Source organism: Papilio machaon, chromosome 3 (genome assembly GCF_912999745.1).
Source record: "Papilio machaon chromosome 3, ilPapMach1.1, whole genome shotgun sequence".
Classification (NCBI taxonomy): Eukaryota; Metazoa; Arthropoda; class Insecta; order Lepidoptera; family Papilionidae; genus Papilio; species Papilio machaon.
In genome coordinates, this window is record NC_059988.1 from 1,766,751 (window position 1) to 1,871,990 (window position 105,240).

Sequence of the window (105,240 nt, forward strand, 5' to 3'; positions counted from 1 at the left end):
TATCAATTCCAGTGTTCATACAATGTCGCTTAAACTTAAGTAGTATTTTTCTACACGAATATTAGATACTTTCGTTCTCTTCGAATCGTAAAGTCCTTGGTTATATATATATACATATATATATCTAAAGTTTTCTTATGTTTTGTGACACTTTAGTAATTTTTACATTTCGTAAAATCCATAAAATAAATTGTGTAATAAACGTAATTTTGTTGGGTCACTCGGACTTCCCTAAACCTGTGTTGGGAGATGTTGTTTGCTAATATCGTACTTGTAGTCAGTACAACGCTGCCTCTCGACATTGACGGACGTGTTCAGCGTTAGCATGTCGCGTTAAATATTTAAAGTTTTGGAACTCGTGAAATAAAGTGCTTAGTTAATTGTGTTTGTTTTTGAACGTGTGTTTAAGTTTTTAATTAATATTAAATGTAAGCGGTTTATCAATTTTTTCCTAATTAGTGACATGGTGATTTGGAAAAGTTTACCTTGTGAGTGCTCTACATGTTTTTCAATAATAGCTAATAATAAGTAGAGTTCTTTAAAAAAATCTGATTGGGATTAAGGACACTGGCCCTTCTAGTGTTGTGAATAATAAAAAAGCTCATAGCAATGCCGTCATACATTCAAACTTCATCAAAGAATAAATATTTTTAAAAAATTACAATAATTTTCTATGGTGATATTTTCACCAACCAGTGTAACCAATTGCGAAGAGTCTACTTTAGAAAAATTGGTTCTATACCAAACTTATCTGTTCCTGTACTGTAAGAAGGATTTATTTTGTAATTAATGATTTAATCGTTTTTTTTTGATAGATTACTTTTCCGAATCAAATTTTTCGGCTTCTAGTACTTACTTCTCTCATCTCCCTTGTTCAGTTAGCCACTAATTTGATAGATGTAATTTATTTTGTGACGTCTTTAATATTTGAAATTATAAACAACAACAACATAACTCACGCCCATAACCCAGAGGGGTAAGAATAGACCACGGACCTCCATAACAACTTAAGCTCTCTCGAAATTATAAATGTTATAAATTAAAAAAAAAAGTTTACTATTGTAATTTGAAGAGGAAGTCTAAAAACAAAACTATTGAAACGATAAGCTATTTAAAAAATCATATTTGCTTGAAATTTCTATACGTATTTTATAAAAAGGAAATATTTGATTGTTTGTTTGTATTGAATAGACTTCGAAACTACTGAACCGATTTAATAAATGCTTTCGCTGTTGGTAGGTACACTATTACTAGATTTATTTTTATTCCGCGCGGACGAAATCACGGGAAATTGCTAGTTTCTATTAAAGTCTTTTTATAGCGTCGTGTGTTTGTAGTGTCCAGTAAATATGTCACATTAAGATTGATGTTAACCTGAGCGGTATCGATTGGAGCGCCACCTGGCTCTTGTTAAGATAAATACACTTTTAGAAATATTGTACTACTCTATAGTCCTTATTATACTTTTTATATACCTATTACTAGTCCCATGAATTTATATAAAAAGATTACTTTATTTATAAAGAAAATAAATTATAGCAAATACTTAGTTTTGTTTTTTAATTAATTACAAATTTAAAAGCATTACCAATTAGTATGCTATAATTTAAAGGTCCAAAATAATTGTATTCATAAATCTTCAAGAATTAGGCGTGAATTATCGGAACTCTACGAATATTTTAAAATAGAAAACGAAAACGAACACTGTTATTTTAATTGACATCGTTGACTTGAACTCTTCAATTACATCACTGCAGTAATACTTTAAATCAACGAGACCACTTAAACGAGCTCGAATCTATATCACTTTCAATTAACGTGCAATACCACGACCACACAGAAGACAGGCGTGAAGTGGAAGCATTTTTGCTGCTCGCTCTTTGCCACCCTATGATATAAAAAAAAAACGTAGCAAAATCGTACATACCATGCTACGCCGTAGAACTGACTCGTAGACTATTGTTTAAGAACTACTGATTAATTTGAACTAGTAATTGACGCTGAAAGTCTACAGAAATCGTGTCATACTCGAGGTTACCTGGTCAAAGTTAGTAGAAAAGTAATCAATTGTATTATAACAGTTAACTACGTAGAAAAATATTAAATTTATTTAAAAAAAAACTTAATAAGTAGACTATGTGTTCTTCCAGACTATGCTCTACCTCTATGTCAAATTTAATCGACGTCCATGCAGCCGTTCTGGACATACTTAGTAATAAAAATCCATCCATCGATACATCTGTTTCGCATTTATACTATTAGAAAGATTAACTAAATGGTGAAGACATAATACGATATAAAATAATAATTAATTCACGGTCGTGGGAATTTATAATTGTTATGAAATAATTGTTATCATACTCTCTTGTTACAGGTGTGCGGGAAGGACATGCGTCGGCTAATATTTTGACAGGTGTTTTATTGAGGGTAAGTTATCACGTGATATTCATACACATATATCTTTTCTTTATTTACCGTTGGTTTCTGAGACCAAAATCTCTGTATAAAATATAACGTCATCCTTGTGTAGTATTTGATAAAACAGAGATAAAGATATGCTGTAAACTGAGATTTTAGTCTCAGAAACTGAAGATTAATTTTACACACACAATAACTTAGCAATATAACATTATATTTATATAAATATCTAAATAAATATGTAATAATTGACGTGGTAATAATTTTACTTTGCTATATGTTTTAAAATTTATTTAGACATTTACATTTAGTATATTTGTGGATATTCTTAGGTACAATATTCCTTTAGGTATATAAATATCCTTCTTAATAATTATATACTTCTTATATAAATGTAGAATATTATAGTGAAATAAACAAAAACACATCGTACATATTTTAATTCTTTATGGCCCTTATCACTGTGACCAAAAACAGCAAAGTCACCTAGTAACTATAATCATGTCAACATTACAGTCATAAACTTACAATCAACGTTTACCACGCGACCGGACAAGTTAAGCCTCACTAAATATTAATATAATATTATTTAATAACAACATTAAGGATACTTCCTCAAGGCAAGCCCGACTACGTCAATTGACGAAGTAAATAAGGTAACATGTACTTACTGGACATCATTCATACATTAATTACATAATAGATTTTTCCAACACGTCATCATAGTGAGTATTAAAAACATGTTTGTAATTGTTAATTTAAGAAGTTGTATTTTTACTGATCGGCGAAGGTAAAAACAATTATAAAAATATGATTATGGTGCATTTTTGAATTGAAGGGTTTTGGCAAAAACAACACGGATTGAGTTATACAAATACGACTTATTGAGGAACACATTAGACTTACATGGCAGAAAAAGCAAAGAGAAAAAATGGTAACAATAGGCACTTAGATTATGTAACCGGATAAACATTGATCGATTAATCGATACAGATCACAGAGTATACTTAATTACAAATTGTTTAGTTTATAGATAACTAGCTTTTACCCGCGACTCCGTCCGCGCAGAATAAAAAATAGAAAACGGGGTAAAAATTATCCTATGTCCTCTTCCTGGTTCTAAGCTACCTGCCCACCAATTTTCAGTCAAATCGATTCAGCCGTTCTTGAGTTATAAATAGTGTAACTAACACGACTTTCTTTTATATATATAGATTTCTAACATGAATTAATGTAGAAAACAATCGAAATACAGTCATAAAAAAATTCTGTTTGGCATACTAAGTCTGTATCTTCGCTTTGAAGGAACGAACAAAATTTATGCTAGTAACCAAACTTCGCTTCGGTTAAAGTTCGTATTGTAGGCATGTACGGGCATAAGTTTACTTTCCTTGATATTAATTTAGTTTCAAGACCTGTTATTTATAATATCAATACATTTGTGGAACCAAGAATTTTTTATAGGAAACTGGATGCGGACGGCAAAGGATCTGGCATAGTGGCAATCGATGGAGGAAGATTACTTTCAGCATTGGACGATGATCATCATAAATTTGTATTTGTATCTATTAAATAAGCAAGTTAAGTAACTTATCTATTAAGTTATCCGAAGTAGGGTTGGCGACAGGCAGGCAGCCGGCCGTAAAAAATTAAGCCAAAACTTTAAGGTTTATAAAACCTTGTGTGCCGACCCCACGTGAGTGGGAAAAGGCCTGGGAGATGATGATATATTAAATAAGCATAAACCAGGGTACCTAAAGACACACGCTATTACACAGTAAATAAACTAAATATATCTGTCGTTTACTAGTGATACCAAATAGTGGAGACACGATACTCGTTGTTATCGGGCCCCGCGTGCAGAAAACATTGTAAACGATGTTTTATCGCCCGCTATCTACAAAAAAGCATTAACGACGAGCTTGATCGATGTCCACAGCTTTTAAAACATACATACACACATATTTAAAATGTATTTGATAATAATCTGATCCGATGGCAACAATATTTACAAATATTGAAGTCAACGATAAATAAAACAAATATCTATCTTTTTGTCAGATCTTGGGCATTTCTAGGGGGGACAATAGGGACAGCTGCCCTTCCCCAAAATCGAAAAAAAATAGATATATAAACTATTTCGAAATACAAGGATACTTAAAATTCCTATAGATCCATATAAATAACTCAAAAACTATTTGTCTGTTTTTTTCATTCCCTGGCTAATAATAATTATCTTTGGAATAAAAAAAAAAGATTTTATTCTACCTGCCCCCCCCCCAGACCCGGTGTAGTTTGTGTCGGATCAAAATACTCTACGTTTTTTCAAATTCGGTTTAGTAATTTTGGAGTTAAACTGGTCGTACATTGTGACATTATATTTTTATAAGCATAAGTTTAATGTTTTTAAAATTTTTCGGCAATTATGAAAAACTGAAAATGACAATATAATTTTTGTATTAACTTAGAAAATTAAATTTAGCCGGACGACCGCTTCACGACCAAAAGTAAAGTGAGTTACGTGTCATTTCCTCGCGAGTAATTTTAGCTATTAATGAGTTATAATTTTACGTCAGGCATTTTGCTTCACGTGTTAAAGTAATATAATGTACATTTTATACATTTATACATCGTGCTAAAGATTTAAAATAATCTTTCTATATCATATTGAAAATACCTTAATAATTTTAAATCTCATATCTGATGCGAAATTAACCAACTAATAACTATTTCTTGTTTATTTTAAACGACATCCACAGACTCTAGTTTGGTATTCTTTATTGCACACATCCTTTTTTCTAATTTTTTTAATTTATAAAAATCTGCGGCCATGGAAGTCTATTTGAGATTTTGAGAGTCTTTGAAAGCGAGCGAGATTTTGAGAGAGATTGATGAGAGTCTATTTAATACTAGCTTTCGACCGCGACTCCGTAAATGCAGAATTAAGAAAAAAAAACTTACTAAGTAGCTTATGTGTTCATTCAGACTATTCTACATCTGTGCTAAATTTCATCAAAATCCGTTGAGTCGTTCCGGAGATACTTTCAAACATCCATCCATCTAAACTTTCGCATTTATAATATTAAGATGATTTAAGTTAGATTAAAATGATTGGCAATTTGATAATTGTGTTATTATAACTGTTTAATAGTTACTTTCTTTAGTAGAAAATACGTAATAATTTGTTCGTTAATTTATTGATACAAATGTTGATTGATGTACACTACTACGCATAATACTATCCACATCGCTGAGAAAGGCACAGAGTGGAAAAACACCTTAAGAGATATGTTAATGAAGAGATTTCGCTATCCTCAGGAATTTGGGAACGATGCACAGAGAAAGAGAGCGAGAGATAAATTTTAATGCTCATTTTTTTTTAAAATTTAAAGAAAGTTTATTAGTTTACTAATAATAACTTGAAATAATTTCAAATAAATTGGCAAATGGTACTTTGCTAAAAACTCTTTTAACTGATAACTCAGTACGGAGAAGTACAGAAGGTAAAAGAGAGAAAGAAGACGTTAAATCAGTAACTGGAAGATCTATTTTCAATTTTTTTTTATTAACATTGCGAAGGCTTATTCAATTAATGTTTTGAATACTTTCAGGATGAGCGCCTCTTATAATTACAATTTCCGCTCGACTGTTTGTTTTTAGATTCAAATTGCTTTCATGTAATTAAATAATATTTTTTTCATTGTAACGGTGATGTTTGTTTTCTAAATGTCAACAAAATTTTACTTTTGTGTGTTGTTAGAAAATATTGTAAGGTGCTAGATACAAGGCTAGTTTTATAGTTGTAGTTTTTTAGTATTGTATTTATCCCATTAAATAACCTTTATTTAAGTTATTTTAACGATTGCGTTCTCGTTACATAGAGATGAATACATTACATATAAAGCCACACATCTGCAGCTTTAACTGCAAATTCTTATCTGAACAGCTGGACCGCCGGACAGCCGGTTTTACCTGCTCACATGATTTAAGGCCTTTCGTACACAAAACAACATAAATCTTCGAAAATCGGCGATTTTGGTTGCTAATATCACAATACAATTTCATAGAGATTCTTGTACAGGCATGCGTCGCCGATATTTTATTCTTAGTTGCCAAAACCAGTCGCTTGTAACGTGTTTGTCAAGATCGTCGTGAGAAAAATTGCTACGATTTTCAATATAACGAAGTAAATCTGTACAGTTGAAATGTAGTCGCTATGTCTGAACTAACCGAATAGACGAATAGCGTTAAAGATCGCTAAACTTAAATCTCATCATAACTCGAACATTTTAAGAAGTTTGGAATAAGTTTTGTATTTAGTTAGAAAGTTTTTGAAGTAAAATCTAACACGTCCCAAATTAATTTGCAAACATTAAGAAATTTGCTCACGTTATCATATTGTAATTTTACGACAAAGTCTAAACTTATTTTAGAAAGCAAACATTTAGCTCGATCATGAAATTCTCTTTCTATATTTCCATACTTAATGAATATAATGTTAGAAGTGAGTCTCGCATTTCCAAAAATATATTTTAGTATAAAAACAAATTACTTGTAATTGAGATGATTGTGGTGTACACTTAAGTTAGAGAATTCAATTGGCCCTAATTCCGCGAGTCGTGCTGAGTCGTTAATCACTCGCCGGACAGAAACGACCCCCGCTGGCTACTTGCTGGCTAATTGCCACCGCCACGACATCTTCATATGCTCACATATTAATAGATATGGTGAATTTCTGACTCTATAATACATATTGTTGTCTAAAATTATTTACCGACGCGACGTATTATTGTTTTTAAATAAATAGAAAATTATGTAATTTGATTGTCGTTGATGAATAAAATCTTACGAAAACATAAGATAATGGACTAGGTGTAATATATTTTCTTATAGATTTGACTTAATATCTGAATACAGAATACCATAGCACTTATGCCCGTTACCCAGGCAGGGTAGGCAGAGATTACGTATTTTCATTTAGTGTTTAACACATCTCTCTCGTTTCTTCTACGTTCATACGTTTTCGAACATAATACGCTACGAGTACTACTTAGTGCACACTGTCATAATACGTATAAAAGTACTTTTTTTGTGATAAATGAATTCCCTTTTTTTGTGTGTTATTCATAGGCAACTAACAAATTGTCACCTTCGCTACAATGGACCTTAACAAATGGTGCGCAAGGTGACGTTTGTTCAACACTCTTGTCGCGTGTCGACGGCAGGTCTTAATGGACCACCGTTATAACCTTTCTGTATAAATATTGCTGAGGATTATAATAATATTTTCATTTTATTATAGACTAGTTGTCGCTCATGACTCCGTCCCAGCGGAATTAAAAAAATCTTAAATAGTAGCCTATATGTTCTTTCAGACTATGTACTACATCTATGCCAAATGTCATCGAGATCCGTTGTGCCATTTTGCAGATACCTTCTAAAAAACTTCCATCCATTTATACATCCAAACATTCGCATTTATTAGTAAGAAGTAAGACTTTTGCCATTGTTAACTACTTTATTTTTTATTATTATTTACTATGGATAAAGGCCGGCAACGCATCTGCGATTCCTCTGGCGTTGCGGATGTCCATGGGCATCGGATCAAATAACTTTCGGTCCGTTGCTCGTTTGCCCCCTTCTCCTATAAAAAAATGTCAACAATGTAGCCCTCAATAAACAATATTGGGTATAGTTTACGAATAATTTGCGCCATAATTATCATATGTAAAAATATTATTTGTTCAATACAATTTGGCAAACTGCGTAGTTTATTTTAGAGCTTAATTAACTCTAACATTTAAAATCGGATGTCATGTTTCATTCTTAGTTTATATTTAGTCGTCAAGACGTCATTCTTATTTATTTTTAATTAAACCGTGTTAGAGCGTGTGATCAGGTAATCCTCAGTTTAGGCCTGTCTTTCCTGGAGGTCGTAACCTTTGACCACGGCTTTTATAATGTTTGTATTAGCAATTTGCGGAACGCTACGTCGCACTAAAACACAAAAATATTATTTATAGCTCCGACGTCTTATTCACGGCACTAAAAGAAAATTTACTGCGTATTTATTATCGCTGGTACCAGAAGTTACATTTTTTGTTAACGCCTGGGAATTTATTTTGTATAATCTAAACGGATATTTTTATACATACATTATACTTCGAACAAATCTAAAAGAAATGTGTAAGAGAAAAACTAACAACTTTAAATTTTTTCTGAAACTTAAATAATTTAAGAAAAAATTTAAAGTTGATTTAATTAATTTTTTATTTTTGGTGATCAGGGGTGGCTAGAAAAAGTAACATTCGATAAGCGAAGTAGCTAATCAGAAAAACTTGAGAGGTGTGTTGGGACACCCGGATGGAACGAAGTTCCTTTCGATTAATTAGTGAAGGAACCAATGTTTATTCTATGAATAAAAAACTTAAGTCTTCACAAGAAGTACATTTTATTTCTATGAATTTTCGTTTTATATTGTCACGTCGTTGCCATGTTGAAGAAGCGCTCATTCGTCGTTAACATACTATAGCAAAAAGTGTCGTGACAACTTTTCGTAAGAATTTTTTCCGTCTAGCCCCCTTTCACAACGCGCGATAAGGAACTTCGTTCCAAAAGTCAAAAATTTACGAAAGTGACAATAACTTTCGATACGTTCACGTATTTTTCCAATACATTTTGACACATTTTGTCAATTCTATTAGCGATATCGATAATCGAATGTTACATTGTCTAGACACACTGTATTGATTTAAATTAATTTTTCATATGGTTAGTAGTAGAACTGTCTAAATCTATTCATCAACTGCCCACTGCTGGATTGTTTTTAATTTTTTTACTATTGCTTTCATCCTCTTTGTCTCTCGGATGTGGAAACACGTTTAGTCTAATATATAAAAATACTAGCTTTTAACCGCGACTCCGTCCGCGCGGAGTAAAAAAAAAAGAAAGCTGGGTAAAAATTATCCTATGTCCGTTTCCTGGTTCTAAGCTACCTGTCCACCAATTTTCAGTCAAATCGATTCAGCCGTTCTTGAGTTATAAATGGTGTAACTAACACGACTTTCTTTTATATATATACTAGCTTTTACCCGCGACTCCGTCCGCGCGGAATAAAAAAATAGAAAACGGGGTAAAAATTATCCTATGTCCTATTCCTGGTTCTAAGCTACCTGCCTACCAATTTTCAGTCAAATCGATTCAGCCGTTCTTGAGTTATAAATGGTGTAACTAACACGACTTTCTTTTATATATATAGATATATATATACTAGCTTTTACCCGCGACTCCGTCCGCGTGGAATAAAAAATAGAAAACGGGGTAAAAATTATCCTATGTCCGTTTCCTGGTTCTAAGCTATCTGCCCACCAATTTTCAGTCAAATCGATTCAGCCGTTCTTGAGTTATAAATGGTGACTAACACAACTTTCTTTTATATATATAGATATATATATATAGATATATATATATATATATATATATATATATATATATATATATATATATAGGTATAGAGATATATTTTAGTAGAAAACAGGCAGTTTAAATAAAGCTCTACAGTTTGCTATCTAATTCCTCAAAGGACAACTTTTAACAATGTCGGTAACATTTGTTACAAAGCCAATAAAAGATATATTTGTTTTCAATATTTTGTCTGACATATTTTCTACTATATTTTTTATTGGAACTGTTACGTAGCTGTTATTGTCCTAAGTACCATATATCATTTATCTCTATACGGTAACTAAATCTTTCACCATATGTTTTTTTTAAATATAAATGATAGTTTTCTTGTTTGAGGATGACATGATATGATTTCAGGATTGTCAATTTAAAAAAAATCCAATTATTTTATTTGAACATACAGACAGAACTTTGCATAAAAAATTACGCGACTTTTTTTTCTGTTATTTGTAACCACAATGTCTTACTCACTAAATATAAATAATAAAATAGTCTAAAGGCATTTGTTATTGTAACATCATCATGTCAATTTCACCTTGAACAACTTCGACGATAACCACAGTTATCGTGTGTACGTAATAAAAGCTCAGAATAGTATCACAGTGAAGTGGGAATGGAAAGGCATCGCTCAACCATATCTGCATAGATAGTGCGCCTGATAGCGTGGGACGCCCCCTATCGGAACGAATGATCAGAATTCCAACCATACCTATAATGTCAATAAAAGTACACCACGCGTGAAATATCAATTAAACAACTATGCTATTGACAAAAGGTCATTACACAGAAAAAACTGCACAAGCTAAATAAAACCGTTTAACATTATAAATGAACGCTATATTTTTAGCTCTCATGACATTTAAAGACAGAAGAAAACAAAAGTGATAATTTAATTTATTGTATTTTCAGATAATAATGTGAATTGGAGAGAAAACAATGCCGTCTTCTGACAATCGACCGCAGGGTAAGTTGTGGTAAATGGTAATAAAAAAAAGTCTAATTCTTATAGTTGTTACACAAAAGGTAATAGCAAAAAAAAACATCTTTTATATAATATAGAATAATACGAAACATTATTAGCAGTGTTTTTTAAATCAAAACATTTTTAGCAAAAACACCTCTGTAACAAACAATATCAATCAATACATAGTATAAAACAAAGTCGCTTTCGCTGTATGTCCGTATGTATGCTTAGATCTTTAAAACTACGCAACGGATTTTGACGCGGTTTTTTTTAATAGATAGAGTGATTCTTAAGGAAGGTTTGTATGTATAATAAATGCATAATATAGTAGAGAAACACTGATAAATTTAAAGTTTTCTAATGTGATGTCGTAAATAAGCACGTTTTTTTGCGCTTATATTGCAAACGCTGGCTGAACCCTACGAGATAGACCAAAATAATGTACTACAGTATTGTTCACCTTAAAAAGTTCAACAAAAAAGTCCGCGATGGTATATGTCTATCTCTTAGGGATAACCCAGCATAACCATTTTTATTCTTTTACGAAGTGATTTTAAACAATACAGCATTAATCCTTATCCATTTAAGTACCTTAAATAAATTGTGCATTTATTCTGTAGTAGGTATATTTTGCATTGCACCCGTGCAAAGCCGGGGCGGGTCGCTAGTCATAAATAACATACGAAAACGTAATAAGAAAAGTTGTAATCTTTATGTCTGTATTCTATAGTAACTTAAATAAATTTAAGTGTGCGACTTGTAATAATAAGATCCCATACTAAAACCTCCATTATCTTACTGTGGCTTCACAAACAAAACATTCGTCATCTCTATCATTCTTACCGGAAAAAGAGGGACAACAATAGGTTACGCCAACGAAGATGCCTGAACAGAATCTATTGTCGTGGAATAGATTTTTTTTAAAATAACTCCGGAACGAAATAGACATTTTTTTTAAATTCCATTCGAAAGAAGTCGCGGGCAATAGCTAGTCTCATATTAAGATGTGTTCATACGTGAAAAAGCAATCAGAAGTAAGTGGAAGTCGCAGATACAGACAGTCGTTATCCTCATCTTTAGAATATTTAGGAAATACTAGCTGTCGCCCGCGTCTTCGTCCGCGCGGAATAAAAAAAATGCACACAAGATAAAAAAGTTCCTATGTCCGTCTCCTAGTTCTAAGCTACCTCCCCATCAATTTTCAGCTAAATCAGTTCCACCGATCTTGAGTTATAAATAGTGTAACTAACACGACTTTCTTTTATATACATAAGATTTTTCCAATACGTACAAACATGATTAATTCAACATGCCTGATATATTCTATGTTACATCAGTTGGTGTTTTGGGTTGCTTACAGAAAATGAAATGAACTAAGTTTGACGTTTTTGATATTGCTTTCATTTCGTTGTTGAAAAAGAATATTGTTTGCGTTTTCTAGTCTATGTTAGCTAGAGATGCTAAAGTTTAAGCCTGTTAACTAGGTAGTTATCAGTACAATTATATTTAAATACAAAGGACACCGTTTTAGATATTTTCTAAGAAAAATAAAATCTTACTAATATTATATATGCGAATATTTAGATAGATGGATGTTTGTTGGAAGGTATCTCCGGAACGGCTCAACGGATCTTGATGTAAATTGGCACAGATGTAGAAAATATTCTGGAACAATGCATAGGCTACTTATTAAGTTTTCTTTTTACCCCGCGCGGACGGAGTCGCGGGTGACAGCTAGTAGTATATACACCAGAAAGCCTTTTCACCAATTTCTATTAGTACCTATTGGTTTCTACGTATGTATTACTTTAGTTTCTGTACAAACTTTGTTAGGCAAGTAATCTATAGAACCTGTCGAAATTGAATTGTAGGTTTAATTTAGAGAGATTGTCGACAAGGGATTAGTGTATTGTTAGTTGCTTACTAAATTAAGAACTAAATAATTGTACAAAAGTTTAATAAAACTAAGTTTATTTACTCTGTCTCTTTTGATATTTATAAAGGCAATAGCGTGCCATATATTAAATTTTTTAAATGTTTAAGTAATCGAAATTGCATTTTCTTAAATTCTTTTCCAATTTTTCTATTGTTTGTTGTATCTTTTTTTTAATATCAAACCAAAAGATTATATAAACATATGTTGGTATGTGTATAAAAGTGATTGAAGTGTTTGCGTTTATCGGTCGCGCCTTTTGTAATTGACAGTTCGTCGATGTTGCTATACATGAGAATTGCTCCATTGAAATCATATTTATGTCAACTAGAAACACTTTTTAAAAGAAAAAATGAAAAGAGCTTATTACATTTCTTAAAAGTGGTTATTGTTTTTTATTTGTTTTACTTCGAACAAGTATTCCATATTTCTGTTAAGACCTTCCTTACCGCAGATTTCTCATACAAAAATTACACTAATGATCACCCTCAGTGTCCGATAAACGTACACAAATACTATGGAGCAGTTATCGTTGATTTCTGAGACCGAAATCTCTATTGAATAAACATTATATCCTGTCATTATATTTAACAGAAACAGAAATAGCAATATGTTTTAATCGGATTTTGATCTTAAAATTTTAGTACTTAAATAAAACAAACAGATTCGATGTTTTATAATAAAAACCTTATTCTTCGATCACTTGTAGATCGATTGACTACAAGGACAATATCTTAATAACGAAGCGTAACACGCAAACAAGCGTAAAGCGTATTTGAGGAAGGCCGCACCATTATTATTTCGGTGAGCAACGAAATCACCGGATTTATAAAGGTTCATTCTCAGTGGTTGCCGTCTGAATGAACGGAGAAATGAACGTATTCCATAATAGTGAACGAATGAATGAATGTTCAAATTATATTTGAGCGAGCCGTGCCTTTGACATGTGGTAAATTGGAATTCTCTCAATATTAAATTTGCAAACATTATCGTAACTTTGTTACTCATTTATTTTACTCACTAAATTGATTTACATGTAAGTCTATTTGTAAAATATTTCAGCGTGTCTAGACAATGTAATCGACAAAATGTGTCAAACTGTATAGGGAAAAATACGTGACATATTGAAAGTTATTTTCACTTACATACATTTTTAATTTTTCGATTAGCGACTTCGCTTATTTAATGTTACTTTGTCTAGCCCCCGGCATGAGTGATTAAAGCTACAAAATAATACGGGTAATAATATTGCTTAACTTACAAAATAATAAAAAAAAAAATTTCGATGTTATCTTCCGAACAATGTTAATAATTTTAAGGTGATCCACTGAATTTCTCAACAATCCAAGTATATGTGTAGTGAAGACAAACACATTGAAACATTAAAATAATAGAACAAAAAATAAACAAGCTTTCAGAGAGCGTTTGGTTGTCCTTTTGTTTTTATATCGGAGAATGGTCGTAGACTAGGGATGTTCTTACATCGTAAAAATAATTTTAATTTGAATAAATAAAGACATGTTTAGTTTTTTAGATTTACCGGAGTTCATTCTAGTAATAGCATGTTAAAAAGATAATAAAGTTAATTTAAAATACTAAAAAAATATAATTTTTATGAATATTATAAATTATTATTATTATTATTCCAAATGAAGACTCACTATTATATATATTGTAAATTATATAATGTAAAACTAGCGATAAGAGTAAACGGCTAGATATCGAGGCTTCATAAAAAACTAGGGACTAAGAATTAAAAAAAAAACTACAAACATGCTTTATAAAAAAACTAATAACACGATAAATACATATAACGATTTAAATAATACTTGAAAATATATATTTTAAAAATATCGATATAATTATACAAGTGATCACACATAGGCACATCACTACAAGTGATCAAAGCACTATACTTCACGCTACGATGTGGACATCAGCACTTCGTCCGGGAAGCAGGACTCTACATCTACGCTTGTACATGTACAAGTTAACTTATAACTTTTCTATATGAGTACCTAAAGTGAACATCTTAATGACGGGCTGTTAAATATTAATTAGTATGTAACAGTCAATTTTGTTATTTTTTTACATATCGCGATTCATTTTTTAATTGCGATAATTTATCAACAACATCGTGACATCTTATTGTTTATTTTAAATTCGAGTTGTATTCAACCATTTTCATAACCTTATATAACTTATAGTTGGTTGCTAAGGCCAAAATTCCTGTATGAAACATATCGTTATCCCTCTCACAAACTTTGTCAAAACACAGATAACAATATGTTTAATACAATGATGAGAAGAGTATATTTTGTTCCTATACATATTTTTAAAAGATTTATCTTGTTTTCAGTTTTTTCTAATAAAGTTATTTTACAGCCACGAACTTTGATAATTACATTTGGTAGCCTGTTATTACAAGGATCCAAATTATTAATAATTGACGAACTGGTACGTCTGTTGATAATTATTACTATAATTATGATGTTGAAATATTCCTATTTATTTTCTAACTAGCTTTTACCCGCGACTCCGTCCGCGCGGAATAAAAAATAGAAAACGGGGTAAAAATTATCCTATGTCCGTTTCCTAGTTCTAAGCTACCTGTCCACCAATTTTCAGTCAAATCGATTCAGCCGTTCTTGAGTTATAAATAGTGTAACTAACACTACTTTCTTTTATATATATATAGATAGATGATATCATACTTATTTAATTTATATTTTTCTATAAAACAAATAAACTCGAAAAGTATTGAACCGATTTGAAAAATTATTTTACCACTAAAGTACTGCATTGTCAACGGTTAAAATAGATTATCTTACTAGTATTATAAATGCGAATGTTTAAATGGATGGATGGATGGATAGAGGTTTGTTTGAAAGTATATCCGAAGCGGCCCAAGATATCTTGATGAAATTTGGCATAGATATAGAACATAGTCTAGAAGAACACATAGGCTATTATATATTATATTATTTTGTTTTTTTTATTTCCGCGTGGACAGAGTCACAGGCGACAGCTAGTGTTTAATATTGTTATGTTATAAAATGTTTAGAAAATATGTGAATACAATATGTGATAACAATATGTTTCCCGTTTCAAATTTTGATCTCAGAAACCCAGGATTAAACATACTTGTTAAAGTCATTAAAATTTTTTCATAACTATGTGTCGCTTGAGACTCCGTCCGCGCGGAATTAAAAAAAAACTTAATATGTACGAGTATGTTGCCTATGAGTTCTTCCAGACTATGTTCTACGTCTGTGTCAATTTTCACCAAGATCCGTTCAGCTGTTCCGGAGATACTTTCAAACAAACATTCATCCATCCATCCATTCATCCATCCATCTAAACATTCGCTTTTATAATATAAGAGATATGCAAGTAATAAATGACTTAAAAGTTGAAGCGCTTTAAAGATATTAGCTAAATTAGTGGTACAGATTTGGATTTGAGTTGGTCTTTTGCCAAACTTTCTTGGTATTCTATAGCTCATATAAACTAAAATTTATTAATTCTATCTTATACCACATGTAAATGTTTTCAATAATGTAATACTGCTTAGTAATTCTACCAAAGAATTATGGTATCCCGACCTAATCTAATTATTTTAACGCCAGCAACAATAACACCAGTTGCACGAATTGGCCGGCACGCCCGGTCAAATACCACGACCACACAGAAGACTGGTGTGAAGTGGAAGTAATTCCGCGTTTCGTCTGATGAGTGTGGTACCGGAGGCCTAATTTTATAATTTTAGTTAAGTAAAGGATAGGAAAGGGAGGTGGGTTTGATGGAGGAGGAGATGCATTGAACCGTTAAATATTCTCTTTTTGTGCGTTTCCTCCTTCGTCGATTGAGGGTAGGCAACGCATCCGCAATTGCGAATGTCTATGGGCAGCGGTCGCTTCGCCATCTCGGCGAATTCATGTGGCCGCTTGCTCTTTTGCCACCTTGTAATATAAAAAAAAAGGGATGTTAATAAATAATGGTGGAATATTTTGAAATAGGGATTCAATCTAAAATGGATAAGAGAGAAAAATAACGCGGTCATTTAGACTCTCGCTTATCCAGGTTCGACTGTATTAATAATGCTGGTGTATTTATTAAGAATAAGATAATAAAATAATTAAGTTTACTCTTAACAATACAGAGGTCTTACTATTCTTGCAGGTCGTGGCTGGCTGGAAACAATGGTGGAGTTGCCGTCGGGCGTCGGGGACGAGCCACCAGATGTAGTTCCACAAATCGTAAGTTATTCAAAAGTATTATTCATTGGACTTTTGATACATTTTAAAACAATCGCGTGTGCGTTTCTACTAGCGAGGATGTACTTAGTGTAAATAAATATTACTTTTAACTTTTAGTCCTAGAATGATAATATTCACCCGTATTTAGGTTTCCGATGTTAAAGTGTGATATTGTAGAAAAGATTTTCTTTTTTACAAATTTTCTATACGATTATACATTTACGGAAAAATTATAAAACTTCCTCATGCTATTAAAATTACTGATACTTGCCTGTCCTGGTTTGTTTAATTATAATCTGTCAACAGCTGTAACAGGTTGTTCAACTGAATGCAAAGCAGACGTCACAGTGGTTTCTCTATTTTTCTTCCCGGTAATTGTGTTTAAATTGCGTTGAACTATACCGCCATTGAAATTTAAACCTTAACAATTACTATTATGGTTTAGAATCACCTGTCTTAGAGTTGCGTGCCTGGGTACAGTGACAATGGACTGTTCAACGTCACGTTCTGTTCGTTAAGGCAGGGTATCAACACAGCAATGGCCCCTCATATTTACATTTTGCTAAATTAAAAACTCTATTAATAGGGTCTTAGTACTGTAGTTAATATTGATAGAAACGTTAACCTAGGCTGTAAACTGTAGCATGTCAGAGCGTCAATTTACAACACAGTGTTAATTACTAGAACCTTCATAGGGCCAACCTTGTCAGATTTTTTATCAGTCTTTTCAGTCCTGGACTGTAAAGCTTTGTGGACACTGGGCCTTCACTTCTACCTGTCATGGTGGCTACTTATAAGGTAATACTCTCACCGTTAAATAAACCAGCGAAAATTCTAGAAACAACTTTTATTTATTTTTAAATTGTTTTCAATCACAAAAACCGATAAATCTTCTCGACTTATGTCTGTATGTTGCGCATTATTCTATATATTTAATATGTAGTCAAAGTGAGCTATGTAAATGTCTGCCGACCTCAATTTGCATAAGCCGCGGTTCACATCTGATCCGGATAAACTGCTTTCCTTAGATATCTGTTTTGAATTGTAACAGTTTCATATATTTATATAGCACTATCGCATTGCATTCCTCGATCTAAATTTGTTATCACTTTATGAAGTACAGTTTTGGGATTTTGCCAATGCTGATTGATTTGTTTATTAATGTAGCTACATTTGTATTGAAACTGATGATTTGTGACGTCATAAGACCCTAAGTTCAGCAGCGACTCCCATAAAGATAGCGGTCTGACGGTCTCACGGTCTCACGGCTGGAATTTCTCGAGGAACTTGCAATGTAGGTGTCTCCCGCTGTCTATATGTTCTGCCAGGCTATGTATGTAGATGTAGACATCTATGCCAAATTTCAGAGAGATCCATGCAGCCGTTTTGGAGATACCTTCTAACAAACATCCATGCACACATTCAAGATAAGATGACGAAGCTATATCTTAGGCAATACTAGTATATTATTATATTGTCTGTGTTTATAACATACCTTCAAATTAATTCAGAGAGTCCATGATATCATGATTTGTAAGCAGATGTTTATAATAATTTCAAATAAGTTTACAGTCACAAAATCCTTTGTTAACATAATGGGGTATATTCTCTAGAGCTTAGTTTCCGGTCATTGCACACATTTGTCGGGTTAAATGGGACATGGAGTCTGTTGTCACAAACAGCTTGAACACTGATCGAACTAAAGTAGCTCTTATTTTTATGTAGAATTAAAATCTTTTTTAATTTAAATGGGTAACGATCAAAGTAAAGTGTTTTTATTTTAGTTTATTAAGTGTTTATTTATTTATTTTGTTGTAAATATTTTTTTAGAGTGGCAACAAAATAACAGTATCGAAAAAGATTTTTACAAAAATTTATTGTTGAATTAAATAGCGGACGTCGTTTGATATTTTGGTTTGAAAGTAATTTGTTAGGAGTGATTTTTTTTTCCTTGTTTTATTATGTACATTTTTGGACTCTTATTAGTTTTTGATACACGTCACGAATAACTTTATATTCTAATGAAAACGAAGATTACAATCATAGAGTAGTATAAAACTGTAACTATATACTGTAATTACAAAAATACCAGAATAACTCGAATGTTCTTATGTAAGTATTTGTTCAATTAAAGCACTTGAATTAACAAACGGCTTACGTCAATTGTTTTATTACGTCTTGAGATTTACCAAAAGCTAGTCTTTTTTCACTGTTTAATGGATCGGAAGAATTAACATCGTCAATAATGTAAATTCAAACTAAATACTTCTTCAAAGATACCTGACAAAGATCACTTCGATCGATCGACTTATCAGAATTGATTTTAGAAGACTTCAATTGGTTTAATTTACTTATATATGTTGTGTTTTAACTCATTCGCATCAATTTATTCTTTAAATGCAGTCCAACAGTCTCTTAGAGTATATATCTAATATATACTAATTCTGCACTAAGGTGATGATGTAATCCCGGCTGATATCAGCCACGGCGACTGTCTTCAACTTCGGTTTCGACGTGGATGTGCTCTAACTAAACTAAGTTATGCCATTAATGGCCGTGAAACGAATTAGGCAGTTAGATGTTCCTAAAGTTGCAGCATCAAACTGCTTGGAAATCTTGGAGGTACAAACAATAGACAAGTGTTAAAATAATTCGATTACATCTAATTTAACACAGAAATATAAGGTTCAGTGCATGACCGCTAAGTGTCGCTGCATGTGAACCCGACTGTACTAAGTGGTCCAGTATATCAACAGCTTTCCCGCCCTTTCACTGTAACCTATGTCTCTTTGAAGAGCGATGGGGCACGAATTAAATTTTATTTGTTACACAATAATAGACTTTAAAACTATGACAATAAGGAGCTTTATTTATTGGCAGCTAGTGAACTTATACGTATCCTATGGCTATTGAATTAATTCAATTAATTAGATAATTTGAACGTACGATTTATTTCAGTATGTCAAATTACACGTGTAGCTTTTACACGGCTCATAAAAATTTAATCTTTATATAGAGAGGGGAAAATTATGATTATTAAATATTATAAAATGCTTTATAACAAAAGAAATTACTGTAGCCTTATTTGTCGATTTTAATATATAAAATACAGACTACTCACGTTTGAATGACAAAAACATTTTTTCTAATAAAGTAATTGACTGATAATTTTATTACGTTTTTTTGAAAAGTAAGCTCGAGAGTCATTAACAATTCAAAATTCGTATTTTTTAATAATGCGTGGCCTTATTATTATTAAAATGGTTTATACTTATATTATATGAAGAGTAGACAAAGCGGATGTCATACACACTACCCACATTTTCGGTGCTACAAGCATCGTTTTCAATTAGCTTAAAATAAAGCGTTTTCATTTGGTGAATTGTTGGAGGGATTAAATATCTGCCAGATTAAATCACAGTTCGCTTTCTTATTACTTTATTTAATTAATTGTTTTACAAATTGTTTGTAGCAATAGTTCAATTTAGTATAAGTACTTATAATGGATTTCACATTCGAATTAAGTACTTTTTGTAGTTACTTTTAGTATAGGTAGAAGGTATTCGTTTTTGATTTAGTAATTTTACCTTTCGTTTCTTTTCCATTAGAAAACAGTACCTTAGTATAGATGAATCACATAAATATAAGCTAAGGAAGATCCTTAGCGACCATTTAGCGACTGCAAATGCCGGTTACTTATATCTAAATTATATAGTTATATGTTATAAATATATGAAAAATATTAACCAGGATGACGTTATTTAAAATAGAACCCGTGATATAAAAAAGGTGTATAAAAAACAAGTCTAATGATTAAAAAAAACAGGTCGGTTGTATACGCTAGGAAGGTGGGAACAGTGATCCTCAAATGTGAGAGTATAGCACGCCTCGCTAACTGTTTATATTTATATGCTACATTTTATTTTATACCAAGTAATTAAACAAGCATATAACTCGTAATTTTAAAAACATAAAGGCCCGATTAAATACGATTAGATCGATACGTCACACTTCAGTATTACTCGTCGATTAGGCTACAAACATTTAAATAAAATTGGCATGTCCGCTAAAATTTAGTTTTGAAGCCAAAAAATTGATTGAAATTAAAATTTGATTTTATTTTATAATTGTAAGGCGTGTGGTTAAAATCAATGTATTTTATAAGTTTTGTGTACCGTATACAGACGGTATTAAATGTCTTATATAAATCATAACTAGTGATGCAACGGATGTCTGTTTCCGTTTCCGCAAGTGCGGAAGTTCCGCGTGCTTTTCAACATCCGTTTCTGCTTCTGTTTCCGCAACTTTTATAACGGAGATAAAACGGAACTTTACGACGACTGAGAGATCCAAAGGCGCGGCGCGAGACGCGCAGTCCGTGCGCGGCCTTTCGGCACTTGTCGCATTTGTTTGTTTACGTACTTTTTTTGTGAATTTAAGCGCGTAATATTTTCTGCTGCTGTTTGAAACAATCAGTTTCTCTTGCTGGTGTTAACTGTCTAGTTGTTGTCCATATAAAATTTGACAACTGGCAAAATGTGACTATTTCATACTTACGAGTTATTAAATGTACTTTTGAATAAGTGATAACCATGTAATATATCATCATCATCATCATTATCATCCGCTCACTATACATCCCCACTGAGGGGCTCGGAGCCTACCCCAAATTAGGGGTGACTAGGCCATAGTCAACCACACAGGCCCAGAGCGGGTTGACTTCACACATATCATTGAATTTTTTCTCAGATATGTGCAGGCAGCATCACTATGGTTTCCTTCACCGTAAGAACGTCGGATAAATGTAGATATGTAAATCGAAAAACACATTGGTACATGGCGGGATACGAACTCAGCCCCTGCAGATTGCAAGTCAAGTGCCACGAGCCACCGACGCCTAATAATTATATCTTTTTCTAATGTAGATTTGGTGTATTTGATACTTAACACATTCACTGTTTACAAAATAAAAAAGGTAACAGCTGGGAGCCAAAACTTTTTACGGTGAATTTTTATTATTTAGTAATATTTTTATTTTTAAGTTTTAATATTTAAAAGCCTCCGTTTGTCAACACGTATTTTAACTTATTGCAGCACAGTAAAAATACATACATTGAAGGCTAAAGGACACCGATATCCAATTGCTTAATAAATTAAAAACGAATACAAACTGTTTTTACCAAAAAAATATGTTTTTTTTTCATATTATTTACACTTCTGTTTCCGCATCCGCTTCCGTTTCCGTTTCTGCTAAAATTTATTTTTGACATCTGTTTCCGTTTCTGGTTCCGCTAAGACACTTCCGTTGCATCACTAATCATAACCGCAAAAGAAACAGTAGCAAGATACGATCTCACCACATTAAATATCACGCATATCACCTTGACATGAACTTAAATAACAATGTTTACTTTTATGTAGAAAGATATTTTGAGTGAAAAGAAACGTGATTTTTTATATTAGGTCCTTACATATGAAATTGGCGTTTTTCGTACTGGCCACTTTAATCACGAATTTCTCCTCTTTGGTAAGGAATTCCAAATTCAAATTTGTACAGCTATAGACTCATGTATTTGTGGTTCGATGACCGTCATTCATTTGTTTTTTTTCTTCTGTTTTTCTGTGTTTGCGTCACTCATTTTACAAAATGGAAAACTTAAAATATCGCATTATTTACGAGTACGAGTTCCGCCGTGGCACTAGTGCTGCGGAAACGACTCGAAGGGTGAATGATGTGTATGGCGGTCGTGTTGCAAAAGAAAACACAGTTCGTTTTTGGTTCCAACGTTTTCGTTCTGGAAATTTCGATCTGCAGAACAAGCCCCGTGGACGGCCTGAGACTCAAGTTGATAATGAAGAGTTGAAGGCTATTGTGGAAGCGGATCCATCGCAAACCACGTCCGAGTGAGCTGCAGGCTGCGATGTTAGTGATAAAACTGTTTTAATTCACTTGAAGCAAATTGGGAAGATTAAAAAGCTTGAAAGGTGGGTACCTCACGAATTGACTGAAGCGAACCGACAAACGCGCGTCGACTGTTGCGTTACATTACTAAACCGGCACAATAATGAAGGTATTTTAAACCAAATCATTATCTGTGATGAAAAATGGGTTCTTTACGATAATCGGAAGCGCTCAGCGCAATGGTTGGATCCTGGCCAGCCAGCCAAATCCTGCCCCGAGCGAAAATTAACCCCAAAAAAGTTACTTGTAAGCGTTTGGTGGACTAGTGCCGGTATTGTTCATTACAGTTTTCTCAAATCTGGCCAGACTATTACGGCTGATGTCTATTGTCAGCAATTGCAAACCATGATGGAAAAGCTAGCGGCTAAACAACCTAGGCTGGTCAATCGATCCACGCCACTGCTGCTTCACGACAACGCTAGACCACACATTGCGCAACAGACGGCTACTAAATTAGAAGAGCTTCAATTGGAAAGTCTAAGACATCCTCCGTACTCCCCGGACCTTGCTCCAACAGATTATCATTCTTTTCGAAATTTGGATAACTTCTTGCAAGGGAAAAAATTCAACTACGATGGGGCAGTCCAAATCGCCTTCAAAGATTTTATTGATTCCCGTCCGACTGGTTTTTTTAGTAAAGGGATCAATGAACTACCTATGACATGGCAAAAGTGCATAGAAAATAATGGTTCATACTTTGATTAATTAAATATATTATATTAAAAAATATTCGACTTTTTGTTCCTCCCATAGAAAACGCCAATTTCATATGTAAGGACCTAATATAATAGAGAACGTAAATGAAGTTGAGTCTCGTAGCGACTGTAGCAGGTGCTACAATTTCGTAGCGTTAATGCTCCAAGCAAGCTTTTAATTAATTAAATATTGCACTGCACTTATGTTCCAAAGTTCTAAATCCTATGATACTGGATTATCGAACCTCTATTCATAGTATATAACAAAGTTCGACAAATAGGCGGCGGTAGGCGATTTATTTTCCATCTCACTCTTGTCAGCTGCGAATCCGTGACATCTTTGAAAAAACGTTTTATCTTTTGGTGTGTCCGAAATATGATTGATGGGTAGTTTTTATCCCGACGAGCTTTGATCATGTCTATAAAATCGTCTTCTCGTGTTATTGCTATTCCGTACAACGACTGATTTGATAAAAACACGAACTTTTTCTAGAAAAAGATGAAGATTATTTATGTAATCTAATTAGTTTATTTTAATAAGATGTGTAGTTATATAAACCTTTAATGGATAATTAAACTGAAGGTTAATGCGTCAGTTCAAATACACTTTGAAAATATTTATACGCATTTGTAACTTATCGTTACGTTGATGAATACTGGTATTAGATTGAATATTTATTTCTTTAAAGTTTTATTACTAATATTATTGTAAAGTAGAGCACAAACGTTTTAACCTTGACTGACTAAATATTCCAATGTCAAACAAATTTAAAGTTTACTTCATTTGGTAGAAAATGCTTTAATTTCATGGAAAACACCTGAAAGTATTTGGCAACTTTCCAGTGCACGATGTAATATCTAGTTTGAACAAGACCGGTTCTATTTGAATATAAATCCAAAAATGATAATTTTACGTGTTTATCACGGGAAATTTTACGTGTTTATCACGGAAAATTATTCGTAAAATAAACATGACATAGTAAAGTTAATTTTTTATTTAGTCATGGCCATGAAATGAGTTCGTGCATTGATATTACCGAAGGTGGAGGGGATAACTATTAGTCAGCATTATGATATCATTAAATGAACACATTAGCAGTGTGTAGTGCTGTTATCTGAAATATAATCTTTCTATTCACAGAAATTTATAGAACTTTGTTCACTATCACTTGAACCTGAACTTATTCGTTAACTAATAAATAACTCTACATTATAGTCTATAAGTTAGAATTCAAATATTAAAGACGTCTCGCTATACTACTACTATTTTGCATATAATAAAGTACAATACGTAAAAAGTTGATACGTGCTATTGATTTCAAATGCAATATTCTGTGACATTTTCTTATCTTAGCCAATACAGCGTTTCAATTTGTACAAACAACACCATTTAGAAGAATTTCTCTAGAAAACATTCAATAAACGACGTCTATATTGGTTTAAACAAAAAAACAATATTCAAGTCTTACTATTGCTGTATTGCATAGTACAATGACTCGCAACTACTCTACTTCGATAATGCACTTTTAAACCTTATTATATAATTACTTTTATATCAAATCATTTAAAATTGTCTTCCTGTACTTCTATTACTTTTATGTATCAACAACGATTTGTAGTTGAACCTGGATAAGCGAGAAACTTGGTTTAATAAAGATTTTTTTAAGCGAAAAAAAATTTCACGATCTCTTGGACTTTCGCTTATCTATATACAACGGTATAGACATTCCTCTCAATATTTTAGAGGTGTTACATCAATAGAAACTTACTTTAAGAAAAAGTAAGATATAAAATGTCTTCGTCGTCATAAAATTACAGAAGAAATATCCAGCAAAGAATGCAAAACAAAGAACAGTGTTCATTCATTTAAAATAATACTAGCTTTTACCCGCGACTCCGCCCGCGCGGAATAAAAAATAGAAAACGGGGTAAAAATTATCCTATGTCCGTTTCCTGGTTCTAAGCTACCTGCCCACCAATTTTCAGTCAAATCGATTCAGCCGTTCTTGAGTTATAAATAGTGTAACTAACACGACTTTCTTTTATATATATAGATTAATATGTTCAAAAGTAAACATTTCTCGGTCGAAATGAAGCTGAAAGTCTCATAACTCGAAACGAGTTCAAAGGTGGCCAATAAAAGTGGTAAGCAGCGGTACTTTACCTCACCGCTCACCTCATTCCGTTCCACTAAGTCTGAACGTTAAATGAAATGGTTTTATTCGCTGCACTTTACAAGTATCCAGAGACCGTTGTCAAAGGGAACTTTTACTCTTTGGAGTTTATACAATTTGTAGCGAACTCTCCCCTCTTTTTTGTTATTACCTTTATACATTAGGAGTAAAGGTTAATACTTGCTGAGGTTATGTAGGTTTTTAGAGGTATTTTTATGTTAAAGATGTCATACTTTGATACATAAATAAACTATATTCTTAAAAAATTAAATGAAACTTTTTAAATATTCCTGCAACAGAAGCTTAGATGAAAAATATTCGATTATCAAGAATGCCTACCCAAAGCATACTCTTTTTACAAACTAATTCTTTATATCAACATACCTGGGCTATAATATATTGTTTAGAGTCCTGACACATATATTATTAATGGTCTAATATTTTAATTTACATATAAATTTATTTTTAGTTAAACTCAGATGTGTCCGAACAAGTCGGAGGTGCAAAACCCATAAATCTCTGACGTGTTCGCGTAACGATTCACATTTGGATTTAATTGTTCACTTTATTGACGTAATTTTCGTGTTTAATATCGCTTGTTAAAGTTTATGATGTATGAAGTTCGTGAGACTTTCTTGCCCTATTTTATACGGTACTCGTTGGATGCTGAGACCAAAACATATTGTCGTCACTGTCATTATCTTTGACAAACCAGAGATAACAATATGTTTTACACGGAGATTTTGTAGTTAGAAAATCAAGGTTATTATGTTAAGAATTTATGTTCAGAAGTTAAGATTTATTTTATTTCTAAAGACGTAAATATCCGAAGTTAATGAACTGCCAATGAACAGTATTTGGTCTTGCTAGACCTTATGTGTAATTTTGAAGGCATAATGTTCTTTTTAGAATGTAAGGGTTCAATATGAAACACAAATCCCACCTCTTACTTGATACATTATAAGAACGAGTTTAATTACTTCAATAATATTTTGTACGTTATTAACTTTGACAGGGTCTGTGCTGTGAGGTGGTTCGGGAGGGAGATTGTGAGGCAGCGCCCGATAGTGAGCGGCTTCCAGGCGACGGCGCCAGCTGCTCCGCTCCTGATGACCAGGTTCTATCAGCTTTCTAATGTTCCACAATGACGTCATACTTCTTAGGGGATGAGCAACTTGTCACACTTAAGGACCAGACAAATAACTTTCAGGGAGTCAATGTCAATTCCTCCTTGAGTGGAATTAATAACAATAAAATGCTAGACGGTACTTTAAGCCTTTTTTCTAGCTATTATAATAGTTAACTATTACAGCTATTTACTCAACTTCACTTTAAAAGCTATATCTGTACTTGTTCTGTGATTGTAACTCTGTTGAACTTTCTCGTTGAATATCGTATTTAAACAATACAGTGTGTTGTAAAACAATATTTGCTGACGTCAATCATAAAACCGCCAAATTGAATCGGAGCGAGGACGGAGTACAGTTGAACGAATTGCGGTCAAAACAATGTACAGGTGGTTTCAGAGAGTCCTACTACAATGTTGGTGGATCTGATATTTATACTAATCTGTTGGAGTGTTGTTTTGTTTACTTACAACTTGAGAAACACTTTTTTACTCACATTGTTTCATATTTTTAATAATTACTCGCATAAATAATATCTTTATTACTACATTTTACTTATTACCTTAACGCATGTTGTCTAAAAGAACTTTGATCAAATTAAACATCATCGAACTAAAAAAATTGGAATCTTTTGAAAATTATGATTTTCTACCGACCCAAATTCATCTAGTGATTCATTTATGTACTTACGCAAATTGATTTACGCAAAACTTGCTGCTAATTTGTTTTCCCCGATCCCTGGACATTACGTTTAACAAAGGTCCATAACTTTTGACAGCTAAGTACTTTCGTTTCATAAATTAGTTATGTAAATATTACGTTGTTTATGGGCCCATTACATTTCTCTGGGGCTTGTTACAGAAGTAACATTTAGATTAGAAGATTGAGTAATATTGAAAATTTTACATATAATATTGGGAATTTCAAAGATAATTGTAAAGCTCAACGATTTACCTTTAATATTAATAATAATATTACAACTAACTCTTGTCTACCGTATGTCTGTCTTCCGACTGTCTCCAGAAACAAAGTTTTAACTAGTTCAGGAGACAGAGCCCCACCAATTTTATCTAAAATGTTTTTTTTTGTTCAATAAAGAGTTTTTAATTTCTTTTTTAATTAAATTTAATAGGATATGCTACTTCCTATCTTCCAGGGCTAAGGTATGGCGAGAGTTTCAGCTGATGATCACAAATTACTCTCAATACATCGTTACTTTCTTTATGTTGGCATACGTACACATTTCTCTGATTGACTCGGCTTGTTGGACTCCTGTGGGAACATTTGTATTATATTAAACCATACTGAACTTAAACGATATTGAAAACCAAATAAAGATTAAAAGCAAGAAAGCTTTTTATTTATACCTAATTGAATAACGTAGGAGAAAGTAAACTTTGAGGAAGTTCGTGTTCCGCATAAATGTATATTTAGGGGGAGTAGAATTCGTTGCGTTTAATTGCCTACAATTTGAAGCACGCTCTGCCTCTGTTCTCACACTTTGCGAACTCTAATTTGATTTTCTGGGACGAATCCATTTACAAATCTTCAAAGTGCTTTGATGGATTCAAATATATATACGCAAGGTATCAAATTATACAACTTGTAAAATCTCTCGTAATGACCGGATTCTATTAAACGTCAAAACTCTACTATTATTCGTAGGATGTTTTAAAAAACGATCGTGAAAGGTGTCTTGTGAGATTTGATCAGCTCAATTTACACTTGGTGAAATTAAAAATACTTTTTTTAATGTAATGTACCATAAATATTAGTTCAAAGTAATTTAAGTATTAACTACAATTTATTATTTTTTACAGCACCGCATTAGTGATGAAGACGGTTCTTCCAATAGTCCACGCAACAGCATCGACCCATTTCGTACCGAGAGTGATCCAGGTAATATTATAAATGTTTAAGTATTAAGAGAATTTAAAAAAAATTGTAAAAAGATTATTTCTTAAAAAGAAATAACCCTTTTATTTTTGTTTGGCCAGTGTCATCTGAATCCATCCTGAGGACGGGACGTTACTACAAGGGAATATATTGGCCCTCAATAACGAATAGCTTTAAGGTATGCAAATTTTTTAAAAGTGTTTCCTTTACCTGTTATTGTCTGGAGTGAAATTGATGACAGTATGTGGAAATCCACTCTTATTTGTTATTATTTCAGGATGAGACGGTGGAGCTGTCATACCAGCGGTACTCGAGACGTCAGCGTCAGAAGTCTCTGATAATGGTGAACGTTGTGGACCTCGCACTAAAGGTGGGTACGTAGATTGTTGTCATAGATAACCTTATAGACTTATCTTAGACCAGTTGACTCTCAAGATATTATTATCTATGTTAAAAGTATTACTTCCTTAAAAATATCACTACCAATAGCCCTTTTCTATGTTTTATGGTTAATTATTTATTCATTAATTCTCAAATAATATGAAGTTCAATAAAGGTTAAATGGAATGAAGTATATATAACTATTCGTTAGATATAGGATATAGAATGCATTTTTATATTAATTTATTTTTGTTTCAGATATGCTTGTCGCTTATTTATACGCTCACCAATAGGCATGACAGTAAGTAAATTTAATTTCATTTCTATAGTCGATTTGAACCCTCAAAGATTTATTCTGACACAATTATTTTCAACTGTCATTTATTCTGATGCGGTAATTTTCTAATTCAATGTTCGTACAACAGTCGAGTCAGTGGCGGACGGATATCAGATTGCATGGACCGTAGCTTTCGCGTGCCTCAACGTTGCAGTGTGCCTGCTCGGCTGCTGGCGCTGCTTCGCTAACAATTATCTACACTGGGCTGCCGCCGCCACATGGATACTCCTTATCGCACAAGGTAACGATTGAAAATGTCAGCAGGCAAAAAACTTATTTATATGCGCAGAAGGGTAGTAGGTAGGAATAGATTTATGAATTCTGTTTTGCCCGGTCATAGAACAACTCTGTTGTTTCTAAATTTGTACTAAAATGCCGACTTGTTATCATCATTGATTTGGTCAGTAGAGGTCCTGAAACATATTTAAAATTGATTTTCTTCTTTTGTTATTAGTTCTTATTCCCGTGCCTGAACACCGAAGCATACTTTTTCTTTAATCTCAGGCTTAAGCGGCCAAGGCATCGGTTTCCAAGCGCCGGAGAACCAGGTGTGGTACATGTTGTTCATTATCTTCGCGCCGTACGCCATGCTACCGCTCTCGCTGGGATGGTGCATTGTCATCGGTCTACTGTCCTCAGTGTCACACGTCCTCGCCACCGCAGTCGTTATTAAAGACATTATGAACAACAGCGCTGAAGTCGTAAGTACTTAATAACGATAAATAATTGGTTAAACAATAATAATCTATATCTATAATGTTGTAATTTAGTGTATTAAAGCTAAAATGGTGGCCGCTGAACACGCGCAACGCGGCTCTCTAGGACAGGCCAAATACCAGCTTCGTATGGCTTAGGCCATGCAGTACACACTGACCCAATAGTTCATTTGTTTATTTTGTACTTTGTGACTTAATACAAACATTTATTTATTGGTATCATATCATACAAAATTCTGGAAGGTGTACAAAATCGAATAATAACTAATGTTCAAGGCTCAATCTTGCGCAATACGGCTGCTAGTTGCGAACGCATTGCTGTACAACGCGGTGAACTTTGCGGGTATGTACGCCAAGTATTTGACGGACTGGGGACAGCGCAAGGCGTTCCTTGAAACACACCGCTCCATGGTCACCCGACAGAGGACGAAACGAGAGAGTGATCGACAATGGAAACTTTTTCAAAGCGGTTAGTATTATAATTAGGTGTATTTACTTCAAAAAAATAATGAAGTCGTGTAAACTGATAGTATACCACTAATTTTAAAACATTATTTTCACAGTAATACCTGACTTCTTAGCGAAGGAGATCTACAGTCACGTGTCCAGGGTTAAGGGGGAATTCCAAGAACAGCAGTTTAACAATCTCTATATTCAGAGGCATGAAAATGTTTCAATATTGTTCGCTGATATAAAAGGCTTTACAGGCAAGATAATCTTAATCATTATATTTATGTCCATTCTTAAACAAAGAATAACTTATTTATTTACTTGATTTTAATAAATCTTTCAGAACTTTCAAGTAAATGTAATGCACAAGAGTTAGTGAAGATATTGAACGAGCTATTCGCGCGTTTTGATAGATTGGCCTCGGTGAGTTACAAAACAGAATAAATTTAACAGACAACAAAGTATCACATCAACATTTTTTCTATAACAGCTTGCAACTTAGCTTGAAATTTCTGTTTATTTTCCTTAACACGTTCTATGCCGAGAAAATAAAGTTATTTCCTGTCCAGGACGTGTCGGTCAGTGATGGTTGACATATAGACTTTCAGTTCAAGCCACGTCAGTCAGTGATGACCGCGTTTTACGAGGGTTTTCAATTCGTTGTTACAGGCCGTTGAGCAGCGCTGTCAAACTAAATCTCATATTAATTGACCCGCGTGGCCCTATAGCTTCTTCATATCAAGTTGGTTTTGAAAAAAAAATTGAACTTACAAAAAAAATCAACAATCACCGTACATAAAAATTTATTAAAAAAATAACACAAATGATCATTTTCTAAAAATGTAACTTTATAAACACTGAAACTTTCTTTAAGATTTTGGTACATAACAATATTAAAGCACATAACAAATAGCCATTAAGCTACCCGACACCGCGACCCGCGCGGCCCCACGTAACGGAAAACCGATTTTTGCAACCTATAGGCCGCGTCGGTCAATGCTGCCTGACGTAAATTATTACCATAAATAATGGCTCAAATTGATTTTAGTTACAACCAAATAACATTTGAGGAAAAGATAAATAGATATAAACAAAAAAAAAATTTTTTTTTGAACAGATTTATGATTTTTAATCAGCCTAAGGGGAAACTACACTGACGGTCAGCACTGACCGCGTTAGCAGAGAACGTGTTAAATAATATTTTTATATCGCCTTCAATTCACAAAGGATCTGAATTAGTGGCATTGTTTCAGGAGAACCACTGCCTCCGCATCAAGTTGCTGGGCGACTGCTACTTCTGCGTGAGTGGGCTGCCGGAGCGGCGCTCCAACCATGCCTACTGCTGCGTCAACATGGGCCTGCACATGATACGTGTTATACGCGACGTGCGGTACAACGCTCAGGTACCTCCCTTACAATTAACTATATTGGACAAAACATAATATAAGGATCCATTCCAATTGCCAGTAGAAGATTTCTAGTGAATCCTCTGGTGACCCTAATACATGTCTATTCTATCTCACTATTTGTCTGAATGGCCTTTCTATCAATATTGCGGTATCTTGTCTCAGCTACTATGAAAGTTCATTTAATAATTGTAGGTCGACCTGGACATGCGTATCGGAGTACACAGCGGCGCGGTGCTGTGCGGCGTGCTAGGCCTGCTCAAGTGGCAGTTTGACCTGTGGTCGCTCGACGTCACCATCGCCAACCATATGGAAAGCGGCGGCTTGCCCGGGTATAAATAAATAGCATACAAGATTTATAATAATTCCTTTTTCTTTTCTCTATTGTATTGTTCCTCAACAGGCGAGTGCACATATCGTCAGCGACATTAGAGTGTCTCAACGGCACGTTTGAGGTGGAGGCCGGAGAAGGCGAAACCCGCGACCCGTGCCTACGCGAGCTCGGCCTCACCACTTACCTCATCAAGTCCTCCGAGCAGCCGCGCAGGACCCGACATCGCTCGAGACCCAACTGGTCGGTATTGTATTTAAGACAGTTATATTTCATAAGACGGACAGGGATTTTTGTGTGAATAATTCAACATCAAATTCTACTGTAGCATACAAGCGGTGCCGCAAGCGCCGTGCGATACGCCACGTCGCACCAGCAGCAGCATCGACGACGAGAACACGACCGACTGGACGCCCGAGATGCCATTCCAGAGCGTAAGAAGTCCTTCGAAACCTTAACTTGTTAACGCTTAAATTGTTTCTTTAAGATATAATTTTTTAAAGACCTTTTTAAAATTATTTTTGACAAAGCATTAATTCTTGTTAACATATTTTTATCATATTCTCAGGGTAACATTTGTTTTGTAGCCTGAATTTTTATAAAGTTTCTGCTTCACAGTACTTCTCGAGTTCTTCAGCCATAGTGACGCGTTTACCGTGTCTTATCAAACGCGAGGACGCCGAGCAGGGGCAGGATGTAGAAATAACTTCAATGTCAGATGTAAGATACAAATAATTTTTGCAATGTTTTATTTTTTTATAAGTCTGTAAAGATGCACGTCCTCGCTTACTGCGAAGAATTTAGGGAGAGTTGTGCGGTGTTTCAGGAGGATGACATAATCAACCACTCAATCGAGGTGAGCAGCAACCGGCGCATGCGGCTGGACAACATGCGTTCGTGGTCGCTGCGCTTTAGGCGCGCGTCGCTCGAGCAGCGCTTCGCCAGCCAGGATGAGCGCACCTTCAAGTCTAACGTCATGTGCTGCCTCGTGCTCTGGCTCTTCATTCTCGCCGTACAATACGTCATACATTTCAAGTTAGTATACACGGCATTACGTTACATTTATTTGTGATTTGTGATCTCAACGGTATAACAATCATCTTACTTCATTCCATACACCAACTTGCCTGTACCGTCTTAATACACCATTCTACTTAAATGTTGTGAAAATTAATGAATTACTTTGATATATTATGAAGCTGCTGGAAGCTGGTGGCGATACTAGGCGTAATGACGGTGCCGCTAGCGCTGTCTTTCTGCCTGGTGATGGCGGAGGAGTTTCCCGGCGTGGCACCGCGCGTGGCTCGCGTCTCCGCCGCGCTCGGCCGCTCGCGCCTGCGCCGCAACCTGCACATCTGTGGTTTCGTCACCATTATGTCTATTTCTAGGTACTAATATATTACGTTATATGGTGGAAATCTAAACAATTTGCCGTTGTTATAGATAACAGCTACACTTACCTACATGGTAATTGTAGATATATGAAGTACATGTACTCGTTACTTTGTTCCGCACACAATGTGGTCAGCTCTTTGTCAAGTTTATTATATGTAATTTCAGAATCAAGTTCAGTTCATTCTGATTCCAGCACAACAAAGCTATACATCTGTCCGTCGTCGTTTCGGAATGCGACAAGTTCATTGGAGAGGCCTAACGGTACAGACACGGAGCACGAGCGTGCTGGCGAATGCTACCGGCCCGAGTATATCGTGTTCACGTGGATCTTATGTCTGGTCGCGCTCACCTCTATCCTTAAGCTGTACTATCTCATCAAGACGCTTCTGGCCGTGCTCAACGTCGCCATGTTCTCGGTGCTACTACTATTATATTACAACGAGTACGATTTCAACTCCTTAAACAAGAGCACGTAAGTAATTTTCTATTACTATATACATTGTCAATATTTCCTACCTATAATAACTAATAATCACAAAAAAGTAGTACATCAATAAAAATCTGGATAATAAGTTTAACGTGATTGTATGTTTGCAGACAGCTGCCGTTCTACGTGCAGATGTTGATCTTAATGGTGATGTTCCTGGTGATGGTGGTGTACCACGCACGGTTGGTGGAAGTGACGTCGCGGCTGGACCTGCTGTGGCGGCTGCAGGCGCAGACCGACCTGGCGGAGATGCGCGACACGCAGCGCACCAATCGGCACCTGCTCAAGCACATTCTGCCCGATCACGTCGTCGCTCACTTCCTTGCCAAGGACCGATGCCCGGATGTCAGTTGATTTATATCAATTTGAAAAAACACTGTGTCCGTAGCGTGGCTTAGATAGATTTTATTAATAAACGTACATTTGTAATGGTATTATAACAATGGCTATTATTATCGTTGCAGGAGCTCTACTCGCAGTGGCGTGACGAGGTTGGCGTGATGTTCGCGGGCATCCCCAACTTCCACGAGTTTTATTCCGAGCAGAAAGCCATCGACTGCATGCGCCTGCTCAACGAAATCATTTGTAATGTACCAACTGTTGGCTGCTCTTAATTCACTTTATCACAATGATCTAAACACTTAACTGCGCAATGATTGTTGCAACATCTTTGGCATTTAATTTTTGTTTTCAGTTGACTTTGACAAACTGCTGATGCAACCAAGATTCAAGAGCATAGAGAAAATCAAAACTATCGGTGCGACATACATGGCGGCTTCCGGTCTTAATCCTAATCACAAAGTAAGCTCGTGTTTCGTTTGTTGAAAACGTAATATGTTTTGTTGGCAACATGTCATGCGAAAGTAGACGATATTAGATTAGAATGCATTGTCTTTTGTCAGTGAAATGTAACTTAGACTAAATGATGTTATTCCCAGAGCGGGCAGGACGAGTGCGAACACCTGTGCGCGCTAGTGGACTACGCGTTTGCGCTGCGCGAGGCGCTCGACGACATCAACAAGCACAGCTTTAACAAGTTTCGTCTGCGTGTCGGTGAGCACTGCAAACATTACACGGCAGCCTGGGGCTGTCGGCTCTTTTCCAGCCATTTGCAGCTTTTATATTGCAGTTTTCCTTCATAGAAACTATTCTGCGCAGGTATAAGCTGCGGGCCGCTGGTGGGTGGCGTGATCGGCGCGCGCAAGCCGGTCTACGACATTTGGGGCAACACCGTCAACGAGGCCTCGCGCATGGAGAGCACAGGCGCCATGGACTGCATACAGGTCACCAAGTACACCAAGCAGGTACTATTCGTTTTATTCTTGCTATTCTATTGTTCGAAGAGAAGGATAACAAATTGGACTTTGTTAATAAGGTGTTGGAGCGTCGCGGGTACGGGCTGGAGGCACGCGGGCTGGTGGAGGTGAAGGGCAAGGGGCGCATGGAGACGTGGTGGGTGCGGCGACGTCGCGCGCGCGGCGCCGGCCCTCTGCCCGCGCCCGCGCCGCCGCGCTCCCTCGCCGCCCTCGTCTACACCATGCTGCAGGCGCGCAAACGCATCTACACGCATCCGCTCGACACGCCCGCTATATGTAACTATACACACATTTTCAAAATATTATTCTGCGACATCAATTTCAATAATATTCGTTAAACAAATTAAATGATATTTTTATTGTGTGGTTGATAAATCTGTATTCCATTTGCAGCAAGTTCGCGCGCCGGCAGCGTCCGCGCCGAGCGTCGCGCGCCCAAGCGACATACGCACACGTATGTATTTATAAACTTCTATTCCTCTTCAAATTTATATCTATTTCTCTGAAATTATAATATAATGTTATGTTCTAGCAACGGTCAGAAAATGGAAATGGGAATTCGTCCGCACGCGAGCAGCATGGTGGTGCGCCGGCCCGACATGGCGCCTCCGATAATGGGCAGCGCCTCGGCGCCGCACACTCCTACCGCACCTCACGCGCCGCAAGCGCCGCAACCTGCGGCCCCGGCGCCTCATATGAGCGAGCCACGACTGGGCATCGGGGCGCGGCTGAAGGCGGCTAGCTTCTCGTACCGCACGCGACCTGCCCGCGAGCGCGACCGGTCGCCGCGTCTGCGCGACCAGACCGAGGGCTCGACGGGCTCCGTGGCCAACGGCACGCCCGGCTCATTCCGCTTCCGCTCCGTCACCACGGCCTCCTTCTTCCGCAGCCGCAACAGAGACAAGAGGAACAAGGAGCAAGTCGACGAGGACGCCAAAGAGAACGGCGATACACACGTCACTACGAGAATGTAACTCTAATGTGGGAATTGTTTACAGTACTGACAGAGAACAAAGTTTTTACCATTTTTCTATATTACTCTATCCATAAATATTATTTTTAATTGTAAGCACAAATTGTAGGACGTTCCTATTTATTACTAATTTTATAAGATAATTTATTACTTATGTTTTTGTTGATTTTGTAAATTTAGAGTATCAAATCGATCGTTAAGATATGGACAACATTTTTGACTTACATAGTTAACATCTGTGTCGTAGCTGCACTTTAATAGTTTTCAAGTAGATGTAATTTTAACATTTCGATGTAATAGGATTATCATAGATATATTATAACCTGTAGATAGAATGTTTTTTCATTTTGTATTGTAAATGACAACAATAAGGAAATTAATTCTTACAAAGGATCTCCAGAAGCCTTTTTTCGCTTCTAATTTATGATCTAGATATCTATAGATTATAAATCTATGAGGAATATACCCACTCTAGTCCAAAAGGTAATCTGAATGATGAAGATCTTAATTTAATTAAGTTGCATTAAATAAAATCTAGCATTAACTAGACTCCCATGTGAGGACCCAAGCCATTTAAAACTATTATGACAAACTGAATAAAGATAGCAGATAGATAAGATTATTATTATTGTACATAGTATTCTTGTTTTTATTTATTATTTATAACTAAACCTTTGCACAAAGATCTTAAAATTTTGTATATAAAAAAATTTATGTTACCCTAAAATTATATAGAAAACTCATATTTATTGTAATTATAATTTTAGTAGCTCTCTTTATTAAAAATAATAGAAATAAAAAAAAGTATCTTAGGAAAATATTACTAATATTAACTATACGTAATTACATAAACATATTAAACTTTATTCTATACGTTTCCAAAATTACATACGACTTAGTTAAAAAAAACTTGACAATTTTTGCCTAGTTCATATTTTATGACAAAAAGATCAATTAGATAAAAAATTATACGTATTATGTATTCGATACACAGAGTGTTTTCGTAATTTATCGTCGTTAAATTGTAATAATTTAAAACTAAATGTTATTAAAAAAAATGATTTTTTTCCCGCTTATGAAGCATATAAAATAAATCTCCGTATCATATATTTTAATAATGTATAAAGTGGATTATATAATAATTATTAAAAAGCCAAATTTAATTGATCTCGAAAAGCATTTTATTTTTAATCAAATAAAAATTATTGTTAGTCAAAGTATTATAAAATTATTATTAAATTAAATGAGTCTTGTAAATATTTAATATTTATAGATATTTATAACTTGTTTTATTTTTAGTAATAGTAATAATTTTTCATATCAGTGTTCATATACTATAATATGGCTCCTATGTAAAAGGGCCAAAGAAACATATTGATGATTTTTACTTTTTTTATGTTAAAAGTTCGTCTTAGTGCATTAAACACAAATACACATTTACAGATGTAATCGTGTTTTTTGCCATAGTAAAAGAGCCTATGCGATATCTTATATCTTTTCCTATATGGCTGAAACTTTGCGAGCGTTTCCTGTAAAGTTGTCAATTTGCACATTGGTCCTTAGTCGTAGGAGCCATCGAAATGTCTAGCCAAAAATATAGTGAAAATATAAATTGGTATATTAAATAAATTATACTTGTCTATCATCTCAAACTAATGTTTTTTTAGCAATTAGTGATTGTTCGTAATAATTGTTCCCAAACATTTTGCATAATTTTAAAGGTTAAGAATAAAAAAAACAGAATTACTTTTTTTAACGTTATTTAATTTTAACAAAATATTGTAATGTGCGATGTAATTCATTACAAAAAAACCAACTCAAATATTTCCTTTATACGTAAAAATGAATGTTGAATGTTATAATAAATAATAATGAAAGATAAATCTTACAGACATTAAATTCTTTAAAATTTTCGTGAGACATAATAATTAATTCCTTAAGAAACGGCTTAACTCACGTGTGATAGTCCGGTGACGGCACCGACTAGTTTCGGACCCATCGGGGGTCCACCTTTTAGAAACTAGTCGGTGCCGTCACCGGACGATCACACGTGAGTTTAGCCGTTCCTTAATGAATTAACTTACAGACATTATTATGGTCCAAGTTAAACACAGCCTAATACATACTTAAAAATACGATATAATTTTACTAATGTTAAAAAATACCAATATCATTAAATAAAGTATAAATTAATATTGTACTATATATTTTAGGTTTATCAAATCTAGTCGTTTCGTCTATTGCATAATAATAAATATTTAGGCAAGATTGTTATGTATTAGAGGTTGAAAATCTGTTTACAAAATTATTACACTTTTTAATCAAATAATATCCATTACAAATAAAAAAAAAACAAATTAACTTGAAATTACACGTCAACGATAATAAGATTATCAAACGACATTACAAGTAAAATGTTATATTCTTCAAAATAAGAAAATAATTCGAGATTAATATTAAATAAAAAAAATTAAATAAATAAAAGACATGATGATATTCAACTTTATGGTCCCATTTTCAAAAATACATTTTATTTAATTGTTAAATTTTATTTATTTAATTACTATTTGTCTAATTAATTACTGTTTTGTATTCCGAGGCGGTATTGATTTTATAAATAATTTGTACAGGCGGGCCTCGAAGCTATTAAAAATAAAACTTAATCTAACTTAACCTTATTATTTATTTTAGAAAATTAAATTAAATAAATTAAATTTGTTACAATCATATGAGAGTTTATTAAGGCCTAGAGTAACAGATTAGTTCTGTTTTATATTAAGCCAATAAAGTTTTTTTAATGAAAACTTCGATGGGTTGCAAAAATACACATGAAAAAAAAAGACCGCATACAAATTTCAATATTACAGTCAATGCTTATATTGCAAACACCATCCACATAATTAAAAAAAAGATACCAAAATGTTAATTAATACAGATTTATCACCTATTTTCTATCATAGTAACAGTTACTATAAGTTACTATAATTACTAAGATTGGATAGTTGAAAGCACTTGTATAAAAAAATTATCTCTTAAATTCTCTATGAATAAACAGAGACAATAAATGTAACGACAGTGAAATTCCACGGTTATACAGTATGAAATAAAATTGCACAACAGTACCTTATTAGATATTTCATATATATGATATGCATTAAATGCATACTCGTCTCCGAAATTAAACTTTGGTGAGTTCACATTACATCATCTTCTTATTAAATTATACAAACTTTCGTAAGACATTATCATTAACTATAATAGGAAACGGCACTAACGTACATATGTCCGGTGTCGGCACCGACTAATTTCGAGCCCATCAGAATTGAACTGACTTGAATTGTCCAGTGAGCGACGTGCCGCGTCCGAGAAATAATACCAGTCCCACTCACCCTGATGAATGGCCCCCGATGGGCTCGAAATAAGTCGGTGCCGACACCCGACATATGTACGTTAGTGTTTTACCCGTTCCTATATTAGTTCATCATCTTCTCGTCTACTCTGTGACATGTTCAATGTAACATTGGTGTCTGCAGTACTTCTATCCACCTGAAAATAATAAAAAAAAACATTGTATCAATAATATTTTTCGTTTTTTTTTTCTACAAAATAAAAAAGGAGTTTGTAAGTAAAAATGACAAAAAAAATTCGCTAACATGATGTATTTGTTTTTTTGAAAATCCTTTTTATTTTTGCAAGTCTGCGTTTATTCCGAACTGGCTGGATCGATTTTGACTAGATTTTTAACCGCTTTTTAATTTTTAACCGGAATAGTCTTAAATGATTTTCAACCAACTTATATTATTAGATTTTTTTTTTATATTTATTTGTTACAACTAACGACAACATAATAGGTATATATCTACAATATAATATAAATATAACAGATACTATGTAATTATGTACCCAACATCATCGTTCACAACTACAGTTACTAAAAAGAAAAGAAAGGAAAGAAATAAAAGAAAAAGCTCCTCAGACTTAAATACGAGATTTTTAGAAATCTGAATTGTTCTAGCGATTTAATATACATTACAATTACATTGAATTCGATATATTACTATATTTTGACATTTTTTTTTATTTATTCTTCCAAAGAAGAATTAGCAGACAGGAAAAATTAAGCCAAAACATTAAGGTTTATAAAAACCGATCTCACGTGAATTGGATAAGACCAGGGAGATATGTTGGATTTACCTGGTATATGTGAAGTGACTGTCTGCGCGGAAGAAGTAGACATGGTTCTTGAACTGCAGCTTGAACACAAACTCCTTGTCGATACCGTCTTCAGGCGCAGGCGCACAAACCGTGTACCTAAAAAAAAAAATGTTAGTAGACTTTATTAGACGAATTTGTTCATATTTGAAACGTTTGCTGAATAATTTGATCAAACAAATTCATCAAACATGTTTATCGGACGAATTTTTGGACATAATTTTAATTTTGGTGTTATTTTTACTAATGCTGAGTGTTCGTATCAACGACCATGGCTAGAGCAGAGCCTGCCCATAGTAACGGAAGATTCCACAGCAACGATAAAAATATGTAGAGCATACGTGATATGTAGCAGGAAGTCTAAAAGATTGGGGCGCACGTAACACACACACGCACACCTATGAAGATCGTGTAAATGCTCATGCTTGGTCAGGCATCTAAGAACATATATAAGGCGAAATACACATCAAATAAACCTCTTCCGTTACCAGCATTAGGTGGTTTTATTTCCCCGTGCTCTGCATTGGGGGTGCACCGTTGATTATTGCCGGTGCACCTCCCGTGCGAGTTGTTCTGTATATCCGCAGTCAGTCCCCTATCCGGGGCGGATTTAGGATGTACACTGAGATATAGGTGAGTTTTTTTTATATTAACTTACCCTAATAATGGCAATGAGGCGAGTGGGGTCTCATCCTGCCAACTCTTGTAGAAGAACAGCGTGAAGGCGGCAAACACAACCCACAACTTCTGCCATCCGTGAGAGTTCTTGAACTTGCGTAGAAGATAGCCCGACAGCTGAGTCTGTACAACAAAACTTGCCATTAAATTACACTATGCTAATAGTTGTATGTGTATATGTATTATTCTTTTCAAATATCTTGGAGGCTCAAGAACATCGGCGCGATGCCGTCAAGATATATGAAATCATACGTACACGCATGGCGAGGTTGAGATGCTGTCGTGTGAGTGAGGCGGTGCGGTGCCAGCACACGAACGTGAGCGCCCCACCAGCACCACCACCAGCACCACCACCAGCACCACCACCAGCACCACCACCAGCTCCGCTAGATGACTCTGCACACAACATAAACAACATGTCAAATCATCATTGTCAGCATACGGTAGTCTTCACTGCTGGACGTAGACCAGGCCTGATTCTGTACTTTCCGCAATCTTGACCACATTATCAGACCGTCTTCTGAGAATAATACAGAAATAGGCAAACAAAATGACTGACAAAAAGACGTTCGTTTGCGTCATGCATGTGTCTCCTCTGTCGATGTAAGATAGAACGCATTTACGATCTATGGACAACGATCGTTTCGCTATTTCGGCGAATTCAAATGACCATTGCTGGTTTGCCACCTTTTGATATATAAAAGTCATACCGTCAGTGTGAACAGGCGTGAGCTGAGTGTCAAGATGTGTGGGACGTTCTCGTGCTCTCTCAATGGCGGCGGCGAGCGCGTCACACCAGCCCGCCTGCTCCGCCGCACTACCAGCACTCAACACCACACACGTATCCTCTCCTGCAACACACATATACACTAGAACCAAGATATTTTATTATTTAAGATAGTATTCTATATTATCTATTTTTTCTGGTAATTAAAAAATAAGCCTATAATTCGAGATACAGTCCAATCTGTATAAGCGAGAGTACAAGAAACCACGGAATTTTTAACACTTATAAATGTCATTCGTAGAGACAGGACAATTACTCGCTTATAGATGTTTCTCGCTTATCCAGGTTTGACTGTACTTCATTGTTCATATAAAAACATATTTATTCAAACGCTTTATTTACACATATATACAGAAAATGCACTTTACGATCTAGCTGTCTATTTTTACATGATCCACATCTTATCCGCCTATTATCTGACATGCGCAGTGGAGAAATACCACACATAATACTCATATATACATATATATACAAGTATTCAGTTATAGGAACAAAATGGGACCCATCTGCAAGCACTTCCTTTCGATTAAAATAATTTTTATCAAAATCGGACCACCAAGGACGGAGATTCGCGGTAACACACGTAAAAAAAATACCGTCGAATTGATAACCTCCTTCTTTTTTGAAGTCGGCTTAAAAAGGTACTGTCTGAGCTAGCATACACGAGGAATATATTTGTCTTAGTAATTCTCCTATACCTGACAGTGTGAAGGAGTGCGGCAGGTCAGAGGGCAGCAGCTGCAGCGAGTGCAGCGGCAGTGCGAGGTGAGCTCGGAACTGAGACACCGAGCACTTGGACGTTATCAGCAACAGATCACTGAACTGTAATACAAACAGAATTATTGATATTTAAATTTAAAAAAATACAACTAAACATTATTCTTATTTAATTAACTGAAGCAACATATTATTACCAGAAATAGCATCCGCTGCTGTAAGCCCTTCGTGGAATGTTTATAGAGACAGCCCAGTCTGATGAATTCGCGCTCAGCCACCAGTAACTTGTCGTAACCTAAAACAAAATGAATGATATAAAATCAGACTACAACCCAGGTTTGCGAATTTAAAACATAACTCAGTTGTGCGTAACTCGAAGCTTAATTTAGTATATGTAAGTTTTACAGACCGGTGATGTCTCGCTGCACCTGGCAGAGGGCGCTGTGGTTCTCGACGTGGGGCAGCTGCTGCAGCGCCAGCGCCGCCATACGCGTTGACACCTCCAACGCGGCGCGTGCCCGACCTCCACATCCGCCCACCGACAGTTCTAAACAAAGGGATAGATAGTAATCGGTTGCAAAAACGACAATTATAATCCAAATAGCCGGACAGACTGTATCCTTAACACTCAGAATCGATTAACACGTTTACACTACAGTAAGTCACAAAGGAAAGGATAAAGCACTACCCTTACCCTCCTGTCAGTGGGACAAAGCAGAACCAAATTCATGTACTGTTTTCAAATATTTTAGCGCCCCAAGATCATCGACGCGCTACGGAGTGCCCTTCTCCCGCATCCTATTGAAAGCCTTCAAGATATATGAAAACATTTATAGACTAGATATTGTTCAGCATACCATGTGCCAGTCTTCGTAGATGGAGTGCGCGGTGCAGCGGACGCAGCAGCAGCGCAGCGAGCGGCAGCGGCGAGGTGGCATCGAACTCTGCAGCTGCTCGCGCGCCCGCACCTCCCCGCCGTCGAGCGCTCTCCACCAGCGCCACCAGCGCGCCCGCACCCAGCGCGTACTGCTCGTACGCCTGCACACAACACGCAAACATTCACTACACGCACGAACACGTGCGTACGTAGGACACGTATAAACACGAACACGTGTATACGTAGTACACGTATACGCACGAACAGGTGCGTGATAAGTACACGTATTCGCACGAACACGTGCATACGTAATACATGTATACGCACCGTGCGTATAAATGCGTGATACACGTATTCAAAGTAAACAATATATTATGCATAATCATGAAATATGGTAATATTCACAGACGTAAGATTATTTTTAAATTAAATAAAATAAAATTATATTATGACGTCATATAATGAAAAATTACTTACATCGTATATGTTCGTCAGATAATCGTGTAGCATATCTGCTATCTTCTTATATTCCGGCTCCTCGTTATCTAGGAAAATAACAAAACTATGTTAACTACAATTACATACTTAACTTCAAGATTAAAATAAACTGACGAGCATATTAACACCTGTAATAACTACAAGAATAAAGTCTAAATTAGGCTAAAGTAATATATGTTTCATACGAAAAAATATACCCAAAAACTACATTATCCAGTCAATATCTAGATAGTAAATCTACAAAATTATTAAAGTCTAGCTTACTTTTTACAAAATACAGAATAAAAATTTAGATACTCCGATTGTATTTTAACCTAGGACATTAAATATTAGAAATTACATATAACAAAAATTCATTAATTTATAGTAAATAACAATAACTACGTAAATAACATAAAATAGCTACTACAGCGCTAATGTAAGACGTATAAAGGTGTACCATCATAGTAAGGCGGCATAAAGGTGGTCAGCAGACACTCGAAACTTGTTTGAAACTCTTTAAAACATAATTAAACACATCGATATATTGAAGCCGAAAATTTTCACTTATTTTATAAAAATTGGCACAGAATTTATCCTACTACAGAATAACCTATGATAGGTTGTTTTTACCGTTTCTGTTGTGAGGTGCGGTGGCGAGGGCGCGGTCAAGTCGGGCCAGCAGCGCGCCAGCGGGCAGCGCCAGCGGCTCCAGCGCGAGGCAGCCTCGGGCCAGCGCGCTCGCCTCCGCACCCTCAGCGCCCGCGCACGCCACGCGGCCCACGTGTCGGGACCACGTCTGTACACACACAATGTAAACACTTTAGTGCTACAAGTATTAAAGTCAACAAAAACATCTCTTTAAATGTAATCTTACTAATATTATAAATGCGAAAATTTTAATGGATGAATGTTTGTTAGAAGGTATCCCCCGAACGATTGAACGGATAATTGGCACAGATGTAGAACATAGTATGGAAGAACACTTGGGCTACTTATTCGGTTCTCAAGGGCTACGTTTGATTCACATATTTACTCGATACCTCTGCAACGGGTCAACACATCTTAATGAAATTTGGCATAGTGTTGAGTAACACTAGAGGCACTTTTCATACTTTTTTATCCTACGCAGACAAAATCTCGAGCAAAAGCTATATTAAAAATAAAAATTTGATTATAAATTTCAAATTTTACACACGTCCACTGACCAATCGTTTAAAACCATTAACATTGATAACTCACTACGGTGACGAGTTCTAAGTCACGTTTGTAAGTGCGCTCTGTCATGAGAAGTTCCTTGGCCACGAAGTAGGTGACGTCACCGCGCCGCCGCTGCGTCTCGCCGCAGTACGCGGTGCGAGATGATATACTGCACAGAGACACCTTGCTCAATACACAATTCAAATTTATTCAGCTCATAAGACAGAACATACTTAAAAAACACAATTTTTTTACTAAAACGTTTCAGGTTTCGTTTAAAATTTGAATCGTACCTATTATTATTCCGTCTGGAGAGCGTATCGCCAGCGTCGCTCTCGCCCCCACTTAGCACATCCATGCTGTTTGTCGACTCCGATACTATATGCACTGGAAAATCAAAGACAACATATTTTATTTTTATTAGAAAACATAGACAATCTTTATATGGGTCATTACTTACCGTTGACATTTCCATTGATAGTGTCACAGCTGTCAACATGTCTTCGGTCGCGGTTGTCGAGGACGTCGTATCCGTTGGTGAGGCGCGGGGCGAAGGGCGTTGAGGAGCAGAGCGGCGCCGCCCCGCGCTCGGACTCCGCCCCCGGCGACATGCATAGGCTCGCAGATGATACCGTACGCTCATCATCCTCCGGCGACAGCTCCTCTGTAAGCGAACACTTATGTCAAAATATTGACACTAACATAACAGCCCGCGTCAACTTGACAATTGTTTTATCATCAGACTCGATTGTCTTATTGGGTTTCCGATTAAATGTTAAAATTTACAAATTGACGAGGGCATTGTAAATTTACAAAATCATAAATAGAAAAAATAACCCAATAACATAAAGCATCATGCAACAATAAGAAATATTTCAATAAAAACAAAGAAAATAAATTTGTAAAGACATAAAATGAATGTGTATTACATCTAGGAATGTGTAAACTAGAACAAACTGAAAAAATAAATAAATTAACAAATTAAAAAAGTAACAAGGAGTTTAATAGTGTTTAAACTTACATGTTACTTCCTGGCAGCTTATAAACTTTAGGTACAACAAACGTTAAACGAATAAAATGCAGTATTATTTATATTTATTTATTTATTTAACTAGCCCCCGCATTAAGGGGGTAGTGTATTGCAGGATTACCGTACACTTATATATAAATTCAATAAGGAAGTAACATTCGAAACATTTGTGAAACAATATTTAAACGCGACGTAATAAATCAATAACGACATTACAGTCTATTCAGGTTGTACAATTTCAATCGAAAAGTCGAAGTACTTAAAATCTAAGAATTTTATTACATATAAATAATTATTTATAAACGATTATTGCACTAACTAATGAGGAGTCGACCTCTTACATCTAATAGTCTAAAATTGCTTCCGCACGCTAACTCCGTACTTTATTACTTCCAGTTTCAATTGAACACCGCGGCCAGGAGGTGGGGAGGTAATGAAAGCTTGTTCACTGCTAATGCTTAACATTTCATTATATAAATGAAGTTGATTGGCAACGTAACTCCCGTACATACTGCGCTTGCTCGACCTTTACCGGTAACGTCATGTTAAAAGATATTTCCACAAACACATCGACAATCCTAAATCATCCAACAAGTAGCATAATATTTAAGTAATACAAAAAACAAGTAATAAAAAATACAACTATAATCAATATATTAAAAGTACTAAATAATATGAATTGAAAAAAACCACACCTGTCAAATATTTTCTCCAGAGTTGATTTTAGTGAGATGTGTTCACCAATCAAGCATCTATGGATCATAAAATCCATCCAGCTACATTGACACACTAACAACAGACATGACACAAATAACATTTACAACTTTATATGTCATAACAAACATATTTTTCTCATACATCTTAAATTAATATTTGGTAATAGGAAAACGTATTTAAAATTAAAATTTACATACCTAAGAAAACATATAGAAAACATTTCTGTCATGGTATAAACAAATATTTTTGTTGTGTAGGATTACAAAACCTTCGGCTCTTTATTTAAGCTATGTATCTTAGGGGCGATGGAATAAATTCACGAGGAAATGTGCGTATGAAAACCTTATAATGTATTGAGCAAGAAATTTTCAACGTTCTTCAACGAGCAAGAAAGTTCCATACAAAGTTGTATCGTGTTCAATTGACTTTGAGAGTAATCGTTGATAATATCCAAATAATTATAGAAATATTAATAAAATTTATAAAGATGTTAACAACGTAATATTTAATCTAGATGAATTTAAAGACGATAAAATTTTGAATTATTAATAAAAAGTGAGAACATAATATTATTATCTGCAGTCTTATAATATTTGACACTATTAAAAAATTACAATATTCGGCACATATAACAATGGGTTGGATCATAAATGGGTTAGATCATATATATAGAATGTTTCGGAAGCTTATCTACGATTGGGTATAAAATAATATAGTAGTAAATAACAGTAGTAAGACAATTAAATAATTTTAGTTTTAAATTATAAACTGCACAATGGTGCAAATAATTACTACAAGTATACGATCTTTAGAAACTAACAACTTCATAGAAACGAAATTAGAAAAATTCAATGAATACATCAAAAAAGAATGTTAATAATAATATTAAAAAAGGTACATTAAAGTGCAGAAAACAATTATTTATCGCACGGAAAATGTGCTGAATAACTAAAAAACGACTTTAATTCTATTTAAGAGCATGTAAAAATTAATGAATTCATGATATGAATTTTAAAGCTTACTCCATTCTAAATGTTCGATGCTCAACTATTTTATAAAAGACTTAAATCTTGTTTGCGGCCAACGTTTAATGTAAGACATAAAATTTCATAAGAAAATCTATTTAAATTATCGTGAGGATTAAAATTGAGCAGATTTGGCACAAATGGATTTCAATATTAAAGAAAAAAAAACACATATAAAACGAATAATGTTGGTAATACGATTTTCTAATATGACTAAAGTTTAACACAGATCTTGGATCCTAAAAAACAAAGTAAATCACAGCCTTTACATAACACTATTTTCATGTAAACATAATTAAGGTTAACACCCACAAGTTAACACCCATCCCATTGAGGAATTATTAAACGACGTACCTAGGACATGGGCTTTTGTGCATTATGTGAGCATTAATTAAACATGAAATATGTTATTACTCTACGTTAATTTAAAGGGCTTTTGGCACAAGATAATACTCATATATCTGTATAGCATTGCCTCATTACTTCATCTCTACGGTCATTCAGAATAATAACATAATAAGAGCGTAACCATTTGCATTAATTATAAACTACGATTTAATAAATGATAGAGATCAGTACATATTTAATTACATCTAGTTAAATACTTGATAACCTACGAGTTAAGTCCGTGCGTACATGGAAGTTTTAAAGGGTCACGGCTAATTAGGATTGGCACTATATATTTTTTTCTAAAAATTCAAAGTGGCGCAATAATATTTAATATTAATATTCTAATATCGAATTTCAATACACCGATTAATTGCTTTATTTAGAATATAAGATTATGAAACGCAGAAAAAATACGTTTTAAAAAAATCACATATTCGCAGCAACGGATTTAAAGGGTAAAATCAATTTTATTCATTGTCATCATCGGAACAGAGCGGCGGCGGTAGCGTGGACACGTCAAACTTCTGTTCGGGACTGTCGCTGGAGGCCTGCGAGTCCACGTAATGACTAGAATAGAACCTTTCTACATTATTGAGACTAAAGCGCTGGTTCAAATCCCTCGTGAATCGCTCCTCGCTGCCCTCTCTACGTTCGAGCACGTCGTGTTCGTACTGCGGGTAACATTCCTGCGTTTGGAACATATCCATCTCTTCGTAACGCTCCGGATACGGACTACCCCTGTATTCTTCGTATTCGTCTTTATCTTGGGGAAGCTCTGTATCCGAATAGGCAACTGAATTGCGTTCAAACATGAAACTACCCGATTTTGTTGTTTTCGGAGCCCTTTTAATAGTATCAACAGGATAAGCATAATCGTCAGAGTCGTCTCTGTCACTTTGTTCCTGGTAAAATTTCGATCGAGACTGATGTGGGCTCGAAGATTCGCCGAGCGATTTGTCTTCAGATTTCCGAAACATTGGCGAAGACTTTGCTTTTTTGAGAGACGATTGACGACTACTCTTGTTGGAGTAGGAAGTTCTAGGAGGACTATCGTCGGGAACATACGATGGTTCTTGTGAATCGAGATATGGATGACGTAGGCGACCTAAGCGATCGAAACGTGGAAATCCCATTTCGTCCTCATCGGCAGACGATCCGAACCCTTGAAACTTTACAGGTGTTATACCTATGGGAAACTTTTGTGGCTCGTATGGGACACTTTTATATTTAGCGGCAAAGTCCGCTTGTTCGTCGTCTTCAGAGTAACTAACTGACTCCTGAATATCATAATTTTTAGAATTGCCTTTTGACATTTCAGATGAACCCGATTCTACTTCGGGTAAATAACTATCAGAACATTCGGAGCTTTCAATGCGTCGTAAATTTTCTTCAACAGTCAAAAACATTGCTCCCTGAAGCTTGTCACTTTCTGAAGAACATTGGCTTTTGGTAGAATCCTCCTCCAAAACATCTTGAATTTTTTCATGTCTTCTGCGTGCACTCGCGACTGGTTTCTTTCTCCTAAATGTTTTCATTCTCTCCCTTGGGTCCCTAATCACATCTAAAGAACTATCTGTGTCATTACCACTAGGAGGGCTTTTAAGGGAGATATTTCTAACCAAAAGAGATTTCTTGACAGGAGCTTTTAAAGGTTGTATAGGTGGGGACTCAGAACTAAGACTGCTAGAATAGTACGGGGAACATCTTGAAAGTGGAGTTTTACCAGATCTTTCAGAGGATCTTTTATCTTGCAATTCTTTATGTACTAACGGTATTTCTGGTACTGTAATTATAGGTAATTCCGACGATGAAGCCAAATAATGTTCATGGAAAGACCAGCTTTTAGGTTTAGTACGATATTGTTGTGATATTTTATATTCTTTTATTTGATTTTTTGACAGTGTCTTGTCATCGTAACTAGCATGTTTTGCCAAAGGCTTAAAGTCGGACCGATTGAACTGATTGCTAATATCTTCCCGTATTATATTAGAAAACTCTTGGCTTTGGTAGCGTTCGCTATGCTTTTCTTCTTGGCTATATAACTGTGAAGGCATATCGATATCAATTTCTGGCTGCGATTCAATAGAATAAGGTTTGAAATCACTGTCTTCACTTTGACAACGCATTGTTGGTTTTGCATACCTGTGTGTCTGCTCCTCGTAACTTAAGCTTTTTGGTGGAGCTTTAGAATAGCGTTCATGCGTTTTCTCCTGTGGATGTTGAAATCCTTTTAATCTTTGATCAAACCTAAAAATACCATTGGCATGTTTTTGTAAGCTGCTTAACGAGCTAGAACTGGATTTATCCGATTTGTCACTGTAGCTTATCGAAGAAGATTTCTCATGTTTTCCAGTATAAGAGGCAGTTAATCTAAGAACAGGTTCCTTGACTTCATCTGGTTTAACCGTATCACACTTAGGAATCGATGGTTCCTCATCAACTTCAATGTCAGAAGGCGAGTCTTTGGCGCAGGTTTTATCAGATTTTGTTTCGTCTACCTCTTGCTGATCTTCGCGAGCGGTAGCCACAAGTGTATGACTAGTACTCGCTGACCACTCGGATATAGACTGTGCTAAAGTTAAAGTACTATCACTTTTGGTCCCCGAACTACTATCTATACCTTTTCTGGAAACCGTAGTGTCTGAGCTACATAATTTATCGTATTTAATATTATCCGAACTTTTATCAATACTACTGCTTTTTGAACTAGCTTCTGCTTGAGAGCTCATCTTTGATTTCTGTTCTGATTTTTTACAGACTTGAGAAGATGAAAACAACTTAGAAGTCGTATTTTCGGTTCTGTCACTTTTCGGAATAGATATTGCAGATATACTCTCAGAAGCAGAAAGATTAGCATATTGCCGAACAGTATTAGTGCCCGTTGACCATTCTGAAATACTCAAACAAATAGATGTATCTTCAGAATGAGAACTATGAGTACATTTCTTTGGGGGCAAGCCAATTTTGACAGTCCCATCTAATTCAGTGCCAAAAGAACTGGTTTCCTCTTCGGAATGGCTGCTGTGACTGCATCTTTTACAAGTACCCGCACTGCCAGCACTAAGCTTTGTTACTACGCGAACTGTCTCGTCGGCATTAGTTTGAGAAAGAAGATCATCGATGGAAGTATCTGAATTGTTAGACCCGCATGAAAATTTTTGAGCGCCTATTTGTGAGAATCCTTTGTCAAAATCAGGGGATAAAGATTTACTGTCTCCACCAAAAACATCGTCAGTGTATAAGTTATCTTCTTCAAAACTTGGACTGTGGTTTGTTGGAGATTTTAATGGCTGACTCACAATAACCATTTCTTCTATATTACTTTTCACATTAAATGATTTATTCTCTGCTCGGGAACAACAAGAACCCACATCTCCCATGAAACAAGTTGCTTTACCTAATGTACCGGTTAAACATGATTTTTCGTAATTTTGTATAACGTCTTTGTTAAGACAGGTAAATTCATCGTGTTTCTCCAGTGGTTCGACCATATACGATGACTGTTCATAAGGAATAGTTTTAACATTTTTTTGTAAAGAGTCACTGTTAGTTTTATCTGGAGATTTCTCGGATTTAGACTCTTGTATATCTTTTTCCAAATCTTCGTCATTATTTAAAGTATCGCTATCATCGTCTGATTCTAAGTTATCTTTTGAGCTTTCAGATTGAATAGTAACCTTCATAGCCTGCTCCGGTTCATTGCTCATATAATAAATATGAACCTTTTCTACTCTTGGTGTCTCTAGTAAACTAGAAGGAAGGGAGGGCCAATCTTCAAAATCACTCGATTTTCTTCTGCTTAGATCAGAAGACTCACATTTCGAAACTGCTTGGGGTGGTAATTCTGGGAGAGGCCAATCTTCAGATTCCTGACTTTCGCTAGCAGAAGACTGTTTCGATGCAGTTTTCGTTTTAACTTTCTTTAGCGGACTGTCATCGGAAGGCTTTTTAGTTTCATGAGATCCTTCAACCTTCTTACTTGCTTTATCAGCTTCTTTCTTGGATTCAGAATACATTTCACTTATTTTAGTTTGATCAATAGGTATATCAGGCATTTCGGCTGACGTTCTACGGTCGGTATCTGAAGCATACGCGACGTTAGCATTGCTTGGTGGATCTGAACTGAGACTAGCTTGATGGTCACTAGAATTTAATGACTCTTCGTTTATACTTTCAGATCGAGAGCAGGCTTTTGTCGAATCTTCATCTGCGCTTGTTTTTTCAGATGCAGTGCTTCGTTCCGAAATACGAGACAATGTACGGCCAAAATTTTGACCATACCCTATGACTACATCTGTAGATGATGAAGATGTTGCTGGATATAAGAAATTAACGGGAAAATCATTTAGGTCGTCCGTAAAGTCAGCTTCTGTGGAATCTTTGGATGTGTTTGCGGATAATGGTGGATTTTTAGAAAATGTTTGAAAGTCATCAAGAAGTCTCTGATTATTGTACTCAAATACGTCCTTATTCACCGTAAGGCTCTCATAGCCTTCATGATCTTGAGGGATCCAAGCTTCCTCAATACTAGTACTGTTTTCACTACCAGATGCGCCAAAAAAGGGTCTCCAAGTCGGTTTAAGCTCTTCTCCACGACGATAAGCTTCTCCTAAGGATCCAGAAGTAGACTCTGTAGTTTCAAATGAGCCTCTAGACTCAACACTCAGTGACCCTCTCGAATCCATGCTAGATTTAGACGAACTCTTTTGTTCGTCAAGACGTATTTTTCTTCTCGATGACGAATCATCTACACTAAGGGATCCTTTTGACGGTGTAGTAGTTGTTGTGGTATCGATACTTGATTTAGAAGAGCTCTTTTGGTCAGTATCTTTCAAAGCTCGTTTCTTCATCAAATCTCTTTCAAATGAAGACGTTATTACATTACCATCATCGTCGAAATCGATTGTAGTATTTTGATCTTCTTGCGATATAGTAATGGCTATTTTTGTTTTCTTGACCGTTTTTTCGAGATCTTTTCGTATATCTGAAGCTTTAGAAGCTGCTGAATGACTAGACTCTGATTCTTCAATAACACATTTTCCTATTTTTTCTAAGCCACTCTTTCGTATATTTGGTTTAGACAACTGTTCTACTGTGCGATCAATACTTTCAGAGCTTGATTCAGAATCTGTAGGACCTTTAAGCGAGTCTACTGGACCTTGTTTTTCCAGAGTAGGTGTAGGCGATTTTCTCGTGCCTAATTTAGATGGACTGCGTGGGCTCTCTATGCGCCCTAACTCCGGAATTGGGGAAGGAGATTTTGAATTAGACTTGGAATGTTCACTAGATAATGTGTGATGAGAAACTAGATGCTCTTCTCCGTATTCCATGGCTTGCTTTAGTTCTTCGAGGCACTCTCGATCCTTCTTGTTTAACTTTTCGATATCTTGTGAAATACCTAAAGGTCTAGCAATCGAACAACTGACACTTGATTCATCGTCAATCGAGCTTCCTTTAATATTAGCACTTGATGGGCTCACATCTTTTTCAATACTTGTCCAAGAAGTAGATTCAGAACTTCTCGATCTCTCAGCGCTTAACTTAAGTAGTTCACTACGTCGAGACCTAGCGGATAATAGTGTTTTTTGATCGTTTTTATGTTCAGTTGGTGAAATGTCATTTGCACTGCCCGAGCTACCAGTTTGTTCGCCTGATTCTGACTTTTGAATAGATCTAGAAGTGCTAGCGTCAATAAACGGTAAATTTTCTATAGTAGGACTGTTCTCTTGAGGTGGAGTTACAATTATTTTGTTTTTATTTTTAAACTTTAGATTTAAATCCATAGATTTCGACGACTCCTTCTTTATCTTAAAGTCCCGGTCGTTTTCAGATTCTGAAAATATTTGCGACATAGACTCGTGTTTCAAAAATTCTACTAGACTAGCAGATGACTCTTCAAATGTACTTTGTGCATCTAAAGTTTTCTTACTTTTACTAGTTCTATTACTTGTATCAGAGAGCGGGAGATCTGTATCTGCAGTATACTCCTCATAATCAACCGTGATCCATGATCCAGTGTCATCACTTCTACCACGATGCAATTTTGTCTTACTTTCCTTTTTCGAAACTTGATCTTGGTCTGACGAACTGTCGGCATCAATGTATGGTAAAGAAAGACCTAACATATTACTTTCATCTGATGCTTTTAATTCACTCACTTCTGTCAGCGATTCCTCTTCACTGGTCAAACGCTTTACTTCGTGTTTTTTCTCATCTAGCAAACTATGAACATCTTGGTTGCTTTTACTCTCTTGAATTTCAGATTGTCTTTGTTTATTATAAATATCTATTTTTCTCCGCTCCATTATTATAGTCTGAGTGTCATTTTCTATAATGGTATGTTGCGAATTCGTCATCCATTCCATTGATGAGTCGTCTTCGGTTTTTTCTTTATAACTGTGAGAAGGAGAAATTTCTTTAATTTCTTGCTCCTTAGTACTTGTTTCTGATTCATCCTTGATATTAGAATGAACATCAACAGTTACTATTTCTTGTTTAAATTTTTTATCTGAACCATCTTCCAATATTGCTGATGGTGGGGTCACGTAATTTCTGTCTAAGCTTTTCGATTTAATCTTAGCTTCTAGATGGGCTTCTTCTTTACGATCTAAGCTTTTTGATTTCACACTAGAGTGAGATTTTTGATATACCACTTTGCCCTCAATCAGTTGTTTTATTTCTTGCTTCTTCGATAAAGTCTTAGGTGATTTTTGAAGAGCTGCGAGGTCATCAAATTTGTCTTCTAAAGATTGACTCGACTTATCATCCATGCTTTTGTTTAATTTATTGTTGCTGCCTTTCGTTGTTTTCTGATCTTCAAAACTCCTACTTATTTTGCCTCCTAATTTATTATCAAGCTTTTTGGGCGACTTGGCGATAAAAACATGATCTTCAGCTTTGCTGCTAATTTTTGTCTCAATAATAATTTTATCTCCTTCAGTTTTGACCAATATTTTATCTTCTGGTGGCGGGAATGGTGGCATTGTATCTTTAACAGGACTTATAAGAGTTTTCGTTTGCTTCAAAGCAGCTTCGAATAACATCTGTTGTTTTTCTTTACGTTTGGCAATTTCAGAGTCGCTCTCTTCTTGTGATTTGGTTCGTTCTTTTTCTTTACTGCTACTACGTTTGACTTCCATTCTCTCAAGCGATTTCGATTTCTCTTTAGACACTTTTTTCGTAATTTGATCGAGTTCTTGACTTTTAGCTCGTGTAATATCTAAGGGAGGTACAGTCAAGAAATCTGGTCTTTCTTTAAGCGATGATGGCAAAGACTTTTGTGTTTGCAGAGCTTTCACTTTAGTTGCATTTGTATCAAGTGATCCACATTTATTAAGTTTACTGCTTAATTTCTGTTTATCTTCTGGTCTCGTCTTTAAAGTTAGTTTCTTCTTATCTTTTCGTTTAATTCTTTCAATATCTGGCACAATTTGGTCTTCACTTAAATCTGACAGCTTTCTAATACTTCCTCTTGGAGAATTAAGAGACGAAGTTGGTGACCTAGATGGTGACTTGGAGATTGGCGAGCGAGATAATGGAGACCTGTTAATAGGCGATCGAGAGGGAGATTTAGCCTGAGATTTTATCTTTGTCAGGTCATATCGTCGTTTAAAAGATCTTGGACGTCTTTGCTCAACAAGATCTTCTAAAAGTTTTAATTCCTCATTATCAATTAAGACAGATTTGACTTCAGGGGGTGTTTCAGCTGATTGTTCCTCTTCTACTTCTTCAATTTTTTCGATTGTATCCTTTTTAACACTACTTTTTATCTTATCATCTGTAAGTGGTTTTTCTTCCATTACGATCCCTTCCTCATTTTCATCTTCTACCGTATCATCTTTAGACGAAAACGCATTCATTGGTGGAAGCCTGTGCAATTGTATAACAGGTGTGTCTAAACTTTTAGCCCGCCTACTAGCAGTTGGCGAGTCTTGCGTTGCCTTTTGACGTTGCAGTGAAAAGACAGAACCTTCTGATAAATTTAACCTTGCATGGGCAAAAAGAATCGGGGTGCCTCCAGTTTTGCGTAACATAGGTGATATTAGTTCATCACGTAAACTTTTCTTTACGTCCAATTTGGTAAAATCTTTCTTATCAGGTTGACTAATATCGCACTTTTCCTCGGACTGTGTTCGAATACCAGTTACTTTTTGTATTTCCATATCCGCTAAATGTTCATCATCTGATTTTAGAAATTCAGTGCTCTCCAATATCGGTGAAGGGATGTTTTCATTATACTCCCAAGTAGAACTTTCCTTACTTAATTGTTTGACTTCTGGTGCTTTTATCCCAACATCGTCCTCGGAACTAGGTATAGAAATAGAACGTTCAGAAATGCGTCTCAATTCTGTAGCGTTACCACTAGTACTGTCCAAAATTTGTGGATGATATTTTGCTTCAAGTTCTGCAAGTTTACGGCATTGAGGTGGAGAGCCTTCGATTTCAGTTGAGCTCATAGTTTGACCTCTATGCCATGCACCTGATGTTATTTTGTCGTATTCGAGTTGCAAAATAGGCTCTAATTCTTTACGCGATTGTGGTGGTGAGAACTCTAACTTTGGAGCAGCCTCGGTTGTTCCAAAAACATCATCTGAATCGACACTTTCATCATCAGAAGAGAATGATGTGATCCTTATTTTGTTGTTATTTTTCGGTTTAATTTTACCTCCAACTCCCTTTTTTCCAGTACCACGCCCTTTTGTTACTCTTTTTGGTGGTATTTTCTCAGATTTTGACTTAATATCTGCTCGTAATTTTTCTGCTGCTGTCAATGGCTTCGGATCTTTACATATTGGGGGCTGTTGTACATTTCGTCCGTTTATCGCAAACTTAATGTCATGTGAAAATTGTGCTTCCTGTCTTATACTATCTGTTTTGGAACTTGTCGCAGAGTCACTTTCGATTTGGCTTAGTTTTGAATTTAATGTTTCGAGTAAAACAGGGTCTAATTTTTTACTTATATCGCGTTTCGGACTTGGCACATGTTTTAACTGACCGCTCTTATCAACTTCTAAAGTAATAGGATCTATTTTGGATAAATCAATATTTTGCGTAAATAAGAAATCCCTATTTTCAACTTCCAAGAACTTCGAACTATGTTCAGCTTGGATGCTAGTTCTTGGTGATTTCGGAGATTTTGGAGATTTTGGGGACTTGGGTGATTTCGGTGATTTGGGTGATTTAGGTGATTTTGGTGACTTGGGCGATTTAGGTGATCTAGGTGATTTAGGATGATCATGATATTTACATCTGGGATGTGCAGTGACGACATGCCGTCCGTTTTGTGGAGGCAAGGTTATTATATCCGGGGGCTGTCTCTTCTCTATTAATGGAGAAGGAGCTGTTCCGTTCATTACATGTCGTTTATGTAAAACATATGGAATATCATAACCATCGTCAAGTTTTTTATTATCATTAAAGCCCGCTTTGAAAGCATCGAACTCTTTAAAATAATTCTTAGGTAAGTCAAAGGGAGAACGCACATGATCGGGATGTACCGATGGTAACTCAAAGTGCGATCGTTTTGTTGCAATCGGTGGCGCACTAGGTATTTGACGGAATATGTAATCTTCATCACTAGACTCAGCAGGAGTCAGGTCAATAGATTTTTGATGCATCAAAACATGTCGACGCGAGTTAACACTGCTAAACCGTGGTCTATTGGCTAAACTGTTCGGATCACTTTTGGTTCTTTCAACTGTCGGATGAATGTATGGTGCTGCAGTGTCAGCTAAACGACTGCTAGAGCTAGTCTCCAAAATTAATTTAGGATTATATTCATCAAAGTGTGTTTTAGCCATTAGTTCTTCTTTTAAATTTTCTTTCCTAATAAGATGTGTATGCACTTTGCCCCGCATATTCTTATCGAACTCTGACTGTAGTATCGTCGACGTGCCAGATTGCATTGCCGATGCTTTGGCTTTATTTTTTGCATACTCAATGCTATCCATAGCTGGCAATACGCGAACGTTTACATCTGACTCATTAGAAGATTCCTTCACGAGATGAGACGTATTATTTTCTTTACTAATAGAACGCGTCAAAGATTCAATCTTTTCTTTATCAAAGCTAAACACAGTGTCCGAAGACCTGCGTCGCTGATAACTATGTATTTTAGCAGCTCTGTTATCGATCTCAGTTTCTAGGCCTGCTATTTTTTCTGGCCAAATATGCGTAACATGTGCATGCATTTCTTCCTCCTCTGTAGATAATTCGTCAGATTTCTTTGGTGGACTAACATCCGAATACTGAGCGTATTGGTCTAATTCTACATTTTGCAAACTAGCTGAATGCATAGGACTTGGTTCTTTGTGTTTATTATTACTCGGAAATGTGGAATATGGAGTAGGAATGTGATAAAAGTTAGGTGAATTTGCAAGATTAGCGATTAAATCTTCATGGGACTTGTCAAAAATGGTTTTTTCTCTATATTCTGGTTTTTCCATACCAATGAAAGTCGGTTGTGCATCATAGAAATCTTTTCCCGAATCGGGACTAGAAGATGGCGAAATCGGTTCAAATGGATCAATGTAAGCGTTCTGGATGCTGGTTATGCTCCTGCGTCGGAGATTGAGGTCCTCGGACTCGTAGATATTCTTTTTGCAATCGTAATAATCAGACTTAGAATCCTGACTAGAAGTTCTAGAACCGGACCTGTCGGAGCTTTTGCTCTTCAGTGTTTCTCGCGATTTCTTACTATCGGTATGATAAACGCTGTCACGAGATTTTTTGCTGGACTCAGCACTACTTTTTGAAATTTTTTCGTAAATATCACTTTTCGACTCCTGGCTTGAAGTTCGAGAACCGAGCGCACGTTTGATTTCCTTATAAAAACTGCCATCCGACCTAACGGACAACTTTTCACGTGGAAGTATACGCGGATCGTCGATAAGAAACGGATCTAAAGGTATGTCATTGTCGCTTTTATATTTCAGACTGGCAATATTAACCTGTTCCTGAGCGTCGCACTCAGAAAGATGGGAAAGAGACTGGTCGTCATCGGAAGGCAAGTCGTTACCGGAGTCGAGCGAGCACGAGCGCGTATGTACCGCGGAGGAACGCGTACGCACGCGGGCGTACTTCGGATGCTCAGAGTATTCGTCATCGGAACGTTCGATGAGCTCGTAACTGTCGTGAGAGATATCGTCCTGCGAGCCGCTGCGTATGAACGTAGGCAGGTCGAGACGCGGCTCGCTGATGGCGCCGGGGAAACTGGACGAGTAGGTGCGACCGATGAGCTCTCTCTGGGACTCGATGGAGCCGCGCTCGGCGAGGATGAAGGCGAGCGTGCGCGCGTCGTCGTAACGCGTGATGGGGGAGTCGATGCGACGCGTGGAGCCGGTGTGCAGGCCGGCGAGCAGACTGCGCGTGTCGGCGCGCCGCTTCGCCCGCCCGGCCTCGTCGAAGCTGAAGTCGCGCAGGTTGCGGCAACTGGCGCTGCGCCGCCATATTCGGCGCGGAGGCTCGACATCCTCGTCGGCCAGCAGAAGAGACCCGGAGCGGCTGGAGTGCGGGGACGCGGAGTACATGTGGGCCTGCGAGAGCTCGTAGTCGAAGCGGTCGCGGCTAGGGGTTGGCGCGGTGTCGGCAGGGCGCGTGGCAGTGTGCGTGTGCGTGTGTGTGTGCGTGTATGTGCGGGTGGGTGTGTGCGTGCGTGGCGAAGACGCGCGGCTCTGACCTGGTGGCGGGCGCTGCCCACGAGGCGGCGGAGTGGGAGCGCGCGCGCGGACACTTTCGCGACCCGTCTGACTCCATGAACTCTCCGGCGAAATCTGTTGAAAACACTTTACTCAGACACAATAGTAATTGTTCCCCCAACAAACATTTTATATTCACAATCACAAATCGCAAGAAATATACAAATATAGTTAAACGCTACATACCAACGGTGTCGTCGTCCGATGAGGCAGAGGTGAATCCTCCGTAGGATGATGATTGACCTCTGCACGGGTCACCAGCTCGGGGGCAGCCTGGGGGCGGGGAAACAGGGTACAGTGACAGAGTGAGAAGCAGAGAGGTCAAGTTAACACAGAGTTAGACAACAGCGAAGGCGCGCGGTCGTGCGGCGGACGTGCGGCATGGCGCGTGGTGCAGGTATGACGATGAGATAATAGTACCGCACTGTTTACTGCACTGTATATTTATATAAATATACTACTATCTCGTAGAATGTTATAGTTACAAGAAATCGAAAGTTGTTCAAAGCCAGGTTAGAAATGTTCATAAGCGCGCATGTAAATGTTCATATTTCGACACATCAATGCAAAATGAATAAATTATGCCTTCATTACAGCGAGTAAGGTTACAGACTGACCATATTATGACATAATATGTTTAAATATAATTCGCTGTTGAATAATGGTCTATTATTTTTTAATGAATAGTTTTATTTTCCTATATTATTATGTATGTTCTTCAAAAAAACAAATGTAAACTTGTAACCTCACTCAGCTAGTAATAACTGCAAAACAAAATGACAAAGCTAAAGCCATCATGATATCGGGTATATAAAAGAGTTTTGATGTTAGGCCAATTTAATAAGGCTCTTACTATTTGGTTGCAGTACAGTTTTGTCAGCTGAAAGAGAAACAAAACGATATTTTCTATTTGTGACGTAACAAAAAGTTCACTACAAGCTTCTAAATATCTTATAATAATAAATTTATACTTTTCATCAACCTTATAAAGATATAACTTTTTTTTTACTACCAAACACATTTTATTAAGAAAATACTAAGAGTCAATACAATTCTAGAAAAAGCAGTGACTAAAACAATATACGCATAATAACGCACATACTTGAAAAATCTGTGATTTTTTAAACTACGATTAAGTTATGAAAATAAACAACCCCTAACCCCATAATATAGAGTGAACTCGTGCCCCTCTGTAGGGAATTATATGATCTAACGATCAAGAATTATTTATTATAAATCAACACTAACAGTGCTTCTGTGTGATTTCAAACAATCTAAGTGCAGTAAGTAGAGATAGAGAAGGGGGTAGAGTTGTGCTGACCTTGTCCCTCGTGGTGGCAAAGGCGGTAGCTGCGAGCGGCGGGGGAGAGCGGCGGCGGGGCGGCGTGCGCGGCGGGGAGCGCGTGGGGGAGCGCGCGCGCTGCGCCGCCGCACGCGCCTCCTCCGCGCTGTAGCCCTTCATCATCAGCGAGGCCTCCAGGTAGTGAGGTTGCTTGTCCCACTCCAGGGAAATCGCTGCACAACATCACATTCGCTAACTATCCAAGTCGGAATCTTCCAATGGTTACATAAACGGTCGCGTAGTTTAGATTCTTCATAATAAATCAACACTGTTTTAAGGACTTTGACCTTTAGGTGTAATTCTTTGAAGCCGCAAAGTAGATTTGCAATTTTACAAAAATTAAATAGCAGTATTTTATGTTTGCAATCAATCAATGTGACAAATAAATTATATCATTTTATTTGCTGTTATAAAGTGATCTAATTTGTAGAAATAATCAGATGGATAACACAAAAGCAATAAGCATAGAACAGCAACATTGGAGGCTTTGAGATGCAATTTTACATACAATAAATAATTGTGTAATTGTATATTGAAATCTGCAGTATATGTATTTTATAAAGCAAGCTCTGCAGCGAACATATCAACAGGTGAAACCGAATTTGTTGTACTATGAGTATATGAATCCTTTTTTTTTTTTTAATTTTTGCTTTGGTTATTTAAAAGCAACTAAAACTAGATTAGAAAATATTATGAAGGATACAATGTTCATGTAATTATTTCAAAAGATTGTGGTTGATTTGGTAATAATAGGATGAAAAAGGTGTAAAAACAAGAATGAAAGATGTATCATAGACTAAATATGTACAACAACTCTTTAACATAAAGGTTATGAACATATCAACTGATTGTCATGCTTTCATAAAGAGAGTTACAGATACTTTGAACAGACAATTACGTATTTGTGCAGACATTTGAAATTTGAAAGTGTGGTTAAAAATGATCAGACATTGATAAGTGACAGAAGTGGATGGCAAAAATAGATTTTACGTTGTTGAATAAAACATGTGAAACTTGTATTAGCTTTGGATATCCCAAAGAGATGTATGTAGAGGATAAGGAGATAAGGAGATAAGGAGACAAGATGGCGGGTATTGGTGGTGTTGTGGGCGTGTCGCGTCCGCGTGTACGTACCGTCGGAGCCGGGCGGCAGCGGCAGCAGCGGGTGCGCGGAGACGCTCGCGTTGAGCGGGGCGCGCGGCGGGCCCGGCCGCCACGCGCGGAACGACCCCGACCTGCGGCATCGGGCAGAGGATGGTGACTCGCACCAGCTTTTGGTTTCACGTATCACGAATGTGACACTTTTGTGGCTTCGCAACGGGGCACCGTTCTCATGAACGCATCGTTTTAGACTTCACGAGCATACGGTTTTATTATAGTAAAGCTAACTTAAACTTTATTTCTCTTAATAAAAAGTAACAAAAGTTTTTAAAAAATGTTACTCAACAAAGGATACCAGCTTTATAATCATATCGTGTCTAATAGAAATAAAAAAAAAAACGATTTAAAAGCGTCACAATGAACGAAAAACGAGCGTGGCGCTGTATACAGAGACGTTTATTCAGAATTTAAAATAGAGCGAATTCGGATCTCAATGCGAGTACGCAAAATATTAACTTCGAGTGCAAATTAAGAAAAAAATTTAAAGAACGAGCGCACCATCCTCCGTCCGATTGTCACGGCGCCGTTGTCGCAACAGCGGGCGATACTTTGTAACCGTATCTCTCTTTAGAAGAAGCGAAAGTCTCAACGAATACAGCGCATGCTCGAGAACGCTAGTCACCAACGTTACAGCCGGAGAGTCGCGATGACACTTGCATGACGGTCGATGCAGTGATGCAGTGACGTCACATGTCACCGGAACAGTACTATTGAAAGCCTCCCGCTTACCGGATGCTAGCACATGTTTCGAGGGTAACTTATAACATGCAATGTCGCGTCTTCCCAACCGTTCGTACCACACAAAGTCAACAATATAAAACCAAAAGCTAGTGCCCCAGCCCATGCTAACTCACCTTAATATTAAGCTCATTTATAATTATTCATTTATATTATCAATTATTTTTAAAATCCCAACTACTAACTTAGTTTACATTTGAAATATTTTTCGTCTACATTAACTAGCGTTCTATCTACGCGTAAAACACAATACAGTAAGCTATATTTGCTTTGCCCTGTTCACTTTTGCGTGAGATAATATGTAAACAATTAAAAAATAACAACATAATAAAAAAACAATATACAGAAATGTATTGAAACATACAATTTTAGTTTACATATAATCTCAAGCTATAGTCAACAGTATACAGTATGTAGCAGCTAAAGCTGTCGAGCTGTCTGAGGCATGCAATGTAACGTCCCCTCCCCTTCCCAACTATCCAGTGTCCCCTCCCCTGTCGTCACTCACCTCTGGAACGTCTGCCGCTTCACGTAGTTGTCGCGCACGAACTCGACTATCTGCTTCTGTGTTTTACCGCTGTATCTGTAACCAAACGAAGACTGATTGGTATTAAATAAGTTAATAAACGAACGATAAATAAAAAAATAGTCGGCCTCATAGAGTCTTGCGATGAAAGTTGGTGTCATATTGTTGTGGCATGGTTACTTGTACACATAATTGCCGCTATAATAACTGGATTGTAAGCATTCGTACGGGCACTTTTAAAACGCGCGGTAAAAAAGCGTTCAAATATCAAGTATCTGGTCTTGCGGCAACAATATTTTATCGCGTTGTGTTGCATTTTGAAGCGTTGTCGAAGGGAACAAAAGTTTTAAAGCGTTCATCACTCGAAAGCCATCAATGCTGAGTATAAACGCGGCGTTTTAAAAACGCTAGTTCGAATGAGGGGTACCTGTCATCTAAGACTTCAATATATCACCGGGTGTCATGGGTCATGACATCGTAGAATGATGGTACAAATGATGGTGTCACCTGAAGGAGGATCCTCGTGACATGACTCGCGGCTTGTGTCTGGGCGGACGCGGCACGCTGGTGCAGCGGAAGAAGCCGTGGTTCTCCACACATTTCTTCCATAGGTTCTTGCACTCGTTGCGACCCTCGAAGAAGAACTCCACCACGTCGCGGTAGTGACCCTGATTAGTAGTAACAGTACTGAATAGAATAGTATAGAATATAGATAGAATAGTAGAATAGTACTGAACTGAATAGTAGTAACAGTGGTAGACGTCAGCAACAACAACATCAGTTGCACAAATTGGCCTCGTCTGGTGAAATACCACGACCACACAGAAGACAGTCATAAAGTGCAAGTAAATCCGCGTTTCGCCCGATGAGTGTGGTATCGGAGGCCTAATTTTAGCCCACTGCCTTTTCCCACCCTTTTAAGGAAATGATGGAAAGGGGAGGTGGATTTAATGGAGGAAGAGATGCATTGAAAGGTTAAATATTCTCTTTTTGTGCGTCTCCTCCTTCGTCGATTGTGGGTAGGCAACGAATCTGCAATTGCGAATGTCTATGGGCAGCGGTCGCTTCGCCATTTCGGCGAATTCATGTGGCCGCTTTTTAGTTTGCCACCTTGTAATATAAAAAAACATAACATTGATAATTAAATGATAGTAGACATTATTAGTATTTTCTCGGTAGAAACTAAACCGTAGAAACGACTTAAAAAATACTTTTTTCAGTTTTTTTTTTATCTTTTTACCTATCGTTTTCTTAAGAACTGGACAATATGTTATTATACAGATGTTTCGGCAGTGAAAACCCACTATAAGTATTTGTTTTGTCCATTTCTAACTTACATAACCCTCTGGATGAAGCTTGATGAGAAACTTTTTCCTCTTGAAGGATATCTTCCTGATCTTGGCCCAGCTGAAGGTGTTGATCTTGGTGAAGTTCTGGAAGACGACGATGCCCATGTGCGCCACAGCCAGGTTCAGTGGCACGCCCTCGTGGTCCTTCGCCGGGTGCATTTTTATACCTAGAAAAATATAAATTAAAAATAGACTTCTTGCTATAAGAAATGTTACGACAAGAAAAATATATTTTGTATATTAACTTGTGGCATACCACTATCATATTAACATTATATTATCATAACATAATTTTACTAATATTATAAATGCGAATGTTTGGATGGATGTTTGTTACAAAGTATCTCCAGAACGGCTCAAAGGATCTTGATGAGATTAGGCAAAAATGTAGTACATAGTCTGGAAGAACACATAGGCTACTAAGTTTTTTTTAACTTATATGGAGTCGCGGGCGACAGCTAGTAATACAATAATTAGACATACCGTAAAGTTCACATCTTCTAGCGGTTTCTAACAGATTGAGATCCGCTTCCGCTGGGCTCTGGCCTCTGGAAACAAAATGTTCAAATATTTTTTATTTAAAAATAACTCGAAAAATAGTAGTAGCTTAATATAATCCGTATTAAGTCAGTCATTTAGTATGAAGTTAGCTTACATGTGTTTCTTGTGGTTCTCCATGATCCGCCGCTCGGACTCCGGATCCTGTCCGGGGAAGAACTTGTATCCGCTGAGGTAAGTGTGGTCAGGATAGTCTTCCGGCACGAAGTCGCCGCACTCCGCTGCAACAACCAACCATACAAATTTATATCTCGTCTCCGAATAAATACCTAAATTATGTTTACAGAGAAACGTGAAGCCATACATTTAGAACAATCTAACTAATCTTATTTCTTACTAATATTATAAATCCGAAAGTTTGGATGGACGGATGGATGTTTATTAGAACGTATCTCCAAAACAGCTCAACGGATCTCGATGTATATAAAACATAGTCTGGAAGTTTTTTCAAATCACTTTGCACGTTTTTTTTTTTTTCAAATAATGCGCAGACGAAATCGCGAGCAAAAGCTAGTAAAAGTATAAAACTATATTCGAACTCCAAGTTTCATAAATATCAAACAAAATCGTAACGTCCATAGTTCAGGTTGAATACAATAAAGCAATGTATTAATATGAAATGTGCGGTGAGAACGACCGCCGCAATCCTCTGTACATACATGCATACGAGAGTGAGGCTGCTGCTCAAAACCTTCGTAAATATATTATAAGGTAAAATCTCATCTAGCACACAAATTATGTGCTTAATTTCATTTCATTTACCACAAATTACATTTAAAATTAATGTATGTACATAAATAAAATTTAAAAACATTGAATCAACTTGACATATCATTGGCAAGAAGAAATCGACAGTTATTGATGGCAAAAATAAAACTTGGAAACTAATACAAATACGTCTATCGTAGTGTTCTGTTTTGACATTTAGATATATGGAAAATAACCGAGTATAAACTAGAGCAGACTTGTCTACTGTATAAGGAGGCATACCTACAGATGTCTTTCAAACTCAGACACTTCTCTATACAATACACACTACTCTATACAATAAGTTAAGAGTTTGATCAAATCCTTGAATAATGGTATAGTCAAATTACAAATGAAAAACAATATCTAGACACGCATATGTGAAGTAACAGATTTAAAAAGACAGTATCTATGATAGCTATAAGCATCGTTTTTTTTAGTACAGACAGTCAGCAAAGAATTCCTAGATTTCCATACGTCTCTATCAGTCGTTATATACTTTCTTCAGTAATCATAAGGCACTAGAATGTAAGCTAGATGAGAGCTTAGGGAGGTGTGCCAGTGGAGTGACTGGACGATAGCGTTCCTGTACCAACCTTGAACGATATAGCTGGCCATTAGTGCTGCTGTATTCTCATTGCACTGTATCTCTCCGGCGGCGAGGTCTCGCTTCACTTGCAGACAGAAGAGGTATCGCGTAAACTCCTCTTCGAGGCGCGCGGGGTCCGGCGTGTAAAACTTGACGCAGAAGCGCAGCGTCGGCTCCAACAGGGATAGTCCCACTTGCCGGCACATCGCCTTCTCCACGTCCAACCAGTACTGTAACAATTTAATTATCACATAGTATAGCACAGTCATATAGCGGGTCAATGACGCCAGTCGTTAGACGCATCCGGTAAATGATTAATTTTTTGGTGCCAAACTTTACGTGGTTCTTAAAATGTTTGATAGCATGTGCTTTTGTTTGATGCTGTTGTCTATAAAAAAATTATATCGCCTTGTTAATATTGTTAATATAAGTGCAAGTATTAAAATCTCTCGTAATACGCTACAATGAATTAATAGGTTGTGTGATTTAATTAAAACGCCTCGTATATCGAGGGTTTTAACTTACTCCGCTCTAGTTGTTAGACGAAATTAACATCAAAAGTTTGGTATAGAGGTAACATACCTTTGTTCCGCTGCAGTCCTGGTACTCCAGACCAAAGTAGTCGGCTTCCAGTAGATGTAGCTGTCGACACACCTGATCGAACAGCACTCTGCCTAGCGCTTTCGACTATAACAAACAATAAAACAAAAATTTTAAGAAAAAAAAATAGCCGACTTCAAAAAAAACAATCTCAAACAAAATGCACTCAAAAGTAACATAAAAAAACAATTTCAAACAAAATGCATTCAAAAGTACCATAAAAAACAATCTCAAACAAAATGCACTCAAAAGTAACATAAAAAAACAATTTCAAACAAAATGCATTCAAAAGTACCATAAAAAACCATCTCAAACAAAATGCACTAAAAAGAAACAAAATAATGACATGAAAACTTCTTTCTTTCTTTCTTGTCTCTTTCAAAAACCCTCTAAACTCTAAAGAAAGTTCTCTTCTTTCTTGTAACATGTCTATATTGTATAATTATTGTTATTTCGCAGTCGGTGTCGGCCAAAGTAAATATAATATTATACATTTTATATTTGAGATGTATGAGACATACTTACGTTTATGTCCCTACTTAGGCCGAAACCGACTCCAAAATAACAATAATTATACAATATAGACATGTTACAAGAAAGAAGAGAACTTTCTTTAGAGTTTAGAGGGTTTTTGAAAGAGACAAGAAAGAAAGAAAGAAGTTTTCATGTCATTATTTTGTTTCTTTTTAGTGCATTTTGTTTGAGATGGTTTTTTATGGTACTTTTGAATGCATTTTGTTTGAAATTGTTTTTTTATGTTACTTTTGAGTGCATTTTGTTTGAGATTGTTTTTTATGGTACTTTTGAATGCATTTTGTTTGAAATTGTTTTTTTATGTTACTTTTGAGTGCATTTTGTTTGAGATTGTTTTTTTTGAAGTCGGCTATTTTTTTTTCTTAAAATTTTTGTTTTATTTCACAATTTTTAGTGAATTTGAAGTTCAATTACAAATTTCCTTAATACGTATGAGGAAAGAAATAAAGAAAAGGACTTTCCTATTTAATATGTGTGTACTTCAATTCAAAAACTAATTTAGAATGTAGCAGATAACCACTTATCCTTTAAACAGTGAAATAATTATCAAAATCGGTATACAAATTGAAAATTAACGAACTAATACATCGTAGCGTGCCTTTAATTTAGTCCAGCCGCGCGCCGCCGTAGAATTTTTCGAATGCGCGTAGTTTTTAATAATTTAATATCTTCCAAACTATTGATCAGAATTACATAGTTTAAAGACTAATGTAATCTGCATTTAATACTCTAGCTATCAAACATATTTATTTGGATAAGGATTCATATCGAATATAATATAATAGCGCCGTAAGCTTACGACGCTGTTTTTCGTGTGCATTTTAATCGAAGTTTGTTCACAATAACATGGTTTTTGTGAGACATCCATAGATGATAGATATATGCCACCTGAGACTTTTATTTAGCAAATTTAAGGATCTTTAATTACTCCATACATCATTTTAATGTAGGTCATATAGTTTGACATACGTAAGCCCAGAAAGCAAATTTGTGCTATTCATTGTAACGCGATGTAGCATTTTTCGTTTCCGCGTAATTTTATTCTTACGATATCTCCTAAACTATTAGACAGAATAATATAGTTTCAATTGCAAATATAATCTACATTAAATTCTCTTGATAATGAACATGTTTATTTACATAAGGGTTAATACTGAACTTGAATAATAGCGTCGGAAATAGGGCATGAATTTAATTAATGTTTCGTAAAGAAAAAAATGGTTATTGTGAGAAAACTATAAAAGATAGATATATGCTATCGCGGACTTTTATTTAGCACATTTAAAGAGCTACAATTCGCCATACATCATTTTGATGTAGGTCTTATAGTTTAGCCTACGTAAGCGCTGAAAGCAAAAATGTCCCTAATTTTCGCAACAAATTTTGAAGCTTATTCAAAATCTACTAGTCTTCTAGTTATTTAAAAAAAAAAAACAAAAAAATGGGACCCACCTGCAAGCACTTCCTTTCGATTAAAATAATTTTTATCAAAATCGGACCACCAGGGACGGAGATTCGCGGTAACACACATAAAAAAAAAAAAAAAAAAATCAGTCGAATTGATAACCTCCTTCTTTTTGAAGTCGGCTAAAAATATAAACTACAACTATTGTTGAAAGCAAAAGAGACACAAAAAGACATGTGGAATATATGAATAAGGTAGTGTGATGTCAAAGCTCTTTTCAAGGCTTGGCAAACAAAATATAATGTTTGAGAATCAACTATTTACTAGCTCTTGCAAAGGGAAATTAACTTACAAAATGTAATTTAAAATAGGTCAAGCATCGTATAGCAATGTATAGATGGAAAGAGACTTCATCTTGGCAAATTGGCACCGAGGGCGGCAACTAATGGATTGGCGTTCGCAATTTTGTACAAGTGCTTTCTATTCATACAAGATCGGCTCGTTTGCAAAACCTACATACACGGCATCTCTCAGTTATTTTTAGGTTTCTCTTGATAAACTTAGTTAAATAGCTTTCTAAAATTTGAAATAAAATTAAAAGGCAAACATTTTTTTATTTATCATTAAACGGTAATTCTGAAAAAATTTCCTTAACACGTTCGATGTCACTAAGATTTTCCCATAATAAAGTCGCACATCGAATCACCGGGTCAGTCATTGAACGTGTTAATTTGCGACGTCAAAAAGCATCTTCATAGTTTAGCAACGACACTCTATTGACAAACCACGTTCACATAGAGGCGTTCGACAAAGGAGTGGCACTTAAGGTCTATCGAGAAAAAGATCGATAGCACTTTCGCGCCGAAATTGCATGACATAGTCCGCTCAGATTATCATCATTTGAAAACCTTAACGGATAATTTTTTTTTTTTTATCTTTTACAAACATGGAGTTACACAGATAGGTTGAGCGTTGGAGCCTGTCATAGTAAGAATTGTGTGACAGGCACCGGCGCCTTTATGACATGACATACTTTAATTATTTACTATCTCAACTCAAAAAATACAGTCAGACTATGTTTAGTTAAACACGTGTTTTAACCCTTTGACCGCCGGTGATTGATATGTTTTACCATTAAATATGTAGTTTCTAAGCGAAAATGTCATTGAAACACAATCTAATTTTTTTATGTTAGGCCCATCACCTCCAGTACTTATATTGCCCGACTCAAAGTCTCCTTAGTACAGATTTTTCATACTAAATTTACTCAAAGGGGCACCAATTAAGACTCTGTGTGCGGCAATCACTTATTTCTGTCTAATTAAAAGACAAAGGTGTGACTTAAGATTACAACCATGTCAAACAAATTAAGTCTCATATTCCACAATTACATTCAGTTTAATGATTATGGGAGCAAAATAATTAAAGGACCGCCCGCCGCGCGTCGTGCCCTAGTTAAAAAGGCTTTTGGAATAAAATTTTCCGACAAGGAAACATTGAAGGCACCGTGAAGGCTCTTTTACCACTTCACAGTTCACGCCCCGGTTTTTGTTGAGTTAACGACAAAAATATACGCAATATTATATCAACTGAGAGTGCAGCTTTCAAGTTATTACTTTAGAATACTTTTACAAGAATAACCTATTTAAAATGAGAAATAACAAACTAAAAAGGTCTTAATAGATTCATGAACAAAACCAAATGGAAAGGAAAAATATGAAAAGTACTGCATATAGATATTTTTAATTTATTTGAAAATATTAATATTTCATTTTAATTTATCTCTCAAGTAGGGTCTGGCAACAGGCAAGCGGCCATCCGTAAAAATAAAGGCAAAACATGAAGCTTTATAAAACCTTGCGCGACCCCTCGTAAGTGGGATAAAGACAGGGAGGCGATGATTGCACAGATATGACAAAAATAACTTAGAAATATACCTTTCCATGTGAACAATATATGTACAGAAAAGCTAATTCGTAATTTTATTTATAATTAGCGAAAAATAAATCGCAAACGTAGTAAGATTAAAAATTATCAATGCATAAAACTATCGCCGTCTTTCTGTATTCACTGTACGATAGTTATTTTGTTACACATTAGCATTAGTTATGCGCTCACGTCAAGATATTTTATAAACATACAGTTCATTATATATTATATTATTGATACATACCAACATGCATTCAATCATCAATTTGCCTATATATAAAACAACAAAGGCAATAACAATGCCTCAAACAGTAGGTTTTCATTGCCACGACATCTTAATTACAAATACTGTCTGTCTCATTCTCTTTGAATAAAACTAAGATATGCTTTCTTAATAAAGTATCGACAGTGGAAGCCCAGGGTTTAATGAAAAATAATTAAATTATGAGTCTTACAACGCATAGGATATGATTCCATTGCTTGTTTGTTTATTGCTCGATCATTTGTAAACTTGATAACATTAATCAAAATACTAATTGTTGCTGCACAACTTTGCAACTCGTATAGAAGATCACAAACTTCCAGATTGTTACGTACACTGAGATCAAAGTTAAACTGGGCCAAACATAAAACCAACAATACACCATAAGAATAATATGCATCAAAAACAACGCGGGATATGAAATAACAACGGCCGAACAAATATGAATAAATGTATTAATTTACATATCCATTAGCGGATCTAACTCATTATATTATAGAAGATTTAAAAAATAAGTATTGTACTTCAAACCAGCACGAAAAAAATGAATAAAACAACATCATGGAACATAGTCCATGATGAAAATCCAAGCACTATCCATTTTTACTAACATCGCATTTTTACATATCTTACTAATATTATAAATGCGAATGATGGATGGATGTTTGTTTGAGGGTATCTCCAGAACGGCTTAACATATTTCGGTGAAATTTGGCATAGATGTAAAACATAGTCTGGAAGAACACATAGGCTACTAATTAAGTTTTTGTTTCAATTCCACGAAGGCGGTGTCGCGGGCGACAGCTAGTTGGTAATATACTGAAAATATTGTATCATCTCATATCCACTGGAATATTAGAACAGCAATGTAAATCGATTAAACGGAGATGACCGCTAGATTACTGCAACACAGTACCGCATAGCGATCCAGACTACCTATAAACAAATTGTACAAGTTACATAACATTCCAGCCGTCCTTTACGTAACTGCTAGACATCCGGAATGTAAGTGAATGTAATCTAAGTATCGATAAGATCCACAGCTGTCCAATCGGGAGTGGAACCGATTAGCTCGCTTCCTCTTTAAGAACCATTGGTGCCGTGACCCCGGACGAACGCGTACATGCTAACTGTCACTACCATATAAGAACACTACGAGTAACAACGTACGTTGACGTTTTATTCTTACTAGGTTAGTATTTCCACATCTAAACATGATTTTTTTAGACCGAAAAATCGATCGATCGAATTAGAAATTAATCATTCGATTCTCAAAAAATATGTCTATGTTTTCTTTTTCAGAGGTAACGATGGTGATTTCAATATTTTCCATAAGACTGTTAAAATTGTAAAAACTTCTGCTATAACATTCTGAGACCAACTCACTGCATTACATTAAAAATACCGACTCTGTATAACCTAAGGAAATCTCGTGTTAGAATACACGTTTTTTTGTCTTATACACCTAATCACAACAGATGCATGTGGCGAGGGGAGCCAGCTTGAAGCATAAATAAAATCATTACGGACAAATTGGAAGTCGTGCCGACTCTACAACGACAACGTCTGAAAAACATCGTATTGGATATATATTACGTAATGTTTAAAGGATGGAAATTATATTAGTTTATTTGTTTATTTATCGAGACTGTGTTTGATTACGTCATGAAATGCGTAGGGAATTTGTCGCTTGAAAGGTTTTGTAGTAATAGTTTTATGCGATAGTTTATGCGAGTAATTTGTTTGTTTTGCCGATAGAGAAGTTAACATATTATATTATTCGTTGTCAATTTATTGACATTGTTAGTTAATTCTTAAAAGAAATATAACACTTTTGCTTCATAATGCGATCAATATTACTGATGAAACGTAGATGTCATCCGAAAAGATTTATACTATATTTTTTTAACTTGTTCAAAAACAAACGAGCAAAGAGAAAAAACATTGGATTGAAACAATTTATTTATTTCCTAAGGTATTTTATCACGTTAACGTAAAACCTTTTTGCGTCGGGCTCTTCGACGTAAAAATGACAATATTACCGACGGAAAGTAGGAACGTAGTATGGAAGTGAGGCGAGCTTCGTGCTAGGAGCTCGTATAAAAGCACTCCGCAGGAATACGACACGCAGCTCAGAACACAAAGCTGCATTCAGCTGTCGAGTGTAAGCTTTGTTATTACCAGCTCGATGCCAACAGGAATAAACGCAAAACAGATGGCTTTTTTGATAAAAAAAAATGTTATACCAAAGAACCAGACGTAACTTTGGTAATGTTTGTACTTTGCGTATATATTTCCGAAATTTGTGTGAAATCCTATTGTGATGAAAGTTTTTCTTCTTGAGAAAAGTTCCTGCCCTTCCTCAATACTCATCATATTAATATGCGAGCATAAGTGCAAGTTTTATATGAGGAACCTATAAGAACCTATTCGGCAAATTATTAAATATGGGAAAGTCTAGATGCTAAAGTATCAAACTCTACATCAACAACTCGAGAGGGCGCCGGTATTACAATACTAAAATCTATAGTAAGCTCCAACAATGGCAGCCTGCGAGTGCTCCGGCCTCTTCGCTAGTAAGCCTCGTTACCCTCTGTTCATCCGTCGCGTTAACGACTTTTCCGGAAGGAACACCGACAGTCAGATTGTTTCCATTACTTCGCGCCTTCAAATGAAAACAAACTCTTAATAAACAAACACAATTCTGTTTGTAACATTCTGCTTGAATAATTACGCTCTTGACAACACACTTATGAAGACATACATAATGAATTCACTACATCGTACATTAAAAACATTTTAAAATGTCGGCAGTCGTTGATCTAAATAATAAGTATCTGTATGAAAAATCTTATAAAATGTTTTACAAAGTAACGGTTCGTCGAATTTACGATATGTCATTACTATAAATTTGTCCTCGTTGACACAAATAAGCGTTAACGATGTCATCCTCACCGACGAGCGCGAGTCAGAGGGGTCTGCCAGTCTGATACAAGGACACCTACAACGCCCCTTGACAAAGGAAACCGTAACATTGATATCACCCCGATATGTATAGAGAAGTGGCAAGTCATGACCTTTTTAATAAATCAATCAAAATAATACATATTACATACCTTTCAAATACATAAATTGCAAATCTTTAACATAAGCAACCCACACCAACAAGATATTATAATTATTATATTGTCTCAGTTGAGATTAGTAGAGATTTGAAGAGGACATTCGCATTGAAAAGGAAAATATCCTCTTTTCCCCTCCTCCGTAGACTAAAGCTAAGCAACGCTAGCTATACTGTCGCTTTGTAATTTAGTGAATTCAGATGGCCGCTTGCTCGTTTACCACCTTTTAATATAAAAAAGTTAATATTTTGTCCACTACAATCCCAGTGCACAGATCCGAGCGTAAATGCGAAAAATCATGTTTTACCGACAAAACCTACATATAGTTACACACGAATTTCTTTCAATATCTTATTTGGACAGAATCTTTTTTTAATAAAATGATCAGTCCTGTCATAAATGTATCATAAATTCATGCCTCTGTAGTCATCAATCATCATAATATCAAATTAAGAAATTATTTTCATACCAAGACTGTAAGATGGTTGTCGCCTTTGTTTGCAGCCTTATTAAAATTGCATTAAGCATATTGTCAAGCACATATTCGTGAGTACGCTGGAACATGTACGCCGCTCAGAATGCAAAATGAATCCTACTCGTGAGTACTTTTCACTATTCATACATATATACTTAAACGTTGGAATAAAATGGGTCACAGTCTCAAACTATTCCTGCAACTCAGACTTTGTTCGTGGGCTGCCTTTAGAATTACTGGAATCCGGGAGCTTTTGGATTATTCCAACGTATAACGAAACTAGACGGCATCCGAGGCATTTCGTTTCATAATTTACATAGCGTATTTCTTGATGTAACTCATACAATTTGAACGTAAATTACGCTTTAACGGTGAATGAGTTTTAATACAATTCACGAATACACAAGTCCTGTGATATAACACTGTTTTTAAATTATATTAAAGCATATTGTTGCCTCTGTTCTTTCAATTCGAATGAAAAGTATGACAATATGTTTTCATACAAGTGTATACAAACATGCTGGCTGTTTTATGCAAACACATCGCACGTGTGAAAAAGAATTTAACTTTTATTTACACTCTCTCCAAACTCAAAACCTTATATCGATATTGATGGGCTTAAAATGGGTCTGTTCGGTATGTTTAATTAATGTGAACTAAGCCATTCTCTGACCTAAATTCATATTGGTTCCATTTTATTTAACTACCACAATGACAATTTGAAAATTCAATTACTTTTATGAGAGAAAATTGAGTTACAATTCTTGATTAAGTAAAAAGTACATCTTACTAATATCATAAATGTGAATGTTTGGATGGATGTTTGCTTGAAAATATCTCCAGAACGGCACAAAGGAGCTGTCTGAAATTTGGCACAGATGTAGATCATAGTCTGGAAGAACACATAGGCTACTTATTACTTTTTTTTAATTCCGCGCGGACGGAGTCGCGGGCGACAGCTAGTTTAATAAATAAATGCCTTTTCAAATTTCGCTTGAAATAACTCAAAATCTGTAGGTACTAATAAAAAGTCTGACTGGGGTAATTTGTCCCAGACCATTGCTGTACGAATAACGAAGCAACCCATAGCCAGTAAAAATATTGCGCACCATTTTTATAGTATCGCCAACATATTCATATCAATCTGATGTATCAAAGAAAATGGCGATCATTTGATTCCAAAACAACTTGTCATCAGAGGATTAAAACCAAAATTTTGTGGAAATGGTAAATTAAAAGTAATGTTAAAAATAATACGAGGAAACGGTTTTCGTCAATACGTAAGTTTAGTTGGAGAAGTCAATACAAGTAAGATGTATTATTGCATACTGAAACACAATTCCTGTCCAAAGCTCTGCGGATATTGGATGGAATTTTGTTTGGCAAGTGGCTGTTTACAAAGCCCTTATAGATAAGATGTATCCGTGTAATGGGAGATTTGAAGTTGGTGGGGGCACTGAACTCGGCTGTTGTTTATTCATTGCTCGAAGCGAGCCGCGCTAGGTCACAGCCGCAACATTTTACATAATTCTGAGCATTAAAATATTTTATCATTTAACAAGTGACTTCAAGATTTTTGTAGTACTTTGCTTAGTAAGTTGTTCCGTTAAGTGACCACCTGTGCTCTCCCAATATTAGTACCTCTTATAGTTTCTGAGAGCAAAATCTCTTAGTCTTAGGAGTATCGGTAAATCCTTAACCCCTAACATAAATAACGTATGACACAACGTGAAAGGTCTCATAATAAGACGGCTGACATCTTATGTAGCTGACTGTACTTTCTTAATCTCGTCGCAAAGACTCTCCGGCGCCACAAGCTCGTTTGTATCGATAGTCGCTTAAGCCTGTTTGTGAGAACTCCGTCTCAATAGCGAGGTACAGTCGGCTACAGTGGAGGCAGACGGGCGCGGCTGTTGCTTCGTGTAATCCCTGCTCGCTTGCACTTACGAGGATTCACCGCAATTGGATTACCACGGCGGAGACATTAACATTACAATAATCCCGTATGCTCGTTGCAGAGTACAGATAAATAAACGTATTGATTTGTTCATGTTTTTCTTATGTCAATATTTATGCGATAGGTTGCGAGGAAGATAACGACTTACACGAAAATTACGACACTATTAAAAAAAAAGTTTTCTTAACGAGTAGTAACAATAAAATGTAGATAAAACAAGAGAACAGGTCAAGTTTTATCATTAAGTTTTCTGGCTCTTTTTACCGTTATTATAAAAGCAATCTTTTGCTAAAACGGCAGTAGTTAGTCGACGGTAATATGAAAAGAAAAAGTTGGCGAAAGCAAACGGCGATACAATCTTATCCGGGAACCTTCAGTGGTCGCACTTAGGGCAGGCAATTAGGGCAGGCCAGTTTTATTTTTACTTCATCTATTTGCGGACTGTTTGACGTCAAAAAGGCGCAACAAAGGCCGGGAGAAGATAAAAATACACTTAGTACCCTGAACTTTAAAGCTTATAATGTCGCAACACAGTTACTGAAAGACTGAAAAAGAATAAGTTATTCGAAGCCTTATTTTAAATTAATTACGTCAGATTAATATAGAACTTTCAACTATCGTTAATTCATCATAATCTTTGTAGTTAATTGTAAAGTTTAATAGTTCTTTTTGTCAAATTAAACTTAAGTAAAACATCGCAAAACATGTTGTAAACCAAAGCAGGAACTTTAAATTAAACTATTTAAGTTATTTTATTTAAAAAAATAAACAAGGGAGGACAACGCAATATTGAATTTAGTTTTATTTAAAAATATAATTCCTTATGTAAGATTACAAATCTGCACAGTGTATTATGTTTATAAATCAAGAAGTTTGCACAAGATAGGAATGAGACAGTTCCAAAGGAATTGATATAGGCGGGACGGGGTAGGGGAAGAATGGAGTCATTGGGGCAATTCAAAAGTCGTAGCCTGGCCGCGCGCCAGGACTACGTAGGGGCGGTCGGCTGCGTCACTTCTGACTTGCGATGAACCCACTGCACTATTATGCAGTAGCTTTGTGTAGGGCACTAGGGCTATATTTTAAGTAAAAACACCATAAACGCCGATATATCTGACTCAATGAGATCACAATTCAGAATTTAATTAAAACATACAATGTTAATTACAACGGATAGAAAATAGTGACGACGATATAACACCTAAAAGGTCGTAAAATTACATTAATGTGTAACTCTATATTTCATTAATGTAAGCCACAGGCGGTGACATGTTTCTAGAGGCTATTAATTAACTAAAGCGCCATGTGAACACGACGATAGTAAGCGGTCGATATTAAATTTACGAGGATGCGATACTACGTTCCATATTGAATTGTGAAGGTAATAAAATTGGCTTGGTTAACAGTTTAGTTATTAATAAATAAATTAAAATTATGTCATTTACTGAGTTGTTCGATTCGAAAAATTTTTCTGAACATTTTAGACAAAATTTTGATTGATTGCATGGGATCTTGTTTTCCTGATTGTACCAACTATGCCATTTTATTTTCTTTTATATATTGAAGCATTTTTATTTATCTCCGTGACAATAAAAATCTCTTGTTTTCAATGTCATCATAACTTAAGTCTTAATAATATAATGCTCGTCGTGACTCTGTCAAAATAAGCAACGAGATCCCAATAACATCGTTAAAGAGCATTTATTCTTTTATTTGCCTTAATAATTATAAATTTTTATAGTTTTTTCAAACTTACATAGAAGCTTATTCATTGAGACAAGGTCAAAGTGAACTGGTGCGTGTTCCACAATAACAACGTTTATGTCATAACGAGCATTGTTTTCATTGTCAATTAAGACGAACTATCACAGTGTAAAAATGCAAGTTAACTGAAATGCAGGAATCACTAAGCAAACTATAATAAATATGACGTCTCTAATACAAGAACCCAGGATAATATTTGTGAAATTCCGTAGTGACATTCTGTAGCCCAAACGGCATTATCGTTTTTTTAGACTTTTTTTTATAAGTCATTATTGAAATCTGGAAGAATAGGAATGTAAAAGCTTTTAAGTAAACATAGCGGATGCTATTGGCTATTCCATTATCTTTTTACGATGGTGGTCGAATAGCAATTTCATATCGTAGCATCTGCGACATAGTGCACCGGTTATCAATTAACGTATTGCGATCGTCGGCGAGCGGTCGTGTAGAGTCAGAATTAATCGAACCAGGGAGCGACCGATTCACTCAATTTTTATTGATTCTGCCACTCAAATGGAAAACTTTTAGAATTTTACATTTTACCTACAGTTAGTATGCTATTAAAGAATATCATATTATACTTAAAAAAATCACTTGCAAGTTCTAAGGTAATTCAAGCAAGCATGATATCGATCTGATAAATTAAATAATATTGTATAACAAAAACATTATGTTCATTTATTTTATATAAAATACTATATACTATATTAAATAGCATCAAGCGGACCAAATATAGAAATACGATTTCTGAGCGTACTTGAAATTGACAAGGGTATGATATCACGAGAAAAAGGCCTTCGTGGGGTCATTTAACTTCCTTCATACTCACATTCCATTGAAATAGAAACCGACGAAAATGTTTACTTGAAAGGAAACGTAACGGAAACGTAGAAAGGAATTTCCGTTATTTGATAGCGACATGAATACAACTTTTTCCACACATATAGTCACTATAAGCCTTTTGTTAAAGGTTGATAAACAGGTGTGCATTCATAGTATCGAAATGATACGTACGTTCTTGTAGTGAAATATATACACCGTGAATATACCTTGTTCCTAAAACACAACAAGTTTCTTTTGAACGTGACCACCTGAAACTTTGAAAGCGAGTACGCCTAGACTTAGTACAACTTCACAACAAATTTACATAGAAGAACAAAAAAAAATAACGTAGGAAATGCAGCCACGGAAGTGTACTTACGTGGTTAAAAAGGTACGCTGGCGCATAATAAATTGTAAACGTGACAAATATTTAACTATATAATAAAAATATATCTCAATTTCGTTTATGTATACTCAGAATGTGTCCAGCTCAAGTTTGTCCTCCATACAGTCTAAAAACTCGATGACGGCAAAATTTTAAGTAGAAAAACATAGTTGCATACTATTTTTTTTTAATACAAAACTTCAACAAATGGAATAAAAAGTTTGTAAAAGGTTTGAACTAGAACAAAAAAAATAAAATTCCAAAAGAAAATGTGGAAGAATTTCCAAAGTTCAGTAACGGCGTACAAAGTTGGCCCTCTCCGTCGTCTGCGACAAAAGAATTTTGCGTATAATCTCCGCTTCCATGGCGAACAAACGATGTCGAAATTTCAAACAACCATTCCGCCACTAGGCATGAAAGGATCGAAACTTTGGAAGGCGCACAGGGGCTTGATCCAACTAACACAGACACTAAAATACAACAAATTTATTACTTTGTATAAAAAACAAATATTGAAATTTTAAGCGACAAATTAGTGCCATGTTTAGACAGCGATAACAATGGTATGGGCAAACATTCATAAAGTTATGAAATTTGAATTAAATTATCAAATTGAAACAACCTCAAAACTTTATTCATTTCTCATTTAAATTAGGACACGTACTATATTAATTACATACATACTATTAAATCCGTTTTAAACTGACTGTGCTTCAAAAACAAATATAAAATAGGATTTGTATAGAAAGTAATATAAAATTTTACAACTTTGCGAGTCCGGGCTCGGCTATAAAACCCCTATCATAAAAAGTTTGCAGCGATATTTACCTTCTAATTTATACTATTTGCTGTACGACAATTCGAAGAGAGAAAGGATCGTGCAAAATTTTAATGCGTAAACTCTGCTCTTTGCTCAGATTTAATGGTATTTCTTATTTATTTTGGTTGTAATAAAACCACAATTAAGGTTATTAATATAAGAAAAAATAAAAATTCAAACCAAGATGTCAGGCGCTATAAAGCATTTAATAAACTCGCCTAAACAAACAACCTAAATAATTACCTAATGGAGGCAATTTGCATTAAGGAATTTTCACAAATCGACCTTTGAGCTACACTACACCCCGGCCACCTCTTACCCAGACAAAATTAATTGGATACATTTTGCACCTTCTGTGTACCAATTTATAGCTTAGGTAATTCAATTTATGTTATTACATACGTCTTTTAAATTCCATAAGGCGACTTTCTTATTTTTTTATTTTCATTAAATCGATTATACTTAAATTATTCATATCATTGTTGAACATGAAAAATTCATGAACAATGCCGTTCTACAGTTTACCGTACTACTTAGATATAATTAAGAAAAATGTTTCGACAAATTTGTTCAATAAAGTGCTACAACTCCGTAATAGGCAATTTATATGCATTATTATTTACCAATCAATGTTTGCTGCAAGTAAATTTTTTGAGTATGCGATAATTGGAACTTTAAAAGCATGGATATTTCATCAATTCATATTTTAGTTATGGACACATTGTTGTGTTAAGAATGTTGTTTTCAATCATTTTGTTAAAGTTTTCCTCTCAGCGCAATGCGATCTAACCTTGCCTCGACCTTATTCGTATCTGAGTAAAAATATTCTAATACTTAGCTCTACGTTCTCATTCAAACGTGCAAATATTCTCGTTTACATATAAATGAAAATCGCAAACGAATTTAGCATAGTGAAGTATTTAAATTTTATAGGACAACCGTTGAAAAAATAATCTGACATTTACAGATAATATTCAGCCAGTGTGAATGCTTATAAAAACAAATTAATATTCCAATAAATATTAAAAATATTTAATATAAAGGTATAAAATTTTAGAGACGGAACGATCAAGGTGGAAACTTTAAGAGCGAAAACGAAGGTACGTAGCATATTAATGAAACGGAATTCAATTTTAATTGGCCTTTGAGCATTTGTTTCTCGGAGTATATAGTTCGATAAATAATTTCTGGGAGCAAATCGTTGTAAAGTACTTTAATAAAGTTAAATGTCTGAATGGAAATTTTTTTTTATTATATAAGTGAAATCACAGGACAGTAACGATCATATTATTAACACTCACATTAATGTCAAAGGAAAACGGTCTATTCCCTAAAAATTATATCCCCATACAATTACAACTCAGAAATCCCATTAAAAAACAACATTTTTTATAGAAACTGAGTGTGAAAACTTACAATTATATTATATTATCAAAACGTAATATCTGTTATTACACAGCAGCAATAACAATAGTATAAAATCAACAAGCATGGAGCGGAAATATAACATTCACTGCAAACGCAAATGTTCAACGGAAGTAATCAAAAATCGCAAAAGGATTCCAGATACAAATAAAACTTGTGAACTGTGCGATTGAAGCTTCACAGGGATAATAATAATGGTTACTTCACTGTCATATTAATAGTAGCTTGGGGAGAAGAGCACGAAGACTTGAAATAATGAAATAAATAGACTTTCCCTGGAAAGGAATCACAAATCTGTCAAAGATTTAATAAGACTATTTTATTTTTATATTTATACTAGCTGTCGCCCGCGACTCCGTCCACGCGCAGTTAAAAAAAACTTAATAGGGGTATGAAAAATAGATGTTGGCCGATTCTCAGACCTACTGAATATGCTCACAAAATTTCATGAGAATCGGTCAAGCCGTTTCGGAGGAGTACGGGAACGAACATTGTGACACGAGAATTTTATATATAAGATAGCGGTCATCTGCGACATCGACAGCAAAAAAGGAAGAAAAACGTAACCTATATTCCTGCATACATGAAAAAGACTTTATTTACATGTAATTCAAGCACCAACCCTACAAAAACTCCAATGAATACAAATTTGATGATGAACGAAACGAAAAGACCTCGATAGAATTTGTATTAAAAATATACGAGCTCCACGGATCATTTTCTACATGATTTCCTTCCTCGCTTCAAACATCAGTGACATTGCGGGGCATTCACAGACGACAGCCTCTATCGTGTGACGAGATATCAATTTTTTTTTTTTTTGAGGTTAAAGAAAACGATAATAGGCATTGAAGGATGTTTAGTTATTTATGATTTAAAAGCTACATTTAACTTTTAAAAATGATAAATAAAAATTGCAGGCAATATAACATTTTGAGGCAGATTAACACCTTTTCCACTAAGCTAGAAGAAGTACGACGGTCATTTCTAAGAGCAATATATGTGCAATTCCCACAGTTGTTGACTTCTGATATAAGATAAGAAAGCAGTCGCGCTACTTACTTATTGAAAAAGGGATCTAATAGGTAACATGATGACTGACCTGTATCTGGAACATGGAGACTGTGTCGTCGAGCATGTGCACGCGCACGGCAAGCATCTTGCCGCCCTTGCGCGGCGTGGCGGGCGGCGTGCGCGAGCCCGTGCCCCCCGCACCCGCGCCGTCCACTCCCGCCGGCGTGCTCGCCGAGTGGTGCATACGACCTGGTGTCACATGCATTTTTACAATAATCAATCTGCGTTTATCTATAATCATGCTAATATTATAAATGCGAATGTTTTGATGGATGGATAGAAGTTTTATTGAAGGTATCTCCGGAACGGCTCAATAGCTCATGATGAAATTTGACACAGATGTAGAACATATTTTGGAAGAACACAGGCTGCTTTTAAGTTTTTTTTTAATTTCGCGCGTACGGAGTCGCAGGAGACAGCTGGTCAATAAACCAAGGAATTAATTTTCTCATGATTTTAAAATTCAAAAGAAGCTTTTATGTAAAATGGTTTAAATAGCCCTCAACTGGTTAATGTTAACACACAACATTAACAGTGAAATCGTACAACCAAATCTAGAGCAAGCATTTAACTTTACGTAAAAGCACTCCAATGGTAAAACGATGGATGCGCTGTCACAAACACGGGAAATACTTTGTGATTATACAAAGAACTGAATCGCTAAAATGCAATTGCGATTTAACTTAGCTGTTATAACAAGTAACGACAAAGACAATTTGTTATTCTAAACGGGCGACACATAGTTACTTGATATATTTGGATAAATGCCAACCTAACCAACGTGTGGACTATATTGCACATAAGTTATACTAAATACTGCGATATGTATCCTTCCTTTAGATCCAAATACGAAATTAAGCAAACAGAGGAACATCAAATGCCAAACATAAGCCATTATGATACTTGATAAATTATGTGGTGAAAATTGTCAGATAAACTAAAGTGATATTGCAAAACAAAGGTAGATAATGTTTCATAGTTTACTGGGGATAAAGCATTTATAAAGACCATCTTTTCTATTACATATCTGACTGTTGAAATAACCACAAAAATTTACTTCTATCTAATAAATTACGATTATAGTTTGCCATTAAATGAAAATGTGAAATTTTCTATCAAACTTTAATAGACTCCCTTATTACACAATGCTCATGGTGTCAAAAGTTGGTACACAACAATAGACATGTCCCTTTTGTTTCACCCTCCACCTTTTATACTTCTACATACATGTTGTTCTCAAACCATGTACGCCAGAACAATATTTACACTATGGCATGAACGTAAAACTATACAACTTGTACTTTTAAAATATAATACATTATCCAGCCTTAATTACTTGTCCAGTCCTTTAATAAATGCATTGATATTTCAAACTACTGAACAAATTTACTACAATATTATGCCATTATGTGACACAAAACCCCCCTTTTTAAGGAAATTGCGCAAACAGACAAACATTAAATTTAACAAAGTTAAAGTTAATATGGAGAAGTACATAAAAATCTATCTATATATATAAAAGAAAGTTGTGTTAGTTACACTATTTATAACTCAAGAACGGCTGAATCGATTTGACTGAAAATTGGTGGGCAGGTAGCTTAGAACCAGGAAACGGACATAGGATAATTTTTACCTCGTTTTCTATTTTTTATTCCGCGCGGACGGAGTCGCGGGTAAAAGCTAGTTTCTAATAAAATAGCATAATCTTACATTATGAATAAGGGTTGTATCTTAAGCAAGAGGCAACAACCAGTAAATAATTAATCTTAATTATGAGAAATAATGACATAGTATAACATCAAACTTACCCGGTAATGTATGGTAGCCTATTGTGGACAGATGTCCTGTTGAATTACAACTACCCGGAGGAAGCTCAGACTCCATCATATTGTTTTATTGTCACTCTGATGCAATAACACACATGCTCCAAAACTTACTGCCATCATACAGCTTATGTTCAACATTCACAACTTATCTTGTTTTAATCTGTCAACCTGCAGACAATGAAAGGTAACATTTAAAAAAAAAAAAAAACGTTATATGAACACAACTATTCCAGTAATTATTCATGACACAATTATTTTTATTGCTATATGAATCTAAAAAATCGATGTAAGTATGTTTGTTGTCTATACATAATTAAATCACAACACAGATTTTAGTAATTTTTTGGAAAAAAAAAATAGTCACCTAGAAAATCTTATAAGAGTAAAAATTTTAAAGCTTAAGTAGAGAAACAATTTTACTGAATAAAACAAAAAAAAATCTTAAATATCAATAATTCTTATATTGATTGAATATTCTTATGTTTTATCTTATAAAAACTAATAAAACCCTCTTTTAATGTTATGTTGATTGTAATAATAAAAGTATGGTATAAAAATATTATTTAATTCTCTCTATTGTATTTTAAAGTTGTTTAAAATATTGTTAATGCTTATTTAAAAAAAAATGGTGACTGTAATTTTGAATAATTATTTTTAAATATTTTGACTATTTAAATTTAGGAGAAAAATTAATAATTTCCTTATATTCAGATTATTGAATTACTAATATTCAACTTATTGCTTATTAGTAATAAATTTACACTTAATTAGTTAGTTTTACATTAGTTAATTTAATACTTTAAGCCTATTCACAATTTGATTTCTGATCGTTCAATAGTAAATCATAAGAGTAATAATTGACCAAATAACTGGTAACATTAATTATAATTACCAAAGATGTATTACACCTAGCCCTTTATTTAGTGGAATTAACAAAATTAACTGAATTCAATAAATAAACACTTTTTTCAAAAATAAAAAACTAACACTGAACTGCAGTTTAGTACTATTAAATTAAATCTTTACTGCATATGATGCAGGACCGGCGCCCCAATTCGCACCCTTAGACATAAATAGGAGCTCCGATGCAATAACCAGAAAATAGGTCAACGGAGGTGTGCCCGGCCACCCTGAGAGAGACAACAACACCCCCGACGCATCATAATCCTGTGCAAATTTAATTACAACTTTGGTACACAACAAATCCCTGAATAATTAATAAATACAAAGTTTATAAGGCCTAAAATTTTTGTCGTAAATAATTGAAATGTTATCTTACTTTTAAGCGTAAAAACGAGGGACGCAACGCAGCCCCAACCTCCAGTTTTGCCGATCTGTCAACCACCAAGTTCAGTCATTGATCTTTTTCATGTAATACACTGTACACTATTAACTATTACAACTTTTATGGTACACATCCGTTATCACTAACTTAAAAAACAAATGCATGTGTTTTTTACTTCGTTTTATTAATTTTTAAACAATATTTGTCATTTTTCGCTCACACACCCTAACCGCACGCGCGCCATATTTATTTACTTTGTCAATGTTGCCTGAATGAGTATGTTTTGAAAAAAAAGTGCAGTGTTCTGGTGAAGTAAATTGAAAAAAAAAATCTTATTCTATAAAGTTATCAATAGTTAATTACACAGCACTATATTTTATTTTACCACTTTTCAAAATATATTAAATCTATTTAACTCTACTACAAAGGAGCCTTAAAAGAAATGATTATTTTATAGTCTTGGTTAAACGAAACGCAAACATCATCAAATGCAGTCTGTTTAAAACTGTCAAATGTCAACAGAGCTCATTGTCAATTTGTCTTTGTGTTTGTGTTGTATTATGTTTATTTATCTGATTTTATCTCTCATTAATAAATAGGGTAACGGTTGTTTTGATAACACAAAGATTTGTATGTAAGATATAAAATATGACCATTTGATTAACAAATATGGAAACTACTCCACTTTTGACACGACCCAAAAAGAAATCTATCTGGTCAAGGTACACTTAATATTTTTCTTCCTTTTAAGATTATTAGCTATTTACTAAACCTGTTTTATTTAATTAATTTCAGATTTAGTTTCACGAGATTTCGTAAGAAGGAATTTAGTTCTAGAGTAATTTATTTAGGACAATTACCCGAAGATGATTATCCAGCAAACCATGTTTGTAATCAGGTCAGATTTTAATCTTACTAATATTATAAATGCGAAAGATTAGACGGATGGATGGATGTTTGAAGGTATCAACAGAACGGCTCAAGGGATCTTGATGATATATAGCACATATGTAGAAAATAGTCTGAAAGAACACATAGGCTTATTATTACGTTTTTTTTTAATTTTGTGCGGACGGATTCGCGGGAGACAGTAAGTCAAACATCAGAATAAAATTTTCGTGTTATAAATATTGCACTTATTTTTTTCATATTATCCCAACAATGAAAATTGCTTGATATTACATGTAAAGAACTTTTTGTATTAAAATAAAGAAAAACTAACTTGTAGTAAAAGTGTTCTAACAGACATATTATTTTTTCAGAAATATAGCATCATTACATTCCTGCCTCTAGTATTATTTGAACAGTTTCGATTCTTCCTAAACTTGTATTTCCTTGTGATGGCCTTGAGCCAGTTCATACCGAGTATAAGAATAGGATACTTGTATACATACTGGGGGCCGCTGTGCTTTGTACTTGCTGTTACATTGTTCAGGGAGGCAATTGATGACTTTAGAAGATACAGGTAATATTAATATTGACTTACAGATATTCATCACATTAGCTTGATAATAAGAACATATTTTTGAGCTTAATATTTGAAGATATACAAACTTCTTACTGTTTCATGTTGTTGATAGACTATAACATAAGCATAAACAATTTAAATATACTGCTCACTTCTATTACACGCAATAAGTTGCTAAATTAAATGCTACATACATCTCATTTCACACTTGCAGAAGAGATAAAGAAGTAAACAGACAACGCTATGAGCGTGTAGTTTTAGACACTCCAACTGATGGATACCGTCCATTTTACACGGAGTATGTGCCTGCATCAGCCCTCAGAGTAGGTGATATTGTAATGCTACACAAAGGTCAGAGAGTGCCAGCGGATATGATATTACTAAGAACTAATGAGACAATGGGCACTGTTTTTATAAGAACAGACCAATTAGACGGAGAGATTGATTGGAAATTACGGTAAGGAAGTAATATATAAAAATAAAAACTATGTATGTCATCTCTGATAAGTAAGGTACAGAGGCTTCTGCTGTTGCTGAACTGTATACAGAAAAATTGCCTTGTCTCTTGAAACAAAATACTGTACAGTCAGTTGCATAAATATGTATCCATTTACAAAGCTTTACGAACTTGTTAATACCTCAAAACATTTGTATATACAACTATCGGAATGAGGAAATGTGTATATATATTTGAAACCAAAGTTTTCAAGTATATAAAGTTTTATGAATTGATACTTATGCAGCTGACTGTACACCTAATGTGTACTAGTCAACGACACTGTACATCAAAAAGTTTGTTGTGACTTGTAATTGACTTATCTGTTGCAAGTTAATTACAAATACAAACAAAGACAAAGAAAAATGTGAACACAAAACTTGAAATCTTTATCTTATATTATGATTCACTAATATTTTATTATTTTCCTTTGAAATGTAATACAGAAAAGTTTATGTTTTGGTATTATTTTTTAGAATCCCATTGCCTTCAACTCAAAAACTACCAACTGATGCTCACCTACTAGATATAAATGCACAGATCTTTGTAGAGAAGCCAGAAAAGGATATACATTCTTTTATCGGCACATGTACCAGATTGGATGAAGAAGAAAGTGATTCTTTGGATATTGAAAATACACTTTGGAGTGGATGTGTTGTGGCGTCAGGACAGGCCACTGGCTTAGTTATTTATACTGGTAGATATAGACATTTTTAAGTCATAATAAATTCAATACACACATTATATTATAGTTATACCAGTTTCAAATAGAATCCTATACTCTAAGTACAGATTTTTTATAAAAAAAAATATATTATGTTCAATTTAAACCTGTAAACACAGTACATTCTCAGCGTCTTTTTTGAATATGAACCAACATTCACTCTACACTCGCACTAGGTTTTCTCACTTCCTTACATTCTATCCAGGCATAGAAACTCGCAGTGTGATGAACAATGCAGTACCTAGGTCAAAAGTGGGTCGCCTAGATCTGCAGGTGAACGACCTCACTAAAGTGCTGTTTGTTGCCACAATACTCATCTCTTTCCTGTTGATTACACTTAAAGGCTTCGATGGACCCTGGTTTGGATTCTTCTTTAGATTTGTGCTACTTTTTTCTTACATCATTCCAATAAGGTGAGTTGTTTTATAAGACAAGACAATACAAGACATAGAATTTTTGTCTTCAATAAAATGATATCTTAATGTATACTAATGTAAATAATTCCACAATAGCTAGAATTTAAAATAAAGTACACATCTCTAATCTTACTATCTTACTTCTTACTAATATTATAAATGTGAATGTTTGGATGTTTGTTTGAAGTTATCTTCGGAAAGGCACAACATATCTTGATGAAATTTGGCACAGATGTAGAACATAGTCTGGTAGAACAAATAGGCTACTTATCAAGGTTTTTGTTAATTCCGCGGGGACATAGTCGCCGGCAAAAGCTAGTTTACCATATTTTAGATCTAACCTTTCATTCCAATGAAATAAATGCTTAAATATGGTAATGGTATAAATTGTTTTTATCTGTGTACATCATATTTAATCTGTTGTCAACAGTTTAAGAGTGAATCTAGACATGGGGAAAGCGTTTTATTCATGGACGATACAAAGAGACAAACAGATTGAGGGTACGGTGATGAGGTCTACAACTATACCGGAGGAGCTCGGTCGTATACAATATTTGCTTGCTGACAAAACGGGGACTTTGACTAAGAACGAAATGGTCTTCCAGAAGCTTCATCTACAAAATGCACTGTTTGATAGAAATAATTTTCATGAGGTAATTACTTTGCCTTATTTACTTAATATGACATACATATTTGAAATAAAGTAAATCTAAATTTTTAAGCTAAAAAACTGTTTCAATATTAAAATATTTGCTTTTTTAACATAATCACCATTTTAGAATACATTTAGTCATTACTTTGTTTTTTTTTTTTAAATCTATCGCAAAATTAAAACATTGTTAAAAAAAGACGAAAATTTAATTTAGGTATAAACAATACACCTCATTAATATTAGGTCCTTACATATGAAATTGGCGTTTTTCGTACTGGTCACTTTAATCACGAATTTCTCCTCTTTGGTAAGGAATTCCAAATTCAAATTTGTACAGCTATAGACTCATGTATTTGTGGTTCGATGACCGTCATTCATTTGTTTTTTTTCTTCTGTTTTTTTCTGTTTGCGTCACTCATTTTACAAAATGGAAAACTTAAAATATCGCATTATTTACGAGTACGAGTTCCGCCGTGGCACTAGTGCTGCGGAAACGACTCGAAGGGTGAATGATGTGTATGGCGGTCGTGTTGCAAAAGAAAACACAGTTCGTTTTTGGTTCCAACGTTTTCGTTCTGGAAATTTCGATCTGCAGAACAAGCCCCGTGGACGGCCTGAGACTCAAGTTGATAATGAAGAGTTGAAGGCTATTGTGGAAGCGGATCCATCGCAAACCACGTCCGAGTTAGCTGCAGGCTGCGATGTTAGTGATAAAACTGTTTTAATTCACTTGAAGCAAATTGGGAAGATTAAAAAGCCTGAAAGGTGGGTACCTCACGAATTGACTGAAGCAAACCGGCAAACGCGCGTCGACTGTTGCGTTACATTACTAAACCGGCACAATAATGAAGGTATTTTAAACCGAATCATTACCTGTGATGAAAAATAGGTTCTTTACGATAATCGGAAGCGCTCAGCGCAATGGTTGGATCCTGGCCAGCCAGCCAAATCCTGCCCCAAGCGAAAATTAACCCCAAAAAAGTTACTTGTAAGCGTTTGGTGGACTAGTGCCGGTATTGTTCATTACAGTTTTCTCAAATCTGGCCAGACTATTACGGCTGATGTCTATTGTCAGCAATTGCAAACCATGATGGAAAAGCTAGCGGCTAAACAACCTAGGCTGGTCAATAGCTCCACGCCACTGCTGCTTCACGACAACGCTAGACCACACACTGCGCAACAGACGGCTACTAAATTAGAAGAGCTTCAATTGGAAAGTCTAAGACATCCTCCGTACTCCCCGGACCTTGCTCCAACAGATTACCATTTTTTTCGAAATTTGGATAACTTCTTGCAAGGGAAAAAATTCAACTCCGATGGGGCAGTCCAAATCGCCTTCAAAGATTTTATTGATTCCCGTCCGACTGTTTTTTTTAGTAAAGGGATCAATGAACTACCTATGAGATGGCAAAAGTGCATAGAAAATAATGGTTCATACTTTGATTAATTAAATATATTATATTAAAAAATATTCGACTTTTTGTTCCTCCCATACAAAACGCCAATTTCATATGTAAGGACCTAATATTCTTCATAGCCTTTTATCGTTGGTTTCTGAGACCTGAAATCCTGTTTTCTCTGTCACAGACATGACGATATGTTTTATATAGGTATTTGGTCTCGGAAACCAACAATTTATATACTGTACAGGTGGAAGCATTCCTGACTCAGTACATAACAAACGACGCGCCCTCCCTACCGACCTCGCCCAGTGGGCAAGGCGCCGCGCTCGCGCCCACGCCAAGACAGATATGGGAGGTGGTCCTCGCCATCGCGCTCTGCCACAACGTCACACCCGTCTATGATATAGAGGACCAGAGAGCTGATGAAGCACAATCAGGTAACTTAGAACAGACTGAAGTAAAACTAGGCTGAGTAACTCAAAGTTTGAAAGGTCTGTGCTTCGAACCCACGATCACGTGATTGCTGTTCGTACTCATAACAACAAAACTATTGGAGCTTCAATGAGCTGGATCTGTTGCCAGACATGGGGAGTTCGGTGATGTCTGAGAGCTGTGGGGGTGCGGTGCCGCAGCAGCAGCTGTGTGACTACCAGGCTGCCAGCCCGGATGAAGTCGCCCTCGTCAAGTGGACTGACATGGTAATATATTTCCAACATCATCACGATAATATGATATGGTAGTATTCAAATATCTTGTCGACTCTTAACTTCGCACGAGTCGCTGTATAGAACATAATTTTACGTGTAGCGGAATGAGCAGCAGGTGATAACCTTGGTCTGCTAAGATATTTGAAAAGAACCATGAGTCCATCTAGATTTTACAGATACACTTCTCTCCTTGTATTGTCTGTGAATAAAGTCTATTCTTTACAGATTATATCTGTGGACTTTTTTAATGCAGGCAATATTTTATTTCTTGTTTATATTTATACGTTGCCACTATCTAATATATAAAATTATATAAAATAAAATTATATAAATTCTCTATCTTGCCAATATCTAATATATAAAATTCTCCTGTCACAGTTTTCGTTGCCATACTCCTCCGAAACGGCTTGACCGATTCTCATGAAATTTTGTGAGCATATTCAGTAGGTCTGAGAATCGGCCAACATCTATTTTTCATAACCCCCCCCCATTTTTTTTTTAACTGCGCGCGGACGGAGTCGCGGGCGACAGCTAGTATAATATAATTATTTCAAGCGTTAGGCAACAATTTTTAAATGGATGGATGAATTGTTAGAAGGTATCTCCGGAACGGCTCAACAGATAGTCTGGAAGAACACATAGGCTATTTGTTAAGTTTTTTTTTTAAATTGCGCGCCGATGGAATCTCGGGTGACAGCTAGTTAATAGTATTTATGTTATCAGATGGGCGTATCGCTATATAGAAGAGACTTGCACAACATCTCGCTGAAGCTGCGCGCAGCAAACGAGATCATGCAGTTCAATATACTGCAAGTGTTCCCCTTCACCAGCGAGAGTAAGATGATGGGCATCATCGTACAGGTATATTCATTTGCACAATTAAAACGTTAATTTTATACACCACATTATGTTCATTAACTTGATGTTGAACTTTAACAAAACATCTGGTTGAACTGTAATCAAAATTATGACCTTGAATTAACTTAATTAAGTAATTTCTGTTATCCAGATCCTTGTTTAATCTCTAATGATTTTATCATTGTTGAATTAGTATGATTAAATAACACTTAAGGGCTCCCAAAGTGATTAATACCTTTGAGTGTGTTTATAAACACTTTAAGTAAACTCAACAGGAAGAGAACTCCGGGGAGATAACGTATTACGTAAAGGGTGCTGACATAGCGCTGTCCCGTGCGGTGGGGGCTGCGGGCGCGGGCTGGCTGAGCTCGGAGTGCAGCTCTCTGGCCGCTGAGGGACTTCGCACGCTCGTCGTCGCTAAGAAAACAATGACCAAGAATGAATATCTTGAATTTGAAGTACGAACGGTTTAAAATGTCATAAAACTGTAGCCAAACATTATTGCGGCTCGGAATTTTTGCCATGAATCATGAATCACGAGCCGCTATAAAGTTTGAATCTTTTAATACAATGACGTGTAATTTGAATGTTTGACAGAGCGAGTACAACGAGGCCCGCCTGAGCGTGATGAACCGCAGCGAGCGCACGGCGGCGGCTCTGGGCCGGCTGCAGCGCGGGCTGCTGCTGCTCGGTCTCACCGGAGTAGAGGATCGTCTGGCTGATGATGTGCCCCGCACCCTCGCCATGCTGCGCACTGCCAATATCAAGGTATCATCATCAACCTGCCCTTATCCCTATGGAGGGTCGGCACTATGTACTATTCTTCCATACAATCTCTATCAGCCGTCATATCTGAATTTACCCCTTTTTTACGCATATCCTCTTTCACACGATACATCCATACTTTCATTGGTCTTCCTCTACCTTTATAGCCATACACATTCATCATTTCAATTTGTTCTGATTCAAGTCATATCGTAAGTTAGCGAACAAAATGCGGACTATACTTTATATTAACTAGAACCATTTACGACATTTCTGATGAATATCCGAGCCTCAAATACAATATAATATCGGGGCATTCACTTTTAGCTAACAATCTACCATAGCTAGTAAAGTAAGATGACAAAAAAAAATACAAAAATAAACTTTTATTTCAACCCAAACAATAGTTCAAACCTTAAATATATAGCTATGAAATATGGACATGATATGTATCTATTACCTATCCTAGACAGATTGCATCTGTACGTGTACTGGTACATTGTGTGTTTAGATCTGGATGTTGACCGGCGACAAGCTGGAGACTGCGCTGTGTATCGCGCGCTCGCTGCAGCTGGGCGGAGGCCGGCGCTGGCTGAGCGCGCCCGAGTGCACCACACGCCGGCACGCTCACCACCTGCTGCTCACGCTGCAGAACGCAGAAGATGACACCGATCTCATCATAGAGGGGGAGACACTAGAGGTAACCTTACGGAAAACTACCAATTAAGTAATATTATATATAGTCTAGGTTGAAGACTGTGTTTTTTTTTTAAATCCGGCTCGAAGGACCACTTGTCCAAAATGACTTTATTAATTTTAAAAATATTGTTTTAACTGTTTGTCCTGCTGGAGGTTAAACCTTTTTAACCCTTCTCTCTTCGCCGGCGACACTTGTGTACATCTATATATATAAAAGAAAGTCGTGTTAGTTACACCATTTATAACTCTAGAACGGCTGAATCGATTTGACTGAAAATTGGTGGGCAGGTAGCTTAGAACCAGGAATAGGACATAGGATAATTTTTACCCCGTTTTTTTTTTTTTTTTATTCCGCGCGGACGGAGTCGCGGGAAAAAGCTAGTATATGATAAAGCGGTTGTTAACGTGTTGGAGATTGGTAGGTGTGCCTGCAGTCGTACGAGGAGGAGTTCGTGTTGGTGCTGCAGCGCTGCAGCGGTGTGGTGGTGGCTCGCTGCTCTCCCACACAGAAGGCGCGAGTGGCGAGGTTGTTGCGAGCGCGCGGACACGTCGTCGCAGCAGTCGGTGATGGCGGCAACGACGTCGCCATGATACAGGAGGCTGATATCGGTAAACAAACTTAGTTACGGTTTAAGGTTTAAGAAATATTTATTTCCTTAATAAGAATTATCACTTATTTAAGGTAATTAATGGTCTATGTTACATTAATATTACAAGCGTATAGTATTTTTTTTTTTGACAAAACTTATACATAAACAAGTTGAATAGAAGTTAACAGAGATATGAAAACTAGATGCATGGAATACATTAATTAATTATGCAAATGTATTCTAAATTTTGTAGGTATTTTAGGTAGCATAGTTCATATCATTATTTCTATAGGAATTTATTCACGATACATCTGTAAGTCATTTAATATCTAGATTTTAGATCTTTTTTTTTTTGTTAAACAGTACTTTGTTAGGTGACTTTCATGATTGTTGTCAATTATGTCGTAATTACCTTTATAAGAGGAAGTATGTCGATTAAAATTAGTTTTTCACTTTAATAGTGAGCCCAGAGTCTTTAATTATTTGGGATGTTTTTTTATATAAAAGAAGGACCCATGGACATTCGCAATACCAAAGGAACTGCAAATGCATTGCCGGCGTTTTATTCTAATGTTAAATCAAATGTTCACGTATTAATGTTAAAGTAACGTACAAAGAGACGGGTATCTGACGGGTACAGGAGCTTCATTTACCTGTATGTTTGTCCAGCATGTGTTCATTGGTATGAGGATGTGTTAGGTGTGGGTATCGAGGGTCTGGAAGGTCGTGCTGCGTCTCTGGCTGGTGACGTGAGCGTGCGCGGTCTGTCTGCGCTGGCGCGGCTGCTGCTGGTGCACGGCCGGCGCGCCGCCATGCGCTCCGCCGCGCTCTCGCTCTTCATAGTGCATCGCGGACTCATCGTATCCACCATGCAGGTACAACTCACACTTTACAGTCGAACCTGGAACCTGGATAACATTAAAAGGACCGCGATATTTTTCTCGTTAGTAAAGGTTTTTCTCTAACTTGAATTTCTCGCACATGGAAATCAACCGCTGGGAAAGAAAGACTATACAATTGTAATTAGACATAGCGGACGATAACTTAATTTGCACGCAAACTTTGAAGTGGTTCGTTTGTTTGACTACTAACTTTTCTTTAATTCTAGTCATTACTTTATTTTATATGTTGGTATTTTTTTTCTCAGGCGGTATTCTCAGTGGTGTTCTACTTCTCATCCGTGTCTCTCTACCCTGGCTTCCTCATGGTCGGCTATGGAACTGTCTTCACCATGCTACCAGTATTCTCTCTAGTCAGTTACATTTATTATCAAATACCATGTTTTTGTCTATGAAAGATGTTTTATTTCTATGTTTCTGTAGTTTAATAAAAAATGTGCATGTTTAATGACATGACAAAAAAAAAACAAATTAAAATAATTATAACTAGTTGTCGCCCGTAACTCCGTCCGAGCAAAATAAAAAACACGTAATTAGTAGTCTATGTATTTTACCAGACTATACTCTACTTCTGTAAATTTTATCAAGATCCTTTGAGCCGTTCTGTAGGTACCTTGTAACAAACATCCATCCATACATATAGCATTTATAATATTAGTAAGATTTGCAGGTGTTTTTGAGACCCATATTGGTATATTTCATACAAAATTTTAATATTTTAACTTTGTTGTACGCAGGTACTTGACAAAGATATACCTAGCTCGACTGCACTTAGATATCCCCAGCTGTATCGACAGCTGACTAAAGGAAGGCATCTCTCATATAAAACCTTTTACATATGGACTGGAATATCTATATATCAAGGTAAGCATGTGTTATTGAAATAAATAACAGAAAAAATTACTCCTAGTCGAAGTCAAGCAAATTCATTTTAGACTAGATAGATTTTTGACTAGTAATAGAGCTAGCTATTTTTATAAATTGTTAGACGATTATAAAGTTACCTTAATTTGTTAATATTACCTATACTTTTTTTAATTTTGCGTTTTTCCAGTGATTATGATGCTATTAATTACGCCTCAATTTATTAAATTTCTCTACTTTTTGTGTACTTTACGACTTTCTTAACTTCACGTTAGCCTCTCCTACGTTTAGATGTATTTCTATGACTCATATATTTTTATCTATATTCGTACGTACACGCATACGTACATAAATCGTTTTAAGCGTATGCGTCCGTAAAAATTCGCAAACTTGTGTTTTTTCACCAGGCGGTGTGATAATGTACGGCGCACTGGTGCTGTTCGAGGAGCAGCTGATCCATATCGTGGAGATCAGCTATACTGCTCTCATCCTGACCGAACTGATCATGGTGGCCCTCACAGTCGCCACCTGGCACCGTCTCATGGCTCTCGCGGAACTCATCAGCCTCGCCATGTACACCGCCACGCTGCTCATTTTCACCACATACTTTGGTATGCAACTATTGTTATAAGTCTTTATAGTCAACTAGCTTTTACCCGCGACTCCGTCCGCGCGGAATAAAAAATAGAAAACGGGGTAAAAATTGAAAAAAAAATGTCCGTTTCCTGGTTCTAAGCTACCTGCCCACCAATTTTCAGTCAAATCGATTCAGCCGTTCTTGAGTTATAAATAGTGTAACTAACACGACTTTCTTTTATATATATAGATAGAGATAAGTAGTAATAGAGCTACTTTTAGTTGATGTTTATCAACGTTTAGACATCTTTGTTTGACCTTAGACTACGGCTGGGATGCGGGGCGGAACCGAAACACGATTCCACAAGAGTTAGAATATGTTTCAGACGCGGACTTCATCCGTCACTGGGACTTCTGGTGGAAGGTGACGACCATCACTCTGGTGTCATGTCTGCCGCTTTACATCGTCAAACATATGCACCGCAAGTGGCGCGACCGACAGTACAAGAACATACGGAAATGATCCTTATCACATACGCAGTTAGGTCCATATTACAACTATTGTCTACATTATAAGTTACTAACGTAACATGTGATATAAGGTTAACAAATAGCTGAAAGCATACATCTTTTCATATTCTTTCGCAGTTTTATCATCAAATTAAGTTAAAATAATACACTTTTTTCCTACAAAAAAAAAAAAAAAAACTAAGATGCCTTAATAGTTGGATTTGTACGAAACGAGCGTTTCAGTAACAATTGCTCTAAAAGATTCATTTAGACATAAGCCGGAATTGTACGTACAGTTAGAACTGTCCGGTGATGACGTTAGTAGCGATATAGCGCTCTCGTGTACTCACATAGTTTGTCTAGCTCTAAAAGAATTGCCGAACTGGACTTTGTGTACATATGTAATATGAAAACGCAAGATTAATGTGACCTCGCTTTTGAAATTTAAGACAATTTTTTATTTATTTAAAATAGTTGGTCTTTTTCCCCGCACTATGTTATGCGTCAGTTTTGTATATTTCAACGTACAATTTCTGGCACACTAACTAAATGACCGGTTGTAGTTTAAATGGTGCAGTGAATGCATTTAGATTAATATTAGAAAATAATACAACTTATAAGTTAAGCGAAAGTGACAGAGAATATTAACTTAGATAGAATGTTGATAATTCCAAAAGTACAGCGAGGGAAACACTCAACTGCTAAAACACATTAAAAAAATCTTGTCATCTCTCTTACTCTTTTATAGAAAACTGAGATAACTATATGTTTTTTATTCAAGTTGCGGCAGTAACATACGGATAGATAGGTACCCATCTTTGATAAATTTTATATGGTTGCGTTCGTTTGCATCACGCTATTCAACGTGTATTTATATACTCACATTTGATATAACTCTTTTCAAATAACTTGGTGGCTCAAGGTCATGTGCGTTGTGTTCTCCATCTGCACCCCTCTACGCCTCAACACACCTATTGTGTTCTGCGCACCGACTCGCGCTAAGTTAGAGCCGCCAAGACATCTGAAATCTATAGTACCTAAGGAAATTATGCACGGGTTTTAATTTTGCACAATCACATATTTTCGAACTACATACATATTTTGGTATCTAAAAGATTCTGGTCCAATAATTATTGATGAAGTTATTAAAGAAATACGGTTTTTTTGCTTCTCCTGAAAAATTGGATTTTTCCTATTACAGGATAAATCGTCGAATTTATCTATGAAAGATTGAGATTTTCACAAATATTCGTGCTAGGACCTCCGTTCTAATACAAATATTACGGCAGTAGAAATACACGATTTTGGTAATAAGTTGTCTACATTTTAGATTTATATTGTTTTTATGTGACATTATATGTATTAACTATAATATTGTAAGATATGTTAACCGTATTTTTACTGTGATTCAAATTATATGATATTAATATAAATAATATTCCATTTATAATCTGTTGTGTAAGTGTGGAAATGTCATATGTGAGGTACAAATTTTGTTATATTGTGATATATATATTTATTTGATAGTATATAGGTATATGTATGTTAAAGCCCTATTAACGTGGCTGGGTTAATGTAGCATTAAAAATGTTTATCTTTTAGTATTATTCAAGTTTTATGGACGTTTGTATGAATCTTAATAAATAACATGATTTACAAGAAGTTATTTTTATTCCTATTTAAACTGTTGATAATCTAATGGGTAGGGATTGCAATCCGGCGTCATTTTCAGTCCGGCCGGATACGACCGGATTCCCATCAATCCGGCCGGATCCGACCGGATCCGACCGGATTGATTAAATCAGGATGATTTTCGAGTTTTAGTACAAAATAAGTAAGTTAATCAAGTGTCACTGCACTTATATGTAGGTAGTTTATTAAAAATAAATCACAAATATATAAAATCGACTTTTAAATTATTCAAACTTTCGTGAGACATGATCACTAACTTATATAGAAACGGCTAAAACACTCACGTATATATATCCGGTGTCGTCACCGACTAGTTTCGAGCCCTACGGGGGCTCTTCATCAGGGTGAGTGGGATTGGTATTATTTCGCGGACGCGGCCCGTCGCTCACTACGCGCCTGCGCTCTTAGGGCGCGTCTTGAGGGGGCGGGGGGCGCGGGGTGCGCCGGCGTCGTTGACGAGGTTGATACCAAAGCAGTGTTGGTTGGGTTGGCCCCCGGAAACTCTAATAACAACACCAACACTGCTTTGGTATCAACCTCGTCAACGACGGCGGCGCACCCCGCGCCCCCCGCCCCCTCAAGACGCGCCCTAAGAGCGCAGGTGCGCAGTGAGCGACGGGCCGCGTCCGCGAAATAATACCAATCCCACTCACCCTGATGAAGAGCCCCCGTAGGGCTCGAAACTAGTCGGTGACGACACCGAAAATCGACTTTATTTCTTAACCAATGTTAAAACAAATAGACAACAAGAAAACAATTAAAATTTAGTAGTGTAGGTAACTAGTAATAATTTAACGACGTAACGAGTAGCTTAGTCTTTCTAGATTTCACTTTCACAGATAGATCAATTTATAAGTAACATTATTAATTATTAATTATCAAGTAACTATAATATCTAATAGATACAATTAACCTTACGTAATTAACTGAAATTAGATCAAAATCATTATTAAAGTATTTGAGAATGCTAACAAACAAGTCTTATAGGTATTTATGATTATAACAGATACCATCATGATTTGATAAATCTGTCGAACGAATGAATGGCAAAAATTATCACAATAATGAGTTTAGGACTCTTTAGTTTAATCAACTTACGATAAATAATTATTTTAAGTAATAATTGTAAAAAAATATAAGTATTAAAAGAAAATCAATATTGATTTTGAAAATAAGATCGTAGAAAACAAATATTGTTAATTGTGTCATCAGCTAAACGACTTCTAATAGAGCTGCAAATATATACGCACAACGCATTTAAAGTACCTACTCATGCAACAGCTATATTATTTTCCCACAAACTGCTAGCACCGGATCCGGTTTTCGGATCCGGTATATTGGTACCGGATCCGGTAACCATTAAATGATGCCGGATCCGCCGGATTACCGGATCCGTTTTTCCGGATTGCAATCCCTACTAATGGGGTTTTGCATAATCTTGCAAAGTTTTTGTCCCAGATAGGGGGTGATATTTTCTCGTAATGTGGTAAGACTTGAGAAAAAAGTAGCAGTACTAATTTCTGGAATTTTACCATCGTTAATTGTACCGGGAAATCTGAAAAATTATTGCCATTGATTACATCTTTGTGCTAATTTTGCAAAGTAATAAACTTTTAAATTAAATAATAAAATAGACGTAAATAATTAAAATATAGTATTTATCCCATAAAAATTAAATGCATCTTAAACAACATATATCTTAAATTGTAATACTTGCAGCTAAAACTCTATTCACAAAGTTAATATTCCTATCAAGACTTTCTAACAATTAAGTTTAAAAAATAACGGTCAATGCTTCGATGGCGGTGTTGTGAACGAATTGACGTCCAGTTCTGTGCCGGACGTCGTCGACTTTGCCTGCGACGCTTTGGAGGCGACGCGGCGTGCCCACGCCAAGTCACGCGAGTTCCTCGATTTGCGTCCATGAGATTTGGAACTATCCGAAGTAATGGACTGTTCTGACGTGGAGCTGCCCGACCACGGCGAGCCCGTGTCCTGATGCTCGCGACAATAAGTCAACTCCGAATGAGAGTTTGTGCTCGTAGAGTACATTTGCCCTCGCTTCGGTCTAGTCCGTTTCACTATTTTCACTTCAGATATGGAGGTTTCTATTTTCGGCGGGCTTTTCGATCGAATCGCTCCAACGTTTTCGCCGCTGCCTTCCTGGTTGATAACCGGAAGAGAATCTTCATCGCTTGTATCTTCGTTATCGCTCATGATAACCGCCATCGTCTCTGTATTATCATGGAGATCGTAAACCTTTTCTGTCCTTATTGAATTACGATAAGATATTTTCGTTTTTGCCGGCAAGCGCCTTAGACGCGCGTGCTGGTTATAGAATAACGAGCTATGTTGCGAAGGCAAAATTGTGGGATTAACGAGTTCGTCTTTCGTGAAAGCCATTACATTTTGATATTTTTGCTGTCGTTCTGTACAATGACACCCGTTACTTTTACCAAGTAAAAAAGTATAACAAATTTGTGAAAGGCAAATAACGGCGGCGGCTAATACTACTAGAATAACATATAGTTTTGGAGTCCAATCTGGGTCCATGTAAACGTACGTCTCACTTAGACCCTTCCATGGATGCCATCTAGAGACCACTCGTTCCTCGTTTTCGTAAAGGTTGCGACGCGATAAGCCTTTGCCGTAGCTTTGCACAGCGGCGGCTATTCGTAACACTCCTCCAAAAGCTGAGTAAAGTTTTTCATCGGCAAGATGCGGTGCGACGTCATTTTGCATCCAATGCCACATATCATTATTAAAATTCAAGAAGTCGACGTGCCGACATGTGATCGGAGAATGGTGTAAAATACATCTCGTCGCTGTCGTGTAATACTTAAGCAAAATATTTTCAGATCGCGGCGAAGACAAACTGACCATACCTCCTAATTTAAAAGGCAATGCGATCGCTGATGGTTCATCCTTATCGTCCAGCTTGGGCACCGGGATGTGAATGCAGGAGTTTACGTCTCTCTTCATGACCAAACCCGAACATGGATTTAAGAGTTTTCCGTGTCTAACAAAAACTTTAACGACGGTTAAATTAGACCACTGCGGAATACGATCCGGTCGAGCCCAACCCAAACCTTGAGTATTCAAAAGTAACTTGATTTGTTCCAGAAAGTTATGTAATTCTCTGACATCTCTATAAGGCACGTAACCGGCGTAATATGAAAATCTAGCAGTTGGCAATATTTCTTTGGTCAAATGAGCACCGATAGTGTCGGCGAGAGCTGCCTTTAAAAGAGTGGCACAGTGCGAGTTTGTTTCTTTACCAACATTACGAAGAGCTTGACGAAAGTACTTTTGCATCTCCTTTAAATACCTACCGTTCATTTTTTCTGGATTTACACTGGGTGGCATGGCCAATTCAAAGATTCTTCTCGCCCGTAATTTGGCCAAATCATCCTCGCTCCAACATTCGTTTTTATTTAATTTGTTGTAAAAAATTGCCGACCCAACATGTGACATAGGAGCACATGCCACCTGAGTAAATGTAAATAATAATAACATGTAAATCATACAGAAAGATGTAATAAACTTGATAATACGAAAATATGAGGTGACAAACGTGTGTCACAAGAATTAGGAATGTCAAAAAAACAGTCAAAAGAACACTCGCTAATCTCTATCAGCTTAGACCATTCATAAATTGTAAAAATCCTCGTAATGTACCACCTAACACGGTTGTTTTAAGTTTTTGCCATACTAAAGTCGACCCTTAGAAGTGGGAAAGGTTTGGGATCAGGCATGTACAACGTGTTTAGCCATATGTTATAGTTGATCATATTTTAACCTACCATTTTTCTTTTTGGATCAACTTACATATTATGGAGTCTGTAAAATAGTCCTCAAGAACTCAAAAGTGTAACTGTCTGCTGTCTGTCTCTAATTTTGTTAAGTCAATGTCAAAGTTTCAAAAGTTTTTGACATTTACATTTTAATTTGTGGATAAAAAGCGTTATGGATTCGAGTTTTAATAAATTTTAAATGCTGAATGTTGAATATTGCTGAATTAAGTTATAATGTTGTGTATAATTGAAGTGTTAATGTTATAATCGTTAAAAAATTAATAATCTGACAGCGATAATTGAACCATTGAAAAATATAACCAGATTTTTATTTCATGGTTTGGTACATACTAAATTAAATAAAAATAATGTCTAGGGTAAGATTATTTTAATTTGTTATCTCGTTTTCTTTCTTTGCAAAAAAATAAAATAGTTTATCCCACAATTATGGAACAAATGCGAAGAAAAAATATATTGCGTCTAATTATCTTACAAGAATAAAAAAGTCGTCCGTATTATCCTGGTATATATCCCGGACATTAATACATATAAGACACCAATAGTTATCTCTGATAAACTGAAGCAGTCGAAAGTATTGGTATATGAGACGCACAATGTAAAAAATATTTTTTTACAACTACAGCCACTGATTGGAATAGTTGATTGTTAGTTTGTTTACATACATATTTTGATACAACTTTTAAATCCTATCTTATTTAATAGATGTAAATATATTTAGCTTGTTTAGCATTTATGAAAATAAGATGATTTTAATTTTTGCACAAAAATTTAAAATTATTTTATTTTGTTTCTGCACAAAAGGTTGTTATCGTTTAACAACCACGAGTACGTTGTAGTATACGAAAAGTATCTTAATATAAAGTTTAAAGCTACCATAATAATGATGTTCATAAATTAATCAATAAAATTTTACCATTCAAA

At 35.7% G+C, this 105,240-nt stretch overlaps 7 protein-coding genes across 7 annotated transcripts; 2 read left to right on the forward strand and 5 right to left on the reverse strand.

Annotated features, from left to right (window-relative positions):
• The first annotated feature begins 300 nt into the window (after positions 1 to 300).
• On the forward strand, positions 301 to 36,779 carry LOC106707822 (adenylyl cyclase 78C). The gene is made up of 30 exons (XM_045686014.1): positions 301 to 488; positions 2,375 to 2,427; positions 10,792 to 10,846; positions 16,962 to 17,038; positions 26,885 to 26,986; positions 28,817 to 28,895; positions 28,994 to 29,070; positions 29,170 to 29,262; positions 29,532 to 29,574; positions 29,699 to 29,851; positions 30,115 to 30,311; positions 30,603 to 30,795; positions 30,890 to 31,033; positions 31,120 to 31,199; positions 32,030 to 32,179; positions 32,378 to 32,514; positions 32,586 to 32,756; positions 32,842 to 32,947; positions 33,132 to 33,233; positions 33,340 to 33,548; positions 33,713 to 33,901; positions 34,102 to 34,380; positions 34,506 to 34,740; positions 34,860 to 34,980; positions 35,090 to 35,196; positions 35,334 to 35,448; positions 35,554 to 35,699; positions 35,771 to 35,987; positions 36,105 to 36,165; positions 36,244 to 36,779. The coding sequence occupies exons 3-30, from the start codon at positions 10,819 to 10,821 to the stop codon at positions 36,683 to 36,685; spliced, it is 4,053 nt and encodes a 1,350-aa protein (XP_045541970.1). The 5' UTR covers positions 301 to 488; positions 2,375 to 2,427; positions 10,792 to 10,818; the 3' UTR covers positions 36,686 to 36,779.
• A 3,414-nt stretch (positions 36,780 to 40,193) lies between these two features.
• LOC106707804 (FERM, ARHGEF and pleckstrin domain-containing protein 2) lies at positions 40,194 to 61,880 on the reverse strand. The gene is made up of 19 exons (XM_045686515.1): positions 61,812 to 61,880; positions 60,677 to 60,763; positions 60,472 to 60,565; positions 46,093 to 46,296; positions 45,926 to 46,019; positions 45,675 to 45,801; positions 45,066 to 45,231; positions 44,893 to 44,949; positions 44,433 to 44,500; positions 43,936 to 44,116; positions 43,488 to 43,625; positions 43,276 to 43,373; positions 43,060 to 43,183; positions 42,285 to 42,425; positions 42,017 to 42,094; positions 41,831 to 41,970; positions 41,555 to 41,697; positions 40,879 to 40,995; positions 40,194 to 40,230 (listed from the first exon to the last, which is right to left on the reverse strand). Exons 4-19 carry the CDS (start codon positions 46,241 to 46,243, stop codon positions 40,194 to 40,196), a joined length of 1,860 nt encoding a protein of 619 aa, XP_045542471.1. The 5' UTR covers positions 46,244 to 46,296; positions 60,472 to 60,565; positions 60,677 to 60,763; positions 61,812 to 61,880.
• Positions 49,237 to 60,465, reverse strand: LOC123723549. Its single transcript, XM_045686608.1, has one exon. The coding sequence runs from the start codon at positions 60,320 to 60,322 to the stop codon at positions 49,262 to 49,264; it is 11,061 nt and encodes a 3,686-aa protein (XP_045542564.1). The 5' UTR covers positions 60,323 to 60,465; the 3' UTR covers positions 49,237 to 49,261.
• On the reverse strand, positions 60,360 to 63,864 carry LOC123723534. Its single transcript, XM_045686528.1, has 4 exons — positions 63,848 to 63,864; positions 62,967 to 63,103; positions 61,739 to 62,005; positions 60,360 to 60,565 (listed from the first exon to the last, which is right to left on the reverse strand). The coding sequence occupies exons 1-4, from the start codon at positions 63,862 to 63,864 to the stop codon at positions 60,360 to 60,362; spliced, it is 627 nt and encodes a 208-aa protein (XP_045542484.1).
• Positions 63,865 to 64,235: 371 nt separating this feature from the next.
• LOC106707803 (FERM, ARHGEF and pleckstrin domain-containing protein 1) lies at positions 64,236 to 87,430 on the reverse strand. The gene is made up of 10 exons (XM_045686609.1): positions 87,180 to 87,430; positions 85,883 to 86,068; positions 84,103 to 84,263; positions 68,083 to 68,187; positions 67,508 to 67,730; positions 66,262 to 66,385; positions 66,090 to 66,154; positions 65,595 to 65,773; positions 64,765 to 64,925; positions 64,236 to 64,314 (listed from the first exon to the last, which is right to left on the reverse strand). The coding sequence occupies exons 2-10, from the start codon at positions 85,959 to 85,961 to the stop codon at positions 64,236 to 64,238; spliced, it is 1,176 nt and encodes a 391-aa protein (XP_045542565.1). The 5' UTR covers positions 85,962 to 86,068; positions 87,180 to 87,430.
• Positions 87,431 to 87,704: 274 nt separating this feature from the next.
• LOC106707874 (probable phospholipid-transporting ATPase IIB) lies at positions 87,705 to 98,997 on the forward strand. The gene is made up of 19 exons (XM_014499320.2): positions 87,705 to 87,907; positions 87,981 to 88,083; positions 88,448 to 88,650; positions 88,868 to 89,110; positions 89,626 to 89,846; positions 90,079 to 90,286; positions 90,720 to 90,942; positions 92,592 to 92,781; positions 92,927 to 93,042; positions 93,775 to 93,912; positions 94,185 to 94,367; positions 94,507 to 94,677; positions 95,186 to 95,374; positions 95,796 to 95,982; positions 96,663 to 96,838; positions 97,111 to 97,215; positions 97,600 to 97,726; positions 98,134 to 98,337; positions 98,689 to 98,997. The coding sequence occupies exons 1-19, from the start codon at positions 87,855 to 87,857 to the stop codon at positions 98,823 to 98,825; spliced, it is 3,177 nt and encodes a 1,058-aa protein (XP_014354806.2). The 5' UTR covers positions 87,705 to 87,854; the 3' UTR covers positions 98,826 to 98,997.
• A 3,233-nt stretch (positions 98,998 to 102,230) lies between these two features.
• LOC106707882 lies at positions 102,231 to 104,076 on the reverse strand. Its single transcript, XM_014499329.2, has one exon. The coding sequence runs from the start codon at positions 104,027 to 104,029 to the stop codon at positions 102,293 to 102,295; it is 1,737 nt and encodes a 578-aa protein (XP_014354815.2). The 5' UTR covers positions 104,030 to 104,076; the 3' UTR covers positions 102,231 to 102,292.
• Positions 104,077 to 105,240: the final 1,164 nt, after the last annotated feature.

Coding starts and splice junctions, on each gene's coding strand:
- LOC106707874 (XM_014499320.2), top strand. CDS start 87,855: ATGGAAACTACTCCACTTTTGACACGACCCAAAAAGAAATCTATCTGG. Junction 90,287..90,719: donor TCTTACATCATTCCAATAAG/GTGAGTTGTTTT, acceptor TGTTGTCAACAG/TTTAAGAGTGAATCTAGACA. Junction 96,839..97,110: donor TCATCGTATCCACCATGCAG/GTACAACTCACA, acceptor TTTTTTTCTCAG/GCGGTATTCTCAGTGGTGTT.
- LOC106707822 (XM_045686014.1), top strand. CDS start 10,819: ATGCCGTCTTCTGACAATCGACCGCAGG. Junction 30,312..30,602: donor TGAACAACAGCGCTGAAGTC/GTAAGTACTTAA, acceptor CTAATGTTCAAG/GCTCAATCTTGCGCAATACG. Junction 32,757..32,841: donor CATCGCTCGAGACCCAACTG/GTCGGTATTGTA, acceptor ATTCTACTGTAG/CATACAAGCGGTGCCGCAAG.
- LOC123723534 (XM_045686528.1), bottom strand. Junction 62,006..62,966: donor GCTGCCGCCCGGCTCCGACG/GTACGTACACGC, acceptor GATGTTGTGCAG/CGATTTCCCTGGAGTGGGAC. Junction 60,566..61,738: donor TGAAATCACACAGAAGCACT/GTTAGTGTTGAT, acceptor TGTTTTCAACAG/ATTTCGCCGGAGAGTTCATG.
- LOC106707804 (XM_045686515.1), bottom strand. CDS start 46,243: ATGTCGCCGGGGGCGGAGTCCGAGCGCGGGGCGGCGCCGCTCTGCTCC. Junction 45,802..45,925: donor TCCAGACGGAATAATAATAG/GTACGATTCAAA, acceptor GTCTCTGTGCAG/TATATCATCTCGCACCGCGT. Junction 43,184..43,275: donor AGCAGCGGATGCTATTTCTG/GTAATAATATGT, acceptor TTTGTATTACAG/TTCAGTGATCTGTTGCTGAT.
- LOC106707803 (XM_045686609.1), bottom strand. CDS start 85,961: ATGATGGAGTCTGAGCTTCCTCCGGGTAGTTGTAATTCAACAGGACAT. Junction 84,264..85,882: donor AGGCTACCATACATTACCGG/GTAAGTTTGATG, acceptor ATGTGACACCAG/GTCGTATGCACCACTCGGCG. Junction 68,188..84,102: donor TCTCCATGTTCCAGATACAG/GTCAGTCATCAT, acceptor TGTTTGTTATAG/TCGAAAGCGCTAGGCAGAGT.
- LOC123723549 (XM_045686608.1), bottom strand. CDS start 60,322: ATGTACTCCGCGTCCCCGCACTCCAGCCGCTCCGGGTCTCTTCTGCTG.
- LOC106707882 (XM_014499329.2), bottom strand. CDS start 104,029: ATGATTTACATGTTATTATTATTTACATTTACTCAGGTGGCATGTGCT.